This window comes from Callospermophilus lateralis, chromosome 16 (genome assembly GCF_048772815.1).
Source record: "Callospermophilus lateralis isolate mCalLat2 chromosome 16, mCalLat2.hap1, whole genome shotgun sequence".
Classification (NCBI taxonomy): domain Eukaryota; kingdom Metazoa; phylum Chordata; class Mammalia; order Rodentia; family Sciuridae; genus Callospermophilus; species Callospermophilus lateralis.
In genome coordinates, this window is record NC_135320.1 from 19629950 (window position 1) to 19774128 (window position 144179).

The window sequence follows — 144179 nt, forward strand, 5'->3', positions numbered from 1 at the left end:
GAAAACTTAAACATAATAAAAACAGTACAGTTTCCCCAAAGTATCCATGGGGGATTGGTACCAGGACACCCCTATAGATTTCAGAATTAGTGGATACTCAAGTTTTTTTTTTTTTCTTTATAAAATAGTGTAATATTTGCATGTAACTTACACAATCCTCTTTTCTACTTTAAATCATCTCTTGATTATTTATAATATCTAACATAAATGTAATCACTATGTAGATAGTTAGTACACTGTATTATTTAAGAATAATGACAAGAAAAATGTATGTACATGTTCAATACAGGTGCAATTTTTTTTTTTCCTGTGGTTGGTGGAATCCACAATGTGGAACCCACAGATATGGAGGGTTGACTGTATATCACCTCTCAGGACATGCTGGGTGCAGTGATACCTGAATGAATGAAATGAATGAGACAAAAATCACCTCCACATTTCAGAACACTGGAGTTCAACTCTTCATGGCCCACTCCTACAAGAAGTTGCTCAGATCAAAATATTTCACAATATTCCACCCAAATTAAAACAATTCAGGTGACTGGAAAGTGTAATATTAGCTACATGTAACTAAAGGAACAGAGAGTCTACATGTCTCTTAGCACAGACATACAAATACCGCATCGATAAATGAAAAATAGGTACCTGACGTGGCTTTGCCATTTGTTTTTAAGCTTGGGAGATTCTTCTACAGCAGGTTTTCTGGGCACCAGAAAGGGAATTACAGGAGATGTAAAAAACAAGCATTAAGACAGGAAGAAGCAGACAGAGCCAGGGGCATAGGAAGCACATTTAGTTTTAATTTGAATCTAAACATTTTTACAGACACCATCAGGGTTTGTTGGCTTGGTTCTCCAACTCTGTTACAAGTTGCAATTGTTCCATGAGGGTAGAAATGAGGAAATATTTCATGGCATTGTTGTTCCCCCTTTTGGCTCTCCTTGCTTCAATGCAAAAATGTTAAAATGAAAGAGTTTACTCTGGTTCATTCTAAATAATTCAATTCAGGTAGTTTTGCTTAAGCAGCCAACTTAAGTACTTATTTTTAAAAGTGTGTGTTTTTGACTTCAAACGCTTAAATCCATTGTGGTTTATGATATCAACATATATTTTGGCGTGTGCACAGTTCTGAAAAGACCTGTTAAAATTCTCAGTCAGACGGTGAGAGACTCCAGCTGTGGAGTTCCCCATGCTCAGAGAATATGGATGTGCATCCCGAACACCTTATGGCATATTCTGAAACTATTCCTCCCAAAGGGGAGCCAGAGTCATGCCTGATGGGATAAAATGGACCAACTTTCCAAATAAGATATTTTTCAATGAATAAAAACAAAATCTCTGGACTAGTGTTGGTGTGGGGTGGTGAACTCACTCTTGGAAATAAAATAAATTGGTACAACACCTTCAATCAAAATTCAACCCAAGTTTTTCTCTTCTGAACTTCAATAAACGACTTTGGAAGACAGGGCAGATACTAAGTTCCCTATTTTCACAAATGAGGAAAAATGAGATTAAAACATATTCAGTAATGGCCCAGGAATATGATGTTCTGCTCAAGACTTTAGATGGAAGAGAATTTTACATACACTTTGTTTTGTTTTTGCTTTAATTTCCAGTGATTTGTTTGAACTACTATTAGGTAATAGTGTCTCCTGAGAATAAATGGACTTTAGGTAAGTACTTTAAAATTCCAGATAGTAAGCCAGTGAAAATTTTTATATTAGAAGTGTGTGTAGGAATTATCATAATTTTTATTACTATCCTAACTATTAGCATGACACAGAATTTTAATGAATCAAACCAAACAATTCAGGAGGGAAAATATGTTTTCCCATCTAGAATATTCCTGGTTGTGCATTTCTAGTTCATCCAGAATTTTTTTTCAAAGTTCCTTGTGCTATTCAGAGAAGATGGCTATTTGTAATGAGCTTCAATCAGAAATGAGAACATTATTTCTGCCAAGAAACTTTCTCAGAGGTGTTCCACAGTTAATAATTACAAGTTCTCTCCCAAATAGAGCAATATTACAACCACTACTGCTGCTGTTGCTGCTACTACATTACTGTAACAATGATAACTAATATTTTTTAAACACTTAGTATACACCAAGCACTGTGCCACATAATTTCCATGGGTACACTGGTTTTCCTTCTCATGTATTCCTCATGACAACCCTCATCCTTGATGGCAGGAGAAAACCTGCAACTCAAGGCTAACTAATTTTTCCTTAGTCACGTAATTAGTATGGAATGGAGTCAGGATTATAATTTCAGAACACACAAGCCTCAATAATATGTGACATTGCCTCCTGCCTTAGCGTGTTTGGTGCTGCTTTAACAGAATAGCACAGATGGGGTAATTTATTTGGCTCACAGTTCTGGAGGCTGGAAAGGTCAAGGTTGAGGGCTTTCTTGGTGCATCATCCCATGTCAGAAGTCATCACATGGGGAGAGGGAGGAAGGGAGGGAGAGAGAGTGAGAGAGAGAGACCAAATTCATTCTTTTATCAGAAACTCACTTTTGTGCATGGTGGGGAGGTGCACACCTGTAATCCCAGTGACTCAGGAGGCTGAGGCAGCTCCAGCAATTTAGCAAGACCCTTAGCAACACAGTGAGACTGTTTTGAAATAAAAAATAAGAAGGGGTAAGGATGAGGCTCCGTGGTAAAGCACCCTGGGTTTAATCCCCGGTAACAAAACCAACCAAACAAAACCCACTTTGGTGTTGACATGAATCCATTCATAAGAACAGAGCCCTGTAGACCTTATTACCTCCTAATGGTCCTCAGTGGCACTGAGGATTAACACACATGAGCTTTGAGGAACATAGCCAAACCACAGCACCTTCACAACAGAACTTATAATGATAGTAATTGCTGAGCTGTATTTATTGCATATTGTCAAGCTTGTTATCAGACATTTTTCACAGACGAACTAATAGAAACTTGAAGAGGTGAGGTGACTCGCACACCTTTACCCAGTAAGTTAAGAGGGGATCCAGATTCAGATGACCTGAACCTCATGATTCCCTTCCTGTGAATGATCTCACAAATTAAATTATAGGCCTTGATTGTTTAGAACAAGGGTCTCAGACCTTACATTCTTCTAAATCCAAATCTCCAGGTCAGGAATTCTCAAACTTTTGAACACTTGCATTGAAGGATTATGAATGACAAAAAAAAAAAAAAAAAAAAAAAATGGAAAGATCTGAAAAAGGTCTACAGTCCCATTAGGGTTAGGAAGGACTTATGAACTGTGTAAAGGGGGAACTTGAGACTCAGGAAATTATATTCTTGTTTTTCCTGAAGATGCTTTTATTTTTATACAAAAAAAAAATATTGTTTTTTTTTGGTACTGGGTATTGAACCCAGAGATGCTGTACCACTGAGACACACCCCCCAGTCATTTTTTTAAAATTTCAGGCAGAGTCTCACTAAGTTGCTGAGGCTGGTCTTCAATTTTCTATCCTCCTGCCTCAGCCTCCTGAGTCACTGGGAATACAGACATGCACCACTGTGCCTGGCTTGTATCGTTTCCGTAGAAAATCTTGCAAGGGGATTTATAGCAGCAAGTTCTGTTGTTATCTTTCTGCATACTAAGGCTTTTGAGAAAGTGATTTTTGCCCAGAGCAGGTGAACTGAGAAAACTTGACTTTCGTCTAACTTTGGCAGGGTGTGAGGATTAACCCAAGAGGTGCTAAATATGGCTTCTTGCTTTGCCAGGACTGATGCGTGGGTAGGTTCATTCTGCTCTATCACACAGTAAAATGGAAACCACAATCTCCATAACAGGTAACAAGTCCGTCTTTATTATTGCCAATAGCCATACTGAAGAGAGTTATCTTCCATCATGAGAGTATACCTGAACTCTATATACTCTATCTGGTAAAATTCAGAGAAGAGATATGTTGCTGAATGTTTAAGTGAGAATTGACTTTTTTTCCTTTGGCATATTAGTTTAAATCCAGACTATGTACAAGGTGTTGTGAAGCTGACTTTCCAAATTGCACACTGATAAAGATATAAGCCTTCAGAGATACGTGCAGCTCTATTTTCCCACCATCACTGCAAAAAAAAAAAAATAAAAGTAAAAAGAGAACACTTGAATGCCATGTCTGAAGAGTCTCCTGTGATTGTATTCACTGGACTTACATTAGAGAGGGACTTTACTTCCATCAGCAAGACAGGAGGTGTCCATCCTGGATCCCAGAGTGATGAAAGAACTCCAGTACTGCAAAAGGTCTCATTGCTTATCACCTACCCCAGCTGACAGGCAGTCCCAGAGATGAAGTGTGTGAATCAATGGTAAAGGTGAAATACAGTCAGGACTTCAAGAAGAGCATCAGAGACTAGCTCATCGGTGTCTGGTTAGGAGTGTTTTATGGGTGAACAGCCTGGTCCACAGATACCCAACTCGGTGTCCTGGGAGTGAGCCTACTATGCAATCTGTGTGAACTTTGAAAGCCACTCAGCCAGCCTCGTGCTTTCCTGAGGCTGGACTTGTTCATCATCCTTCTGTACTTCCTCTGAGCTGCTTTGATCTCTGGTCTTGACTTGTAGACCATGTTTTCAGAACCATTGATCTACTAACCTAAAAAACTGACTGTACTTCCCAAGCTACTGAAAGTATAAAGGAAGAAAAGCTTACTCATTGCAAGAAGTATTTCCGAGGTATTTAATTACAGCATTCGGTGATGTGTCACTCAACTGTAGCTGGTTTAAGTCGTGGTCAGCTGTTTTATTAAGTCATTTATCATCTTTCCAAACTTCCAGTCTGTAATTACCTGATTCTACTCTACCAGTTTGTGTGAGGGAAGTCGTCTTCTGTCCTCTGCATGGAAGTTTTAAAATAACCCTATGCCTTTCATAATCATCATATTTAACATTCTACTACATTTCAAAATGTGTCTGCTCCTGATTTTTAATTTTCTGATTATTACACTTGTCCTAGATATGGAATCATGGAATCAGAATCATACCACGTCAGAAGTAAAAGTTCTTTCAGAAATTATTTAATCCCACCACCGTTTCACTTAATTTAAAATTGAGAACAGAAAAGATTGTGCAATTTGCTAAAGACCTGTAGCTAGTTAGTGGGCACAGTCATGCCCACCATCAGCTGCCCATCCTTTGACCTGCAGATTTCTATGAACTCACCATTCCATGGAGACTCAAGAGGCTCTGGATTAACCAGAAATTGAAGCAAAAAAAAAAAAAAAATCTGTTCTGATTTGAGAGATTTGGATACAGCCACGGGGACTCAGAATTGCTCTGGTAGAGAACCATTGTGTAAGAATTTGGGAAGACAGCAAGGGGAGACTGCAAAGGGGAAACTGATGGAAGAGTTGGGGACACTTGGTCTCCTTTTCAATTTGGCAGAAGGTGAATTCTAGATATGAGCTAGATTAGAGGGGACTTCACTGGAGTTTGTTTGAATGTTTTCAAATGCTAAAATATCCAACCAGACACTTTATAATGAATTTTTTGCCAAAATATCTACTGTGATTTTTTTTTTAAATGAATATGTGTGACGTTGTTAAAATTCACCTTACCTAAAAAAGCAAATGACTGAATGGTATTTTCACTATGATTCAGTTCTTCGTTCACTCAATCATTCAACCAAGTTTGTTGAGCCCTCAATAAGTGACAGATATAAAAGGTGCACATTAGCTGCTTTGGTGAGACCAGATGAGGAGAGGACAGGTCAAATGGGGGAGCCTCATCTTCAGTCAAGACGTGACAGAGTCTTGCAACAGAGGATGGCAACCATGAAGTGGCTATAAAGGACAAATGACACAAAGACAGAGGAGGAAAAACTGTAGACAAGGGACATTGGCAGAATAAGGAGGTGGATGGTGGGTGATTTTGTTTTCTATTAAAATTTTCCTTTTGGGGACTTGGGTTATGGCTCAGTGGTAGGGCGCTTGCTCAGCATGTATAAGGCACTGGGTTTGATCTTTAGCACCACATAAAAACAATTAATTAATTAAAATAAAGGTATTGTGTCCTTCTACAAAATGAAAAAAAATATTTTTTTCTTTTATTTGGCATGTGTTTTATTAATAAAATAATAAAGTAAAAATTTGCTTTACTTGATCTTAGCTTGGAATGTCCATATGGCTATTATTATTTCTACCAAATTAATGTACACTTTGAAATAATTTGTAAACATATAGAAAAGTAAATTTGCGCTGTAGGAATAGTGAAAAGGACTTTCACATACCCTTTATTCTGATCTACCAGTTGTAAACATTTTGCTACATTTACACATTCTCTCTCTTTCTTTTTCCTCCTACACATATAATTATATATTTTTTCCAAATCACTTGAGAGTACATTGCCCTTTACTCCTAAATACTTGAAATGTATGCTTCCTAAGAACAAAGACATTCATTTATATAATGATATACAATAATCCAAATAAAAAATTTATGTTAAACCATGGTTATTATCTAATATATATACATTATGTAAATTTTGACAATTGTTTCAGTAATATCATATGTAGCATTTCTTTCTTTTTTTTTTTTTTTATCAAAAACTTGGCCCAGGATCACATGTACTTGGTTTTGTGTATCTTTAGTTTCCTTTCATCTAGATCAGTTTCTCATCCTTTTTAAACTTTTCATGATTGACATTTTTGAAAGGAGTGGGTTATTTGTAGAATTTCCCTAAATTTGTGTTTATCTGAGGCTTCTTCATCATTAGAATTGAATTACATGTTTTTGATAGATGGACCATTTGAATGCTGTTCCAACCTTCTTGGTGCATTGGTATCTGGAGGCACATGATGTGGTTTGTTAATATTGCTGAGAAAATTAATTGTTGGTGCTATTAATTTTAAGGTAAGATTCATTTTAGGTGATATATACTTTTGTTTTCTTTAGCTCAAAGTAGTATCACTGTTAATTTTTTCCCCAAAATGCTTATTTACATTAACAAGACCTCACATTCAATCCATGTCAAAGTCAGGCATACCTCCAAAGAAAAGGGGTGTATACATCACTGCAATACCAGGCCAGGTTATATTACAATAACAATGCAGATCTGGGAGAAATTCAAATAGAAGTCAATGCTGACACAAGCCAGAATATCTTGTTGTTTCCAGCTTCTGCATATGCATATTTTCTAGGGAGTTATTTGGATACATGCGTCTTTCTTATCTATTGGCTAAAAGAGATGAGCCAAAAAGAAACTGTAGCATTTGGGGACATCATGTATATTTTCAACCTCCTTGGAATAATTTAGCCTCCAATTATAAATGAATGAATTCAGAAAGAGCCTATAGAATCTTTTTTTTTTTTTTTGTACTGGAGATTGAACCCAGTGGCACTTAATCACTGAGCCACATCCCTAGATCTTTTTTTGTATTTTATTTAGGAACAGGGTCTCACTGAGTTGCTGAGGTTGGCTTTGAATTTGTGAGCCTCCTGCCTCATCCTCCCAAGCCACTGGGATTACAGGTGTGCGCCACCGTGCCCAGGTCCTGTTGGATCTTAATCTGTGGTAAATCACCTTAATGTCATTCCTATCTATAGCTATAAAGGAAAATGATCCTTTAGATCAATGATGAAATTTCGCAAAGACTTGGGTTTTGGGGTTGAAATAAACTTTATTTGTATGACTCCTTTTATAGGCTGTTCAGTATCTGAAAATTGGTTTTGAAAATATTGATGGACTAATGCTTGATTTTCTTGCAGAAAAAGCCATTGGATTTCTGAGGCATCTTTGCTTTTGGACTAATCTTGTTAAAATGTGACTTGCCTCTAAGCATGACACAGGATAACATTCTTAGCAGTAGCCACTATGGGTTTATAAACAGTGTTCAAAATCCTTGCTGCAGAGTGGACCCTGCAATTCTTTCATTTGCATTTAAAATAATTTTTTTAAAGAGAAAGTTGAATTTATTGGTCAATCTACATTCCCTGAGCAGTAAAGTGGAGTGAGAGAAAGTGGCTGGAAATAGGGTGTCAGGAACATCAGTGCTCGGTGGATGGTACCATAGAGTGACTCTGGCTGGGGATAATTCCTATTGCCATTGCTGTGAACCAGTTCTTGGGGGAGCTGATTTCAGCTTGATAAGAGTTGATTTCAACCTGATAGGGCTGCAGTGCTGCCCAAGGGTGAATATGGCAGTGGCTCCATGCTGCCATCTGGTGGTGTACTGCTGTACTGCCTCCCCCAGTGAGTCATAAACTCCTGCCCACCCGCCCTTAGCAGGCCCAAATGAGCCAATGCAAAAATTTGGGACGTTTAGGCCGTTTGTCCAGTATTTGCTGCAGGAACTTCTCTCTTCTCTTGGTGTTATTTTCTCTTCTGCGGAATATGGCTTCCCTTCCCTTCAGATAACTTGGTACCCTTTGTACTCTTTCTTTTTCCATCTGTCCAAAAACAAAAATAAAAACAAGAACAACTAGCATTTATTTGAGTCCTTCCTAGCTGCCAGGATCACTAAGTACTTTGTAAATATAATTTGATTTAAGCCTGAAAAAAAAAAAACATGGGGAAGAGATAATGATTATTCCATGTTACAGATGAGAAATGTAGTCAACAACAGTTGAGCCCAAGATGGATCACTGGCCCATCTGGCTGAAGCCTGAGTTCTTATTCACTATGTTCATATCTTCCTGTAAAATTGAATAATATATTACCTGTCCCATGGGAATTTTCTTTGGTCTTATTTCTAATGGTGTGATGAAAGACTTATGAAAAGGTGTCACTCATTACTAAGGAGATTGCAAAATGATTTTGGGGAATATAGAAAGACCTTAACCAGTGCCCCTTAAAATCTGCCTATAATTAAGGCAACCATGTTCTTAAGGTGGATGATGATGAGTCCACCTTAAGAAAACGAGGCGAATTAATAATTGTGAAAATCAAATGAGATAATGCACATGAATTGAATTTGGATAGTCTACATCAAAATTAATAATGGTCATGCTATAATGTTCAATAGATTCACAGTTAATATTCACATATGACCACTGCAATATATTTGTAAACAGGAAAACATTTATTTCATGATGCAGTTGAATTGAGTATAGCTTGTCTGGAGACTTTAGAATTTGGTCTAATTTAAAAGCAAATAATTTTTTTAGAATAGTTAATAAACATTACATATTTTGCATTATTTCCTAACATACCCTTTAACCAAAAATAATAGTCAACCAACCAATCTATTCAATCATGCAGGTACTGATTCTTATTAAACTTATGAACCTGATGCTGTACTGCTCACCACATTTCTAACAATTTCTTTCTATTTTACTTTATAAACAGACAAAATATTTATAACTAAAATATAGACTTTAAATGTGTGGTAAATGGTAAATAGCTCATAAATACTCCTTTTTTGTAGCTCTGAGCACAGGTGTTTCTGAAACCCTATTTTCATTCACTCCACCTTTTTGATTTGTAGGATCCCAAAGTAGGATCTCAAGCCTCCCAGAGATTAACTGACATGATCCTAGGGACAGTATGGGATGGAACTTCTTTAAGAGGCCTGACATACAAACTTTCTTCAGTAACAAGTTTTAAAAAAAGAAGGGAAGGAGATTATGGCAGTCAGTATGGTAGGCTGATATTGCTTGGATTGTCCTGTAGTATGAAATTCCTCATGCTTTGTCTCACAAGGAATGGAGGCTATGATGTATACCCAAGGTCACAGCCTGCACATCTCTGTGAGCTGCTGAATGTGACCGACAGGACTGCGTGAGGCTCACATCTCAGTGGAGTGCCAAGGAGAGTATGGGACATTGTCTTCACTTGGCTAAACAATGGTGAAAGAATGTTGGAAAGTGGAACAAATCAAAGGCACTGAGTCAGATGCTGTGGTTTGGCTTCTCCAAAGGCCATTCCCAATGTCCTTTCATTTCCTCTAGGAGAGGGACTGAAAGCTCACACCCTCCCTGTGATCTCTTTCTGTTGCTGTGATAAAATTCCTCAGATAAACAACTTTTAAGAAAGAAAGATTTATTTTGGCTCATGCTTGCAGAGGTTTCAGTCTGTGTTTCTTGGTCATGTTGCTTTGGGCATGTGGTGAGGCACAGCATCATGGTGGAGAGCATGTGGTGGACGAGGCCACATGGTGACCAGGAAGCAAAGAGAGACAGGCAAGGACAAGGGTTCCAAGAACCCTTCAAAGACATACACTCAAGGACCTGCCCACCTTCCACTAGGCCCTACCTCTGAAGGTTCCATCACCTCCCAATAGTGCCACAGGATGGAGACCAAGCCTTCAGCACATGGCCTTTGGGGACATTTAAGGCCCAAACCATAACACCTTGCCAGATTCCCTTGCAGGAAAAAGTTGCTGGATGATCTTGTTCCAGGAAATGAGATGATAGTGGGAACTACTGGGTTGAACTGTTGGTAACGTTTTTAAAACAAGAACAATGTTGGTTGAAATGCTTCCTGTAGCCCTTTATCCTTCCTCTTTCTGGCTTGGAACCAGCAACGGAACCCTTACTGCTGAACTTTTTTTTGAATGAATAAACAAACACCTATTTTGCTTAAACCTCTGCAGTAGGAATTTCTGTTATTTGCCACTGAATGCTGACTAACTGCTAAAGGGCTCATGAAATGTACTAGCGAGCTGATTACGAGGGCAGTGTCGGTAGCTAGTTGGACCAGCCGACTTTAGGAAGTGGGAGCCAGGGAAATGGAAGACAAGTGGTAGGGGGAGAACTAAACAGATGCCTTGTGGAATAGCCAGAGGAAACTGGGTGACAAATCCTGTTGGGAGGCGATGGTGTTCACATTCATGGATTTCAATGCATCCATTTGCTACATATATATCTCAGATCTGAAAAAAAAAAAAAAAAAAATATATATATATATATATATATATATATATATATCATGAGTTTGACAAACTTTTCCTTTAAAAGACCAAAATAGTAAAGATTTTCGGCTTTGCAAGATTTTCAGGTTCTGTCTCAACTACCCAGTGCTGCCATCGTTGCATGAAAGCAGCCATAGTTAATGTATAAATAAGTGAGTGTGGCTGTGTTCTAATAAAACTTTATTTACAAAAACAGATTGTGGCCTGGATTTGGCCTGAGACCTATAATTTGCCTCTCCTTTGCTCTAGATCATGTAGTGCTACCAATATTAAGTTTTTCTCTGAAGCTAGACACGCATATTCTTTCCTTAGTCCACTTAACTGGTGTTGTCACTATTAATTGGTAGAGCGAAGTTCATTTATCCTAAATGTTTTTAAGGATTTCCCCCAAAGAACTTAGATGATTATCTAGATGGGTTGCCTTTCTTTCCCTCCTCCCTCCCTCCATCCTTTCCTTCCTTTCTTTCTTTTTGGTACTGAGGATTGAACCTAGGGATGATCAACCACTGAGCCACGTCCCCACCCTTTATTTTATTTTATTTTGAGACAAGTTCTTGCTAAGTTGCTGAGGCTGGCTTTGAACTCGTGTTCCTCCTGCCTCGGCCTCCCAAGCTTCTGGGATTACAAGTGTGCACCACTGTGCCCAGTCCAATTGCCTTTCTGATGCATGATATTGCCACAGCAGTGTTTCTGAAAGAGTGTTCTGTAGAATACTAGTTGTATGGGATATCTTGGGGGAGGGAGTGGTTTAGGAATAGATAGGTTTAGAAAGTACTGGATTTAAAAAGTTAAACCAGTTCTCTTACTTATTTGGCACAACATCTATTCAGTCACCCAAACTAAAAATTTGTGGTTTGTTTATCATTTATTTCTTTTCCACATCTGATTTATCTTCAAGTCATATTGATTTTAGTTTCTAAATATTTCTTCATTTTTGTCCCTGTCTCTAATCCTCATTCCCCCACATCCCTATTTCAGGTCCTGACTTCCTTTCAAAATAAATTATTGCCCCAACCCCAAACCCCATCTTCCAAAATCCTGTGTCAAAATCTAAACAAAGCATTCCCCTGCCTAAAACCCATCAATGACCCACTGGCTAGAGCAGCATTTTTTAATTGATCTTCACTGGGATATTAAATGTGTCACATGAAAATTCTGCTTGAAATCTTGTACAAACCAATCTAAATAGAATTCTTTACTTTTCAGGGTTCTTAACATAATGTTATACATATCATTTTTTTAAAAGGGGATATTGGATGCAGCACTTCCCAAACCCAACTGAACAAGAAGCATTCCTTTTTCATGGGGTACTGTGAAGGATCAGCTTTTCCATACTTACCCTTTGAGAAACACTACTATATAGATACTGCAGAGTTCTAATTAATGGAGATTCACTCAACTCTGTATGTCTGATCTAAGAACCAGAGCTTCTCCTTTGATACTGTTCACAAGTATTTTTTTTTTTTTTTTTGCTGGGTTGTCTATCTTCTCCTTCCAAAAAACCTGGACAAGTGGGGAAAAATTAAGTATTAGAGTGAAAGAGATTGGCCTTAGGATTTCACCGATTTATTAGATGCATGAGTTTAGACATTTCTTCCATGTTTCCAATGTCTTTTTCTTCATCATGAAAAAGGACACAACAAAATGGTCTCATATTTTGAATTAAAAACAAAAGTTGAATTTATAGAAGTAGATGGTGGAATGATGGTCACCAGAGGCTGGCATGGCAGATGGGATGACAAGAGAATGGAAGAATGGAAGAATTGCTGGTCAAATGGTATAGAATTTCAGCTAGAAAAAGAGGAATGTATTTCAAAATTTCCAGCATGCTAACTTTACCCTAAATCTCTTACTTTAGTGGCCTATCTACTATTTTATCAATCAGATTAAGTCATGGCACAGAAGTGACTGTAGTCAATCATAATGTATGTTTCAAAATAACAGAATAAATTTCAAGTGTCTTAACATAAAAATGTTAAGCAATATGATGAATACATTACCTAGCTTGATTTAATTATTCCACATTGCACACACATATCAAAACATTACCTTGTACTTAAGACACCTATAATTTGTCAATTAAAAAGCATGCTACTTTAAAAAGTTTTCCCCAACAGATCTACCTGATGTGATTGTTTGACTAAATGATGCCCATATATAACACAAAGTGACTGGCATATAGAAGGTGCTCAATAATATTATTTCTGTTTATGTTTGGACTTTCAGGAGATCTCATCAGGGATGTCACTAAACTGGCTCTGTGTGCTTGGTTCTGCCTTTATCTGAATACCAAATCTCTTGTGCACAAAAAAGGGTCTTGAGAAAATATCTCATGTAACTTATAGAATATATCCATGGAGACTTAGGAGTGGGTTTTAAGTAGCAGTCTCTCTCTCTCTCTCTCTCTCTCTCTCTCTCTCTCTCTTTCTCTCTTTCTCTCTCTCTCAAAATCCATCAGTGTGGTCTGGTAATTTTATCTACTTTATTGTGTCTAATGCAATGTCCATGATGCCTTTTTGCCAAATCCTTCAACTTTGCATTTAATTGCAAATAGTTTGCATTTTCCCTTAAGGAATGTGAACATTTCTGCACTTGGCTTTGTGTCAAAAATTCTTAGTTTCTCCAAATTTCTTAACGAAGCAAGTGGTGGTTTTATTTTTAAATGACGAACAGTCTAAACTTTGGAGCTTGCTATCCACTAATTTTTATTGAATAAAATTTAAAGACATTTAGAAAAACAATCCACAAAGTTTAAGGAAAATATGAACAGGGTGTGATGTGTTTACAAATGGGCGTGAAGTATTTATTAAGGAGATGTGAAGTTTTTCTTAAATATGAATGTTTTAAAAAATATTTATATAATGCTTAATCAGGTATGCAGCGGACAGAGCAAGTATTTGGGTAGGGTAATGCTTAGGAACAATTTTCAAATAGGAAATCTCTGGTTTTCAGTGCTTGTTATGCCCTGATTTCTCAGTAGATGGCACCCTTATCCTACCTTTAAGGCTTTTGTTTACACTAAGGTGTAAAGGGCTGACAATTCATTGTAATAGTTATTATATCCTCTTTTGGGTCTTACATATTATTTACAGCCCTACAGCATCCACAGTTCTTAAACATAGGAGGATTTCACAGTTAAACCAATATTGTAATTACAGAAGAGAAATTTATTTTTGTATTTGTAAAATTTGATTCTTAAGATTCATCTAAGAATGATTTGCAGCCATAATCCTAAATATTCTCCTCTTTCCAGCATGCTAACTTTACCCTAAATCTCTTACTTTAGTGGCCCATATACCATTTCATCAATCAGATTAAGCCATTAATTTTTTTTCATTCATTCATTAAAAAATCATTCAGTATCTACTATGAAAGACTCTGTGAAGCTCAAAGGATGCAAAGATACATGACTTATGGCCTTTACAGAGTTCAAAACTTATTTGGATGAGAGAGAAAGAAGCATAATTATATGCAAAATTATGCTCATTGAAATATTAGAATGTCCAGTGGGTATAAAGAGAGCCCAGAGAAAGTGGACCAAGCCCAGGCTGTGCAAAGGAGTGTGCAAGACCACCTTGAAATTAACACCACCTAAACTAACTCTCAAGAGATAAAGAAGATTTTAGCTCAGAAAATCTCAAGGTAGAGCTGCATTCCAGATAAGAAGTGTAAAGTAATGGAGGTGAGATGTATCACAGATGTGTAGGGATTTTTCAGAGCAGTTCAATGTTAAATGCTGTTAGTAGTCCTCAATCCCTGGACTTAACTGCCAGATTTTTAAAGTTAATTATTCTGAAGATGCCCAAGCACTAGTGCTTAAAGAAAAAAAAAATCTAGGTATTTTTAACAAGTGTTCAAGGTTGGGAGACATCTTTTTTTTTCCCCTCTCTTTCTTCCTACATTCTTCCCTCCCCGCCCCTCCGCCCCCTTTCTTTTTAGTGGTACTGAGGATTTAACCTAGAGGTTTCTACCACTGAGCTATATCCACATACTTTTTTTTTTTTTTTTTTTTTTTAACTTTTTAAGTCGCTGAGGCTAGCCTTGAACTTACAATCCTCCTACCTCAGCCTCCTAAATCTCTGGAATTACAGGCATGTACCACGTTGGCTATTGGGCCAGAATCATCTTTCTCGTTGGTTAGAGATGGCAAGTGAGCTTAGGAAGATAGACAGGAGTTTCAGCCGTCTTCACATTTTACTGTGCTTGAGATCCTAAGGAAGATTATTAAATAGACAGATCCTGAGCCCCTCTCCTATCAATTCTGCCTTAGGTGGATTCCAGGAATGTGAATTTCTAGCAGTTTCCAAGTGAATCTGATAGCTGTGGGCAGAAAGTCACACTTGGGAAACAACGGATCACATCAAAGAATGAGAATCATGGTAACTGCTTAGACTTTGTCCTGTTGTCAGTGTGGTCCCATAAAGATGTGTTCTTTGTTTTTGTAGGGGACTCAGATCTTATAAGAATTGCACTTGAGAGGACTGCAGAGGTCCTGTGTACAGGACCTTGGGACAGGAGACAGGGATCAGTTGACAACAATCTGGTAAAATTTCAGGTAAAAGGGATCTGAACTAGGTGGGTCACACTTAGGACTAGATTTGGGTGGGGTGGGAGGATGGTTAAGATTCCAGAGACACTTAGAATGCCAAATGTCAGTACCTGGTGATTAATAGTGGTTAACAGAAAAGGACAGGACTGCACTGAGAATTTTAGGGTCCCCCCCAAATTAAAACAAATATGTTGTCTCATTGTACATGCATTTTAAAAACAGAAGCTACAATGTTCTTCTTTTTTTTTCCTGTAAATATATATTTTCTTTCAATCTTAAATACTGTTTTTTTCCCCAGTTTTTTTTCTTGTGTCCTTCATATTCTGGTATCCTAAGAACATGTAGATCTGATTATTGGGAAATTCAATACTACAGAGAGGAAATAAGGAATGACAGATGGTACTGGATTTATTATGATGATCTCATTTATGATTTTTTTAACTGCACTTTTTTTTTTTTTACTTTAATGCATATGTTGTAAAAGTCATATGTATTCAGTAGAAACCATACTTAGAACTTGGATCTTCTCCTAGGCTAGAGATACACAGTATGATCCCCTTTCACAATATTGGGCTTGCAGCCGCAAAACACACCTCCCAGTCAGCCCCCTGATTAGGAGGGGAAATTACTAATAATCTTCTGGAGTCTACTGCATTGTTAAGCAGTCATGGCTGGTAGGTTAGGTATACAATGCCTTTTAGACTTATATTCAATTGACTGTGTGTTTATCCACATATAACCCCATTGTAAGTTAGGGAGCATCTGTGTTTCTTCGGGTTCTGGAGTAGAGGTGGAGAATGCAATGGATCTTGTTATGATTTGTGGGGAGGGATTAGTGGAGATGTCCACCAGGCTTAGAATTTTCACCTTCTCTTTTCATTAATTTGTATTATAGGCTTGTTTGGAGATTCCACTTTTTTTTGGTTAAGAAGGTTGCATTCTATTCTCAATTTACTGGATTTCTTTTGTGTTTTATTATCACTAAGTACTTTTTCTTCATATATTGATGTCACTAGGAGTTTTTTTTTTTTTTTTTTTTTTTTTCTCCTCTGAGTTTGCTTTCCTAGAAACTCAAAGTTGGTCTTAACGGATTTTGGATTTTTTTTTTCTTGATGCATTACTGGGTGTAATTCGACATAACTTTGTTTAGGCTTTTTTTTTTTTTTTTTTTTTTTTTTAATCTATGTTAATCAGTGATAGTGGCCTGTGATTTTCCTTTTTAAACTGCCCTTGTTGGTTTTGGTGTTTTCCCTAAGAAATGAATTGTGGGTGTTTTTATTATATTTCTTGAATGATCAGTAAAACTCACTTATAGAGCTATGTGTACCTAATGTTTGCTTTATGAAAGATTTTTTTAGGGTTAGGGTTAGGGTTAAGCTACTGTTTAATTTCCTTAATGGTTATAGATACATTTACAGTTCCTACTTCAATATAGTTTGGAAAATTGTGTGTTTCTAAGTTTGTCTATCAATGAAGTTTCGAATTTATTGGTGTAAATTTATTTAGTTTCTAATTAATTTTTAAATCTTTGCAAGATATGTAGGTTCATCCCTTTTTTATTAGACTTTTCACAAATTTTTGCTCTTGTTCTTATTATTTTCTTCCTTCTTTTGTTTTTAGGTTTATCTTATAAGTTATTTTCTACTTGTTAAGTTTGATAATTACCTTCCTAATTTTTAGTTAGTCTTCTTGTCTGTAATGTAACTAGAGATGCCTGCATGTTCAGATATAGTTTCTTAATGCTATTATGAGTTGTCTTTGACCCATGCGTTATTTGGGTTTTATAATTCAAATAAATTTTTCATTGTACATTTTAATTATTTCTAACTTAACTACTTGGGAGATCATGATCTGTATGAGATGTATCTTTTGAAATTTATTGAGTTTTCAATGTCTGGTCCAGCTGGTAGAGAATTTTTATAAATCTTTCCTGATGCTCATAAATAATATATATTCTCCAGTCTAGAAAATGACCCCAATAATCCTCCCTTCCTGGTTTTCACACCCTTGTGTAACCTTTTCCCTTTAACTGTGAGCTAGACCACCTATGGCTTACTTCTAATGAATATGATATGGCAAAAAAGATAGTATATCACTTCCAATATGTGGTTGAAAAAAAACTGAGGTACCCCTCATGTGACAACTTGAAGAACACTCCAGACCATCACCCCAGTGAAACTAATTAAAACTATAACAAAAATCTTAACCAGGTAAAGTCTCTGGAAATGGTCCAAATGACACTTGGCAACTGAAGAAACATATTCAATAAAATGTACTAAAATTTGTTAAGAACAGTGAGAATCTGTAGAATTTGAAGCAGTGCCCACTGCCCTCCTAGCTCAGTGTGTCTGTCTTCTGACTATAGAGAATATAAAGAAACTAGAAAATGGAAAAATAATAGAGAAAATTGATGAGACCAAAAATTGGTTCAAACTTTTGGTTCAGCAAAACTAACAAATTGGTTTAACAAAGTTTATAAACTTTTAGCTACATTGACCGGGAAGAAAAGAGAGAAGACTCAAATTAATGAAATCAGAAATAAAGGAAGGGACATATTACCAGCCTGACAGAAATTGAAAGGATTACAAAGGAATGTTATAGACAATTGTATACCAGAAAATTAATTTAGTTGAAATGGACATGTTCCTAGAAAGACACAACTACTGAAACTGAATGAAGAAGAAAAAGATGTAAATAGACAAAGAACTTGAATCCCACTGCTAGCATTATAATTACTAGTGAAAAAATTGGTGGTTTCTCCTAAAATTAGAAACAAAATAAGGATGCCTACTCCTATCACTTCTATTCAGCATCATACTGGACGCCCTGTCTAAGACAATTAGGCAAGAAACTAAAATAAAAACCACTAAGATTGGAAAATAAGGAGTAAAACTGTATTTACAGATGATATAAACTTGTATATAGAAAATCCTAAAGAATCCACTAAAAACTAATCACAGATCTAATAAACGAGTTCAACTGTGTTGTGGGATAAAAGATCAATATACAAAAAAAAAAGGAATTTTTTTCTACATAATGAACAATACAAAAATAAATTTAAGAAAACATTTATACTAGCATAAAAAATAACAAAGTAAGTACTTAGGAATAATGTTGACAAAAGAGTTCAAAACTTTACTGTGAAATCTTCAAATATTGTTAAAAAATTAAAGTAGATCTAAACAAATGGGAAGGCATCTCATGTGAATGGAAAGAAAGAGCCATTGGGGAATAGAAGTATATCCCAAATTGATTTACTTAATCCAGTCCCTATCAGAATCCCAGTTACGAGCTGATCTTAAAATCCATATAGAAACTCAGGAATCCCAAATTGTCAAAACAATCCTAAAAGATCAAACAAAATTGGAGGACTCACACTTCCCAATTTCAAAAACTACTTAAAAGCTATACGAATCAAAACTGGTATAAGGATAGGTATATTAATTAATAGAGTAGAATTGAGAGTCCAGAAATAAATCCATATGTTATGTATGGTCAGTTGATTTTGGGCAAGGGTGCTAAAATTCTTCAGTGAGATAAAAAGTAGTCATTTTAACAAATGCTATTAGAATAACCTAATTTCCCAATGCAAATGAATAATGTTGGATTCTTGCCTTATACCATTTACATAATATACCAAAATACAAATGTAATAGTCAAACTAAACAACTTTTAAAGAAAACATAGAAGTAAAGCTTTGGGATTGGGGATTAGGCACAATATTCTGAGGACACAAAAAGCACAAACAAAAAAAGAAACATTTAATAAATTAGACCTCATCAAAGTAAAAAAACTTTGCATCTCAAATAACACTATTAATAAAGTGAAAAAACAACCCATAGAATAGAAGAAAATACTAGCAAATTATTCATGTAATAGGGATTTGTACCTAGAACATTCCAAGAACTCTCACAATTCAATAAAAAATAAGAACAATAATCCAATTAAAACACAGGCAAAGATCTACATTTCTCCAGAGACTACACAATGGCTAATAATCAAACCACATGAACAACAACAACAACAAAATGTCAACATTTCAGTCATCACGGAAATGCAAAACAAAACCGCAACGAGGTACCACTTTACAGTCACAATTATAAAAGTGGGTAATAAATGTTGGTTAGGGTGTGGAGAAATTGGAACACTAGTGATGAGAACATAAAATGGCAGAGGTAATTTGAAAACAGTCTGGCATTTCTTGAAATAGTTAAACATGGAGTTACCATTTGAACCAGAAATTTATTCTTGATATATATCCAAGAAAAATAGCACACACACACACACACACACACACACACATGCACACACATATACAGGTTTTTAAACTCATCTTTTATACCTTTATTTTATGTACGTGGTACTGAGGATCTAACACACTGCCTCACATGTGCTAGGCAAGCACTCTACCACTGAGCCATAGCCCCAGACCTCCCAAATAATATATATTAACATAAAGACATGCACATAGACTGTCCACAGCAGCATCATTCATAAGAGCTAAAAGGTGAGAACAATCTAAAGTTTATAAACCAAGAAAAGAGTAAACAAATGTGGAATATTTTTTGTCTTTAAAAAGGAATTAGCAATTAATCCTTGCTACAACATATATGTACATTGAAACCACTATAGTAAGTGAAAGAATTCAGTCACAAATGACTAATTTAAATAAAATTTACAGAATAGGAAGACCTAGAGATATAGAAAGTGGATTATTGTTTAGAGACAGGGCAGGTGGATGGGATAATGGGAGTGATAATGAAAGATATCTCTGTGATATCTTTTTGAAATAATGAAAATGTTCTTAATACTTATTGTGGTGATGGTTGCAACATTTTTTGAACAGTGACTCTACACAAACACACTAAATTGTACAATTATGTGGGTGACTTTGCATGTGGATTATATATCAATAAAGCTATTACAAAAAAGAAGGAAAAAGTCTGGGGCTTCCATCTTGGGTGCTTTCACTTGCTGTTTCTTTCTTCTTCTCTTTCAGATGGCTTGCTCTGGGAAAGCAAGCTGCCAGGTTATGAGAAGCCCATATTGTGACGAAATGCAGTCTTAGGCCTACAATCAGCAGGGAACTAAGTTCTTCTAATGACTATGTGAATGAACAGATGCTGCCCCATTCGAGTGGTCAGAAGTGACCACGACCTTAGCAGAAACCTGATTGCAACTTTACAAGAGATCTGCTAAGATCTGCTAAGATACCCACAGAACTGTGAGATGAGGAATGCATTTCAATTCATTGTATGCAGATGGAGCATAGCTTTTCATTTCTCTGGTTGTACATGATGGAGAAACACACCACTCATGCAATCATACATGTGCCCAGGGTAATGATGTCTGTCTCATTCCACCATCTTTCCTACCCCCGTGCCCACTCTCCTCCCCTGGAATATTGATTTCTTTAAGCTGCTAAGTAATGTGTTGCACAGCAATAGTTAACACATTACTTGCTGGTTGCCTTGTTCTAGAAACATCCGTTGGATTTATCTCATGTATTTGCTTTTCAGGGCTACTATGTTCTTACTGCTTTTTGTTCTCTTGATGGATCAATTATTAAAGGGAGTTTGTTAAAGTCTCCTAGTACTCCTTTTAGTTTTATCAGTTATAGCTTTATATGTTAATTTTATCTATTATGAGGACACATTTGGCATATCAAACTTCTTATCATATTTTATAAAGGGACAGATGGCTTCATCTCCACGCCATTTACTACGTGGTTTCCTAGTGATATAGTCCACAGTGAAAACGGGACAAACAATTGATTCGTTCCCATTTTGTATCAGTTTTAGATATTTTCTTCCCTATTTTTCTTCTAAGGATAACCCATTTGTTTAAGAAATAGAAATAATACGAAAGTCATAAGTTTAAAGATATTGGCATATTGATGAATTTGAACTTTTTTGAAGATCTAATTATCCAATCTTTGGTCAGTGGGAGCCTCTTCAAGTTGGTTCCCAAGTCCTTTCAACTTGACCCTCATGATCTTTGATAGCTACTTTGGTATGGTAACTTCTGAAATGATAATTTTCACAGGCACATCTTGTATATTTTATGCCCCAGTTTTTTTTTTAAAGAGAGAGAGACAGAGAGAGAGAGAGAGAGAGAATTTTTAATATTTATTTTTTAGTTTTTGGTGGACACAACATCTTTATTTTATTTTTATGTGGTGCTGAGGATCGAACCCAGCACCCCTCGCATGCTAGGCAAGTGCGCTACCGCTTGAGCCACATCCCCAGCCCCTATACCCCAGTCTTATCATCAGCTCTAAGAAACTTTAGTTTCTTTAGTGGAAGAAGGTATTTCAAAATCACATTCTACTGAAATTATGGCATTTGCTGGTAAATGGGTGGAACTGGAGACTATCATGTGAAGTGAAATGATCCAATCTCCCCCCCCCCAAAAAAAACCCCAAATAACTCAATCAATAAATGGGCCATGGACCTGAACAGACACTTCTCAGAAGATGATATACAATCAATCAAAAAATATATGCAAAAATGTTCAACATATCTTGCAATTAGAGAAATGCAAATCAAAACTACTCTAAGATTTCATCTCACTCCAGTCAGAAGGGCAGCTATTAAGAAACAAACAACAATAAGTGTTGGCGAGGATGTGGGGAAAAAGGCACACTTATACATTGCTGGTGGGACTGCAAATTGGTGCAACCAATATGTAAAGTAGTATGCAGAATCCTTGGAAAAAAGGGAATGGAACCATCTTTTGACCCAGCTATCCCACTCCTCAGTCTATACCTAAAGGACTTAAAAACAGCATACTACAGGGACACAGCCACATCACTATTTACAGTAGCACAATTCACAATAGCTAAACTGTGGTACCAACCTAGATGCCCTTCAGTAGATGAATGGATAAAGAAAATGTGGTATATATACACAATGGAATATTATTCAGCATTAAAAGAAAATAAAATCATGGCATTTGCAGGTAAATGAATGGAACTGGAGAATATAATGATAAGTGAAGTTAGCTAATCCCCCCTTAAAACAAATGCTGAATAATTTCTCTAATTTAAGGATGCTGATCCATAATATGCTGGCGGGGGGGATAGGAGGATTAAATAACTCTAGATAGGGCAAAGGGGAAAAGGGAAGGGAGTGGAAGGGAGAGGGAACAGGGGTAGGAAAGACGGTGGAACGCGATAGTCATCATTACTCTAAGTACATGTATGAAGACACGATGGTGTGACTCTACTTTGTGTATAACCAGAGATATGAAAAATTGTGCTCTCTATGTGTAATATGAATTGTAATGCATTATACTGTCATATATAACAAATTAAAATTAAAAATAAAAAAATGATATAAAAAGAATAGGAGGTGGGGAGGGAGGAGTGAAGGTTCATTGGATTGGAGTTGGGGAGAGTGTGGGGGAAAGAGAGAGGGGATGGGAGTGGGAAAGACAGTAGAATGAATCAGGTATAACTTTCCTACGTTCATATATGAATACATGACCAGTGTAACTCCACATCATGTACAACCACAAAAATGGGAAGTTATACTCCACGTATGTATGTATGTCAAAATATATTCTACTGTCCGGCATAATGAAAAAGAACAAATAAAAAAAAAATAGAAAAAACTCCCCAAATTACATTCTACTCTATCAGACTGCCTTTGATTTATTTATTTTTGATTGGTGTGTTATATATAAAATTGGAATACATTGTCATACATACATACACGCACACAGCAAAATTTGGTCAACTTTACTTCCCAGATCTTCCAATTTTTTTTCTCTACCCTCTCCCCTTGAGTCCCCTGCCTCTACTCTATTGATATCCCTTCTATTTTTAGGAGATTCCTGTTTTTACTCTTTTATTTCTATCTTATTTCAATATTTTTAAATTGTAGATGGACACAATATCTACAATATTTATTTTTATGTGGTGCTGAGGATCGAACCCAGTGCCTCACACGAGAGTCAAGTACTTTACCACTGAGCCCCAACCCCAACCCCTTTTAGTTCTATCTTCAGCATGTGAGAGGAAACATTCAATCCTTGATTTTCTGTGTCTGACTTACTTCACTTAGCATAATGTTCTCCAGTTCCATCCATTTACCAGCAAATGCCATTATTTCATTTTCCCTTATGGATGAGTAGAACTCCATTGTGTATATATACCACAGTCTTTTTTATCCACTTTTCTGTTGATGGGCACCTATACTGGTTCCATAACTTGGCTATTGTAAATTGTGGCAGCACTGGTACGCACACATCACTTTAGTATACTGATTATAGTTCTTTTGGATAGATACCAAGGACTGGGATAGCAGGGTTATATGGTGGTTCCATTCCTAGTCTTTTGAGGAACTTCCATACTGATTTCTAGAGTGGTTGTACTAATTTGCAGTCCCAGCAAAGAATAACAAGGTATTTTCTTTGCTCTTGTATTCCTTCAAGTTTAGTCTTTGCTTGTGAAGTAATTGTTCTTTCATTTCTGATCTGCTCCCTAGTTAAGTCTGAGTTTTCTTAGTTCTTGCGTGTGGGTTATGTTTCTTCTCGTATGATGTTGTTTTCTTCATATTTTTGGCTGATTTTAAAATAGAAAGTTACAATTTGACCTGTTCTATGTGTTAAAGGATGTTGTTTTGAGACCTTTCTTTCTTTTCCTTAAAATAACTTTTCATGAGATTTGACCTTGATAGTTTTCTGGTTCAATTTTTAAAATGAGTAAGTAGTTTTATGGAATATTAGAGTTTGGTGGAGTTTAGGATACCTTTCTAAATTCATAAGTATGCTTTTTCTTTTTTTTATTGTAATGTTTAAATATTAGTGGCTTACTCTCTGAGATTTCCTAACTCTTTCCCGTCTTATCTCTTTTACCTGGACTACTTCTTTCCTTATTTTCTACTATTCTTCTCATGTATAATTTTTATTATACTCCTGGAAGTTTTTCCTAACTGTTGGGCCCTATCCTAGAAAGGAGACTTGCTGGGTCCACTAGTAGAATTATTGGGAATTAGGCTGTTCTAGTGTTTTCTGTTCCTATTATAAATACTGACCTTCCATAGAACTGGATCAACCCTTCCTATTTTTCTTGCTATTCTCAAGCTGGCTCAATACATTTTAACATGCTACATGTTGGTTATTTGGGATTTCTTTGTCCTAAGATCTGTCAGACATCTATTGCTCCCTACTACTTTGTCCTATGCAGAAGCTGGATACCATGCAAGTCTTGGTGGCTTGTTACATAGGTTTTTTTTTTTTTTTTTGTACTGAGGATTGAACCCGGGGGCATTTAACTACTGAGCTACATTCCCAGCCCTCTTTTGTATTTTATTTAGACACAGAGTCTCACTGAGTTGCTTAGAGTCTTGCTAAGTTGTTGAGGCTGGCTTTGAACTCCCAGTCCTCCTGCCTCAGCCTTCCAAGCCACTGGGATTACAGGCATGTGCCATTGAGCCCTTGCCATCACCTAACTTTGTTGAAAATGTGTTCTTGCTTTTGTGATGGAGGTTTGTTTTTGTTTTAATTATTCTGTGAGGATTTGAATATACTGAAGAGCTCTGACACAGCCTCTGCCATCTTCCCCCAGTTCCTTGATTCTGCCTTTACTATGATTCATTTCTCTCTTTCCTATGAATTCTGTTTTCTCTTTGAGAATTGTAGAATATGTTTATAATTTCATAGTTTTTTTCTATTACTTTGAGAGTAATAGAAAGGTATTACGCTTTTTAAAAAAGTCTTGCTACTTTTAAAAATAATTAAAAATAAGAATAATAAAAATAATAATTAAAAATAATCCTAGCAATGTCAACTTATGCATTTAATTCTTTAAACTCTAAAATCAGTACTAAAGCGATGGCAGTCCATTTCAAATTGGATCATATCTACCTGTTATTGTTTTGGATGTGCTAATTCTCCTATTTGACCCCTTCAAAACAATATGTTTATTGTTTTATGCAGTTAATGCTTATTTATTGACACTTAACCACCTTCTCTGTTACTTCCTGAGATCATCTTTCTCTACCTACATCAGAATCCTTTAGTGTTTATTTTAGTGAGGGTTCGATGATGGTAACTCTCTCAGTTTCTATTTTTCTGAAATTATTTTATTTCATTCTCATGGGTAAAAGACATTTTGTTAAAAAGACATTTTTTTCATGAAATAAAAAGATATCTTGGTTCACTCTTATTAAAAAATATCTTTTAAAGGATATTTCTTAAAGTGTTTTTGTTTAACAGATATTTTGTAGAGTTCTATGTTGACAGTTGTTATAGTTTGGATGTGAGTCACCGTACCACCCCCACCCCCACCCACTAAAAAAAATAGAGAAAAGTTTGTGTTAGGCAATGCAGGCATGTTTAAAGGTGAAATGATTAGATTGTGAGAACTATAATCTAATTAGTGAATGGATTAACATCCAGGTGGTTGGATTTGTAATTTGAGTGCGTGATAACTGCAGGCAGGTGGGGCATGGCTGGAGGAAGTAGGTCACTGTGGGTCTGCCTTTGGGGATTGATTTTGTCTCTTGCTCCTCTCTCCCTGCTTTCTGGATGCCATGAGCTGAAATATTTCCTCTATTATGCCCTTTCACTATGATGTTCTTCCTCACTCAAGTCCGGAGCAACAGGAGTCAATTGACCATGGACTGAACCTCTGAAACTGTGAGTCCCAAATAAACTTTTTCTCCTCTAAGTTGTTTGTATCAGGTATTTTGGTCACATTAATTAAAAGCTGACTAATACAACAGTTAATTTTTCTCAGGTTGAAGATGTTCTTTTATTCTCTCTGACTTCAGCAATTGCTTTTGAGAATTTGGCAGGAAAGTTCATCCTCTCTTTTTAGATATTTTCCTTCACATAATTCAGATTATTTTTGTCATTAGTTTTCTGCATACTTATCATGACATATATAGGCATGGTTTTATTTGTTATGCTCAATGTTATTCAAATCTTCTAAATCTGAGGATTGATGTACCTTTACCAATTCATCCATTCTGGAACACTCTTGGTCATTATCTGTTCAGATATTGTACACCTTCCAATTTCTCTCTCTTCTTCTAAATTCTATTGTGACATTTATATGAACACTTGACATTCTGAGCATCCTTTCTCTAATTCCTGTTTCTTTGTGCTAGATTCTGGAAAATTTCTTCAGTCCTGTGCTCTAATTCACTAAATCTTTACTTGAACTAGATACATTCATTTGTATTTTAATTTTCATTTAAAAATGTGCTTTAAAAATTGTCTAAGTTCTATTTAGTTATATCTCTAATAAATTTGTTCTTTAAAAAAACATTATTTTAATGATCCTTGCAAGACTACTTTCAACCCATTCTTATTTTATATTTTATATTGGATAATTCTAAACATCTGATGTACTTGGGTTTACTTCTCACTCAGTGCTTTGTTCCTTTGTGTGTTTATAATTTCCAACCATGAAGTTCAGCCCCTTGAAAGTTTAACTGTGGGACACATAGGAAGCTTGTTTCAAAGGTGTTTTTTTCCAAAAAGTTTTTGCATTTGCAAACTTGGAGCAACTAGAACTTGGAGTATTTTCAGCTGAATTCTTGGCTTAATACTTTTAAAGATATCTAATTTTGGATACATTTTGGACAACAAAATTGTGTGAAGGTTAGTTTATAGTTACTAGTTCTCGGGGGTAAATTTTTCTTTCCCATAAACCAAGCTTCATAATAAGAAAACATTCTTCCTGTTTCTTGGTGGAGGCCAAGGGTGGGGATAGGAACAAGTGTTATTTGAAGTTCCCCTTTAACCTGAGAATGTATCTCTAAGAGGAACATCTCGTACTTGACTCCCCAATTTGGCATGACCATAAAGACTTTATACTTGAAAACCCAAGCTTTCAGTCCTTGGGTCCAGCCAATGCAATCAGCGAATCTCCTTGGACTCCTATTTTCACTTAGTTTTTGGCCTATTAGAAACCCTCCATCTTTGGTCATCATATTTATACATTTAAAAAGATACTTTGAAAAAATTTCTGTGTGTGCCTAATTGTTTTGGTTGGTTGGTTCAGGCAGGGAAATCAGTTTGCCAAAAAACAAACATATAAACCTTCACCACCACCACCACCACCACCACCACCACCACCACCAAACCCTAAAGTCTCTCATGTTTAAAAAATTTGCTTATATTAAAAATATTTAACAATTCAAATGTAAACTTTTTTCTCCATTCCCCCAATTCCTCTGTTATCCAGTGTGTGTGTGTGTGTGTGTGTGTGTGTGTGTGTGTGTTTTAAAAGTTTCCAAGGTAATCAGTCTGCAAAGAAGCATACCTCCCCATACTTACCCACTCTCCCATACAGACTTTTTTTTTTTTTAAATAGTAGCATACTATATGCACTTCAGTCTTTTTGTGTGTGTGTGGTATACATGTCTAAAAAAGTGCCAATGTCACTGCCAACACATGCAAATTATTCTCTTTAATAATATGTATATTATTTCATTTCATGGATTTACTAAAATTTATTTAACTTGAACTTTATCAAAGGTTTCTTATCTTTAATTATCTTTAAACGATACTCTGAAAACCCTATAAAGAATGATCTTGTACAGTAGTTGCTTGGATATATAAACAGGCTAATGTTAAGTTCCCTTATGGAATTTGCCTAGTTAAATGACTATTACAAATTGTTATAACAATTATTATGGCTAAACAACTTCTAATCCAAATAGGTGAGTTATACTCCAGTTGTCAGGCATGGAAGTGTGTGCCTCCTCCCCTACACGCTTATTAACAAAATAAGATCAAATGTTTTTACTTTTGCTAGTATGGTAGGTGAAAATAGAATTGCATTCAAATTTTGTTTGGCATTTTTCTTATAACAAAGGGAGTGGACTTCTGTTTCATTCTTACAATGCTTTCCTTCCTTACTTTCAATATGTATTACAACTTTGGGCCCTCTTATAGGTCTGTTTCTTATACAAACTATCTCATTAAATTTTTAAAACCTTCTCTGTAGACATTTAGGCATATCCAAAAGTTCTGTTCTCTAAGCTATTTCTCTCTATTTTTTTACTTCTATTATTTCTATCAATACAGTTACCCAGAGAACCCTAAAAATATATATAATTTATACATACACATACACACACACATATATATTTTTTTCCACTGTTAAGTATCCCTCCATGTTTGTTATGTTAATAATTACCTTAGTTTAATATTTTCAAAACTACTTTTATTGTAAATCAGTGCTTTCTGATTTTCTGTTTTCACTAATGACAATGCCTGTTTTTGAGTTGATAAATACCTTGTCTCCCATTCCTAGTTAGAAGGTTTAAGTGTAGACTTCTCATACTGGGGAGTGGGGTGTGAAGGAGAAGGGAAAGTCAGTGATGACTTGCAACTCGATGTCTTGGTACCGTTTTTTGCAGGTGTTTATTTTACAGTTGAAGTAGGGGATGGGAGAGTGGATTTAGTAGCCATGGGAAGAGAAAAAGTAATGAATTTACTTTTGGACATATTGAGATTGTGGTATTTAGAAACCGGGTAGTGCTATGTAAGAATGCAGTTGAATTTGTGGATTTGGAGTTAAATACAACATGTATATTTTTTACTCAATACCAAGTAAATCAAGATTACAGTGAGGAAGCCACCTGGGAATGATGTGTTTTGAGATATTTGAAGGGAGTTAAGATACGCACTGGAAATAATAACGTGTGACAGGGTGAAGAAATGAGCTGGCATAGAACATGGAGGTGGAGTGGTCAGGAGGTAGGTAGTGAGTCAGGGAAGAGTGGGGTGCTGAAAGGATATCAAGAGAAATCCATGGTCAACAGTAGGCAATATGGTACTTTCTCCGGTTACACAAGAAACATTTTATATGCATTGAAAGAGAATCTTAAGAGTAAATAAGAAGCATGGGAACTATCAAAAAATAAACTATACCCTGAAAACAAAGTTTTAAAATCTGTTAAATTAAAGCTTCCTGGACTCTATCTCCATATAACCCATCAACCCAGCATCTCCAGGTTTGTGTGTGTGTGTGTGTGTGTGTGTGTGTGTGTGCGGGTGCGCACACACACACACATGTGTAGGGGTGCTTTCCATACTTCAGGCTTCAGTACCCCACTGACTAAAATGCTCTCAATCTGTTATGAATTGATAGGTGCTAAGTGTTTTTTTTTTTTCTCATATCACTCCTGACACCAAATGAAAGCTTTTCTTACCCTGACACCAATATGTAGTGCCTTTTCCAACACCATGTCTTATAATTCCAGATTCGTGGGACCCCAATAGACCTCCAGGAGCCAAATACGATGCAATCACACAAGAGTCTTTATGCAAGCTCCAGCCTGAACTCACAACCATTCCTGATGCAGTGGTCCCAGGGAGTGAGTCCTGGTCTTTTGTCCAGTGAGATTTTATAGGTTTGGGGGGGATACTCTATGAGTCACAACATCACACAGCAAATCATTCCATACTGTGGGAAAATCAAACAACAACTCTTAACACTGATTAGCACATTCACTGGCTGGAACACGTTGGGTAGGGGTGATTGGTTAGTACAAGAGGGGGATTCCTTTGAACTGACTGGTTTAGGCCACGAGGGGTGTACGTGCTAAACTACATGGTTTCCCAACATGTTATCAACCACCATAAACTACTTGGGGGTCATCTGGCATCCCAGGTATTTCCCTGTCTCTGCTGATTGGAGGTTGCTAGGGGGTTGCTATGGGTCCTCACCTAGCCTGACTGAGTCAGGGACGCCTGGCACAGCAGATCTCTCCTGTTATTTGTAGATAAACAACTCAGCAGGGTGGGTACTGCCTAGGAGTGCTCTGTGGGTTTTTCCAAGGACAAGGGTCACACCCCCTTCCTTAGGACAGGCCTTGAGGTAGAAGCTACTGTTATTTATTTTTTTTTAAAAATAGAGTCACATCTGTTTCTCAGTCTCTAACTCTCTGACATCAACTGAGTGTCCAAGAGTTTAATTGTTGTGTTTCCAAGTGTGATGTACGTGGAAAAAAATCAAGCTGAACTAATGATAATGGACAGAACTTCCAGTTTCAGAAGATCAATATGACCTATAAATTGCCAGGTTTATCTCACAGATTGTTCTCCAGGTGAATCATCTCCAAGTTCTTTTAGAGTGGAGTTTCATCTTTTCTGGTTTGACAGCTTGGGCACTCTTAAGTGAATGCTCTTTACCCATCATTATGATCAGACCATGTTGATGATATTTGTCAACTATTGCCCAACATGCCACCCCAAAACTCAGGGACTTACAAAGATGAGCATTTATTCGTTCATTATTTTGCATATAGATCTGCAGGCCAGCTGAGAAGGTTTTCTTTACACTGATAGTTGGCCCAATACTGTGCCTTCTTAGGCATCTGCTTAGATCACTCTCACTGAAACTTCTCTGTCCAAAGCAAGATACATGATCAAGTGCAAGGTCAGTGGAGCATGGAAATAAACTTTGTAGAGGAGATGGAATATTTAATGAAGAGTAATTTCGTCCTACAGAGTGCTGGTGCACATATTTTTCAATAAGCACAATTTGAAAGAGTTGTCTCTTAAAAAACAACAACAAGAAACCTGGTTCCAATTATAAAGAAGAATCCTGAGAAATCCTAAATTTATTAAATCTATTATTTTAAAAAAGTGAATAGCGTATTTCTTGCTTTTTCAAATTTAATATATTCTTAATCAAATGAGTAAACTACTGAAGGAGAAAAATCTTCAAACACTAGAAACATAATCTAATTCACTAAAATTCTCTTTAGGCATAACTTTTTGGCAATGAACATATTGTGAATAGTTACCTCTGTAGCAATGTCATAGCATTTTTAAAATTTGTATCTCCCCACCACCCCGAGACTTTGTTTCCTTAATCTTAAGGGTTCGTGAGGGTTGAACAGAAATGTGCACAGAAAACTGACAGCTCCACCCTGAATCTACCTCTAGTCTGGCTCCTGATACAGCCCTTCTATAAATATTGGACCCCACAGCCCAATTCAGGGCTGCTTCTCACTCTTGAGACAGCTTACATTCTACCTTGAATGTGTATCTACCTTCCTAAATAAACCTCTGTCTATCCGTTAAAATAAAACATTTTGTACTTTTATAATATATGGTATTACCTCCGAACCATCTAGGCTGTCTCTGCCAGGAAGGGATCCAATGTCATCAACTTGCACCAATAGCCCAGTTTGTTTTCTTGACGGGTACTGTCATACTGTAGGGCTTTGTCAGTCTCTTTAGCTTATAGGATAGACATTTGGCAATAGCAGTAGTTAGATCCATCTCAATGAAAGGCAGCCCATGAGGAAAGAGCAGCCTATAGGGCTGGTGCATGACTTCATCTTCTGCTACTATAGCTATTTTTCTTAGGAACCATTGTTCATAGCCTGGGGGCAGTTGAAGGCAGAAAACAATTGGCTGCCTGATATCTGTGAGCCGAGTCAAGTCATCCTGTCTACTTAGTTGTTTAATACCTCATCTAAAGGGATGCTTTTTAGTGCTCATGAGATAAAAATATCCTAACCCTTCATAACCACTCTCATACATCCATCTACTCTTCCTTACCTCTGGTTTTGCAAATTGGCTTCTTTCAGATGGATCTAACTACTGCTATTGCCAAATGTCCAACCCCATCACACGCTAAGCCACTTTGCGCTTCTTTCAAAACCATGCAGATCTTTGCTGTGTATTGCTGTTCTCTCACAAAAAGGATGGCCCAGTAAACTGCCTGGAGCTCTTCCTGGTAGAAAGATTCCCATTCAGCCCTGTCTTTTAACTTCTTCCACCCCTCAGTGGGATTTCGGTGGAGCAGAAGTCCATCTGGGAACAGAGGTCAGGTTTTTTCTTCTATTATCTGGTCAAAGGAAACTTCACAGGCATGAGCTGAGGGAGAGTCATTCCTGCCACAGTGGAAGATGACATGGGAGCCCAAGGGACTGTTTGTGTACCTACTGTGCTTCTGGTCTTGACCAAACTCTTGGATGTACCACTTCCATTTTTTATTGAATCAAGGTTGTATTTGACTTGAGAGTCCTTACCCCTTATGGAAGGTTCTGGCCACATAGTTACTCCATGTTCCATAAGTCAAGCGCTCCATTCCTACCAATGCCCAGTTGGATGCCAGCAGCTGATTTTCTACTGTGGATAGCATGACTGTGCTCCAGGAATCTGGAGGTACACCTGCATCTCTATAATTAGGCTCCTGGCATCATCAAATCTTTTGAGTCACATGGCCAGTAGTCAGGTCTGTCTATACAGCAGCTTTGCTCTGTTACAGAGCCCTTTCTGATTTCGGGCCTCTCAAAACTAGCAATCTTAATACTAGTAGTGATGCTCACATCATGGGTGCTGTCTAAAAACCTATATGGCAGTGAGGGAATCTTTATAGGGATAAGGTTAGAGCTAAGCAGGCATATGAACAAGTAGTGTCTTGCCTTGACAAGGGTGGAAGGACATTCTGTTGCTTGAATTGCATTATAGGGTTGTCCCCATTGTATCATAAATCAGACAATGGCCACCAGGATGGGTGTGTGTGGTTGGCTCTAGTCATGCAAGGAAGAGACTTGGGAGAAGATTATAGGAGTAAGCTGTGTTAGCAATCACTTGCAGCAGCTGTGGGTGGGGTCTCAGTGGGTAAAGGAGGTTTGGGTGGGGCACCCAAAGCATTTATGACACTCTCATTACAAGTGAAAGACACAGAGAGAGAAAATTAAGAAAAAAACCCATAGTCATATTGCCCATAGAGGTAAAATCTAAGATATTTTTGGTGCATTTCCATAACATTTTTCCTCCAATGATTTGAACAATTTTAATCTTTATTTAATATAGGTGTGATGATATATAATTTGTTGTAATTTGTTTTTAAAAAAAACTTTTATATCAGTTTTCACAAGTATTTCTCATTCATCATAAAAATTCAAGAAACATGATTTTTAATGCACCACATATGAACACCTCTCACCACAATGAAAAGTTAAATTTAAAAACAAGAAGCAACTTCTGATTTCATATATTTTAAAAAGTATGGGACTGGACAGGGTTTGTCCTGGTTACACCAGGTAGATACCAGCAGTAGCCAAGCATGAACAGACAGTGTGGGTAATGTTGGTGAGAGATCATAAACTGGAGGACATAGAGGGTCCGTACATTCCTAGGTGACGGGTTCACAATGATTGTGAAGGGAAAATATTATATCAGGAGCCCAAAACTGAAATATTCACATGGGAAGGCAGGTAACTCAAACAAACGAGCATCAAGCCAAGAGGAAAAGGGAATCCCCAAAGGCAATGGGGCAGAGCAGACACCACCATGCAATGTCTTCTGGTGACTTAAGAGAAGCTAAAATCTAAAGGGGTGTGTGTGTGTGTGTGTGTGTGTGTGTGTGAGAGAGAGAGAGAGAGAGAGAGAGAGAGAGAGAGAACCTCTTGAGTTTTAAAGATTGGTTCATTTTTTTTTTCTCCAGACAGGATTTAGCTTAAATCCCGCAGTGAATGATGACATTTGCCCCTAACTCTGTGCTGCGTGGGAGCAATCGCTGAACACTGTCCTCATACTCAGAAGCCTCATTTGCTATTGTTGACAGATTAAGAAATAAAGTTGTATAATAACAGCCTCTAGCTCCCTAATCTCTCCATCTCAGTCGTCCTTTCTGGGTGTTGGCCATTTCCAGATCTCTCTTGCTGCAGTGTCTGCCTTTAACCCAGCTTCAAACAAGCCAAACCACCCAGAGCCAAGCTGCGAGCTCTTGGAGGCACCATGGCAAACAGATCTATTAAAAAGGCAGTTTCTGTAGCAAATCCCAAGATCTAGTGATTTTTTTTTTTCTTTAAGAAAAAAATTTTGTAGATGTTAAAACAAATACAGAAGGTTCAACTTCTATTAAAGGTACTATGGTCAGGAAGAAAGAGCTAGACTCAGCATCATTTGAATATAGAAGGAGGGGAAATAATTATAGAAAAAAGAGACTAATAATTAATGAAACAGTATTAGAAAATGTGGTAACTAAAAACCCGAGTGAAATGACTGCATTCCTAGAAAAATATATAATTTCAAGATTAATGCAAGAGGAAATAGGGAACATGAATCACCCAATAATAACTAAATAATGATAAAACATTCTCCATTTCCAAAACCTGAAAGCCCATGAAGGAAGAGTTAATTCCAATTTTATACAAATTATATCAAAAAATTGAAAAGTTATACTTAGGAGCATAGAAACTTAGAAAACTAGGTATAAAAGGAACTTTATTCGATAAAACTTATATAGTATAAGACCTATCGAAAACTTTGTATTTAATGAAGAAACATTATACACATTTCTAATAAAGTCAGGGATAAGATATTGATGGTCACTATTAACACTACTGGAGAGTCTAACCAATTTTAAATAGAGAAATAAATAAATATGAAGACGGGAAGCAATGTGAGTGATAGCCAGTACTTAGAAAAAAAGTCAATAAATTTAACAGAAAAAAAACATTAGAACTAATGAGAAGTCAGTAAGTTCCCTAGAAATGGAATCAACCTATAAAGATCAAAAGGATTTTTCTAATAACATACTAGAAAAAGCTCATTAAAAATAAGATTGTACTGGCAACAGCTATGAAAGCTACAATGTTATCTAGGAATAAATAAAAAATGCACAAAACCTCTTTGGGGAAAAATTAAAACTATTAAAAGAAATTAGAAATGACTCAAATGAATAGAGGCATTCTGTGATTTTGGATGGGCTGATAAAGTGACTGAATACCATAAAGGTATTAATCTTCCTGAAAGTATTATAAATATATTCAATACAAAAAAAAAGTTAGATTTCAAGATAAACAAGTCTAAAAGTGCATGGAAGAATTAAGAACTAAAGTCCATTTAAGTCAATCTTAAAGAGAACGTATTAAAGACTTTTCTACTAAACATGAAGGAAACTACAAAACCCTAGCAAGAAAAACAAAAACACGTTGGTATGAGGGCAGATACAGATCAATGGACCAAAATAGAGTTCAGAGACAAATCCAGGTACATGGGATCACTTAACATATGAATGGGAATAATGAGAAACAAAGAGGCTATGTGAAGAACATTGAACCTGGATTCCTACAGAATACCACATATAATGGTAGACTCGAGATGGATTGAAAGCCTAAATGGGATATAAAAAAGAATAAATTAACAGTAGAAAACTATCATTATGAGCTAGTGAGATAGGATAGGAGAAAATGGTTTCTGTGTTTAATATCAATAAGCAATTAGTATCTAGCATAGGCAGGGAACTGCAAAGGAACCATCCCAGCAGGGAGAGGCAAAGGGTATGAACTGACAATTTACAAAAAAGAAATTACTAAAAACTAGTCAGGGCATTAGAGATGCTAAAAATTCAGAGAAACACTGATTTATTTAAACAAAGATATAACTTTAACTATTGGATTAACTAATATTAGTAACCAAGATTAATGACAAAGTGTGCATTTTAGGTCCCCTACCATACTGAAGATCCAGTCTCAAGGAGCCCCAGAACCCTGTAGAGTGAATATTATTATATATTATATATTATTATATATTATTCTTGGATTCCATATTTATGAATTAATCTATTTGCTAAAATTTATTCATAACCCCCAAAATCTCCTGGTGCTTTTTGTGGTATTTATGGACATGTTAAGAGCAATAAAAAATTTGAGTCACCCAATACATACGTTGACAATTGAATAATGTGGTTTTTTGCTTCTTGTTTGAGGTCTCATGTTGTAAGCAAGTGTCTTTTTCAGGGACTATTTGATGCCACTTTCGTATTTTTCTTTTTTTTTTTTGCATTTTTTGGAAGTTTAACATGGACTCCAAGTATAGTGCTGACATGTTGTTTAACATTCCTGAATGCAAGGAGGCAGTGATGTGCTTTATAGAGAAAATACGTGTGCTAGAAAACCTTCCCGCAAGCATAAGTTATAGTGCTGCTAGCCATCATTCTTTAGGCTGAAATACATAAATCACAGTTGTGCACTGACAGGTTGGTGAAAATGTGACCAGAGGCTCTCAGGAATCTAACTTTGTATTTCCCCTAGGAGTAACGCTTCAGTCTTTGCCAATTCAATGTTTACACGACTTTATAGAACATAACTACCGCAAATATTGAGGACTGACCATACACGACGTCCAACTACCTCTACTATTCTTTAAGCAAAGAATGGCAACCTGATTATTCAGTGGCTATATTCAGTGAGACACACTCACTCTTGCATTCTGCAAGAGTACTCCCTTTCCTTTTTGACAGAATTGAGCAGATCCTCCTCGTACCTTTAAATCAATAATCTTTTCCCCTCTCCCAGCTGAACCTTTAAGATCTGTCCTGTGAAATGGCAGGTAGAGAAACACAGACTGTGTTTTCTCTCTTTTTACAACTTACTCTGTTAATTATTCTTGGACACACTTCAAAGTTTCCATCCCCTAGTGTGGGGACAGTGGAGAGAAAGAAGTAGGAGGGAATAAAGTCATAAAAGTGGTGGGATGGGTGTTGAAATAACACGGTTGTAGATGTCTGTTAGACCAGGTGTCTAAATGCTTTCTCTCTGTTGTGGTAGATTGTGGTGCTCTTCTGCCTCTCTACTCCATAATTCCCTAACGAGGTACTTGAACGTCTTATTGATCTGCATAGCCATCCCTGCATGTATGCACTACCTACCTGTATGTATCTACAAATTCGGCAGGCCTCTCCTTTCCTTGATAGACCACCCTTCTTCCTTCAAGGGGCCCTGAGATCTACCTGGGCTTCCTGACTCGCCAGATAAAATTTTTGCTTCACCAACTCTTGAATCTTTTCTCTGGATCTTGTCATGCTGAGCAGCCCTAGTCATCGTCCTGAGGAACAAATTCTTCAAGCAGGAGGTAAGAAATGGATTCCCACATGCCTCAGACTCTTGAAGACACAGGTTCTACCTGTAGCATTTCCCCCACTATGACTGCACCCAAACTGCACCTGGCAGTGGAGCAAGCTGCTGGCTGGACCTTTAAAATACCAGGTCCCCATTCTTTCTCTGCATCTCCTAGCTTTTAAACTGACTTAGTGTAGACTGTGCCAGCAAATGATGGGACAGAGGAGTGCTGGGGACGGTGGGGAGGAGGAAAATAAAGTGGTCTCTGCTCCTCTGGATTCACTTCAAAGGAACTCTTCATTCAAACTCCTTTCAAAACTCTGGTCTTTTGTGTCTATTTAGGATGGTTGTGACTTAACTAGTTTTGCTACCTCCTTTTATTATCTTTTTGGAGTCCACGCAGATCGTGGCGATGACCCCTCTTTTGTTGTTGGCATTGGTAATTTGTGTCTTCTTTATTTACTTTTGGGATAGTCTGGCTAAGGGGGTTTATCAATTTTGTGCATCTCTTTCCAATTTCTCTGGCTTTAGTTGAGCATTTTGTATGATTCCATTTAATCTTATCTCTCAGCACTTCACTCTTTATTGTTTTCCTGTTTTCATTTTTATTGATTTCTGTTGTAATTCTTATCGCCGTTTCTTCTACTTGCTTTAGGCTTATTTTTTTTTTCTTCTGAAGGTGGAAGTTTAAGTTATTGTCTTGAGAGCTTCCTTCTTCTCTGATATGATTAATAATATCAATTTCCCTCTAAGAACTGCTTCTGCTGCATTTCTTACGTTTTAGAAAGTTGTATTTTTATTTTCATTTAGCTCAAAATATCCTTAAGTTTCTTTTGAGACTTTGTCTATCTGAACTATTTGGAAGTGTGATGTTGAATTTCCAAATATTTAGGGGCTTTCTTTCTAGCTATTTGTTGTTGTTGTTATTGATTTCAATTTGATTGTAGTTAGAGTATATACTTTGTATGATTTCCAATCTTTTAAATTTGTGGCTATCATGGCTGCCATCCTGACCATAGTGATGGCGGACATACTGTCAGAGTGAGATGCTGTCAGTAGCCCAGGTCCCTGGAACTTCATAGAGCAGAACCAACTTAGAAGCCATGGCTTTTTAAATTCTGGACTTTCACCTGACAAGGGTATACTTTTATAGTACTGCAATCACTCTTATTTAACATAATTTAAACTACTGTAGAATTCAGCATCATGTAGGGGATGCTACAAGAAACAAAAAGAGAAATATGTGGACAAATAATTGAGGTTCCTAGGAGGGAGGTGGCAATGTGCTCGAATTCTCACATTTGAAATCTAGTTATACTTGTTTCCAGTGTGAACAATTGGTTCCAATTGATCCTCCTCTACTTTGGAAGAAATATATCACCTGCTGAACACAACAGTAGCCTGAGGAGGAGGAACCCAGCAAATTCAGAATTTTGAGGTGGCTTGGGTAGAGTCTCACAGAGATGAGCAAAGCCTGGAGAATATTGTGTGCAAACAGAAGCGTCAGGGAATGAAGCTCTTTCTAAATGGCTCTCTACCTGCAAACTCATTTGACTGAGTGGGTGGCAATCTGGAACTGGGAGTGGTGAATTAGTCAGTGACCTCTGTGCCTGATGGGATGTCCTCCAAAGTCTGGATCCCAGATGATGGCCTTCTCCAGAATGACTGTGAGCACAGGGCTTTTCCCGGCACTGTCTAATAAGGATTGTCTGTCACAGGTGAGATCTAGCACAGCAGCAAGTGTCAAATGATGAGTGTAGTCTTTCCCTTACACCTTGGCTCACTTGACCCCAAGTGAGTTTCCATTAATTAGAAGGCGGTGGAGAAGAGAGAGTAGGAGAGAGGCAGGAATGAGCAGAGTGCTGGTGCCAGGAATAGAGTGGCAGTCTTCAGACTTAAAATTTTTTCTAGGTAAAATCTTTGGCAGTGGTTTCAATGCCCAGTGAGTGGGAAGAAATAAATACACTACAAATCTTCTGAGTTATTGGGGGAATTGTTTCGTTAACTTAGACCCTTTTCTTGTACCTGAAAATGTCTGAGGGATAGCTAAAAACAGGATTCAAGACTTGGCATGGCTGCCTCCATTTTGCATCCATCTCCTTTGCTCCAATTCACCTTGGATTCCAGGAATAAGGTCTGATCTAATAAACATCTTGTGATGAGTTGAAGCTACCCACCAGGCAATAGCGACTTTCTCATCTGGGATAAAGTCCCACCTGACCAATCCAGAGATAATGATGGGCCAACCACACCTGACCAAGGTCACCTGCTTTGATAGCTGTGAAAAGCCTCCAGGTATACAAACCCCCAACCCTTGTCCTCTTCCCTTTTCTATAAAGCCCCAAAGTCACTGTCAGCCCTTCAAAGACAGGGATAGGGGCTGGATCCCTTGTCTTCCTGTACAGCTACACTGATTAAAGTTCCTTTCATGCTTTTCATTATTATCTTTTCTGTTTGATTTTGGGGGCAAGTGACCCCAAACTGGATTTATTGGGTCCCCAGAAGCAGGACTCTGGCCTGGGGCTATGGTAACATATATGTTCTGCAAAGCTTAACTCAGCGGTAACCTTAGAAAATATTAAAAAAGAACCCTCCAGGTCTGTGGAGGGCAATAGACAGAAGGTTACCTCACAGGGGAGAACCCACGTGGGGCAGCTCATAATTCCTGCCCAGCCAGATTGCATCACTGAGGACCATCTCTGTTTTTCCTCTGACTCCTTCCATTTTGAAATAAAAATTCCTTCCCTCTTCCCTCTCTCCCTGTCTTCCTTTCCTTCTCCCTTCCTTTTCCTATTTCTCTCTAATTATCCTATTTCTGGAGTTCCATTGTACATTGAGTGTGATGGGGTTAAATCACTTACATTTTAATCTTATTGGTCATTAGGTCACTAACAGGGATCTGATAGACAGTGCAGCGCAGAACCCTAGAGTTTGAACTTTTTGTAGCACACAGCAACTGGGCAGAGCTGGGAGGTGAAGATGATACATTAATCTGTGGGAAACCTGAAATTGACAACCAACCTCTGTTCTTACCTTTTCCTTCAGTAATAGACTCCAGGGCAAAATAAAGATCACATTGTTCAGCGTTGTTTGCAAATCAGGATAGTCATGTGAATAATCCTGCCCAAAGGACATGATGTTTGTGGGGTATGAAAATGTCCATGGATTATTTTGTAAGGGAATGGGAGTGCCTTCTGCCCTCTGGATTCTTACAGGCTAGAATGTGAGCATTATTTGTGGGGTTTCCATGGTTCCTGTAGATGTTGCCAACAATGATGGAATTCATGCATAGCTGAACAAATGCACAGAAGAAGCTTGGCTTTCTGTGTTAGTTTTCCAGTAATGTAACAAATAACCTGAGATAATTGACCTACAAAGAAAAAATTTCATTTTAGTTCAGAATTTTGGAGGTTTCAGTCTATGATCACTTGGTCTTGTTCCTTTGGGTCTGTGGATACATCATGAAGGGATCATGAGGTGGAGAAAAACCACACACAGAATGGCTGGGAAATGGAAGAGAGTAAGAGTATGGGTTGGGATTCCACAAGCCCATTTGAGGGCTTGCACCAATCACCTTCCACTAGGCCCCACCTCTTAAAAGTTCCAATGCTTCCTCATAATGACAAGCTGGGGACCAAGCCTTTAAACATGAACCTTTGGGGGACATTCCATGTGTTAAGCGAGTGCTCTACCGCTGAGCCACAACCCCAGCCCCCCTCTTATTCTTAATCAAATAAATCATAAACCCCAGGTTGAGTAGCACCAAGAGATATTACAAGAGTATCTTCCACAAGAAGCTCCTTAAAGGAATGATCATAGAAATACCAGGCCCTTCTGGTCTAGCCTCTTAATAAAAGGTTGCGATCGGGTATAGTGGTGCATGCATGCAATTCCAATGGCTCAGGAGGTTGAGGCAGAAGGACTGCAAGCTCAAGGCCAGCCTTAGCAATTTAGTGAGGCCCTAAGCAATTTTGTGAGACACTGTCTCAAAATAAAAAATAAGAAAGGGCAGGGGTTGTGGCTCAGGGGTAAAGTGCCCCTGGATTCAATCCCTAGTACCAATAAGTAAGTAAGTTAGTTAGTAAGTAAGTAAAAGAAAGAAAGAAAGAAGGAAATGGCTAGGTTATTCTTGAGGGACATTTTTTGATTACTTGCTCAATCAGGCTATCCCCTTCACCGGGAAAAATGAGGCCCCCTCTTTTTTTCCAGATTAAAGCTTTGTCTGTATATTTGTGTTCACTTGACTTGGTGGCATTCATTCTTATTGATAACAGTCAAACTTAGCATTCATGTTTTTGTTTGATAGAGTCAAAAGTTTCCGTTTGCAGTAACAGTTTCGTTGGATGAACTGTGTGACCATCTCAGTATCAGGATAAGGAATGTCAAGGTCATGTACGGTCTGGCTTTTCTCTTCTACCTTGACACCCGCCGTGGATTGAATGTTTGTGTCACCCGGAAATCCATACATTGAAACCCTAACTGCCAATGGTGACGGCATTAAGAGGTGACCACAACTAAATGAGGTTGTAAGGGTGGGGCCCTCATCTTGGAATTCCTGTTCTTATAGAGAGGAGACGCTCTCTCTCTTTTCATGCCCTTGGAGGGGAGGCCATGGGAGGCCATCGGGAGGAGCCAGCTGTCTATAAGCCTGGAAGGGAAGGGAACCCACAGGAGAAAATCAGTCGTCATCCTGATCTTGGACTTTTAGCTTCCAGACCATCAAAAATAAATTTCTGTCATTTAAGTCACCCAGTCTATGGCATTTTAATGGCAGCTTGAGGTAAGAGAGCGTGATAATGTAAAACTACAAACAAACAAACAAAACCCTACAAAAATCCCCAAGCAGAGAAAGCAAACATGGTCACACATTTTTACCCAAACTCCTTCTCATAGCAAGGATTCTTCTTAGTTTTTGAGCAGTACAGTGAGGCCAGGATCCTGGCTGATGTACCCTAAGAGGGCAGTGTGCCCTGGTCCCGCCGAGCTCCATCCCTTCAAACTTACTTCGGTGCTGGGCTCTTGATCATGGCTTTATTAGAACTACATTTCAGCTGGAAATGGGCATAAAACACATGTGAGAGCATCCACTCCCCAGGGCCATTAAATCACCTTGTTATTTATTATCCTCTAGAATCCTCTAATTTACATGTGGTCTCTTCTCATAGGATAGCCTCAAGTGAATCTGAATTTGTTGAGACAATTTTATGGGTATTGTTAAACCACAATTGAATTTCAGGCCTTTGTAGCAGCCCAGCCAAGATGCACTCCAATTAGAAATAATTGCTGCTAATGCTGTTATGATGTGGTGGATGCCCACTCTGTCCCCCAGACCTTTGTTCTGCTAAATCCCCTAAGAGCCTCTTCTTTATTCTTCAACTAAATAGACAGGCCCCCAGAATATACGCTCTTGGAATTGTAATATAGGAGCAATATTGTGCTTCTCTCTTAATTAACCTTGTTAACCAAGGATTTGGAACATCAGTTGGTTAGTCTAAGAGGGTCTTTGATCCTCTCAGTACACATCTTAGTTGGGCCGGGCGCCTCTCTGTGAAATGAAATGCCTTGTGTTCCTTACTTAGTCACACACTGAAATACCTTATTCATTTTTTTTTTGAGTCATGATGTGATATTCTTATTTAATGAAATGTTTATAAAGTGATTAGCTTGGCACTGAGCACAATAAATATTAATGTTCGTCATTATTTTGATAAGGCAGTTCTTGAAGGCTGAGTGGAAAGGAAACAGAGGAAGACAGTATTCAGTATCATGCAGGCGGCTCAAGATGAATCAGTCCACATGTATACTAGACCCCATACTGCGTTAGCCCATTGCTCCTCTAAGAGTAACATCTTACCCTTAAGAAATTCATATTCTCCCTTTTTTTCCCCTCTTCTAGGGTCTTCCAAGGTATCTCACGTCCTTTCCTGCTTCCCAAGAGAGCAGGGACAAAAAGGCTACTGTTTCCTGCACTAGGCAGGTGTCCCCATCAGCCTGGGAAGGAGTTCCAGGGTTGTGGTAATTAACATATTTTTCTTAATCTTGCTTTTAAAGTTAATCTCCAAAGCATGAAAGCAATTTGCCAGTTGATTAAACTGTAAGAGCACAATAGCTTCAAGGTGAGGGCAGCGCTGGTGAATTGAAAGGCATAAAATTGCTCATTCTGTGGAAAAAAAAAATACCTTACGGTGAATCCCAACTTGAACGAAGTTAAACACTTTAAATTCATCCTAAGAATATTTTGGGGGTCAATTAGCAATAAATCTAATTCTGTAGAATTTTATTTTCTGAGCAAGTTGCAATCATTCTTTGTTCTCTTCTAGGGAACAAAATGGGAGCCCATTTGAGAGTTGGGTCTAGGATCACTGTCTAACAGGAACCTTCAGGAAAAGGGACTGGTAAGGTTCCCTGACACATGGCTCTGGCTGAACCTTCAGCTAGACAACCCAGTATCTAGGGCATCAAGAAGCAAGCATCTATGAAGCTGCATTGGAAAGAAATGGGGACTGGCATTTTCTACATTAGGTGATCTGGGTTCCAAATGGCCAACGCTGAGAGAAGATTCTAGGAAATCCAGACCTCTGAGTCCTCTGGAAAGAGGGCATTCCAACTACTTGCTGTGCTCTCCCCAGCACCTCACTTCCCAGACAGGCTCAAACACAGCCACCTGCTCCATAGGAGACACCTCCCTGGTGTCTCCAAATCGTAGGGGAGATCAGAGGAGCTTATCTCTCTCACACATCTGTTGTAACTGGAAATGACAAAAATTGACTGCTTTTATTTTTTAAAACAAAACAACCAAACTCAACAAAAAGAAAGACAGCAATGTTTTTTTTTCAAAGACATGAGTTGAAAATTCTAGTCCAGATAGCAGAAATAGGAATGGTACTTGTTTCCAGATATGTTCTATTGTTGAACAAAATCATTTTTCTTATTCAAAACAAACTCGATGTAGCATTGGGTATCCGGTGAAATCAGTCATGGAGTCGGTCTTTAGACTTTCTTCTTTTGGCCAGTGAAACCTTCCATTGACTCTAAGATACCCAAGTATTCACCTATGATCAGTCCTGTCTTGGCGGGCAAGAAACTAAAAAAAAAAAAAAAAAAAAAATGTTAATAATAAATAAATAAAAATAAAAAAATAAAAAGTAAAATAAAAGAGAGAGAACCAAAAGAATAAATCTTCTTGGTCACCATTCATGAAAGCATCTTTGCTCAGCTGAAAACTATCATTGTTTCTGGCAGATGTAGTTAAGGCTAACAAGCTTGTTATTATATAGGGGACACTTGCTCAGGGGGTCTTTATTAGCTCTCCTGGCTTTACTTACCTTTTTCAATTCACTTCTCCTTTCATTTCTGCAGCATCACTAACCTACATAATACTGAGTGGAGGCAGAGAAGTCTTGGGCTTGTAGGCATGGACTTTGGAGGTAGAGGCATCTGGCTGGACTTCTAGCTCTGTCATTTGCAATACCAGCCCAAGCAAATTACTTAGCTTATAGGCCTCGGTTTCCTCAAAGGCATCCATCTTTCCTTCTTGGACTACCATGAGGACAAGATGCAACAGGTCCTCACACCTTTGGCAAGACCAGACTAACATGGTTCATCTCCTCTATCCCCACGTGCCCCACAGACACCCATGACCATCAATTTGGATACAGCACTGTTGATCTTGACCTTCAACACTGCAGAGTGAGGAAATGTCAAGGCAGGTCCAGTACACGGAGACCTGTCCTAGAGAAGAGTAAAGAAAAGGACTCTGCATTTGCTGTCCCCTGTGGGGGCTCCCCAAGATCTCCAGGTGGTTCACGTCCTCCCCAACTTCAGGTCTCTGGACAAGCACTAATTTCTTGGGGAGTCCTTCCCTAGCACTTCACTTAAGTCTTAACTGGCTCCCCTCTACCTCCTGCTCCGAGATTCCTTTTCTGGCTTTGTATTTCTTCACAGCACTTATGACGATCAGCATACCTTTCCTTTTCCTTTACGTTTTTTTGTGTGGTTCTTTCCCACCACCCACTCCTAAGAAGGCAATTTCCATGATGCTAGTTCTTTGGTGTAACATCAGGTCCTGGGGTAGCGATTGGTAAATGGTACACACACAGAGCTCTCTAAATGTTTGCTGAATGAATGTTTGAAGAAGTGTTTCACGTGAGATCCTCTTCCCTGAGCCTCTTCATGTTTCCTCTGTCCTTCTCAGGAACTGTCTAGCCCTCTTTTCATAGATGACTCTGAACTTATGTACACTAAATGCAAGTACAACTTCCACAGTTATTCAGAGTAGAAAATTTACGTCCCATATTCTTAGAGCTTGCCTTTGCTAGTAGGCAAGAAGTATTCACTGTGTGAATACATGCACTACCTGATCACTAGTGCATTACACTCATCTATATCTACAGCTCTGACAAACAATGCAAATGAAGAAACTGAGGCCTGTAGAATCTGGGGCATGCTAGGAATCACAGACTTGGTAAACAGCAGGATAATAACCCTGGATTTTAAACTGCTTGTCAGAGACCCTTCACCCTGCCTCAGACATCTTTCCACCAGCCATATTGATCCCTCTTGAGCTAGGTGAAGCCTGGAAAAGGATAGGAGGTGAGAAAGACTTTTGGTTCATTGCACAAAGTATAAGGCCCCAAAGTCAAGGTCAGGCACTAATCCAAATACCTCAGAAATTTATGGTATGGATAAAATAGGCAAGAGATAATAAATCTAATGATATAAATAATAAAATCTAATTATATAAATCATCATTTGATAATGAGAAAATAAATTTCCTTATGCAGGAAGGGCAATGGCTGCTAGCCACGTGGTGAACACCAAGCATTGTATCTATGTTCAAATAACTGAAGAATTGTAAGAGTCAAAAGGAATGGAATTACATGTACAGCTGGGGACAGGGCTAGAACCAACCGGAAACAACCTCGTTTCAACTCGACAGGTCAACAGTGGAAAGTGCTTCCTTGCAAAAGAAAAAAACCCTATGATGAGAGACATAAATGACCCATCAAGTCTAGAAGGTGTAGTGAGATGATGGATGAGCTACACCTTTCCTGTATCTGGGCCAAATGTTCCTAAGCTGTAGCTGATGAATTTCAGCCCTGAAACCCAATGGAGAGCACAGAAGGATGGGCAGAAATGCTTTTCGTGATTTTAAGAGGTGGTTTTCTTTTTGGAGTTCTTTAAACATCTTAGTGCTCAAATTTATGATCTATTACCAATTTTATCTGAACCACAATTTTCTGAGGTTTTTGGCTTACTGTTTGGCCTTCATCTTGGGACCCTAAACTTGAGTAAGCCTGGACACAAAATCTATTCCAACATGATGGGAACAAGAAAAAGCATCTCTCCCAAACACACAATTTCAATCTGCTCCCAGTTAATTCAGGAAATCCACTGCTAATAATAATGCAATACACTAAGGTAGCAGGGAGGGTCCAGCCCTTTCTTCTTGACTCAGGGGAGGAATAGCAGCTATGGAAATTTTGGATTATATCAACAAATGGGGTCCAAAGATGGGATCAACAGGACATAGATTTTTCCCTTTTAAAATTAATTAATTAAAATTTTTTTTTTTTTTAAAATGGCTCGTCCTGGTAGGATTTGGATTAAACTGTTGATTGGCATGTTAGGGAAGTAATAGAAAAACTGATACTGATACCTTTTTAAAAACAACATGAGGTATAAAAACTTTGGAATACACAAATACAGCCTTTCCTGAAGAATAGCATCTACTATTTTTCTGACTGTATATTCTGGATCCAGAATTGGCAACAGAAGAGGACACCTAGAGTATAAACAAACAAGCAAACAAATAAAACCCCAATTAACAAATTAATAAAAACAGTTCTTTCAAAATAGGAATAAGAAAGTTGTAAGACATTATCACTTATTTCGTTTCCTTTCAGATTTCATCTGTTTCTGTATTTATTCTCTTATTATCAACATGGTGATTTAAAACACACCTAGAATATAACATAAAAAAACAATGAACCTGATAAAGACACTGATGTCACAATAACACTGATATGAAACCATATCACACGAATGTTGTAAAACAAGTCACTGGGAACAAACTGCCTGCTGTCTCCAGGACATATAGAACTGGGCATTTGTGTCAGCTATGGCCCCAAATTGACAATGTCAAAGCCTGGGTCTTTGTAATTAGGTCATAAGGATAGAGTCCTCATGAGTGGGTTTAGTGCTTGTTATGGTTTAGATATGAGATGTCCCCCAAGAGCTCATATGTGAGATAATCCAAGGATACTCAGAGGTGAAATGATTGGGTTATGAAAGCCTTAACCTAATTATTGCATTCGTTAACTTGAATGAATTAACTGGATGGTGACTGTAGGCAGGAAGGGTGTGGCTGGAGGAGGTGGGTACTAGGGGTGTGCCTTTGGGGTTATACTGTGTCCCTAATGAGCTTATCTTAGTCTGTCTCTGCTTCCTGGTAGTCACGTTCTGAGCTGCTTTCCTCTGCCTCACACCAGGCAGAGAGCAATGGAGTCAGCTGTCTAAGGCCTGAGACCTCTGAAACTGTGAGATAATAAAATTTTCCTCCTCTGAAATTGTTCTTGTCAGGTCTTTTGGTCACAGCTGTAAAAAAAAAAAAAAAAAAAAAAAAAGCTGACGAAAATAGTGCCCTTATGAAAAGAGCCACAATAAAGATGATCTCTCTTTTTTTCTCTCTCTCTCTCTCTGTGTGTGTGTGTGTGTGTGTGTGTGTGTGTGTCTCCCCCTCCTTCCTCCAAATGGTACAGCAAGAAGAAAGTTGCCATATGCAAACTTTCACCAGATACTGGATCTTGGACTTCTAGCCTTTATGTGAGAAAGAAATTTCTGTTGTTTAAGCCACATGGTGTATTCTGTTATAGCAGCTCAAACTAACTAGAGTTTCCTTCAATGAGTTCTAGTCCTCCTGGAATCAGGAAAGAGGCTTGAATTGGGGATTGGATGGCAGAGAGGGACGGTGGAAAGGACAGTCTGGAGGTTAAATAAGCAGATCTGGGGCCACAAGATGGCTACTACAACTACTAGTAGCCTTCATAAAGCATTTGCATTTGATTCAGTATGTTAACACAAACACATGTGAAGACAGAATTCTGACACTACTTATACAATCAGGCTGAATGATAGAAAGACATCTTCTAAACAACTTCAAAAAACAGATAAAACAGAATCAAATAGATAGCCAATCATTTTAACCATGTTGTTTCCTTGAAATCAAAAGGCATACTTACCTAGTAGTACAACCTTCAAACATTCCAGTTTTTATAAAAAATGGGCACACAATTGTAGTCTTAATCCCCTTTTGTTTTAGGGCAAATGTTTCTACAAACATAGATTCTGCAAAACCGACGGCTGCAAATTTACTCGCACAATAATCTGAAAGAGACAAACACTACTTATGTATATAGGTGTTATGGCTTAGATATGGGGTGACCCCCAAAAGTTCATGTGTGAGATGATGCAAGAAAGTCCAAGGTAAAATGACTGGATTATGAGAACCTAAATTTAACTGATGCATTAATTCACTGACAGGAATTAACTGAGTGGTAATTGAAAGCAGGTAGGGAGTGGCTGGAAGAGGAAGGTCACTGGGGGTGTGTGCCTCTGGGGTATATATTTTGTCCCCGATGAGCACAGCTCTCTCTCTCTGCTTCTATTTTTTCCTCCCTGCTTCTTGAATGCCATGTTCTGAGTTGCTTTCTTCCTCCATACCTTTCTGCCATGATTTTCTGCCTCACCTTAGTCCCAGAGCAATAGAGTTGGCCATCTATGGACTGAGACCTCTGAAAATATGAGCCCCAGATAAATATGTACTTCTATAAAATTGTTCTTGTCAGGTCTTTGGTCGCAGCAGTGAAAAAGCATACTTTGTTTTATTGTATTTTGCTTTGTTGTGCTTCACAGATATTATCTTATAAACTGAAGGTTTACAGCAAGTTTGCATTAAGTCTATTGGTGCCATTTTTCCAACAGCTCAGGTGATCATATTTTTAGCAGTACTGTTTTTTTGTTTTGTTTTGTTTTGTTTTTTTGGTACTGCAGTTTGAAACTAGGGGTGCTTCACCACTGAGCTGCACACCAGCTTCCCACTTTTTTGTTTTTTTGAGATAGGGTCTTACTAAGTTGCTGAGGCTAGACTTGAACTTGTGATCCTCCCACCTTGATCGCCTAAATCACTGAGATTACATGTGTGCACCACTATACCCAGAAGCAGTGGGACACTTTTAAGTTAAGGTTAAAAGCATAATGCATGGGGTTGGGGTTGTGGCTCAGAGGTAGAGTGCTTGCCTAGCATGGGTGAGGCCCTGGGTTCGATTCCCCAACACCACATAAAAATCAAATAAAGACATTAAAAAAAAGAGTACGTAATGTGTGATTTTAAAAAAAAAACATAATGCTACTGCACACTTAATATTTTCAGTATAGTGTAATCTAACTTTCACCTGCACTGAGAAATTAAAAAAAAAAAACAAAAACAAACCCATGTGACTCACCTTATTGCAGTAGCCTGGAACAAAATGGGCAATATCTCTGAGACATTCTTGTATTCCATCGTTTTTAAATGGAATTACATTAAGGTTTACTCATAACACTAATAGCAGCAGAAAATATGACAACAATTTCAGAGTTCTTTTGATCTGGGCCTAGCTCCCCTGGAATGATGAAGAGTGAGTAGGAAGAAATGTGGTCAACAGAACGTCGGATGAGAATGACCAACTCCAAGATAGGAAGGGTTGCAGGGGTGCTCCTATAGGCCACACTGCTAGACTAACTTACAAGTTAATGACTGTCTGATCCTGTGTTAGCTGTTACATGGGGCACCATATGTGCATCCTGAACCTATCTCAAAAAACTTCAGGTCCATTGGGACATAAAGACATCCCCAAAAGGAAATAAACCTTCCTACGTGACTTCCTAGTCATGTGGGAAGCAAGAGGGGTCAGCAAGGGCTGACCAAATTTTCTTTCAACTACGATTTCCTTATTATCATTGTGATGAGTAATAACCTAACTAGAATTGGAAATGGAAAATGACAATTCTCATTATTATACTGATGTTTATATATATATACATATATATATATATACACACACACACAAACATAAAATCACATTAAACAAACATTCTAAATGTTTAAAATAAACTGATGAAAACAAACTGCTTGCTGCCTCCATGAGAGGCAGAATGTAACTTCCAAATTATAACTCTTTCTTCCACCTCCAGAAAAGAAACAAAAGGACTTCCTAGCTTCAACTGCCATCGTTTAAAGACCTTAAAAAAGCAGGGGAAGTGGAGAATGGAACTAACATAGGTTTTGAGCATTCTGTCTTTAATCATCTTTGCATCAAGAAAGTACTTGGACATTCAATTCCCTGAGTGAAAAAGATGTGGAGAAATGGAATTGAGGTGGATTAATACTTTCCTTTGCTTCACGGTCAAAAGGAGAATACTTACTTGCTATGTTTTGATGCAGCTGTTACAACTGACAAGAGCCAGGTAAAGGTGCCAGGTACGGGACTGTCAGACCTCAGGGGTGCATAGACAGAGGTAAGAGGCTAGAGGGAGGAAAGGGGACAGGAGGGTCTGGAGCAGCTTCTAGGATGATCTCAGACCTCTGGTGTAAATGCAGCTCTTTGAACCCTTAATTCCTGAGATTCTGGTAAGCAGAAAGATCAGAGGACACACAGCATCTGCATTTTCAACTAGTTCCCTGGGGAGGGTGGCTGTGACACAGCAGACCAAGACTCACTCTGTGGGAAATACACATCATGGGAAACAAGTCTTACACTTAATTTCTTAGGTGAGCTGGGGGTGGACAAGTCTCATCTTTGAAGACAGAGACATTGTGTCAGAAAAAGGATTAACAGCAGCTGTAAATATTCCTGAGTGATTTCAAAAGCTTGTGATTTATAAAACATGTAATAGAGAGGTATTAATAACCTGTGATGAATTCTAAAAAGGACAGAAGGAAGTCCAAGGGTCCAGGGAGTATAAAGTGGTAATATTCTGAGTGGATGGGTGGTTCTGGAAACCCTATTCATGTCACTGAAATGCACTGAACTAACATGAATTTGTGAACCTTGAGCCTTGACACTTGACTCAAGTGTTTCAGAAGTGCCTGATCACTACACTATCTCATTTCTTATCTGAGTGTTGCTGCTACAGTTCTATTACATGAGTTTCAGTTGATCTGTGCAAGCCAGGACCCAGGACAGTTGCTCCAGGGGACTGCTGGTAGGGTGAGGTCAAGATTTCTGCTCCTCCTAGTGTTAGTTCCTGAATTGGGTCTCTTTGGCAAAGGATCTTAGTTTATCCCTTTGTCCCCTGTCCACAGTGTGATGAAAATGACTATTATGTTCTTTGAGAGAAGACAGGTCGTCTTCCTTCCTGGCCTGCTGACAGTGCCAGGTGAATTTAATTGCTTGGGCACAACTGTACTGCTGGGTCTCTGTCTTTTAAATTCTGGGGATTGCATAAGACCTAATGATTCCAAAGGGCACAGTCCAACTTTGTTTATCTGATGGGCAGTTCTCAACCACTTCTCTTGTTCACTAAGATTCATTATACTTTATTATTAGGGTATACAGTCAATGCTGGTTATTAAGAACTACCATGTAAGTTAGGGTTATAAAGAATTTTGCAATTATGAAACATTTCTCTTACCTGCCAGCCCATTTACTCCAACTAATCCAGCTGAACTTGAAATGCAAACTAAATGTCCATGGTCATTAGCAATCATAGCAGGTAGAAAGGCTTTATAAGTCTAAGAAGAGCAAAGGAACACTTAATACCACATTGTATACTTTCCTTGGATATTTATATGATACTTATGATTAAAAACGATTTTAGTTCATAAAAATACCAGACGGCACTGGAATATAAAAACTACAACACCTGGAAAGTTAATTATTTTAACCTGATTGACATGTTAAATCAATATTTTACTAAGGCAATTCCACCATTATGAAAATTCATGCTTATTTTTGTATTTGCATTTGAGCTTTAACAAAACAATATAAGACAACAATTGAAACAGTATAGAAAAATTAGCTGTGGCAGCTGCAAACTAAAAACCAAGGAGTACTTAAATGATATGATTGTTAAGTTGTATACTGCATGTTTTCCTTGTTGGCTTATTTAAAATTTCATTTTTTTTTCTAACCATTATAAGATAGCCAGCTGTTGACAACTACTGAAAAAGAGCACTTTGTTTTAAACTGAAACTCACCTCTACTTCTTTCATTTTTATTCCAATTCATAAAATAGATTATTTGTTAGAACGTATGTTGTTATGTCTTAGTCATGTAGAATACTTTTACCTTCTGCTTTTTTTTTCTTGTGGTGCTGGGGATGGAACCCAGGGTTACTCCATCACTGAGCTACACCCCCAACACTTTTAGTTTTTTTTTTTTTTTTTTTTTGAGACAGGGTCTTGCTAAGTTGCCAAGAGGCTGGCCTTGACCTCTTGCCTCAGCCTCCTCAGTCGCTGGGATTACAGGCGTACACCACTCCACCTGGCTAAAAACACCTTCCTATTTGATTAGGAATCTGGAGAAAGGACGTACAGGAGAGAGAAATGAGCTGCTGGAGAAGGCATTTCCTGTAACAAAGCAGTAATTAGTCACATATGTGGAAAACAATGTTAAGTAGAGGGATCTCTCACAGAGGTCAAGCCCTCTTCATCTGCCTGCAATGCATTAAATTTCAGAAACGAACACATAGCAAGAGGTGGAAAATCAAAATACAGAAAAGGAAACAGCAGAGCATAATAAAAAAGCATCCTGTGTTCAGGATCTGCACGGGTCCCTCTGCTTCTCGGTTGGGATGCTGCCTTTGAAGGCCGGGAGCCTGGCTGTCTTACAGCTCTCTGACCCCCTTGGTAACTAAATCACATACTTTGTGCCAGGTCACCTATAGGCATTTGAACTTTCCAGAGTGAATGGAGAGCATGGGAGGGAATTTCAGGGGCCAGGGAAACACTAGCCTTTAAGGAACAACTCGCAAGAAAAAATAGAAAAAAAAAAAAAAAAGGAGAACTACCATGTAAGTTAGGGAAGTTCTCCTGTGCCCTCTTCCTGCTTTTCCTCCTCCTTGCCCAAGAATGAGGAGCTGTGTCCAGGGCTGGAACAACTGGATCCAAAGCTGGGAGAGGCCTTATGAGGCCACCTGCTTGGTGTGAGGGCCCCGAGATGGCTGGTGTCAGCAAAGGCCAGGAAAATGCAACTTATGGGCATGGACACATCTCTTTGGAAGGCAGGGCTGTGTCCCTTAGCACTGGTGGCACATGGTGCTACGCGGAGAACCATATCTTTCTCTACTCAGGCACTGAGAAAGGTCTTGGTTTGCCTAGAATAGGCTTCCTATTAATGGTGCCCCCTTTATTTTCGAAAATGTCCCTGCTAGAGCCAGGTGAGGTAGCTTATGTCTGTAGTTCCAGTTAACTTAGGAGGCTGAGGGGGGATGATCACTTGAGTCCAGGAGTTTGAGACTAGCCTGGGCAAGTGAGATCTCATCCCAAAGTAAATAAATAAATAAAAAGTGTCCCTGATGAAGCCTACTGTAAAGTTGTAAAATTACCTGGGTCATGCCACACATGTGGCCTTGAAAAAATTTTTAGCCGGGCGCAGTGACGCACGCCTGTGATCCTAGTGGCTCTGGAGGCTGAGACAGGAGGATCATGAGTTCGGTACCAGCCTCAGCAAAAGCAAGGTGCTAAGCAACTCAGTGAGACCCTATCTCTAAATAAAATATAAAATAGGGCTGGGGATGTGGCATAGTGTCTGAGTGGTCCTGAGTTCAATCCCTGGTACCCACCCCCGCCTCCAAAATTTTATGTTCTATGATCCTTATACATCTTACAGAACTGTTTTAAGGAATAGATCATCCCTTGATGTTCAGGGAGAAGGACTGGTTCCAGGATCCCACAGATACCACAATCCACAGATGCTCAAGTTCCCTGTATAAAATGGCGTATATTTGCATATAACCTATGCACATACTCCTATATTTTAAGCCAGTCTCTAGATTACTAATAATATCTAACACAATGTAAATGCTCTGTAAATAGTTGTTATACTGTGTTGCTTAGGAATAACGAGGAGGAAAAATTTAAATTGTTTTCAATATTTTTGATCTACGACTGGTTCGATCCATGGATGTGAAACCTGTGGATACAGAAGACATGTGAGCTTCCTGGAATAGTCCCCAGATATTTGCCACAATCAATAAATGGAGATTTGACCATTAGGACAGTTCTGTCTCTGTAGGATTCCCTGAACAGAGGTTCTGGAGTTAGAGATTAAGTTGGCTCAAAAGAGGATAGGTGAGTGATCCAGGACAAGACCCAAATTAAAGTGTCTTGTTGGGGGTGTACCTCAGTGACAGAGTGCTTCCTTTGCATGTGTGTGGCCCTGGATTCTAACACCAGCACTGAAAAAAAAATTAACATATCTATGCTTTATTGAAAGTCTGATAATGTTAAAGAGCAAGAGGAAAGTACAAAAGTACTTTGCAATGACTAATTTTACACGTATTATGAGAAGAAAAAGTAATTACCCATAAATGTGCTTTGAAGTTCACATCAAATGACTTTTCCATAAGCTCATCTGGGCAGTCCAGGAAGTTTTTGCCTGTTACGATTCCAGCGTTATTGATTAGGATGGAAACATCACCAACTTCTTTTTTAACCTGAGTTAAATAACAAGAGCAACCCCATCAAAATAGGAATTCCTTACATGATTTGGGTTTGATTTTCCCTCAGTTGTATATCTTTTTCATCCTTAACTCACACTGAATTTTTGGATTCTAAAAAGTTTGTTTTATTTCCTTTGAGATGTCGACTACACACTAGAGATCCCAAATCTGATGCTTTTCTTCTTCTTTCTCCCTCTGAGATTAAAAAGATTCCATTGCTGAAATGCTACTTTCCTTTGACACTTAGAGCTGTTCTTCTACTCTGTGATTATACCTTTGTTTTAAGCCCTCTGTTAGCAGCATATCATTTTAATCCATGTGAGGAGGCATAAGAATAGCCTTATTATGAGCAAATAGCATATAGAACAAGACCTATCACACACAGAGATGGGGGAGAAGTAGGGAATAAGCAAGAGAAAGAAGGATAATGTAGATTTTCAACACACAGCACAGATTAGAATCTGCCTGCCCTGTTCTTATCAACGGGCTGGTTTTCTTCTCTCCATCTCAAAATTTCAGGTATTCGATCTGTGAGTCATGTGTGTTACTGTAATATGGGTTAATATAGGCATTCAATCATTTTTATTTAGAAAATCAAAATTCTGGGTGTAACAATGGAGCCTTTACCCTTTAATAAGCCTTCAATGTATAATCTTGGCTTTATGTGAGACGTGGACAGAGGCCTTTCTAGGATTGATGAGAGGAGGTGGGACTGTTCCTGTGTTCTCATCTGGGTTCTGAATTTCATCACTGCAATTCAGACCACACAGCAGCAGCCCTGACCCATAAAGTCAGAGGGAACCACCCACTGTAGTTGCCATGTGTTTTTACAGTAAGCTCACAGAGGTGCCACTTGCATCTCCAGCAGTGTGTGTGTGTACATGTGCACCTGCCTGTATGGATGACACAAAGTTATCACTGCAGTATGGCAAAGGGGACAAGGTGTCACAGAGGCCAGGCAGAAGCTGCCATCTTTTTCAGCTGCTAGTCATCAACCAGGAAGGCCTGGTTCTTGGCATCAGGATGAGGTGTGTTAATCATTCAGACTACCTGGGTCTGTTGCCAAGGAAAAATTGTGGATGAAATAGAAACTAGGGGGAACCTCAATTTTAAGCTAGAGTTTTCAAAAAGCACTGGAAACTATTAACTACAAGCCTGATTTGGAGAGTGGCGAAAATATTTCATAAAATCCAACGTGGACAGCAGTCAAGGCTAGAAACGAGTAGATCATTCCATTTGAGGCCAAATCCAAAGCCAGAGAAGGACCGGGGTTAAAAGACAGCACCAATATTAAAAGTTGGTGTCCTAGCTCAGGGTCAGGGATGGAAAAGCCAGGGGTTACACCAAAGATTATGTGCTATAACTATTGATGATGAATGGTAACAGTAACATGCTCATTCTTGGAATGAGAAAAATCTTGCTGGTACAGTGTTTTCTAAGTAAGGGCTCAGGAGTCATACCTTAAGGAGAATGCAAAGGATTCTAATTCTTAAGTGATTTCCTTCCTTCCTTCTTTATTATTTTCCTTAGTGTAAGAGTGAGTCTGTTTAACTCTGTATGACAACACTCCAAAGGCCAGCACATGAACTGTGCCCATCTGTTAGCTGGGCTTTCCCTCTGCATGCCCACCCTATGAAAACACAAAACTGCTGGAAGCCCATTGGGCTGACACGCATGTCACCATCCAGCTCTAAACTGCCAAGATGGCTGCTCTGGATTCCCCGACCACGGAGACTTCCCAACCACTCCTAACTAGTGTAGTGGGCAGTAGGAAATATCTGCTTCTCCCAGAGACCATGTATCCCAGGATCTTGAACATTAGGAATCAGAAATCAATTTTAAGAAATTTTGAAGATGCTATGATTTTTTTTTGAACTGCTTAATTGAATGTCACAGTAGGAGGTATGCCAAGCCACACTGACCCTGAATTACCTTGTTTAAGGCTCACTATCATTAAATATATAGTTAGGACATTCCCCCATATCACATCAAGGATAAAGGACGACTACCTAGCTGCAGCCTTACCTTGTGTTTACTGAGCAAAATAACCTCTCATCTGAGTTGCCAAAGAGCAGGGCTGGGCCTTCTGAATTCAAGGCTAGGTCATGATCCAGGGACACAATTTTTAAACACTGTCATACTACACTAAAAATTTTCTCTTTGGTCAGTCTCCCAGGGGATACTTCTTAAGAATTCTCTGATATGTTCTTGTTATCCAGAAAAAGAAGTGGAAATGGTTGGCTTATAAAGATGGGGAGTAATTTGCTTCCCTGGAATTCAGAAAAGCACATCATTGATTCTCCCCAAGAGCCCAAAGTGATAATAGCTGAATAATGAGCTAGTTCTATGACATGTTGGATCACTTACGAAGCCAAGAAGCTTGACAGAACTAATTTACAGATCCAGCAACAAGGGAGGTGATTATTGATAGAGCACTTCACAGTAACCTGCCCCATAGCTAAAAACCCTCCTTGTTTGAATAGGAACCATTTTTTTTTTTGTTTAAGACTGGCCAGAGGAGGTGGTAGTCCGTGTAAATCAGTAGACCAGGTGATCAGTGCTTCATGTGTTAACCACTGAGTCTGGGAGGTTGGCTGCACTTGAAGGGTGGCCCCAGCATAAAACTATGTGAGCTTGTCAGGTTTGGATCTCCACATTGTAATGGGCAGCCTGCGTATGGAGCTGGTGGTAAGAAAGATATAAGATGGAAAGCAAGAATTCATGGCTGTGACCTGCAAAGCTCCCTACTAGGAGGTGAGGGAGGGAGTACCAAGGTATTGGTGGAGCGTGGAAGCACATTGCGAAATAGCTGGACTGCTTGAAGCAGACTGGTTTGGTTCCTCCCTCTCACTAAGTTGAGCAATTCTGAGAGCCACAAAGTGGCCCAGGAGAGAGTGATGTGTGGTGTATGCATGACTGTGCCAACAGAAGGGCAGAGGAATCCTTACAAGGGCAAAGAGATGGGCCTATATGAAACAAGAACTTTCTTACTATCTGGCATATTGGAGTCCTGGCTGTGAATTTGCTATTTATTAGTTGTATGTCTTAGATAAGCTAACATGCCTGCTCAAGCCTTAGTGTTACAGTTAGTGAAAGGAAGATAATAAAGTGTTTTACTTTATAATATTATGATATGATACAGAGTACTTAGCACAGTAGCTTACATACAGTAAAAACTCAAAAATCCTAATTCCCACTCCCCCACAAGATTATTTTTTAAATTAAAGGGACACTGGAGATAGGCAAATGGGCATTAATAAAAGTAAACTAACAACCAACATGATGCAGGCCAAATTATTTACATAGGGTTCTCACTACTCATAAAAAACAGTGGTCTCCAAAATTTACCTGATTGGCCACTCTGTACACGTCTTCCTTTCGGCTACAATCACAGGTATAGGCATGCACCCTCATGGCTCCAGCTTCCCGAGCCATCTGGAGTGTCTCCTCATTCCCCTGTGTATTGATATCCCAGAGAACAAGCACAGATCCCAAGCGGGCAAACTGCAAGGCTAAGAGCCTCCCAAGTCCACTCCCAGAGCCTGTTATGAGGACTATTTCACCAGCGACGTTCTTCCGTGGCCTTGGGATCAAGCCAAAGATCAGAGCTTCCAGAATACTAAACAGTGATTTTCCTAAGAAAACAAGAAATTTCCTTGCTGCTCTCAGGTTGGAAGACATATTCTGGCTGACACCTGTAGAAAGGGAGAGAAAATTTGTTCACTACATGGAGTTCTACTTTCTGAAGTAGTGAAAGTAGCCAAGAAGCTCGACTTAAACATCTCTGCAGGCTCTGGACTCAGAAGGGAAGAAACCCACAGGGACCATATCTTATCCAGCTTTCGTACACAGCCCCAAGCTCTGCACATAACTGTTCTCCCACTGTGTGTTTTACATACAGAAATGTTTGTGAACTGAGAACTGTAACCAACACACCGAAATTTAACTCAAAGGACACATTCATCATTTCTTCCCACTTTACTTTTCTTCATAATAACCTTGAGTCCTGTTGGATGATTGGACTTCCAATATCTTGGTCCTGTTGATGACATAACTGTTACTTTTCTGGTTTTATTTTTGTCTCCTTTTAGGTTTGTATTTTCTCATTTGCCCTGTGCTTCTTTAATTTTGCCTTGCTACTTAAGATCTGAGATTCAATTGGACAACTGAAAATTCTATTTGTATAAAGTATTTGAAGAGAAGAAATAAGATGCCCTAAGTCTTTTCCAACTGATTCATTATGAGTATCATATATCCATTCATAAACCCTAAGACCCCATGCTACTAGCTCCCTGTCATTTATAGGATATAGGTCTTGACCCCTGTCCTGTCTTGGCCCTGCCCAGTTGTGAAGGCTGGGGCTTTTCTGGGCATAGGGTGGTATAAAGTGCCAGTTCTATGGCATAGGATGGTTCTGCAGATGAAGTGAAAATATTCCATGCTTGACCATAATCTTGGCTCACAGAAAGAACTTCAAAGCTGATATAATATTTATCAGATTCACAGTGCTGCTCACCAAGAGGTACCCAACAGGATCCCCCCATATGACAAAATTATTTAGAGATCCATGCTTATATCTTGCTATCAATGACTCATACTTTAGTAAGAATAAGTTCATAAGATAATTTGCCAACAAATAGCTGAGAAAGAAGGGAAGGTCTTATTTCTTCCAGGATGAGAAGATATGTTTAGCACTGAGCATACTAAGCTGGAGGCAGAGGACTTCCCTGAATGGGGTGTTTAACTGAGAGGTTCAGATGAAGACACAGGGGTCAGGAGGTGGAAGGAGTGAGGAGAGAGCAGCAGGTCTTCACTCGACACGCTGATTGAAGATCAATGAGTTTCTGTTAATGACTCTTATTATCCAGTTGCTATACACAACTGGATTAATCTGCATAAGGGGTCGGTACATGACTATTTTAAAGAAATGCTGGAGATACATGATCTAAACTGTTGTTACTGCTTATTCTACAGGTGAGACTGAGGATTCAAGAGAAGATGTATGGGACCTGTGCAAGGTCCCATTGCTAGTTAGTACAGGACCAGGTTGGTTCATTTATTCTGTTTATTGAGCACCAACCCCAAGGTGGTTCTACTCTAGTCTCTAAAGTGGGATGGTAGACTTTTATTTTCTCTGCACTGGTGAGCTAACTAGTCTAGTTGAAAAAACAGATCTTAAATGGTTAACTGCATTATTAAAAGTTATGATGTTATAAATAAAAGTGTAGGGTGTTACAGGGTGGACGACAGGAGAGGTGATTTAGATGGGGGCCTGGTAGAAAGCAAGAGTGAAGGTTTGATGGGAAGTGATCTTTAAGCAGATAACTAAATGATGAATGGTAGGAAACAGAAAGATTTTGCAGTAGCTTTTCTGACAGGGGACAGAAGGGTTTATATTGAGGAGATTTTGCTTTGTACATCCAGGGCTGTCCAGGGAATAAGAATCTGGTTTGGGAGACATGACCATTCAGGTCAAACAGTGTTTTCTGCTGTGAGCACTGGACTTTATTACCCATTATGTGAGATAGCCTTCAAACTCTCTTCCAACTTTGTTCTGATATATTTTTTACAGAGGAACTTTCAGATGATTGGCTGGGCCTCCCAGCAATGCAGAACTTGGAAAGAAGATGTCCTGAAAGAAGACTCTTGTTTTAAATACAAAGTAATGGTGCACATACTTGCAGACGTTCAAGAGTGTGGATCAGACTGTGTACAGCCAGGGCTTCCTCCCATCAGTTCTCCTTCCACACCAGGTGACTAGGGTTGGGCCACCATGCTTGCTTTCAGGCACACTAATATTTATAGGGGTCCATGCCAGACTGACAGACATGTACTCTGTGATCTCTAGCACTGTAGTGATAGAAATCTCATCACTGACCTATGTGACATGAAAAACTCTTAATAAGACTTCATTATTCCACAGTCACAATGTTAGCACGATGCAAGACCTAGGACCAATGCATGCTTTATCACCACCTTGGCAGAACCTCCAAGGTTCTTAAGAGTTAGCAGCTAGGGGTCTCCCCCACTGGGGATTTAGGATGCCGGCTATGTATCCATATAGGCAGTGAGGTCTACAGACTAAAGTTTGGGTTGGGATTTTATATCCATCATTGTTTTTTTCCCCCTGTAATTTCGGTAAAAACTATTTCATGCCTCAGTTTCCTCTTCTAAAAAGGGCAATTCTGAACTGTGGAGAATACCAATCCTCATTTCAACAGGGAACTAGATGCAGGAGTAAACGAGTGAATACAGGTAAAATATTAAGAAGCATTATATGGTAACTGCTAGCCCACATGAAATGTCTGAATTAATTTAGGGGAATAAAGGCACTGACTCACACTCAGCCTTTGCGGGGCGCACGGATATAATGTAGTATAAAGTATATTCCTTCATAATGTAAATATAAGTGCATATTTACAAACTAAACTAAATATACATTTCCATATTATTGTAAAGACTCTTTCTTAGAAAGGCACCAGTGTATTAAGTTGAAATTTAATCTTGCTGAATACTTCTTTGATGTGCCCATCCTACTGGTGTACAAATCCAAAAGCTGAGCTAACTAGGCGCAATGTAATTTGGGGCTGTCTGCTATCCAGAGCACAATAATTCTGCTCTGGGAAGGGCACTTGGTCTGGGGCTTGGGGCAGGGAGTGTGGGGTGTACAGACTGCCAACCACAGCTTCTGCTGAAAGAGATGATTTTGGGGCAGTGGGGAGCTGGAGGTGCTTGCGCTGAGCAGCAGAGATCAGGGATCTGGGCAGAATGGACCCCGAAACAAGAGAGATCAGAGAGGCATCCCTTTCTTAGATTGGCAGCTCATTTCATCCTGAGGTAGAGCCTTGTCCCCGGACACGGAAGCCAGGACCCTGGGGATGTTGCAGCCATGAGCTCTTCAGAGGTGCCTTGCTCTCTTACACCGGGTTCCCTTCCTGCGATCCGGCCGCCGCCGCTCTCCCGCCCGCGCCCCCTCGCGCTCGCGGAGCGTTTAACCCGCTGGGCCCTGGAGCGGCGCTCCTCGGCGCCACCTTCTACGAAAGCCAGCTCCAAGGACCCGTGACAACTTACCCAGACACGCTCCCCCTCGCTGCCCGCCGAGAACCCGGCCTCGTCCGCCCCAGGCACCCGTGTCCTTAGCTACCAGCTCAGTGAAGTTCAGGTGTTTATCCTGGCGCGGGCTCGAGCCTAAGTCCAAGGGCGGGACTGGCCCGCCCGCGGCGGGGGTGGTGCCGCCAGCGGCTGGGGTGGGATGGCCAGTGAGTCCCCGCTCGCCACGTAGGCCAGCTGTTTTTTTTCCCAGGCGGGTTGATTTGGGAGGAAATTCGATGGTGGAGACTGGACGCGCGCTTCCGGATTCCTCATAAGTTTTAATGTTGTGACGATCAGGCTGCACCCTGGATTTTTAAATCAGAATTTCTGGGTTGGAAGGGACCTAGGTATTAGCGTGAAAAAAGTTCCTTCCCCAGGTGTGTTTGCAAAAGTGCATCCCCTGAGGCTGGGAACTAGACAACCAAGAGGAGGCAACTGCTCAGGTCCTTGAGGGGGCGGTCTGGGTCCTGCCCCGACACCTCTCAGCAGGGCACGGGTGCAGAGCTCCCCCGCAGTATCTGATTTTGGCTCCTGGGACCCAAAGGCAAAGGCTTGTGGGCGTGTGGCTGGGAGCCGCTGGAAGGTGAGTGGGTGCTGAAGCGGGAGCGGTTATTGCTTTGGCAGGTGGCCATGAGGAAGAAGGAGAGGGAGACATTTGTTCTAACAAGATGAAATTGAGAAATTAAAAAAAATAGAGTAAGTCACCATTGTATTCTCACTTGTGTATCGAACATCCTCTTGTGTTTGAAAATTCAGAATATACAGCAATGGTATTTATCAAGAAGAAAATAAAAAAGAGAAATATCCATTAATAAAATTAGCGAGTGATCTAATATAAGCATGTCACCACTGCAGTTGGAATGGGTGGCACAAGTAGCAGAGATGGCAAAAAATTTGGGGGTATTGAGGAAAAAAACCAAGGAAGCAGGATGAGATCAGGTTTGGAATTGACCTTTGAGGCCGCTATGACCCAAATAAGCACTGACGGCTTAGAGGAGAGCAGGTTTCATTAGCCTCTATCTGGGACAGGATAAGGGGGAGGAGAAACTGCATATTTGTTCTTTATTTAGGAGAGAAGAAACAGGTAGGTCTTGTAAGCCTGGAAAAATAGGTTCAGGGAAGATCCTTGAGTGTCTTTTCAGTGTTTAGGAAGTTGCTTGATGAGTGGTCAGAAGTGTTCCAGTAGCTGTACTGTAAAAAGATGAATTGGGATAGGTGTGTGTGCCTTAGTTTCAGGTCAACTGTCTTCACCCAGCTGCAGAGCTTCTCAGGAGTGGGAGACATGTTCATCTACTGCAGAATGAGATGCTAGACATGCATCTCAGGTGGACCCAGGACTCACAAAAGAGGGACAACTAAGCAGTCTGGAAGAGGAGACCTGGGCTGGAAGGGTCTTCCAAATGCCAAATACAGTGGTTGCAACACCTGGGAATGAGAAGGACTGGAGGAAGCACAGAGAAATTCACTGATGGACCCCACATCATGCAGCCTGTCTGTTGAAATGTGAGAATATTGGAAAACATCAGCCTTCCACCATCTTCATGGTTTCTCTGAATAGAATCCTAGGCTGTCCCTTATTTCTGATCAGAAGATGGAGGGTGGACTTCAAGAAAAAATTTTGAGTGTGATCTGCAAATATGCGTGTAGGGCATGGGCTATGCACTATTGATGCAGTTAAAGGAGCCAGACTCCCTACTATATGGAGAAGGCTCCACTTTGACTTGGTGCTGGAAAACTTAGGGGATTGGCCAGCATCCTGAAAGACAAGAAAGGACTTTTATAAGGTTCTTTTTGGCAAAGGTGAGAAGTGAAAGATGAATAGTTTATAATGGAAGATTTTAATAAGTTGGTAGACATGAACCACATTCTCAGTTTCTTGGACCTTAAAGCCCAAAAGACGCATATTAAAAGGTGTATTGCCTCTCAAATTATAACTATTGTGAGAAAGGAGAATGTGTTTTTCATATGGGAGTGATGGAAATTATGCAGTTCTGGAGAATATATATATGACGATATGGAAAGGTGTATACCTTCTGATTTCATTCTACTCACAAGACTGTTTTTACCAAAGAATCAGGTGTTGTTTGTTTCCTACAGGAAGAGAAATTGGGTAATGGGAATCAGAGATGGGAAAGAGGCTTCTCACTCCATTAAATTATGGAATGAGTTACCTTTTCAGGAACTAATTATATTAATAATATTTATCATTAATTTCTAAGAAGCATGTACATATGTAGTAATTCCATAACTATTTATAAAATCATGTTTTTCAATCAACAATACTCTTCACAAAATGTGACTTTAAAGATATAGCCCAACACTAAATATATGCTATGACCCAATTTCTTTTAAATGAAAACTTTACTTATAGGCATTAAAAACATTGGAAATGATTCACCAGTCATCTTAACATGTCTTATTGTCAAGCAGTGGAAGTTCAGTTGATTTTAATATTTTTCCTTGGAACTTTATTTGCATCGTTCAAAGTATCTATTGTATACATATTTTTGTCATAATAAAAATGTTTCTAAGGACCAGATATAAAGAAGTTTCTATTTTTTTAAGTTTTTATTTGTGCTAAGTTCTTTTTTTTAAATTTTTTTTATTAGTTGCTCAAAACATTACAATGATCTTGACATATCATACATTTGATTCAAGTGGGGTATGAATTCTTATTTTTCCACATGAGAAGTTTCTATTTTAGATGGCAGACTGGAAACATGTTTTTTTTTTTAATCCTATTTTCTTCTAAAATTCCATTGATTTGCACAAGAAGATATAAAAATGTGAGTAAAAACACAAGAGTGCTAAGAGAAAATTAAAAAAAAGAAAAGAAAGACAAAGGAACTATGAATGAGGGTTGACTAGAGGTTGGTAAGCAGATGGATCCCATTTCCAGAAACCAGAGCAAAAGATATTGAAAGCTAAAACACACCCAGAGAAGGCATTGCAAAAATGAGTCATTCTTCCCAAAAGTAACACAAAGGAACTCCACATCAGTAAACAAAACAAAGAGTGGAAATAGGACATGGGGAACTCAGATGGAATAAACAGTGTTAATAAAAAAAAAAACCAAACTATAAAAGCATTGAAATAAAATACAGAGCATTGTGTTATTATTTGGGGAGGAAAGACAAAAATCTAGAAAACATAAGGTATTGATAAATACCTTATGTATTTATAAGACTTATAAATCCTTGTGCAGCAAGAAAATATAATCAAAGTGAAATGATAATAGACTAGTAGAAAATATTTTTGCATAATGAATTGACTGTAACTATTCATAATATATGGCATTTCTATGAACCAGTTGGAATAATACTAGGAAGAATAGATTAAAAAACACAAGACAATTCACAAACACATATAAGTAACTGAAAACAACTGAAAAGATGCTAAATTTCTCTGATATTCAGGAAAAGGCAAGTTGAAAAGGAATGTCCCTTTTTTTCCCCATTCATCAATATCCATATATTAAAAAATCAGACAAGAATCCAGGATTATTCTCATACTGTCCAATGTAGGAGTCAAAATTGTTGTGTCTTTTATAGACAGCCATAAAGGTAGTAGCTGTCAAACCTTTTGACTGTTATTTCATGCCTAGGAAGCCATCACAACTTGACACTTATGCAGAAAGAATTTTCACTGAACTTTGTTTGTGAGAGCAAAACACTAGAAACTGCTTAAACTCATATCTATCTTATTAGTCATGATGATGTCATAAAATAGAATTCTGTGAAACTGTCAAAAAGAATGAAGCTAGGACTGTACTTACTGGCCAGGAAATTTCTCCAGTGTGCAGTAAGGGGAAAAAAGAGAATTATATGATTAAAATTAGACTTATGATTACACTGTTGGAGCACGTGTTTCTGTTTGTGCATGCTCACATGTATAATACAGGTAGAAAGGCACAGAAGATTTGATCAGGAAGATTACACACCAGAGTGATCATAGTGGATACTTCTGGAGGGGAACTGACTCAAGTGAGGAGAGTGACAGGTGGCTTCCCACGTGTTATGATTTGTTTCTGTATTGTTTCATTTTTTTTTTTACAAATGTCATGTGTTGTTTCATGATACCAAAACCACATAAAAATTTTTGTAGTTGTAGATGGACAGCATGCCATTATTTTATTTATTTTTGTGGTGCTGAGGATCAAATCCAGTGCCTCACATGTGCTAGACAAGCACTCTGCCTCTGACCCCTAGCCTCAGTCCCCAAACCAAAACTTTTAAATATGCAAATTTTCTGTTTTAAAAAGACTCATTTTAGGAGCATATTATCTTTAGGGATGAATTTATAAAATAGTGGGGAAAGTCCAGTCATCAGATGCTCTATTCAAAATATATCACTTTTAGCAAACTGTATTATTTTGGTAGATTATAAAAATCTAGGAGAAGGACATCATTAGTATAAGGGGGGATTCATTTGTCCTATGACAAGAGGAAAAGAGCATTAGCTGGAATAGAATTAGCAAACAGACATGTCCAGCTCATGTGAAGGAGTAGAACAAATACTACATGTGAATAATTAATCCGAGATGGGAAGGAGCCAGGGCATATCTGTCCTGCTACCTTGCTGGGGAAAGTAATCATCTACCAGAGATGTGCAAACATTTCAGAAAGCTAAGACTCAAGGAAGACAATGACAAACTTGGCACATGGTTGAAATTCCCCATGTACTACATTTCTCAGAATGGCTGGGCACAGAGCCCAACATTCATTCCACCTCTCACCAGAAGGATAAAGGGACATGTTTCTATATGTCTGTTCTTGCTCTTCTACTCATTTCAAGATTGTTATCACCAGTAATCAACATTTTCCCCTGAATATTTGTAGCATGAAAGACATGGGGATAGATTTATGTAGATTTGACCTAGATTGTTGTGCCAAGTTTAAGTCATGTTGGAAGATAATTCGAATATAGCCAGTGTCTCATGGCCAAGATAAGTATTCTCCTCTTTTCATTTTACCTTTATTTTCTGGGATTTATTTTCCTTTTGGATTCTGTCTTTGACCAGTGGAAATACTCATAGTAAAGGGCATTAACTGCTTATATTAACTATAAAAATTCACTGATGGGGGCTGGAGATGTGACTCAAGTGGTAGCGCGCTCGCCTGGCATGCGTGCGGCCTGGGTTCGATCCTCAGCATCACATACAAACAAAGATGTTGTGTCCACTGAAAACTAAAAAATAATATTTAAAAAATTCTCTCTCTCTTTAAAAAAAAATCATTGATGAATATGTCACCAGGGTGAGGAGTCTGTCTGTCTGTCTCTCTTTTGCACTGTACTGGGGATTGAACCCAGGGACACTTTACCACTGAGCTGTATCCCCATCCCTTTTTAAAAATTTTAATTTGAGGTAGGGTCTTAAGTTGTTCAGACTGACCTCAAATTCATAATCTTCCTGCGTTAGTTTCTTGAGTTTCTGGGATTACAGGTGTGTGTCTCTAAATTTTACAGAAGTATAATTTACGTGCTATGAAACCCAATTTAAGTGTATACTCTGTGTTTTGGTAAATTTATGTGCTTCTGCAGTTGGGCATGAACACAATCCATTTTCTAAACATTTACATCCCACCAATCATTTCTGTTGGGAGCATTTTAAACTAAATATTTGGCTTAAATTCATTGAGGAGTGGAGGTAACAAAAGTGTTATAGATTCTGGCTCCAAACCCATGTGGTAACTTGTGCTCTTGTCCAAGGACTGTTTCCCTCATTTTTATTTTTTTTTTTTTGCTTAAATCTAAGATGATAACTTTTACCTCGTCTCTCCTTAGGACCCTAACCCATCCTCTTGGTCTTCCCAGTTCAGCCCTCTGACAGTGCAACCTTTGTGAGATTCTGTTTTCCAGTCATCCTCTTGGCTTTTACAGACGGCTGAGATTTGAATGTGTCTCCCCAAAGTTCAAGTATTGGATTAATTAATCCCTAAATTTATGTCTTGATTATATGTGGAGGTGGGCCTTTGGGAAGTTGTTATTGTTCAATGTCATGAGAGTGGGGTCCCATGACGGGAGTAGGGATTTAATAAGAGGAAGGGATACCAAGCACACACTTCTTTTGCTCTTGCCATATGATGACCTCTCCCATGTTACAATGCAGCAGGAAGGCCCTCACCAGCTACTAGCGCAATGTTCTTGGGCTTTCCAGTCTCCAAAACTGCAAGGAGAAAATCTTTTCTATATAATTTACCCAGTCTGTGTCATTCGTTATAGCAGCAGAAAATGGACAGAGACAGCCTTCATGATTTTGTCTCTTTTCCTCACATGAACACCTACAGGAGCCAGTATGTCCCCCTGTACCAGCTCTTGACAAACCCAGCACAAGATAGGTTTAACTATCAGGATTTTAGCTTCCATATTATTGAGGGTATGTGTCTTACTTCTTTTCCTAAAAGTTCAGTCAAATATATTAAAAGATTTTAAAAATCTATGATTTCTAAATCTAATACTGGAAGATATTCTCTGAACATCTAGTTATTCATAGAACTGAAAATGGAAGTCATCCTATTTTCCCTTATAAACACTTTCTTAAGAGACTATTCCAGGAGTCTCCTACAGTGTACATGGAAGGCAGCTATGCTATACCCCCAAAGTACAAGTTGGGTGCATAAGCTGACTTTCAAGAAGGTATGCAGACCTCCTCCTCCGGGGCAGTCAGAGAAATGCAAATCAAAACCACCCTAAGATACCATCTCACTCCAGTAAGATTGGCAGCCATTAGGAAGTCAAACAACAACAAGTGCTGGCGAGGATGTGGGGAAAAGGGTACACTTGTACATTGCTGGTGGGACTGCAAATTGGTGCGGCCAATTTGGAAAGCAGTATGGAGATTCCTGGGAAAGCTGGGAATGGAACCACCATTTGACCCAGCTATTGCCCTTCTCCGACTATTCCCTGAAGTCCTTAAAAGAGCGTACTATAGGGATACTGCCACATCGATGTTCATAGCAGCACAATTCACAATAGCTAGACTGTGGAACCAACTTAGATGCCCTTCAATAGATGAATGGATTAAAAAAATGTGGCATTTATACACAATGGAGTATTACTCTGCATTAAAAAATGACAAAATCATAGAATTTGCAGGGAAATGGATGACATTAGAGCAGATTATGCTAAGTGAAGCTAGCCAATCCCTAAAAAACAAATGCCAAATGTCTTCTTTGATATAAGGAGAGCAACTAAAAACAGAGCAGGGAGGAAGAGCATGAGAAAAAGATTAACATTAAACAGGGACGAGAGGTGGGAGGGAAAGGGAGAAAGAAGGGAAATTGCATGGAAATGGAAGGTGACCCTCATTGTTATACAAAATTACATATAAGAGGATGAGAGGGGAAAGGGGAAAAAAATCAAGGGAGAGAAATGAATTACAGTAGAAGGGGTAGAGATAGAAGATGGGAGGGGAGGGGAGGGGGGATAGTAGAGGATAGGAAAGATAGCAGAATACAACAGTCACTAGTATGGCAATATGTAAAAACGTGGATGTGTAACCGATGTGATTCTGCAGTCTATATACGGTGTAAAAATGGGAGTTCATAACCCACTTGAACCAAATGTATGAAATATGATATGTCAAGAGCTTTGTAATGTTTTAAACAACCAATAAAAAAAAAGAAAAAAAAGAAGGTATGCAGAATGGGACAATTTTAAGGGAATTCATTTACAGGTCGCATGTACTCTGCTAAAATGGGTCTGCCTGAGAATGGCCTGTAGTCTGTTCTCAGTCACCTGATTCTCCTGTCTTCCCTCTCTTCATAATGAATCTTGTCCTATTGCACACATCATGGGGATACTTCTCACCCTTTCTGAATCCTACTCATGTTGAGCACTAGGATAGGAAAACCTACTGGGTGATAATTGGCAAATTCAAGAATAGACAGATCCTGAGGAATTTGTGGTGTATTCCTGCAATGGAATACCATACAGTGACGAAAAGGAATGAATTATCCCTACGTACACTTTGGATAATTCTCACAACCAGCATTGAGCCAAAGAATGAGACACAAAAGCACATATTGTGTGATTCATGTTATAAAGGTTTGAATTCAATGATACTATTTTAAGTAATAAAAATCAGAGTGGTGGTTACCTTTGGGGAGTCATGACAGAGAGGATACGAGAAGGTTTCTAAGGTCTGCCCATGATCTCCATCTAGTCCTGGGTATACAATCTTCACTATGTAAAACTTCACCCAACTGTATACACTTGTGTGGATTTTTTCTGATTATATGTTCTATTTTAATTAGTTCAAAAAGTTTACTTGAAAAGACTTCATGCTTCTTGTGACCAAAAGAAAACCATGGCAACTATTTTGTGCTAAGTATTTTTTTTTTGTTTTAGCTATTTTTTTTTATTGTAGATGGTAAAGGTGATATTCAGGTGAATATTGCACCACTGCAAATATTATTTAGCCTTATTCTGTGCACAAAGTACAGCTTCTTTAGGCCAATAGCCTTTTCTTTTCTTTTTTGCTAGGCTCCACTTTGTTAAGGATAAGGATTCCAGTTGGTCTGCAGCCCTTCTGGTTGAGGCAATCACCGCTAAGCAGGTATAATTGTGTGTGGGATTATTAGGTAACAAGTTTTCACTTGAGATATGATTCTTGCAGCATCTTTCATTTCTGGCAGGATGGAGGCAGGATTTAATAATGCCAGGTCCATGGGAGGATTTTCTTGTCCGATTGCAACTTGGCAAGGGACCCTGTATACCTTCTATGTGGGCCCTTTGGGGCTCATCCTATGGGGGCCAACTGTTGGCTTCCAGGGACACACTCCTGTGCAATAGGCAGAGGCACAGTGTCTTGTGTTGCAGGTGTCATCCTGCACCCTATGTGCAGAAATCTTCAGTGTCAAGACAAGCAATCTCTTGCTTTTAACCCTAAGTGATTCTTTAGAAGTTTAACAGTAGACTCATGTTCTTGTGACAAATTGATTCATGGAGAACTTCCACATTATCAAATTTATAATTTCAGTGTTTGCACTTGTCACACCTTGGTCTTTGGTCTTATGTTTAAAATTTGAAAAATGACAGTAGTAATAGCTTCTGGAGAAGCACTTCTTTAGATTTGCCACACAGGAAGGTCCATCCTCCCCAGAATGATCAAGCACACCCATCCCCTGTCAGGGCCACTAGATGGTATACCTGACTTCTCTCCTGCCGTGTGAGGTCTTCCTTTGTCCCTACCCATGTGCCACTCCCAGGTGAGTTTGGAACCCAGCCAGGCTTCTTCCTAAAGCCTGCCTTCTCTTGATCAGTGGGATCCCAGGATGCATGTTGTGTTAGACAACTTTCCATCCCTGCAACAAAATATTTGAGCTACTCAGGGAAGGAAAGATTTTTTTTTTTTTTTTGGCTTCTGATTTCAGAGGTTTTCATGGTCATTAGGCTCTTTTGTTTGGGGGCTGCTGGCAAGGCAGGACATCATGGTGGGCAGCACATGGCAGAACAGTTTCTCAACTCATGGCAGCCAGGAAATGGGGAGGAGCAGCTGCAATCCCAGTCCTTCAAGGGCAGCGTCCTCCACGACACATCTTCCTTCCACTAGGCCCTTTCTATGAAGGGCTTTGCCACCTCTTAATAATGCCACAGCTTGGTGATTAAGCCTTTATTATATAGGTCTTTGGAAGGTCATTTATGATCCAAACCATAAGAGATGGGGAAGAAGAGGAGGAGAGAGCCAGGGCATAACAATTACATTGAACTCTGGCTCAGCAGAAACCCAGGAGGAAACTGAACTGCTGGCTTGTGGTCAGAGGCTGACAGGCAACACCATCATGTCAGAAACACACCACCATCATTTGTCTGCTAATATATTTAATCTGTCACAGGTAGGTAGGTTAGGGGATGTCAGTGTCTAGTGTGGGAGCTGCAGATAAGTGAAATTCGCAAGTAGAAAACATTGGTAAGTGATGTAGTACAATTTTTTTGATGTTAGACATGGGAGATTTTAGAAATCAGTTAAATCCAGACGTTTCCTAACTGTGGTTTTGTAAAATTAACTTGGGAGCTGTGGAACCCTCGCACCAACTTGACTTGATCAGTTCCATTGTTTTGCATGTTTTCTGTAGTGGAGAATAAATAGCAAGCATTATGAGATCAGAGTCTGGTATCCACCCGAGATGAAGAGAGGTCGAGTAGCCTTGTGTTTGAGATCAAGTTTTACCCCTTATTGTCAGTATGATGTTTGGTAAGCTGTTAACTTGATCTCTTTGAGCTTCATTTTTTTCTCATCTGTGAAGTGGGCATAACAACACATACTTGTTCTGGTTTTTGTGAAATAAGTCATGATACAAAAAAATCTTCAGAGCCAACACTTATTGAGTCCTTATAATGTGCCAGGCACTTTTCTAAGTTCCTTTCATATATTAATTTAAGAGTTTTAATACAGATGAGGAACCTGAAACACAAAGACAGTAACTTGTTCAGAATTATGGTTAGTAAATTCTGGCATTAGTATTGCATTTCAAGCAGGAACACAATCTTCACCACAATGCTGTCCCTCCTCTTGTTGTGAGTAATAAAACATTGAGAGCTGCAGTTTATTGAGGATTTACTGTTGTGTCAGGCATTGTGCTAAGACCTTTGCATGGATTATTGTAAAATAATTCCTATAGCAGTTGACTTGTGGCCTGTTAGTACTCCCACTTTACAGGTAAGAAAACTGGGGTTTAGTGAACTTGGTGAGGTTCACTTAGTTTGTAAGTTGGGAATTTGACTCCACCATGTGTTGATTTTTCTAGGAGATCCAGCATAGTGTGGGACACACAGGGGTGGGAGTGGCTTCAAGGGCATGTGAGGTTGCAAAGGATCCTCTACTTAAGGATCCCATGCTTTCTTTAAAGTTCTGAATTTACTGTCTTAAAATTCTCATAATTTTATTTATTTATTTATTTATTTATTTATTTATTTATTTATCTATCTATCTATCTATTTATTTTGCTGCACTAGAGATTGAACTCAGAACCTTACTCATGCTAGGCAAGCATCCATCACTGAGCTGTTTCCCTAGCCATCAAAGATGGGACAATGGAGTTTGCACATGAACACAAATGGTCTTCCAGGTGGCAGGGTACACATGGGGTTGTGGTCCAGGCAGAGTCCACATGTAAGTGGCTCAGGCTCTGGGCACAGTGGGTAGTCACACATAACCATCGACTCTGCCCACATGTGGATGTTTTGGGGGGGAGTTTAAAGTGCCACACAGCCCCAAGGAGGTAGCTAGACCTGGATCTGGTGCCAGATAGGTGTAGCCATGTTGTCAACAGCAGCCCAATCAGTGGGCAGTAGCAGTGACTGTTGCTGCAGGAGAGAGAATAGTTGCACATAGGTAGCACCAAGATCTAAGGTAAAGGGCTGGCTTGCCTATCATCTCTGGAGTCTGTTCCTGAGACAGCTAAACAAATATTAACTAGCTGAGCATCAGAACAGGAACTGCTAATGCTTAGGCAGTAAACTGTGTCAGCAAGTCACTATACAATGTAATTGTATGTATGGACATTTCAATAAAGCACATGGAAGAGTTATCAGAATTCTTCAAAGAGTTATAATTTCTGGCTTTGAGAATTGCTGTTGCATTGTTGCGAAGCAAATGTTCACAGGCTTAAAAAAAGAAATTAAATTCAAAGATTGTTGCATTGGAAGGAAAAAAATACTATATTCATTTGGAACGTCACATAAACCAATTATTAGTGTGGAAGACAATTTTAAAATTAAATTTTCCTTATAATTGAAGATACCGTGACAAAAATGCATAAGCGGGCATGTTAATTACATACAAATCATGAAGCCACTTTTGGTTCTCTGCACAACATCCACAAATTAGAGGAAAAGTCAGAGGAGGCATTAAAATGCCATTGTATGAATTCACATTTAAAAATAGTCTTATATGCAATTGATAAGTAGAAGAAGTTAAATCTTTTTAGAAAAAGTTGTTCCATGAGACACATCAACTCTAGATGTACTAAAATTTATGTTTTGAAATCATTGATCAGAAATACATCTTAAGGAAGAAGCTTTCTATTTAAGTGGTTTTCCGGTTCTTTGTTCTGCTTTTTGAGCAGAGGGCCCCACGGTTATTGTTTTGCACTGGGCTCTTTGCCTCTGTCCCACCTTTGCAGGGCCATTCTCGCTGACTCTCATATTGCTCTTTCACTGGGGTGCCCCTGAAGCTGCTGGGGACCCCAGAGCCCAAGGAACCCATCTCCTGTTTCTGACTCTGTGGTGCCTCCTGGAAGGATTTTTTCTTCCTATCGAGAGAAAACTGTATATAGTACTTTCCATTAATTGAATCACTCCAAACACATCCGTCTCCCCAGGGCACCAACTGCAACATTCATAAATAGATGGCAGTGATAATCCATATACATAAGACACAGCAGAAACACAGTAACCTCCCCATTTTATTGTTTGTCCTCCCCTTGAAAACCTCTCTTCTCTCTAGCTAGCTCATCACAATTTTCTTTCTCCAAGTCTTCTCAAAACCCTTCTGATGTTCTAAACAATTCAGGTCTAGCTCTAAGTTCACACACCTGAGTAAACCAAAGGTCAGAGTGAGATAAGGACCGCTGCGATGCTCAGTTCTGCTTCTTGGTTCTGGGAGGGCTCATTCCAAGGAATTTCTAAAATCCCTCCCCGGAAAAGCATGTTTCGTCCTAAGTGTCATTCTTCTAAGGAAAGCTATTTCCCATTTTCTTTGTTTTCTCCACTTTCATTGTTTTTCCTTCCAAATTCTGCAAAGTTAAAATTATCCTCAGACTCTCCTATTCTCGTTTTCTCTTACTGAATTTTGTCTGTGAGTCAAAAGTGTATTTGATCATTTCAAAAATATTTATGCTTTTCTCTTGGGTCCTCAATAGAGATTTATTGCAAGAATAATTCTGTTACTCTCAGAGATCTTCAGGACTAGAAAGGGCCCAGATGGTTTAGCCACTAACTTTCCTTAACTTTTTTTTAGAAGGGAAAAACCCTTTTAACACTCAGAGTAGTCATTTTAATCTTGATCAGCTGGTATTATTAGAAAGTTCCTTCTTATGTGAAGCCAATATCTGTCTTTTTCCTAGTATTAAAGAAAATAAAAGGCTTGTTTTTATGAATGAACTCAGGCAAAAGAAGGGGCTCTCATTTTTTTTTTCAATGCCACTGGGAGATTCTAGTTGTCCCAGTCATCACCAACTTCTATTTCATCAACTACTAAGATTTTTTTTTTTAATTTAAAAGACTAATTCATTATCAAATAGCATCTCCCATATTTGAATTTTTCACATTTTGAACTATTTTTATTGCTTTGGACTAGGAAGACTTTTGTAGGATAAGAGTAATTACCAATTATAATGTTGTTCTGTTGCAAAAATGCATCTTCATTTTCAAAGACTGACATGCCCCAGTGAAGCTGTACTTCTCCAAGCTAACATCCATCAAGTGTTCTAAGTGGAAAGTGTTCCTGAGGTGGGGCTGCACAGGAAAGTCTTGTTGTAACCAGCTACTTTTTTTAAGTTAATTTTTTATTTTAATTAGTTTTACATGACAGTAGGATACATTTGTGTACTTTGATATATCATACATAAATGAGGTATAATTTCTCATTTTTCTGATTGTTCATTAGTTGTAGAATCCCATTGGTCATGCATATATGTACATCAGGTAATAATGTCTGCTACTTTTTAAGAATTTGGTGGAAGGAAGTGACAAAAGTGGCCATATTTCAGATCCAGGCAATTCAGTGTTGTTGTTTTTGTTAGATAGATTTCATGACTGTATATGAATATTTGAGACCAATTACACAGATGGATACTAAGTACAGTTGGCCCTCCATATTCACAGGTTCACAGGCAACCAACCTTGGATAGAAAATATTCAGGAAAAAAATTCCAGAAAGGCACAAAAAGCCAAAAGTTCAGTTTATCGCACATGGAGTATTAAGCTGAATCCAAACAAATGCAGTGATGTGTTGGCCTTGTATTAGGTATTATATGTCATCTGGAGATGATTTAAAGCATATGAGAGATTGTATGTAGGTTATATGCAAATGCTCTGTTGTTTTATCTAAGGAACTTGGGTGTTCTCAGATTTTGTCATGGGGCAGTTTCCTGGAACCAGTGCTCCACTGATACCTAGAGAAACCATTCCAAAGTTTCAAAGATACTGAAATAGGGAGAAAAAACACAATGCCAGGCTTCAGATGTTCAATTCAATGTTCAGACTCAAGATAAGAGGAGGCACATAGGCAGGGAGAAGAAGCCACCACACCAGTGCATAGTGGCAGGTGTTCATACCCCTACACTGGGAGTAAGACTGGAGCAGTCCATGCAGCAGTCAACACAAAGGTCCAGGAACATTGTTTCTTCAAATGCTAGTTTTGGTACAGAGCAAATGTGGTGCCTGCTTTCATGCCTCACAGAGTCAACAATGCCATGGGCACAGCCTCCAAGTTCCCATTGCCCAGAACCCCCTAGACCAGGGAAACCCAGAGTACATTACTCCTCCCCACTGGGTATTTATTGTTCATTTATAACTCTTCAGCGATCCCTTATGCTCAAGCAGGGTTGCTTAGAAACATATTTGACATAGGATGCTTTACTGGGTTGCCAGGGCAACAGAACTAGAAAGTTAGGAGAGAATTCTCATGCAAAAAGGAATAAGATTTTGTTAGCTTTCCCCACACTATGTAAATACAAATAAAAGGCAACAGAGGATCAGACTGCTGTTTCTACAGAGTGTATACCTAATGGATGAGAGGTCAGATTTCCAAAAATATTAAACAGAAAACCAAAAGTTCCTGTGTGCCAAACAGCAATCAGAAAGTTCTTGTACTTCATTCAGTGATTGCATTATTCACCCCTCTATTTCTAGCACCATAGATAGTAGATACCCAATATATATATGTGTTGAGCGAAGGGATCCTGGTGACTTGGAAGGCTGAGGCAGAAGGATAGCAAGTTTGAGGCTAGTCTCAGCATCTTAGTTAGACTCTAAGCAACCTAGCAAGACCCTGTCTCAAAATAAAAATGGCAGAAGATGCAGCTCAATGATTAAGCACCCCTGGGTTCAGTCCCTAGTGTTTCTCTGCCCCACCGCAGAAAAACTTTTATTTAGGATAGACAATCAAATGTAAAGCAGATCCAACCTTAGAAGCAGTAGGATATATTATTCACTGAGTGACGTGAAAGCTGATAGGTTGTGAACCAGTTTATTTAGAGATAAATGACCACTTGAAAGATATTTGTTAGACAAAAATATATTAATGCTCCTGAGACATTAAGGAAAATGTAGAAAGTGCTTCGAATACTTATTTTTGAAGGCAGAGAGGTGTCAAAATTTTAGTGTTTCTAAAATTTACTAATGAAGCAATTAAAGTTTCATTTCCTTAAAAATACTACTTGTTTAGAATGTTTCATTCTTCTATTAGTTCAATATTTCTCTCTTTCCTTTTTCAAGTTAAACTATGTTGTCTTTGTATGTCCTCAGTAAAAGGATTGATCTTATGTACTCACTCTTTGGTTGTGTACTCACTCTTTGGTTAAAAGAATGTATCCTGTGATGTTCTTGAATTTTCAATTTTTGGTTTTACCATTACTCATTAGCTCTTGAACCTAACAGAGGCAAAATTAGATCGATGTTTAGTGATCACAGCTCAACCACTATCCCTACGGGGAAGGTATCAATGTAAGCAATATTAATGAAATGGCAGCATGGGAGGTACACATTCTCATGACTTTAAATGTTTAAAAATTTGTGTATTCCCATATAAATGACTTGAAAGAACATTTCATTGAGTCTATTATAAAAATAAGTTTTGCTCACAAACCAGTAATTAATAGAAATCTAATGTGTACTTTTTTTCCTAATAGAATAAAGAAAACTAGGAATTGTTTGACACATTGGGATGCAAATAGAATTGGTGAGTTACAGATTTATTTTATCCAATGAGCAGGTTTGATCCCACTAAGGCCTTCATGTGATCATCTAACAGAAGGGTTAATAAGCAATACAAATAAGACTTCACTTTTTGAAGTAAACACTATTTTTCTTAATTACAAATTATGTGTCTTTAAATCTGATGTTGAAAATTATCAGCAGTAAAACTGATTTATGGGGTCATTACTTAAAATTATCTTTTTTTTTCCTAAATGCATTCCTTTCTCTTTCTTTCTTTCTTTCTTTTTCTCTCTCTTTCTCCTCCCTCCCTCCCTCCCTCCCTCCCTCCCTCCCTCCCTCCCTTCCTTCCTTCCTTCCTTCCCTGTATTGGAGATTGGAGAGGGGCACTCTACCACTGAGCCTGTTTTTTATTTTTCATGTTGAGACAGGGTATTGTTAAGTTGCAGAGACTGGATTCCAACTTGTAATCCTCTTGCCTTAGACTCCCAAGTAACTGGGATTACAGACATACACCATCCCACCTGCCTCCTAAAAGTATCTTATATTTCTATTTTCAAATTAAATTAGAGGCCAACTTCATTAATATGTTTTTATAACTAAATGCTCAGAGTCTATTGAAAAGGCTATGATGTCCATACTTACCAGACTAAAAATGATAGGAAAAACCAGATAGATAATTTAAATGCTTAGAAAAATATCAGTGTGTCAATTGTGTCCTGGAAATAAGGGTGCCACTTTTGAAAGCTTCAGTGATTCTTAGTAGCCTGGACACTTGAAGCATTAGGAGGAATTCCAAATAGTCTAGCATTTTAACACTTTTTATTTGATTTATTTGAAGCTTAATTACTGGCATTTTCTCTCCACTTCTTCCTGAGGTTTATTTGCTTCCATTCTCCCTTTGAAAGAATCCATGCAAGTATCTGCTCCAAGGTACTCCCCAAGGACGATCATCATTTTTGGAGATATTAGACTAGAGAAAAACATAGAAAAAAGTTGTGACCTTTTACAATCCTTTCAGTAGTTGAAGAGACTATATTGCAAAGATTAAGTGAAAATTCCACAAAGTTTGAAATGTCATGATCTATGTTGTGCAACTGTCCCATTAGGGAGGGATGGACAGAGAAGTGTTGCTGTCACAATTAGTTGAGGGCCATCAATACTCTCAATGTTGTCCATCTTGGCTCCACCTTGGAATCATCCCTTTAGTTTTAAAAAGTACCAATTAATTCATATATCACACTCATTGGTTCTTTCGAAAGATCAAGTGGCCCTGGACTTACTGTTATGCATACTTATTTACTAGACTAGTAAACAGTAGCTAAAACTAGAAAGAAAACCAAACAAATTAAGCAGAATATCTGGGCTTTGGCATCCAGAGATCTATAGTATCAAATGGGACCCAGGTGATTCCAATGTGCTCCTGAGCTTTTTGATGATAGAAGCTGTATCTTCAGATTACTTTTGTTTACAGCAGCCCATTGGTTCTCAACTTGACTCAGCAAATATTTTTGGATGCTTATTACATGTTAGGTGCTGTCCTAGGCAGGAGCACAAATGGGAAGCAATTCAGAAAATGTGTTTTGTCCTCAGGAAAACTGTAAGCTGGCCAACAGCTACAGTGTGATGTATGAATGCTACAAGAGGAAGGGAAAAGCATCAGGGCATCATACAATGCAGGATCTTGACCTGCCTAACCAAGTGGGCAAGCTAAGGATGAATAGGAAATATGTGGAATGTATATAAATAGGAAAGAAAGTATGGTATTTGCCAACAATATAACCCCAAATGCTTCAAAATCTGAAGCTTTTTGAGCACCCACATGATACCACAAATGGAAAATACTATACCTTATCTGACAGATCATGATCAAATGCAGACAGAGTAAAACTATTGTACAAAATTTCCTTCTGCTATTTGTTTAAGGTGTACATGAAACAAATAAATTTCATGCTTAGACTTAGGTGCCATCTCCAGGATATCTCATTATGTATATGCAAATATTCTAAAATCTGAAAAAATCTGAAATCTCAAAGACTTCTAGTCTGAGGCATCTCGTGGATGGATGGAAACAATCTTTACTTATAGCAGGGGAGGAGTGCATCCTGATAGAAAAGCTTTGTAATCTGTTGGGAAACTGGTTTAAAACTACTCTAGCACACATTAGCTGTTTAATCATGCAACATTACTTTCTTTAAACTTTGGATTCCCTAAAAATGATAAAATTCATGCAAAACTGTCAGTGCAGTAACTGGCACATAAGCCTCCATTGATGTTAGATGTAAGCCTGGGTTGGAATCATCCATGAATATCCCAGAGTTTACTGGACTGACCTTGTAGGAAGTTGTAGAAACTGTTTTACTAAAATAAATGAGGAATTTTTCAAATACTTTTAATATCTTCCTAGCAGAACATTCAGGATTTTAACCTTTCTTTTTGAAACAGAACTCTACTCAAATAATTGGTTGAAAACAGAAATGCACAAAGCAAAAACAGAAAAGCAAAACCTCCCAAATAATTCAGATGACATTTGTTTCTGTACTGAAACAAACAAACAAAAAACAAACAAAAAAAACGTATGCTCTGTAAGGCCTAAATAGTGGTTAAATTTTGTGTCTGAAGTAATCAAGACACAGCTAGCAAGAATCCAATAAATTGTCCTTGTGCTATTAAAGTTCTTCCTCTCATCTTTTGAAAAATGTGAAGTTTCTCAAAGAAGTAGCAATGCTTGAGCAATTTGTTTACAAACAACCAAAGGGATATTGAGATCATTATTAACTTACTGCTTAAGGACAACTGCAAAGTATGCAAATTTGGGAATTAGGAGGTAAACTTGTTCCTCTAAAATAGCATTGAAAATTTTTTGGGCCACATACTCCTGATCCAGTAGAGGTAATAGAAATGGATACCTGGAATAACAATAACAAAAGTTATGTCATTAGAGTGGTATTTTTTTATAGTCTTTATGAGCATCAATTATTAAATTCAGACATGGGATTATAATAGGTTGCTTTAAATAGTCAAAAAAAGAGTAAATATTAGGGATTGCTTTGTGTTTTCTCTCCAGGCCAATATTAGGAACAGTGCTAATATATTTAATTTCCTCTAGTGAACTTCTTGCCTTTGTTTATTTTCTGTGTTGTGATGATCTGAACAAATAAAAGCAATTGTTTTAAGATTTCTTTGTATCTTTCTTCTTCCCAAACTTCAAATAATTGTGCACTATTAAGTAATAAAATAGTAAATTTAATTTTATCAAAAAAGTATCTTGAGCATGTGTAATGTATCGTTTTAGGTTGACCATTCTTAAGCATTCAACAGAAATAAATATGATCCAATAGGAGTTGAAATGTATGAGAATATAAATATCCTACAAAGTAATACCTTGTTATTTTATACTTTTATGTACTCTTTCAATTATTAGAACCATACTTGTTAGAGAAATTTTCTTTATCTCAGCTGATTCTTGGAATCTGATTAATTTTCCATAATTGAGTGTTGGCAGTCTTTATTACGTTATTCTCCTAAAAGTTTCTTAGAACTTGAGCGTAAAGGTTTCTAACATTTTTAAAAAACTATAACATCTAGGTCATTTTACCCCAATTGTATACCATTTCATTATTATTGACTTTTCTTTTTCTAAACATTTTGTATTTATCTTTTATGTGCCTAGGAACCCTGAGTTCATAAGAGTCATCAATTAACATCAAGGCACTACCTTATCCTGGCTGGCCACATTCTTTCTGACCTTCACAATCTAATTGTAAACAGCACTTTATGAGTTATTATTATCAATTCTTACTAATATTGTTATTCTAGTAATAATGTTAAGAAAATATGTTTTTAAAATATATTTTAAAATATATGCATGCTGTATTTACACATGTATAAACTATATACGCACTTACATTATTTATATATATGTATACTTATATATATATATATATATATATATATATATATATATAAAATATTCTAAGTCTTATAAAGACTGTCTAGTACATGATTTATAGATAATAATAAAGTATGGGCTATTTTTTCTTATAATTCTGTGGGATCAATTACTTCTCACAGGATGCTGAATTTTGGCAATACATTTATTTTATTGCATGGATAGACTGTATTTGAATTTTTTTTTTGTACCAGGGATTTATCTCAGGGGCACTCGACCACTGAGCCACATCCCCAGCCCTATTTTGTATTTTATTTAGAGGCAGTGTCTCTCCGAGTTGCTTAGAACCTTGTTTTTGCTGAGGCTGGCTTTGAACTGGAGAAGCCTCCCCAGCCACTGGGTGTACTACCACACCTGTTGTCTATTCATTGTTTACCTGTCTTGAGTCAGTTTTGTTTGCTTGTGTCTCCTTAGGAATTTTCCATTTCATTTAAGATATCTAGTTGGTTTGCATGTATTCCCTTATGATACTTTCTCTTTCTGTAATGATAGTAGTCACGTCCTCTCTTTTACTCTTTTTTAAAAAAATTTTTAGTAGTTTCAGTTTTTTCTAATTTCTTTCTTGGACAGTCTAGCTAAAGTTTTTTATTTTTTTATTTTTGGTTGTATATGGATACAATACCTTTATTTTGTTTATTTAGTTTTTTATGTGGTGCTGGGGATCGAACCCAGTTCCTCATTCTAGGCAAGCACTCTACCACTGAGACACAACCTCAGCCCTAAACTTTTGTTAATTTTATTGATTATTTCAAAGAATCAGCTTTTAGTTTCATTGATTTTTTTGTTTTCCATTTCCCATTTAGTTCATTTCTGCTACACTATTCATTATTTCTGCTCACTTTGGATTTAGTATGTAGTTTCTTAAGGTGGAAGATTATTTATTTCGTATCTTTCTTCTTTTTTAATGTCATTTACAGTCATGAATTTCTCTCTGCTTTAATTGTATCTCATAAATTTTGTTATGTTGTATTTCTACATCTCTATAAATTTCCCAAATATTCTTCTGCTTTTGATTTTTAACTTCATTCCATTTTAGTTGGAGAATGTTCTTTGACTTCATTCCTTTCAAGCTTACCGATGGCCTATCCTGGAAAATGTTCTATATGAACTTGAGAAGAACATGTACCATGTTCTTGTAGAGTAGCATATAGATGTCCATTAGGTATGCTTAATTTATTGTGCTCTGTGCTTATTTGAATTTTTATTTATTTATTTATTTTTGGTACTGGGGATTGAACTCAGGGGTGCCTAAAATTGAGCCTTATACTTTTTATTTTGAGACAGGGTCTCACTATGTTGCTTAGGGCCTCGCTAAGTTGCTGAGGCTGGTTTTGAACTTGTGATCCTTCTGCCTCAGCCTCTTAAGTAGCTGGGATTACAGGTACGCACTATAATGCCCAGCTGTTCTGTGCCCTTTAGATCACAGGAATATCTGTTTAAAAACTATATGTTTTAAGTTATTCTCTTAGAGGTCTTTCTAGGGTATATAATATGTATCTTAAACTATCAGAATCTACTTTAGAGTTATACTGCCTTAATTTTATTTCTATATAGCTGTTAGTTTTTCTACTATAATGCTATATTATAATATATTATGCCAATATATGCCATAAGCCTGATGATACATTGTTTTAGTTATCGCTTCTTAAGTTTTATATTTGCTAGAAGCTGAGAAAGTAAAGGAGAACAAGTATATATAACCAGAAGTTTAGAAGAAACTATATAATATATACTTCTGAACATTCTGGTTCTTTTCCTCTCTTCCTGTGAATTTGAGTTAGTGTCTAGTGTCATTTCCTTAGTCTAGCACAGCTTTATTTCCATGCATCTCATTTGTGCTCTTAATATAAAAAATATAGCATTTCTATACATTAGAGGTCCAATAATACTATTATGTTCAGATTTACTCAATCATATTTATAATCAATTAATTTAAGAAAGGAGAATAAATACACTTTTGTACTACCTTTTAAAAACAACCTATTTAATTGCTATTACAAATACTCCTATTTTTTTTTTTCATGTGATTTCAGATTATTCTCTGGTTTCACTTGTTTTCATTCTGAATAATTTCCTTTAATATTTCTTGAAAAGTTGAGTATAACAGTGAATTCTCTGCTTTTGATTCACTTTCATTTTTGGCTTCATTTTTGAAATATAAATTTGCCAGATAGAAGATTCTTGGTTGAAAATTTTTCTTTCATCACTTCAAATATATCATCCCACAACCTCTTGGTTTCCATTGTTTCTGTTAGGAAGTCATCTGTTAATACATTTGGACTCCATTGCATATGATGAGACTTTTTTATTCCCTTTTGCTTCTTGCAAAATGATGATGATGATGGTGATGATGATGATGATGATGGTGATGATTTGTCTTTCAGCAGTTTGATTATGATGTGTTTGGGGTTTATCATACTTGAAGCTCACTGATTTTTAAAAAAAATAGTTGTACATATTCATGCGATTCATTGTTATATATTTGAATATGCATACAGTATTAAATGATAATTTGGTTAATATCACTCCCCAGAATAAATTAATTTTTATCAAGTTTAGGAGGTTTTCAGACATTGTTTCTTTAAATATTCTTTCTGCTTCTTATATTTTATCCTCTGTTTCTCTTATTCTCATCTTGTACATGTTTATGTATTTAACAGTGTCCCAAAATTTCCCTGAGGCTTTGTATTTTTTATTTTGTTTTTTCTTTCTTTTATTTATATAAATTTAAGCTCACTCATTCTTTCTTCAGCCACCCAAATCTGTTGAGTTTCTCTAGTGAATCTTTTCTTATGGTTATTTTTTTCCACTCCTAAATTTACAGTTGTTTTTTCTTTCTACTTCCTATCATTGATATTTGAAAGAAATTTTCATCATGTCTTCCTTTCATTTTTAAATATGGACTCCTTTAGATCTTTGGATGTATTTATAATAGCTCTTTGAAGTTTGATGAGTGGAATATATGGGCTCCCTTCACGATAAATTTTTATTGCCTATGTTTTTCCCATGTATGGGTCATACTTTCCTGTTTCTTTGTATATCTTATGATTTTTTTCTTTAAAAGTGGTTAGAAAATATATTTTAGCAACTCTGAATAATACTTTCTCATGGGGATTGTCCTCATGGTTGTTTGCTTCTTTGTGTATTTAGTAGTTTTATTGAACTAATTCAGGGAAGTCTGTCTACCCCTCCTACTGTCAATGTGTAGCTTTTATGTCATCCCTTAGAGATATAGTCTTGGTCATGCACAGAGTTTTCAGGGATGACTATAGATTTGAATAGCAAGTTTTTACTGTCTCATTTGTTGATCTTCTAATTAACCTGGTTTGCTTCTTCTTATATCACATCCAGCTCCACAATTTGCTAACTAACCAATTACCTTTCTCAACAATGTTATAATTAATGATGTTATCTAACTAAAGTCAGATCCTGTAGCAAGGGAAGAGAGATGAGTGTCTTTGAGATTTGCTTTGACTTGCACCTAGTGGAACTCCTATGTTATGGAGCAAGAGAAGGGGGTGATCACTCCTCATCAATTACATCACACAAATTGTCTGTATCAATCAGGATATGAAAGTTGGAGGAAATTCGCAGGAAGTAGTGGTGCTATCCAGATGCTGCTACCATTCATTATAGATTTTCCACAGTCTGGGTGGATAATATCTGCTATATTAACTTTTTGGTAAACTTACCTGAAATTGCTTCTGTATTAAGAAGCTTGGGAAGATGGGAACTGAAACTTGACTGCTGAGCTTATTAGAGCAGTTCTCTTACAACAAAGAGCTATTTTAGAAATATAAACTGCTCTCTTCACCAACAGCCCATCTCCAGATATTCTGTACCTACTGAGGGGGGTGGGGAGGTGAAAGGACCAACCCTGTCTGACTGAGGTTATTCACCTAATATGGATCTTCTACTGCATGGAACTGTTGAATGTGAGATAAACCAACGTTCACCGTTCACCTGTTGCCAAACTACACAGTGTAGCTCTTCTGCTCTGGGGAGCTGAGGAAAGGTGAAAATAGCCACTTGGTGGCCAAGTCCATTGAAACAGCTATCCTACAGGCACAAGTGTAGTCTTTAGCCCCACATGTCATGACCTCCAGTGTTCTTACTGAGCTTCTATAGATTTTTGTTGAATAAATGCTTCTCAATTCGTGCCATGTCCTTTGATCAATCTCCAGAAATTTTAAATGTTTATCTTTGCTAATATTGACCAGCTTAATAGATGTCTCTTTGGTAGAAAGTTTTGCTCTTTGTATTCTGTTGACTCATTACCACCTGTCTTCTTTTTTTCTTTTTTTAAGTAAGAACTAGTTTTTTTTTAAAAAAATATTTTTTTAGTTGTAGTTGGACACAATATCTTTATTTATTTTTATGTGGTGCTGAGGATTGAACCCAGTGCCTCACATGTGCAAGGCGGGCGCTCTACCACTGAGCTACAGCCCCAGCCCTAAGAACTAATTTTTAATTTATTTACAAACATCACCAACATTTAACAAAAATTCAAGTAATAAAAAGACAGTGAAAAGCAACTTTCCCTTTTATCCAAGATCCCTATTTTCTTTGGAGAGAAGCACTGTTATGAATTTCTTGGGTAGGTTTTCAAAAATTCCATGCATTTACAAGCTTGCATGAATATGTGTATTCTTGTAAGCACATGTGTATTATACATCCAAATGTATGCCAGACACAATCAATAATCATATGTATGTGTACACAAATTTTATGAATCTATAAAGTACTCCATTCCTTGCTTCTTTCACTTAATGAATTTTAAACATTCTTTAGAATCCCAAAGACATCTAGGGAGGAGAGATTGCAAAGTGATTAATAGAAAACTCAAGAGCAAGTTACCTTGGATTCAGATTCAGCTCTTCCCCCTAACTTTACCACCTGTTTTCCAACCTTCTATTTAATTTTATAGCTTCACTAGATAACTAAATAGCCTCAATTTTCTTTTAGCTAGGATTTTTGTTGGTTGTTTCTCTTTCCTACAAATATGACTGATGCATGTCATTTGGATTTGTTAGTTCCTTTTCTAACAATTGTAATAACTATACTAGTTCTCATTTTGAGTGTAAACTTTTGAATGTACTATACTTATTGGCTCCCTTGTGTTAAAGCTCTATTATTTCATTTATATTATATTTTGGATTATTTTAGATAAATATATCTTTTATACTGAAATACCACTCTGCAACACTTCCCCCCATATATATTAATACATCTTACAAAACATTTTGTTTAGGGATACTTACATTTTAATATTCTTTTTAGGAAAGAAATTATCACATGAGCACTATAATGTTAAATATTTTAATAAGTTCTCATTATCAATATCTCTGTTATGCTTTAATATCCTGATTAGTATTTCAGAATAAGTTCTTAGGATCCCATAAAATTCATAAATATATTATTATACTTAAATTAAAATAAATTTATCAATTTCATATGTATTAAAATTTTTTCTTACATTAGCCACTCAGAGTGTATCTTTTCTTTTCCTGTCCATATAATCATCCTGTCAAAACTTCAAATGACCAGATGATAACTGACATACATTAGAAAATTATTATAAGAGCAAGGATATTATAAGAGTCTACTTACTTGGTTGTGCAGCCCTCAAACATTCCAGTTTTGATAAAATAGGGACAAACTAAGGTGAATTTAATGTTAGTTTTCCTTGACATACTATATTCAAGGAAGAGAGACTCAGCAAAGCCAAAGGCTGCAAATTTACTTGCAGAATAATCTGAAACAAAGTGAGGAGTTATCATTAGTAAGAGAGTTGACAAGTTAATTTGTAGAATTATTGTTATTATTTTAATTTTTAAAATAAAACTCCTTCTCCTTTGTCTGGCTTGTGCTTGAGGACAGAACATCACTGTTAAAGTCATGTGGCCAAACTCTCTAGTCTTATATGCCCAATAAAATTTAAATTCTTTCTTTCAGTACCAGAGACTAAACCCAGGGGCACTGAGCCATACCTCTAGCCCTTTTTATTTTGAGACAGGGTCTTGCTAAGTTGTTGAGCTGGCTTTGAATTTGTGATCCTCCTGAGTCACTAGGATTACAGGCATGTGCCACCACGTGTCTGGCTGAAATCACTTTAAATTCTTTTAACTCAAGAAGACCAATGAACCATTAACCATATTCTTCTTCTTCTTCTTTTTTTTTTTTTTAAGAAGACGATGCTGCAGCTGCAATTATAAGTGAGGCAACAGAAGGGAATACTGGCACTATAAATAGAGCCAAATTTTCCTGGGATCTTTCCATGGTACACAAAGTGCTTTTCTCTATCTTGGGAGAGTCCTAATTCTGGGTGCTGTCAGCTTGGAAATACAAGCAACATAATTAAATGAAGTGCTTACCTGATAGTCCACTAGTACCGACCATTCCAGCTATACTTGAAATACAAACCAAGTGACCATGATTAGCTTGAAGCATTGCAGGAAAGAAGGCCTTACAAATCTGGAAGATATAAGCACACTGTATCAGCATTTTATTATTTATTACTTTACTTGTTTGGTATTTGATGAGTTTATTCTTCATTTAACAAAATATTTCACCCTCGTGATACATTAAATTTTGTGTCAGTACAAAAGTAGGAGACTTATAGTCACTGTTCACAAGAAACTTAGAGTTTATTATGTGTTCATCTATAAGAGATATTATATGATTTCTTTTTCCTTTTGATAATTGAATCAAAGGAGATGTTTACATTTATGGTTGACTAAAAATCTTAAAACTTAAGTTTTTCAAGCATGCTAAGCTCATCAATATAGTTTTTAGCAATTTGTATTGAAATTTAATTGCACTTAACTTCCAGACTTTATCATAAATGAGATTCAACATCACCCCCAAAGATTGAAAGAATGGAGAAATTGCTTGAGAAAAGGCAAAGTTCAATGAAAGACAAACACATCCTGTCAAGTAAGGTGTTTTGGAATTGCCTTCTATGTCTTAGATATATTTTTACTGATTTTGGTGAACTTCATTCATTCATCATTAAGTAAAATATTAAGCCAATTTTCGAATCCCTGTGTCATGGAAACATCTCAGTTCTCTTATCCTTGAACTTCAGAGGTTTTCTCAGGAAAACATTTCCAGTATTTCTTTCCCCAATGTTGAGTCCTTTTGTCTATAAAGTCTGTTCACAAATAATTATGTAAATTTTCTTAAATAAGGCAGAGATACTAGAGCATCTAGAGCGGCATGCTAGAGCATTTTCTAATAATCTTGTCTAAGGCCATCTCTTGGGGGGCAATGCAACTTTGACTAGTAAAATTAGAACCCAGACAACCTAATAAAATTAGAGGTTAGCGTGTAGGAAACTAATAGGTGTGTTCTTTTGGTCTCATAGAAAAGTTAATGCCAGAGATAAGGGTAAGATCATGCCAGAGGTAAGATTATTAAAACAATCTTATATTAGTGATCCTTTTCCTGGGACAGTATAAATCCAGTTCTTTGTATAATCATTTTGTCAGCTGTATTAGTCTGTTGATTCTCCCATAAATGCATTCAATCAAGGTTTGACAGTGCCCATCATCTATTCTTCTGAGATTTTTGATTTTAATAGTGCTAGCATTTCACATTTATGGACAATCTGCCCAGATGTGCTCACTTACAGAGAGTAACCACCCTAGCAAAGAGTGGCACCTTTGCTTTTGAAATTCTCTTGTCTTACTACTTTTGTTCTATAATTGCTGAACTAATGGATGAATTTCTGCTTAGATGCAGACAATTGGCCTCTTTTGATATTTCATGTTCAATGTAATATTGATCATAGGTAACTGAAATTGTGGAAAGCAAAATTGTGGATTAAGTGGGGATTACTATGTAAGAACCTATTTATGTTTGTAGCTTTATATATCACTGGAGAACTTTTTTTAAGAACATTTTGAAGATGAACTGATCATAGAAACCCATAATTTTTGCTCACTAGATGTATTTTATCATTAGAGGGAAGAAAAAGGATGTGAATAAGTGTTGAGTTAGCAATTCGTTGTCAAGATTGTATTTGATTATTTGTAAAGTATTTTTAATACCTGGAAAATTGATTGACAATTATGTATGGATCCAGGTTTACACATTATCTATAATCATAGTAATGTGTGAACAAATCAGACTTGTTTGATAAACAGACATATCTTTTCCTTGATTTTATCATGTATGGTATATAATGCAAACAAGCATCAGATGTGCTTGATTTTATCTTATTGCATTTATAGTTAAATAAACTCTTATTTTTCCAGGAAGAAGTCCAATAAATGAGTTTCCTACATTTTTTCACAGTGGTTTGTGGGTCAGATAGGTTACCTCTCTTTCCACAAAACATTTCAGATTATGAAGAATGCAAACATGTATCCAGTTAAATTGAATTACAAAAAATGATGACTTTACTATAAAAAATAATGTTTTTGAACTGCAGATAGTAATGTAAATTATTTGGACATAGATATTTGTGTTGTCTTTTATAAGTTGTCAGTTTCATCTCTTTGACAACCTTATAATATTGCCAGTGATGGTGTTGCTCTGTCTTGCCAACTTTAATGAGTAAAAGATTTGGGGCTATTAAGTTGGGTAAATTCATGAGAAATATTTGGTCACCTATAACATTTTAAAAGATGTTAAAATTTATAGAGAATAATTATCAAGTCACCAAGCACAACTGTGACTTGTTCTTGTAAAGTTTCAAATGAGATGCTAAGTCCATTGTTGTATCTTATATTTTAATATGATGATAAAGTTAATTACAAAGTTATTGTTGAAAGCTAAAAATGATATTGTTACAGAGATATCTGTATATTTTTCTATGTTTAGGTTCATACATTTATTTAAATGTTCATTAAAATTAATGAGCAAAAGAAACTTATTTATAATAAAGGCGAGGGACCTGGTAACTTAAAATTGGTCCTGTAGTATTCAGTCTTCTATAAACAAGAAGTGTGAGAAGATCATTCTTTACTTTTACATGATCTTCAAAGATAATTATCTGTGAAAGATAATAGAATTATTATCTTGTCAGAATATACTTACTGGAGCACTTGTGCCCTGACTCAATTTTGTTATGCTTTTGATAAATAAATCAGATAAATAAAATTTGAAAAATCTGAATTCACCTAGTCAATATACTGTTACCTGCTCTTAGGTGTACTTGAAAACAAAATAATTGTCACTCTGGTTATTAAGGTAGTCAATTGCAACTATTCACTTATTTATTTATTTAGAGATTGGGTTGTACTATAGTGTCCAGGCTAGTCTTGAGCTCCTGGACTCAAGCAGTCCTCCTGCCTCAGTCTCCTGAGTAGCTGATACTGCAGGTGTGTACCACCATGGCTGGCTCCAGTTATATTTTTATTTTAAAAATACAACTGCAGCCTGGTGTGGTGGTGCACACCTGTAATCCCAGCAACTCAGGAGGCTGAGGCAGGAGCATTGTGAGTTCAGAGTCCATCTCAGCAACTTAGTGAGCCCCTTAGCAACTTAGTGAGAACCTGTCTTAAAATTTAAAAATAAAATAAAAAAGGGGGAAAAAACAAGGTCTGGTGATGTGGTTCAGTGGTTAAGCGCCTGGGTTCAATCCCTGGAACCAGTAAAATAAAATACAACTGTAGAGATGCTTTTGCATTCAAAGTCATTTTTGGCACTTCTTAGGTGACCAAAGCACCAAGACTTGTTCCCTTAGTTTGACATTCTTGACACGGTAGTTTGCAGTTGCATGGGTGTTGGAAACAATGGGGTATTGAAAGACCTAAGCAATTTCGTTCTGCTTGGGATCTTATTTTGCTCTGAAACTTAACCTCTGACTTATTGTAATCCTAAAGTCAAGAAAAAACCTACAGAAAAGCTCTATGGAAACAGTTCAGTTCTGGGAAAAGCCGCAGATAGGCCAAGATAACCACATATCTGAAATTCCAGATGGCTTCCACCTAAGTGTGGTGACCAATATCTAAACTAGATAGAAGCCCTGCAGTTTGGCACGTACTCCCCTTGCGACATCCTCACGGTTTAAACCAATCAGTTTAAATGAATCCCCCTCTTGTAGTGACCAATCCCTCCTACCCAAGTTGTTCCCGCCAGTGAATGTGCTAATCGTGTTTTAAAATTGTTATTTGATTTTCCCGCGGTGTGTGATGATTTGCTAGGAGATGCTATGATGTATGTGGATGTCCCTGCCTTCTCCAAAGAATGTATAAAATTGCTGCAAAACCTGGGCTCTGGGCCTCTTAGCGTCACCTGTTGCTGTGTGTGTGCGGAGGACCGAGCTAGCTCACAATAAACACCTCTTTGCTGCTTACATCGATCTTGGGTCTCTGGTGGTCTTTTGGGGGTCCCGAATTCAAGCATAACAGTATATTTGGAAGGCTCCACATTTTTTAATTAGCTTAACCTTATTTTAGGACCTGTTCTGAGGAAGTGTGAGGAAAAAACTGTCAAATCCAAATGAGAAACTCAGTCTTTTTCCTAGTAAGTTTGTTAATACAAATATGCTTCATCCAAGACCACACACTTGCCCAGATGGGTAATTAGGCTCTAGTGATTTGTCTGAGCTCTCATTGTAATAATTAACCAAATCTTTATAAAAGAGTTATATCATACACCCTAAAATCAGTTTCTACTTTCTTCTATTTTGTTTTATCCTTGGTAAAGGAATTCTCTGGAAAGTTCCCCTCATCATATCTAAAGGCTTCTCGTCGTACAAGCTACCAGACACTGCCTTGTGAAAGCACAGTTCAGAAAGACACTAAAGCTACACTGCAGTGTAGACTGTGCTGGGGAGTTGATTCACTGGGACACACTTCGCAGGGTGAGCTGATGTTATCACTGTGAGGAGAACCATACTCTCATGCAGGGTTTGAATCTGATCCATGGAATCTGTTTAGTTCATAACCCGAAGGCTATGAAAAAATACTGTGAGCAGGACTGGACAGAACAGAATTGATTATACAATTGCCCCTTAGTATTGAAGGATGATTGGTTCCAGGTCCCCCATGGAGACTGAAATCCAGAGATACTTGAGTCCCTTATAAAAAATAGTATAGTATTTACATATAACCTCTATTAACCTTGTATCCCTTAAGCCATCCCTGAATGACTTATGACACTAAAACAATGCAGATGCTATGTAAATAGCGATTATGCTGTATTGTTGTGGGAATGATGACAGGAATAAAAATCTATGTATGTTCAGTACAAATGAAATTTTCTTTCTTGAATACTTTCAGCGTATAGCTGATTGAATCTGTGGCTATGGAAAGAAAACTGTATAAGGCAGGATTGTGGAATCAACAAGAGACATATGATGTAGTCTATGTTGTTTTCTGATGGGCACATGAGGAAGTACTTTGTCTTTCTTCTTGATCTATTTTCTAATTCTCTATTTAGGAAGCTATACTTATGCAAACTGGATTGAAACTGTTTTTGAATTGTATTTAATACAATTGATAGCCATCTCTCCTGGGGAAATCTTAGTTTAGATTTATGAGCTGATTGAATCATCAGAAGAATGTAAGAATGATCTCATAGTTGGAATTCAGGTGAATGTTGTCAAGATGGATTAAACTTAGAATAGCATATGAATGAAATTTGACCTTGTGTAACCTCACTAAGATATGTTGTATCTATAGAGAATAGAACCATTTCAAAGATAACTTGAAAGATATTCACTACCTTGGTCCAAAAACCTCCTTAAAACAATAGGCAGATGCTGTTACAATTACTGTCACTGAGATTCTTCATCTTTTACAATGATGGACCTATTTATGTATGGTCAGTAAGAGTCTGGCCTGCTTTTTGTCAGGATATAATTGAAAAGCTTGATAATGCAACCAGTTCATAGGTGTGCCATATTAGGAATAAATTTCATTTATGTTCATAGTTTGTGGAACCAAAGCCTACCATGGTAGCTTCCAGGAATCTAGACAGATACCTGCTCTGTGGCCCATAGGTCTTCACCCCAACTTATAAAAGAGATCATTTCCTGGCAGGCCAGGAACCTTGGTGGGTTTGAGGGATGTTAAGAAAAAAAGTAAAACTCTTACTAGCAGAACTACAGGCAAAACCTGGTAGAGCTAAATTTTGGTTTCCTCACTTTGGAATCGGTGAGCTAATAAGAACAGTAGAAATATTTTTTAAATATCGCAAATTTTGCAAATGTCTGAAGATTCCTTCCGTAACTTCAGATGGAAGTCGTTTCCTTGATTTTTGTGGTTGCTCATATCATCTCTCTTAATTTGCCTTCTCCGAGAAGGCTTATGTGTATTTGTTGATACCTTATACTGCTAAACTATGTAAATGATTCAAAGCAAACAACAGAACCTGCACGTGCTATAAACGTACAAGATCAGTGACTACGAGAGGCCAGAAGAATGTGAACGATCTCCTATTTGAGTCAGGTTAGAGAGAATATGGCTTGTGAAAAACCCTCAGATGAGACAGAATTGGACATGTCCTGGGGTTTAATTAGGACTTTTGAACTATAGAAAGTGAGCAGAAAGTAGAGAGTATGAGAGATGGGAGACAGGGGAGGATAGTCCACCTCTTGCCAGGGCACCCAGGCCATGACAGGTACCTGTTATTCTAAGCGTGTTTGGAAACATGGAATGTTTTCTTAGTAAGGAAGTGAAATGACTTTATGAATGCTTTGAAAAGATCACCTCACTCTCCTATGAAGATTGGTTAGATAGCATCTCTATTAAAGTCAAAAGGCCATGAAAATCTGTTGGTGATGGAGAAGGAGAGCTTGAATCAAGGTGGCAGGAATGGAGAGAAGTTCACTTGAGTACATTTTGCAGGAACAGCCAAAGATGTAGGTATTACAGGAAAGGGGAAGAAGCAAAGATGATTTTTAGATTATGTGAATGGATTAGGATCGACTGACTCTATTTAACCACAGGACATTTTTCTCTTCCAAAATAATGTTCTGAGATGGTATGGTACAGGGAGGCAAATCAATGATTTTTACTAATATTTATGGAGAACCCTTTATATGCCCAGCACTTTGTTAGGTGCTGAATTAGTATTAGTAAAAATCAGTTGTTGGACTCCAACAGAGGTTCTCATTGGCTTCCTGGTGACTAAGAAAGAAGATTAAAGAAATAGTTGTAAGGCCTATGGAGAGTATACAAAAATGTTGAGTGGAAAAAGGGAGGAACCAGTGGACACCCAAAACAAACCTATTCCAAGATCCTTCACTCAGAGAACAGAGGACTTTCCCCACTCATCCTCCTGTCTTCTAAGGCCCTGGTTTCTATCCCCCATACCTTCTACATTCTCCATCCAATCCTGCTTCCTGGATTTTTTTTTCCCCCATCACAGCATTAACACCTCTGGTAATTGCAGCCACCTTTGTCCTCTTACCTATTCTCTAGGCTGCGCTCTCCAAAGCATTAAATAGCCTCTCGGCATCCGTGTCTACTTAAATATGCATTTACATGAATTAAATGACAAAGAGCTAAATGATTAGCCCCTCAGTTCCATCAATCACATTTCAAGTGCTCAGTAGCCATAGGTGATGAGTGGTTACCCAATTGGGAAGATGAAGAATACTTCCATTGTCAAAGACTGTGCTTCTGGACAGTGCTGTTCATTTACTCCAGGCCTCAGGGAAGATGCTCCTGAGTTAACAATACACTAATTTCCCTCTGTAAAGAAACTTTCCTTCCTCTCACTCCTTCCTTTGGCAAGCTTCAGCTACCACCTACCACTTGAGGAATTCATTTCAACTCTTTGGGCCTCAGTTTCCTTATTTGTAAAATGAGAATGAAAATGGTGTCATGGCTGAACATGAAATTAAAGAATTCAGAATGGTGTTTGGTATAGAGTAAGTGCACAGTAAATGTTATTCCTCTTGCCTTCATTACCTTTGTTCTCATAAACATGTCTTCCATGTACCTAAACCACCACTCTAAAAACATCCTTCTTCTCCTTTCATGAGCTCTTCTTTCACTCATGGACAAATTGGATCTATGCACATTTCAATATGCATTTACGGTATTAGATTTCTGGACAACCTAATCAGTCTTGAGATCATACTGGAGAGGGTGGAGAGAAAGAGAATTTCCCTGAGAATTTGAAATAGGGCAAGACCAGGAAAAATCAAGTTAAATGTAACAGGGTCAAATTTGTTAAGGATGAGAACCCACGGGTCTATGAGGGGAAAACTCCTAAATGGTATATTCACCGACAAATGTATGAACAGTTGTTTATAGAAATGCATACTTACCACGTAAAAGCAAATTAAAAGGGGGAGGGGGGAAAATTACCCAGAAATGAGAGATGGCATTGACATAAAATGATCTTTCCAGCATGTGATCTGGAATATCCAGAAAGGGCTTCCCTGTTACAATGCCCGCATTGTTAATGAGGATGGTCACATCACCAACTTCTTTTTTAACCTGGCCAGAAGCAAGACAAACATTAAATCAATTCAAGTGGTAAAGGTCATTTTGATATTTATTCCCCCAGAAAATATTTTTCTTCATTTTATTTGTGAGTAGTCATGCACACCACATAATGACATTTCAGGCAATGATGGACCATATACAAAATGGTGGTCCCAAGATCATATTGTCTACTGATGCAGTAGCTCTTCTAGTTTGTGTAAATATACTCTCTGATAATTGCACAGTGATGGAATCACCTAACACTGCATTTCCCAAGATATACTCCTGTGGTTAAGCAATGCATGACTGTGGTTTCTTTGAAACTAGATATTTATTTTTATCTTGTATAAAGAAATTCAGCAATTTTAAAGTAATTTTATGATTGACTCTATTTTTTAAAAAAGCGTATTTTAATTTGACAAATTTATTTAAAGAACCCTGATTTTATTAGTTTTTTTTTCTCAGCCTAGCTGATGTCTGATGATTGCTTCTGTGTGTGTCATTTCTCCCATCCCTCTATGAGAAGGTGCAGGAGCACATCCCATCCTCCTAAACCTGACCGGTGCTTGGAATGAAGATATGCCAAACATGGATGTGTTTGACCCAGTATCCATAGACTTCTATGATACTGTGCACTTTTCTCCAAAGAACTGACTTAAATCTACTTAATAATCTGTTACTGATACTTTCCCCAGGTCCACAGTTGGGCTGCTGCCATTGTGCCTCTTCCATTCTCATGCCTCCTCTCCTGGAGACCTCATTTTCCCTGCTGGCTTAATTCACAATGCACCACAAGCCCCACTTGGAGAAAAGCATGCTCCAGGAAACACTGGAGGAACTGTTTTTGTCTCATCATTTTTTTCTGAAATTATGGCTTCGTGGGTGACATTACTAAATCTGATCTGGGGCAAAACATGAAGCATGTTTGAACACTTTGAAGCCTTTTTTTTCCCTTCTGAATTGAATATTATGGCAGATATGACAATCTATTCCTTTATTTCAATGAAGCAGCATTTCCTGCCCTGACGTTGTTTTCTAAGGGGTCCAGGCACTGCTGCTATTTGTTATATAATATGCTTTGGAGAGATAAGGTAACTATTGCTGCTGATGTCATTGAGTGGAGCAAGCTATGAAAGGGAAAGTTAATATTGCTGAACTGATGTTGGTCTGGCTCTTCTGCTTTGGAGAGAGGTAGGACTTAGGAAAACATCCCCAAGAGGGTAACTTTTAAAGAAGGCCATCCTATTGGCTTTTTGAATGAATCAGTGTGTACAAAAGCTCAATCCTAGACCAATGAGAAGGGTGTCCAAGTTGTCAAGAGACAAAGAGAGAGAATCTCTGGCACAAAAACAATTCCTAAATTAATCAATTAATTATCTAATTAATTAATTAAAAATTAAGAAAGACATAGTGGTCATGTTATATAATCCGAATTGAAGCCCTGAGTCTTAGGGGCACCAGAGGAATTTTACTTAGATCAGGGGATTTAATTTTCCCTGTATTCTGAGAGGCAGTTTAGGAAGGCATTATTATCTTGGATTATGGATGAGGAAACAGAGGTTCTGAGAAATTAAGGTTCGTGTCAAGTGATTCACAGCTTTTGAGAGGAACAAAGATTCACATCCAATTTCGATTCACACATAGAAGTTGTTTTCACCCCAATTTACTACTCTTTAAATAGCCAAAATTATTGCCGTAATAAACCTCATGCATGTACAAAATGAATATTAATGATTAGACCTGGAAATCTGGGAATAAATGGTGAAGCTGATTGTTTTAACCGAAGCAAATTATTTGTATATAGTTTTCCTATGTTGGAGACAAGGAGGATAGCTCAATCTAATTTTGAAGTGTTAATTTCTATGCCACTTGAGAATCCTGTGATTGCTTTTTTAAAGAATATTTTATTTTGAGACAGGGTCTTGCTAAGTTGCTTAGGGCCTTGGTAAGTTGCTGAGGCTGGCCTTGAAACTCAGCCTCCCATGCCACCGGGATTACAAGGGTGTGCCACCATGCCTGGCTCCTGTCATTGTTTTTTAAGTTTCCCACAAATTTCAAGGATTTGGGTAATGCATGCAGTTTGTTGCAACTGTTGCAGGTAAAGTTTAATACTTAGCATTTGGACTTCTTGGGAGTTGATAAGTAATTGATAAGTAGTTGACTTAGAAAAATGCTATTTATAGGATCATGTGAAAAAAGAAAAATTTCAGATACGTTGAATGATGACAAATAATTTTTGATTAAAGGCTTTAGGTGGGTTTTCTACTAGATATCAAGAAAAGAAAGGTTTGTTGGGAGACAGAGAGGGTAGAGGTTATCATACTTTTGAGAATCAGGAAAAGGTTATGAGGGGCTCTTTTTTTCTCATGGATTTGTTGATTACCTGGAGGGGATACAACATGGGTCCTGATGTTAGGAGGATGGGGTCACACTTCAGCTCTGTCACTTTATCTCCTTATGATCTAGTTTAGGTCCTTAAACTCTCTTTGCCTCTATTTCATCACTGGTCAAATGGAGAGAGTAGTAGTAGTATCTATTCATTGTGAAGATTATGTAGGATATGATTCAGGAGAAAAGATTTTTTCAAGGCTTTTAGTCTGGCTAGTACATGGTATTGGGAAGGCAGTCCCTGCCAAGCAGACTTTATCCTTGAGCTCACCCCAAGGATGTTTATATGGGAACTTTTACTGTCACATTTCTTTCCCTTTTTGTAAAACGAGGACTGACTTCGATTTTTCTTGCTCCATAGTAAAATACATATAGGGAGCAATAACACACTTATTTTTACGAGCTGGAAATGAGTTATGAAGACCAACTTCATGTGGGACACCCCCCCTCAAAAAGAAGAAAGTAATAGAAAGTGAAGAATGAAGGGGGCTTCAGAAGGTCAATGTCACAGAGTAGTGATTTCATTATTTGTGTCACCATTTTTAAAGAATTTTTATTGGTAAGTTATAATTGTAGATAATAATGGAATTCATTTTACCATATTTTTACATGCATATAAAATGATTTGATCAATCTCATTGAATGAATTGATAAATGAATTACAAAGTAGGACTTAGATTGCCAAAGGGAAGGGTAATCCCTTGGGGATTCTCTTATCACATTGTGTGCACTTTAGCTCTGTACTGCCTGAGTTACACCGTTGGCTCTGCCAGTAGCTAATTTTATACTCTTGTGATGCTGCATAGTCACTCAGTCCCTTGAATCTTCCTCATTTGTTAATGTGATGATAATCATGATATGTACCTAAGTAGATTGCAATGTGCTGATGGAGTTATTATGTGCATAAATTTCTGTTTGTAATGCATTTAGTGCAGCTGCTATGTGTTTTGTTTTGCTTGTTTATGATTTTTTGGGGCTATCCTAACCCAGTTTTGTGGCCTTGGCTAGAGGCTGATTGGTTTTCCTTCGTGAGCAGGCAATTAAGTCCACATATTCATCACTTCCCTTTATTGGAGTTTCAAACTCTGGGATATTATATACACACCCCAATCATCCCAGGGCCAGCAACCAGAAAATCAGGATAATTCCTATGCCTTAGAGCCTCTTGAAATTATTAAAATTATCCAATCTTAAACCTGTTCGCCCTGCATTGCCTGTTCTTTTCCCTGGAAACCACAATAAAGGCATATGCCTGTAGTCCCCACTCTTCCTCTGTCTCATAACCCACACCCCTGCCAATCCAGTGGTTCTGTATGCTGTGCTGTTTTCCCCAGGGAACTGTGAGTTTAACAAAACTGTAGAATTCTATCCTGTTCCTCTCTCTTGATTTGCATCAGTTGCCCAACACCTTATCTCATGGTTAAAACACTCAGGAAAACAATACCATTGTTTTAAAAGTACTATATAACTATATAATTAATCTTAGCTATTATTATTTATTAATATTCAGTAAGAAGTTAGAACAAATGTCAATAGGTTATGTCTAACAGGAAACTTGGTCTACCAGTATGCTGAATGCTTTTACCTTATGTTCCATGTTATATATATTTTCAGAACTTGATGATAATGGAATCATCACATGATGGAATGGAATCTAAGTGGCATTAGAATCATAAAACATAGAAAGTTAAAACTGGACATCATCTTGAATTTCATCTGGGTCAGTCCTTTTGTTTTATAGATAAAGAAACAAGGATGTAGAAAGGGAGAATAACTTTGTAAATATTGCACAAGCAACGAGTAGCAAGCCAGGAGAGTGCACAGTTTCTACAAACTCCTGACAGTGAGTCACTGAGCAAAGCAGTCTGGCAACACTGGGCTCTGAAGGCTGCTCAAGTTTCCACTTGCAGTTTTGTATGCTCTGCTTATTTTTGGAGGTCCTACAGTCAGACTTCTGACATGCAGAAGCAAGTTGGAGACACATATAGATTGTGGGGGGAAGCGTATGACAGATGACTTTCTTCCTGTCTTTGTAAAAAGTGCACAGTAGATGCAATATTCTTGAGCATCAAAGCAAAGAACACGGGTCAGCTTACCTGATCAGCGACGCTGTAGACCTCTTGCCTGTTGCTACAGTCACACTTATAGGCAAAGACTTTCACACCACCCTTTTCTTTGGCCAGTCTACGTGTTTCCATATTGCTCTCTTGATTAATGTCCCAGAGAACTAAAATGGCCCCGGTGCGGGCAAAATGTAGGGCTAAGAGCCTCCCAAGTCCACTTCCAGCTCCTGTTATAAGTACAATCTCACCAGCAACATCTTTTTTTTTCCTGGGAATTATCTTGAAAGCTACAGATTCTAAAAAGTAATACAGAAATTTCCCCAGAAAAATGGCGGTGTCTACCATCGTACTCATGTTGAATGACTGAAGAAAATGATGTCCTGATAAGGAAAAAGGGAGTTGATAAATTCATGACATTACAGCAACTGCAGTGCATATGAATTAATCAGAGCAAGGGAATTTACCTTTGACCACCATACTTTTGACCTGTTATTTTAGCATCAGTTGCCAAAATTGTTGAATTTTTGTTATATAAGCAATCATTATGAGATTATTTTATGTTAACAAGAAACTTCCAGATTTTTAGGGTACTTTACACATAATATAATTTGACTGATAGGTGGGCCACAGATTGCTAGGGCAGGTTTATAGTTAGGGACATAACATCTTTGTGTCTTGACTCATCTGGACTTATGGGACAAGTAAGCCAATTCTTTGGAACAAGTAAGCCAATACTCCAGGCATTTTTTCTATTATATGAATACAGTTGATGATCTTACGTCTAACAGAGATTTGTTTTCCATTGGGCATTGATAGCATATATAGGTAATATTGTAATACAAATAAAACCATTAACCATTTTTATTTGCTCACCATAATACCTCTTTGTGACAGACAGCCCACAATAATAATTATAATTATTGCAATTTTATAGTGAGGACACTACAACAACAAATATTGGGCAACTTTATTCATGTATACACAGCTAACTAATAAAACAGGCAACATGGGGATCCAGGACCAAGGTCTCCTGAATTGTAGTCCAGGTCTTTACCATTAGAATAGGCTTTTCTTGGAGCTAATGTGTCCTTTTCCCAGAGCCACTTTTTTTTTTTAAAGAGGATTTTTTATATTTTGTGACACTCCTTTGTTTGGTAATCATAATCTGTTATATTCACTCCTTACACCGTCCTTTTATGTAGAAATTAGGCAGAGGCATGAACAAAATCCTTATTTAAACAAACCAGAGCCATTTGAGGAAATCACCACCACCACCACCACGACGATAATAATAATAATGGTCAAAAGACCATTGCTATCACTGCTATGGAACTCTTTCCATATATCAGGCAAGTTCTAAGCACTCAGTATGCTCTGTCATTTAACTGTCACAGGGGCTGTCCTGCTTTACAGTTGAGAGAGCTGTCACTAAGAAACTAAACAGGTTAGCACATGCTCCCCCCAACCTCAACAAAAATCAGGTTTGTAAAAAAGAAATCTTTTTGTACAACTTCTACTTTATTTTAAGTTAGCCAGGGATTAACTCTGAGTTATCTATGGGGCCTGAGGATGCCAAGAGACCCAGGTTGTTATATCATCTTGCTGTGAGCCCTGACCTGCCAGAAATTTCCACTTAGATAAGAGAAAACAAGCATGGTTTCTAAGGCATCTCTGCAAATAATTATGTGGGTTTCAGAAGTGAAGGAAAAATCCCCACAAGTTAGGTTTAAAACATTTGATGTTGAGTTTTCAAGATGCTAAGTTATAGTCCTTGCCCTTGAGGAAGACAGAGTCTGAGAGACTGTCAAGTAAACTCAGGGCTACAGCATGGGTAAGTGGTATAAGGTATGGTCTCAACAAAGGGCTTTTTGTCCAGGGGTTCTATGACACTGAGTCTGATTCTAAACAGTGCAGTAAAGAAAAAGTGGCAGAGAGCATAGTGTTTGAGATTTATCTAGAAGACTACCTTCAAGTGAGAAAGAAAAAGGTATTATGGATCTCTTTTATTTACACATTTGGGTTTACTAAGAATATTAACTATATTCTTAAAGATATTATTGTGGGGAAATTTTAGGAACTTCCACTAACCTTAATGTTTGCTAAATTAATGCAGATTATACATTTCCAATGGAGAGAGAGATCAAGTTATAGAAAATTCACTGCCTTCTCCAAGCTTATACAGATTTCTCTGTCTCAAGCATAAATAATCTTGAAGCAACCTATAGTGTATTTCACTGATGAGAGGAAACCATATCTTATCATCCACTTAACATAAATAAAGGAGTGGTGGAGAAGGCAGTGTGAGTCTTTTTATGTGAAGAACACATGAAAATTGGATTTTTTTTCTCCTATCTTTTCTGTATGGTACAGTTTGTTATCAAGGTAGATGATGTGCTTTATCTTGAAAGACGTTCATGTACCTTGTTATGAAAGTTGTTAAATTGTTAAGTTTCAGCAATATTTTGTTATTCTTATGGACCACCTGGAGGACAAGACATTTTTTTTTTGTACCTAGGATTGAATCCAGAGCACTTAAACCACTGAGTCACATCTCTAGCCCTTTTTATATTTTGAGACCGGATCTCGCTAAGTTGCTTAAGGTCTCACTATGTTGCTGAGGCTGGCTTTAAACTCTGCATACTCCTGCTTCAGCTTCCCTAGCCCCTGGGATTATAGACTTGTGCTACTGCATCAGCTAAAGAGGACAAGAGTTTTGACATTTTCCCAGTCATTCATTGTTTAAATGGTCACTGAACCAAGGGAGTACATTTTTTCAGACCACTGAAAGTACTCAATTTTGAAACAAAGGAAAAAAGTACATGTGATATAGGAAGTGCTGGCCAGAAAAGATGATTGCTTTCAGATGAATGCTTGGGCAACTGGGGTGACCAGGCAGACAGAAAAAAAAAATCTTGAAGCATAATGATAAGCAAATATTTACCAAGTAATAAATGACACTGTGTGTGTGTATGTTTTTGCCTTATTTTATTCAATCCTTGTGGGGCAAGAAAGAGACTCACTTGAGGATGGAACTCGCCAAAGATTGCACCATTCCTAAGTAGAAGTGGGACTGGAGCCCAGACTTGGAGAATTTCACAACTGTTCATCCTTTGACCATTACACATGTAACTTTCCTAAGTAACTTTTAGTACACTGGGCTTTGAATCACGGGATCTTCTTTCATGTTTTTTTTTTCAGGCATTGTACTGTGGGCTTTGGGTTAAAGGATTGGCTGAGAATGGAATAAAGATCAGTACCATTTCTATACAAGTGTTGTAGCTGGATACCTGCAATGAGCAGGATTCAACTTTGGAGGCATGAACTCAACGGCTGGCTCTGCAACCTACTAGTAGAGCAATTTGGGCACATATTGCCGTTCTAAGCCGTGTGTGTGCGTGTGTGTGTGTGTGTGTGTGTGTATACACACATATATATCTATCTGTGAAGTGAGTACCATATCCATCTCCCAGGAATGCCACACAGAGTGAAATAACAAATGTAAAAAAAGTGTTTTGTAAATTCCAAACTTCTGTGTAAACATTAGCTTGTATCACTTGCACAAGAGACTCTGATACTGTGATTGAATTTGCAGTAATCATCCATAAAGATATTCAACACCAAGGCGTGGTGTTCAGGATTGTGCCTCAGCTATGAAACTGTTAAGAAGGGTTGGGAGAGAGGTTTTCATGGGAGTTAATCCAAGTCTTATTCTCCATGTTAGCTATTAGCAATTGTAGGAACCTTCTGAAAGACCAAATATAGGTACTTGTTTGTATGCACACTGGCACAATACAAGCCAAATAGAGGCGCTCTCCTGGTGGTACATGGGTATAAGCAAGTACCATTCCTCAACTGCTCTTGTTCTCTCATCCAACATTCCTCTCAAGCTGACAAAAGCCACAAAAGACAACCAAAAAACAATCAGAAAAAAAGAACAAAGAGACATTGGATATAACAATAGAACCAATTCATGCCCCTGTTTAGAATTTATATACAAAACAGTATAAAAAGATTTACACTAAATCATTATAAATTCTAAACAGGGGCACAGATTAGTTCTACACAACCACCTAGTATTTTCTTCTGAAGGACCAAAGAACGTAATCTTACCTGCACAAATGTTGCTCTCAGATGACACAGGCGTCCTTACCAAGGCTGAAGCAAACACAGCTCATGTCTGCAGCTACTGGTCGTCTCTTAAGTACTTTCCGTTTGACTTGGTCTCCCACACCTTTGGATATCTGTCTGGATGCCAGATGAGGCGTGTTCACCATGAGAATTTGCCTGGGCTTCACCTGTGTTTGTAATGGTGCAAAAAAAAAAAAAAAAAAAAATGGCATACATTCCATACATTTTTTGTTTTCAACTTCCAAAGTGTCTAAGTAGAGGTGTATCATGTGAAAATGTAATTTATGGCTGGATCACTGTCACTCTCATATGCCCCCTCACAGGTATCCTGAAATCTTGATTTCTACATGGGGAACACAAACACTTTCTTAGTTTTAGTTAAGAAAATGCAAAATACAAGTGATGGCTCATCAAAACGATTTAATAGTCAAGATACATTATTTTCACCCAATTTTTATTTTGGAAAATTTCCCACACACAGAAAACCTGAGGAAAAGACACATAAATGATCCAAGGACCTACACTTTAATAAAATAATTGTACCTAATATTTTACCATATTTGCTTTCTTTACTTTCCTTTATCTCTGGCCGAAACATTTGAACTTCAGTTGCAGATATCATGATATTGTACTGCAAGTGCGCGGCACTCATCACTTAAAATGGAAGTTCTTCTGTACAACCCCAGTAAAATTGCTAGATCTAATTAAATTAACATTAATTCCATACTATCATCTAATGTTAATCTTTATTCAAATTTCCTTATTTTACCCAAAGACCTAGTCAAAATTTATGCATTGTACTTGGTTATGGTATCCTCTTAGTATCTTTTTGTCTATAATATCTCTCTCCCAATTTTAAAAAATTGTTTCTTTAAGTATCATTAACTCTTAGAAGAGTCCACACCAGGTATCATATAGAATGTCCCTTGTTTTCTATTGTTTTTTTTTTTTCTCATAGTGTCATTTAGTTGACTTTCCATTCCCTGTGTCTTTTAGAAACTTCAAGTTAGATTTAGAAGCTTGATTATATTTAGACTAAACATTTTCAGCAAGAAAATGTCATATATACTTTTGAACCCACCACCAGCACATCCTAGTGTCCAGTGATGCTGGAAGAGAACAGCAGTCATAAGCTTTCTCTATCCTAAAGACTTATTTTCCTCTTCTGATTATTAGAAGTCTATGGGATGGTACTTGGGCACCAGGTGACTGTCTTGCTCCCCAAAATGTTTCACTTAGTAAATTTTTAAAGCTATGGACTATTGTTTTAGAGCTGTTTTAAGGTCACAGAGAAATGGAGCAGATGGCACAGAGATCCCCAGTCCTCCCTAGTGTCCCCACCTTTCCCACCACCAAACATTATAAGCCAGAGTAATACATTTGTTATAACTGATAAACCTACATGACTGTGTCATTATCATTCAAAGTCCACAACTTACATGAGGGTTCATTCTGAGTGTTATAGGTTCTATGGATTTTGACATGTATCATACAGACTTACCTCTGATCTAAAAATGTCTGCGTTTTTCCTATTCATCCCCCTTTCTCACCCTTGCCCTGGGAAATACCTTCTCTGTATTTTGCCTTTCAGAATGTTGTATGATTGGAATCATACAGTATGTAACCTTTCAGATTGGCTTCTTTCTCTTAGTAACATGCACTCAAGGTTCTTGATGTCTCGCCGTGGCTTAAGAGCTCATTTTCTTTTATCCCTATATAATATTCCTTTGTCTTGGTGCTCTATAGCTTATTTATCTTTTCATCTACTTCCTAGTTTTGGCCAACTGTGAATACAGCTGCTATAAGCAGTGTGCAGGTCTTGGTGTGAAAACTCTTTGAGTTTTCAGTTAATAATTTTAATACCCATTTATGAATCTTGCCTAAAGCTATGATTGAATTGGGACACACCAAATGGTGCTTTTACGGTTTAGTACTCTTTCTACATTTATTAACTGGTCTTTGTAGCACTTATCATTTTACTGTACTTTTTAAAAGTCTCTCTCTCAACCAGGGATTATAAAGAAAGAAGGACTCTCTTGACCATGTGGATTCATTATGCTTTGTACCTCTTAGGGACTGTCACAAAGCTATATGAAGGCTGGCTGTTAATTTTTGTATTCTCCTTAAACTTAACCAATGCCTTGTGCATGAATAGTACTAAGTATTTTCTTAAAATCAGTGCAAGAACTAGCCTCAAATGCTGTCATGAATATGGACAACAAACTCTCAATGTATGCATAAGTTCTTAGAAAATAGAAAATTATATGAATTAGACATATTATGACCCAAGAGAAATATATATTGAAGTACAACAACTACAGAAGCTCAGAGTTTGCCATATTACTTTTTAGATTATTTATATCCCATAATTACTGGTTTTTAGATCTCTCTTCCCTTGGACAATAAATTTCTTTAGGGAAAAATTTGGCCTGACTCACTCTATATTCTCATTACCCAAGGAGCGGTCTTACTCACAGTTGGTTCTCCATAAATACAGTTATCACTACTTGATGTTTCAGTCAACAACACACTGTGTATATAACAGTGGTCTCATAAGATGATAATGGAGCTGAAAATTCCTTTTCTCTAGAGATATCATAACCCTCACAGCTTCATAGCACAAAGCATTACTCACATGTTTATTGGAGGCTGGTATAAACAAACCTACTGTTTTGTCAGGTGTATAAAGGTAAATCAATACAATTATATACAGTATGTAAAACTTGGTAATACTAACTATGCTATTGGTTTATGTGTTTAACACACTATACGATTTATCACTGTTTTAGAGCATATTCCTCTACTCATAATAAGCTAGTTTCTTTTTTTTTTTTAAACAGTCTGCCCTGTTTTGCTGGCAGTAGCCTCACCCAACTTGTGTTTACCCTAGGTATAAAAGAGGTTATATCAAGTGATTGATCTATACAGTCTAGGTTTGTGTAAGTTCATGGGAGAACAAAATCTCCTAACAATGGCTTTCTCAGAACATGTCCCCGTTGTTAAGTAATGTGTGACTCTATATATTAAGTCAGTGAAATAAAGAGGTAAGATTGTTGGGCTGTTTTTTGAAATAGTCACTAATCTTTAAATTTAGATCCATGTACCATGGCTAGATAGTCCTGGAATACTACGATGGCTCCTGAACTCATCAGGATTCCAGGCTCCTTCTGTCCTTCTCGTCTGTCTTCTTAGCCCTTGGTTTCCTTCCATAGGCTCACAGTGGGGATGCCATTGCATCATCCATCACATTTGAGTTTCAACAAGGAGGAAAGCAAAGGCAAGAAACAAAAAGATATTCTCTCTGAAGCCGGTTTTTGCTATTTCTGCATACATCCCCAGGGACACTGCTATCATTGAAGGAAGTTGGAAAATGTTGTCTTTTAAATAGGCATATTGCTTCTCCAGCAAAATCAACCTTCTGTTATGAGGTAAGGAGGAGTAGTCTTGCACAATAATTCTGGGGCAAAAATTTCCCAGTTTTCTATCTTGAAATGCTTAAGAGAGTTATCTTGACTCTTGAATTCATCCTTCTAATTTTTATCCTGATCTGATTTTGTGGAGATAGAATTTTGATATATACACATGTACATACATGACAAAACATATATACATGTCTCTGTGTGTAGACATAGACATATACATACTTGTGCACAAATGCCTATGTGGATAGCATATGTTCGTATCCATTATCTGTGTACACTCATATACTCGTACATTTTATTTTGGCCTTCTGGAAATTTGGGGGGAATACTTGGGTTTGATGTCTGAAGAAACAGAAGTAATGAGTGCAGAGCTATCAGGTTTTTTTATTTTTTGGACTTTCACTTGTAACATCCAGGGGCGGTTCTGATTAGTACAGTAGTAGATGTTCTTCCTTATGTTTTCCCCATTTAGCCAGCAATTATGGAATTCTCTCCATGAGCTGGTATTCCAGATCCTTGTTTTGTCTTCTGTCATGTGTATGGACATGAAGGCACCATGGTTTGAGCACCGGTGGGTGGGCTCTCTGTCTGCCCATATTTTTGTCCATGGAGATTTGTGCTCAAAACCTCATTCTCACCTGGAAACTTCATCTTTGCCACTGGTCATCATTTTACCACAGCACAACCACCTCTCATGCAGCCATAATTGGGCCATAGAACCACGTGCAAAAATAGCACTTTATTTTCACTAGAATTGAGTTATCTGAGCTGTGAAGCCTCCATTTCTAGTAGTGGCAGATGACTGATCAAACCAATTGAAAAAGTTATTCCTTGTACCATCTAGATTAAAGTCCAGTCTCTTATGGATAAGATAGTCAATTCAAAATTCTGCGCCTTGCCCCACACCATTAAGCAGCATTGATGCAATGCGGTGAGCCAGGGGTCTTCTCCATGGTGAGTTTCTCCACAACTTTTTCTTCCTTATGGTCTTTTTACCCCCATGGTGTCTCCAGCTAGGATCTCCACCCTTCTCCACTCTTCTCTCCAGGTACCAGGTCACACACACCGTTCTGTCTCATGTGGCCCATCATCAATTTCCCCAACCGCCCCCCTCTCTGAGTTCTCTCTAGGCTTTTTCATTAGGTAAGTGGTAATTGTGTCCGCTCTGTGTGGTGACTCCTCAGGTTTACAACATGCTGTGCTCCTTCTTTTCCTTGGCTAAGTCAGTCCTGCACGTTCAACATCGGGGTCTCCAAAAAGTTTTGTCCCTGAAGCTATGTCTCAATCATAGTCTTTGAAGGTTTGTTTTGCAACTCAAATGTCTTCATTTGGACTCTTTGTTCTGGTTATGTAATATTTTAATTCTCCTCTCACTTGGGCAATAAACCTTAGACAAAGACACTTCCAGAAGTGTTACATTGGGCAAAGTTTCAAGGGACTTTCTTGTGCAATCTCTTGAGAATGAGGGGTTATTTTTGGTCACCTGAGAAAGCAGGCAGAGGCCAACAGTTGGCTTTTATGAATGGTACCTTATAAATTTTATAGTCCATTATAAAATGGCTTGGGGGAACTAGCTAGCTTATATTTTAACCCTTTCTGCCCTTTCTCTCACTTTCACCATGTGAGGACACAGTTTCCATCCCCTCTGTAGGATGTAGAAACACGGCACCATCTTGGAAACAGGGCTGCACTCACCAGAAACCAAATCTGCTGAACCTTGATCTTGGATTTCTCAGCTTCCATAACTGTGAGAAATTTATTTCTATTATTTATAAATTATCCAGTCTCAAATATTTTGTTATAGCAGCACAAATGAACAAAGACAGAATTTGGTAGTGAGGAGTGAGATATCGGGTAAATATATTTTGCATATGAGAAGGCCATAAATTTGGGGGCTTAGGGATGGATACTATGGCCTGAATGAGATACCCCTACCCAGCCAAATTCTTACATTGAAACTTAATCACTAATGTGGTAGCAACAGAGGTGAGGCCTTTATAGGTTGACTAGGTCACAAGGTGTCTGCCCTTTATGAAGGATTAGTGTCTTCTAAAAGGGCTTGAAGGAACTAGCTAGCTAGTGTCTTTTTGCCTGTTTTGCCCTTTTAACCTTCTACCCATGTGAGGCTCGGCAACAAGCCCTCCCCAGACACTGAATACCAATGTTTTGGTCTTAGACTTCCTATCCTTCAGAACTAAAAGGAATAAATTTCTGTTGAATTAGCTAGTTTAAGGTATTTTGTTATAGAAGTATGAATAGACTAAGACACCATTTATGACTATCTAAATTTAGTGAAAATAAATAAAAATTTAATTCTCAGTCACACCAGCTGAGTTTAAAATGTTCAGTCATTACATGTGGCTAGTAGTTACCCTAAGGAATAATGGAGATATAGAATATTCTACTGGATGACACTGTTGTAGAGTCTTAAAACCAAGAGAGACCAGCCTGGTGGAGAAAAAAACAGGCTGGTAGGGAGGATCTTCATTGCCTTTGATAAAAGGTTGCTTCTGAAATTAAGCAGTCTTTGCAAAAACAAAGCTCCCTAAGACATCTTTCTTGGTTTTTGTCTTAGTCTTCAACTCTGATCACATATTCCCAAATTTGTGCTTTGATTAAACTCAGTTTACCAGAACCCCACTCCTTTGGTGACCAAGAACACTACTTGTTTTGCCAGTAATATTTTCTTAAAAATAAATTAAATTCTTAAAAAAATAAATTAAATTCTTAAAAGGTGATCCTTTTACTTTTATGAAAGCAGTTAGCTACTAACTATAGATTATCAAATCTAAGAAAATAAAACAAATACACTGCTAGCACTCAAAGTTTGCCATTGTTCACACTTGTTTGTGATACTTCCATGTACTGTGAGTGCAGATGTGTGTATGCATACACACACACACACACACACATGCACATATAAATAATATGCTACAAAGTTGTTTCATAACTTGCTTTTTAAAGTTACCTATTTCCAGTTTTTCATGAAAATTTTATGTCTTGCTGAATACCCACTAGACTTTTGAACCTCTGTAGTTGGTCCCCAAATACCCTTTTTAGCAGTTTATACAAATCAAGATCCAAAACAGAACATGCAGCACACCTATTGCTTTGTCTCTTTTAATTTATCACAGGCCCTACATTAATAAAGAAAAATTAATGCTAGCTGTGGTAACCAACAAAGCCTGGAATTTAGTTGGTTTTTTTTTTCTTGGCTTAACACATTCTATATTAGGCCACATGGATACTAAATACTTCTTCCCAGGTTGCTTTGATCCTTTGATTATTTATAAATTTCTCATGGTGTTTAAGATTTTTTGAAGTAGTTGAATTTATCATGGTTTCATTTTATAGTTTTTGAAACTTGAGTCACATTTAATAAGGCATTCACATGTTTTCTTCTGATAGTTGTATAGTTTTTTTCTTTAAGATTTTGGCCATTTTGATCAAGTGATTAAAACCCTATATAAAAGAATTCATCAATAGGTAATAATGAAAGAGGTGCATTTTCTTTCTCCAATTTATACATATTACCAGCATGAAATATGAGTTCAGTTCTATTTCTCAAAGTAGTTATTAGTTATGCTAACATCAATCCTTTGAAAAGTCCATCTTTAACACATTGACTTGAAAATATGCCTTTGTCATATATTAGATTCTCATGCATATTTCTATTTTTTTTTGCTTTTAGGTTCTTATTTGTCCATTCACACATAAACCCTACTGTTTTAAATATTGAGGCTTTGTATTTTCATTATAGAGCCATTCCTCAACACTGACTCTTTTTCTTCTTCACCTATTTCTTATATTTTTCTTATAAAATTTAGTTCCAGGGATTAAGTTACATTTGGTTAGTTTCAGGAAGAAACACTGTTTGTACTTTTATTGGGATTAAATGTATAAATTGACGTATGAAGGGCTGACATCTTCATGATATTAGAACTTCTTGTCCAGAGTTCTGGCATGTTTTTCTTTACAGTCCAATTCTTACTTTGTGTCTCTTTGTAATATTTGTAAATATGCTTATAGACTTATCACTTCTTAACCATTTAAACTAATAATGATACTAATGTAAAAAGTTAAGCCATGATGTGGCAAAGGGTAAAACTCTACAGCTCGGTCACAAAATACAATGGAAGTTTGTATCTCTCTCATGCACAAACCAACACAGGCCAGGTGACCACATTGATTTTGTGTTGTGGTGTTATCATCAACAATGTCACCTCACAGTTTATCTGAAGGAGGAGAAAGAGTACTAGGTTGGCTCACTGATTCTTCAGTGTCTTGGCTAGAAGTGGTATCAGTCCATTGTTCACTAGAATTAGTCACAAGGCATTGCTTACTTGCAGGAGCAGCAAGTACAATGGGAAACAGAGTTCTCTCTGTATGCTGGAAAAGGGTTACAACCAGACACAGGTAAGCATGTAGTCTCTTCTCTAGTTATATCTTCTAACTAGTTATATGCTAGTTAGAAGTTATGGTATTACGGTGCTAATTTCTGTATGCTAAGTTTGTATTCTGTTATCTTACTGAATTTCCTACCAGAGCTTCTTAGTTGATCATCTTGGATCTTAGAAGTGTAAAATGATATTATCTATCAATAGACATAGTTTTACCTCTTCTTTTTTGGGGATGGGATGTAGCTCAGTGATAGAACACATGCCTAGCATATGTGAGATTCTGGATTTGATCCACAGCACCATCACCACCACCACCCCCCACCAAAAAAAAAAAAAAAGTTAGAAAGTCATACTTTGGAGGTCTGTCTAATTGATAAGGTCTTCCTTGAAATTCTTACACCTACAATTTTTCTAGCTTACAGTTCAATGTTAAAAGAGTAGTGATAATGATGGGGATTTTTACTTTTTCTAACTTCTGTGTCTTTTCATTAGATTGGATGCTTTCCCAACAGTCTCTATCAACTCATGCAAGCATGTTCTCCTCTACTGCACTTACTTACAGCCATTCTTCATCCCACCCCTACAGATAATGGGGAGTACTGTATTTAATCTTTAAATTTTTCAGATATGGTATGGTGGAAAAGAGTGGTAGGTTGTGAGAGAGGGGATAGGGTCTAGCTTTGGGTAACCTTTGTGACTTAGGCATAACTTCCTCAAGCACCAGATTCCTTATTGGTCAATTAAGGAGGAGTAGTAGAAATCAATCTCATTTGAAGTCTGATTGAAATTGATGTACTTATTTTGTTTCACCAACTCTGGTTTCCTGATTTTGTTGCACATTGTGTTTTGCATAAAAAAGGATATTATATAAAAAGAAAGTCTAGTATTCTGATAAAGAAAAGCCCCTTGGTAAATTTTATTAAAGTGAATCAGACTTACATTTCTGTTTTCAATTATAAATATTTCTTTAAAATGACTTTTATTTAGTTCTCTGCTATCACCATTAATTTACTTTAACTAGGCTAAGCAAAATACATTTATTACAATTAATTCTGTACCTATCATATTATAAACATCCAAACACAGTTTGTGCAATTAAGAAAATTTCACAAAATATGTAATGTTCTATCAAAATCTTCTATACCAACTTTACTAGCAAATGCTGTTTCTTAGTGAATGGCTGACTATTAACTTTACTCTGACATCAAAACTCTGTCACTATACCAAATAATTAAAAAAATATATTTACTATCCTACAACTCCATGTAAGAACCATTGGACATGTTTCTGTTAATTCCAGAATTTAAAAACCCACATAGTCATACATAATAAACTTATCTTTAAGTACAAAAAACTATCAAACTATTTTTCTTTAAATCTAGAGTCATCTTTTGTCCACATGATGTTAACAATTAGATTTATGCCCTTAATGAATGACAGAAATCCTGGTTTGCCCATTAGTCAATTAGTAATACTTCCTACATACCCATTGTGTGAAATGCTATATGGTAACAACCCATCAGTCTTCCCAGGTAAGGTTTATTATGTTCTCTGAATACAATGCACTGTCCCTTCATCACACATAAAGGGTATTGTAATGGTTAATTTGAATTGTCAACTTGATTGGATTAAGAGATGTTGGTGATTAGGAGCCTTATGGGTGTGTCAATGAGGGTGTGTCTAGGAATGATTGACATTGGGATAGCCAACTAAAATGGAGTCCCTCCCTAAGCGTGGGCAGCACCAGCCAATAGGATGATGGCTTGGATGGAATAAAAGTTGGAAGAAGGAAGCAGCAACAGATGCAAACTTGGTTCTTCTGGTTCTTGATTTCTGAGGATATCGGACTCTCCCTTTTTCTCTCTTCCAAAGTAGACTCTGCCAGGATTCTCCAGAAGTCTTTAGTCTCAGACTAGGGTAGCACTATTGTTATCTCTTGTTCTGGGGCTTCAGCCTCTTGGACTGTGCAACTACTGGTTGCATAGATCTCCTTCTTGCAGACAGCCATCTTTGGACTATCCAGCTAATGGGTAGTCATGTAAGCCAACCTAATAAATCCCCCTTTTATAATTATACTTCCTGTTGATTCTATTCCTTTAGAGAACCCTAATATAGGTATTAAATATATATTTTTTTCTAAATTAGTTGTTTCTATTTTGCACCAAATATTCCAAGAAAAATATAATCCTGAGTGCTTTGCATTGCTATATCTCTGGAGTCTAGCATACAGAACTCAACAGAACAGTATTTGAAAAATGTTTTTTGAATAAAGAAATTGCTTAAAAATTAGGTGGGAGGACAAAAACATATAAAAAGTTATTGTAAAAAAAACAGGAAGCAATAAACAGATCAGACAATAATTCAGAAAAGAAGCATCACTGTTTACTAAGATGAAGAAGATGCCATCAGAGCAGTGATTGGACACAGGGCCTATCCCAGGGCATAGTGTATACACAGGGTCAAGGGGCCATACCACAGGAGGAGAATCAGGCTGAGCCTCACATAACCAAATTTACATATGTTCAGTCATGGAAGTCCTCCCCAAGTTCAAGGAGAAGATTACGCTCTTTATAGAACATATCACCAAGTAGCAAGCATCATGAATTAATATATTTTTAACAAGTGCAATAGTCATGTAATTATGAAAATTACACTTCAGTGTGTTTTCTGGCTTAAAAATGTGGCTGATTAAACACAATTTCTAAACCACAGTTTTGGTAACCACTTAGCATTTCTTGATATTCAGGAGACAGACACTCTGTCCCTAAATTGTCCATTGGGCTTGTCAATTGTGGAAGAAGATAAGAGAGGTCATTCCACACTGGGAAAATTACTAGCAAGTGTCAGAGTTGGGAATATAAACGGCTTGCTCTTTCAATAATGGGCAAGACAGGATATGAGCGACAGGAAACAAATTCAGAAAGGCTGGTTAGAATGAAATTCCATCGAAGATCTTAAATACACGATACAGGCATTTAGACTGTACCCCACATTATGCTGATCACACTGTCACTCCATTCTACTACAGTGTCTCTTATACCTGTCCTTCCATTCCATTCTCATGACCACTTGTTTGGCCTGTTCTGGCTGGTCCTTGGTTCTGATGGAAAGCACAACCTCAAAATCACCAGCCCCCATCAAGAAGGCTAAGTATAATGTTCTAGGCAAGGGTGAGAACAGCAGGATGTGTAAGGCCCAACTGCAGTCTTCTCCCTTTGACATAGGATTCCTGATCTCCTGTAGGAAATGCAGGCTCCCTTTTGTCTCTGGGATGCATTCTTTCTGCATTGGTTATCTGTGCTGTGTATCACAGTGACACAAATTCAGCAGCTTAAACATTACCCAGTTATTATCTCACAGTCCACAGGGCAAAGTGCGAGTTCAGTGTGTCTGGGTCTTCTGCTCCGGTCCTCTTAAGACTTTAATTAAGATTACCAAGGCTGTATTCACATGTGGAGCTCAAGGTCCTCTTTCAAGCTCATGTTCCAAGTCAGAGTTCAGTTCCTGTAATGGTAGGGCTGAAGTCCTATTTCTTTGCTGCTCTCAGCCTCAGGCTACCCTGTACATGTATTCTTTGGCACATGGCCCCCTCCACCTCCAAAGCATCATGGACAACCTCCCTCATGCCAAATCCCCCTAGGGTCTCTTTTGTCATCCCAGAACACTGCCCTTTTTAATGTACACACCTAGTTAGGTGCAATCCAGTGAGGATAATCTCCCTTTATTTAAATCAAGTAACTTATAAAAAATCAAGTAATAACATCTACAAAATCCATGCACTGCATTGCCTCAATTCATGATTGATTCAATCACTTGGAAAAGGTGTGTATATGGAAAAGGCAGGAATTCCACATCTTCCTCCGTAAACCAAACATTACCTGCTCCGTGATTCAAGTGAAGTAATAATAAATCAAAATCTGATGTGGCATTTCAGGTTCAAAGAATTGGATCAGGCTTTGATGTGTTTGTTTTATAAGCAAGTGTCCATTGCATAGTCCAGGATCAAGTCCTCATTTATCTTCTGCCTTTCCACCTCAACCTACTTTGCCACACAGTATGCAAAGTTCTCACAGAGCCTTTCTCCAGATCTCCCTAGCGTTGGAATCCCTCCTTTGTGCTTCAGTCTGGAGACCTGAGACCTCCCCTGAAGTCTTGTGCTCTGCACAAATGAGATACCTTTCTTTCTCTGGAGCTGGGCACTCCCTCCATCCTCTTTAGATCATCTCCCTAAGGGTCTCGAACTTGAATGTGCATCAGAATCACCTGCAGAAAGCCTTAATCAAATCCAGACTGTGGAGTCCCACTCTAGAGTTTCTGATTCCATAGGTCTGGGGTGGGAGCCAATAATTTCTATTTCCTGCAGATATACTGGTGCTAAGGGTGCTGAAGTCACACTTTGAGAACTCTCATGAGATACTACTTCTTACCTCTCTGTCTCCACCTCAGGCACCTGGATAGGAAGTATGTAACCACTGGAATTGCTGCAGAGAGGTCAGTTGACTTAGCTTGGGTCACCTCCTCATCAAGGATCCACATTGGTCTTTGCAGGAAGCTTCTTGGTATCCACAGCTGATGAGATATACCAAATAGAACACAAACACTTTAGTCATTCAGTTTTCAGGTCATAGCTCCTCTCTTTGTGGGGCTGTTATTTAATGTATTCAGCAAATATTTATTAATCATGTAAGATGTGCCAGAGAATGTGATGGTAAATATAAGGCAGTTGTTTTATCCCCTGACACTTGGAACTTGCAGTGGATTGTGAAGTAATCTCTTTCCTGTCTCATGCTGAATGTAGCTGGATCAACAGGGATTTGAATCATCAATATGATTGGAGAAGCCACATAAAGAAGAGCTGTGTTCAGGTAAGGGATGGCCCGTAGATTTTATCCCTATCGTCAAGTGTGGCTAATCTCTAGATAAAGTTGACGAGGATTCTAGGCTATTTCAGCATTCACATCAGAAGCTTAGGGTGTTTATTGGAGGAGACAACCATTCATAAATGGAAAAGCACCAAACTACAGATTCTTCAGGGCTCCACCAAGAAGGGATGAAGAAAAACCTTTTGTATAATGTTTACAGAAGACAATGAAAATATTTGACTGGCTAAAGTGGAAAGCCCCTTGTTAGAGGTTACTTGACATTTTTTGAATGGTTATGCTTTAATCATATTTTCCAGTGGTTACATCAAACCACGGATAGTGCCAAATCAATATGTACTATACTTTTCCTGTATGTACGGAATTATAATAAAGTTGAATTGAAAAATTAGTCACAGTAGGAAATTAATGACTATGGTTAATAATAAAATAGAATAATTATAACCAGACACTATAATAAAAATTATGTGCATGTTGTCTCTATCTTGAAAGAGTTAAGACAAATAATATTACTATTTTCTGTCTGTAGTTGACTGTGGGTAACTGAAACCCTGGGATATAAAAATGCAAATGAGGGGGGACTATTGTATATATAAAATTAAAAATAATGCAGATCGGAGGAAACCACTTTAGTAGAACAAAATTCATTTAAGAGAAATGGGATTTGCAGAATGTCACATTCTATAACAATTTATATCTGATCAATTCCCAAGGGCTTTGGGTACTAGAAAGCTACTATTCATGGACAGAGTCCACTAAAATTTCCATGTGTGTATTTTCATTCTTCAGATGTGATCCCTTACCTGGAGTTGACTATTCCTCCCTGTGGACAGATTTGAATGTTTTTATAACTTACTCTGATTCATTCTAAGGATGGAAGAAATGACCAGAAGTGGACCAATCTATTCATGCAATTAATGGATTAATCAACTAGTAGGTTAATGGATCATCTTAACTCAGAGGTGGATTTACTTGTTCTTTCTAATCACACTGTATTTTAAAAGGGTCATAATACTGGTTGTTTGAGGAATTTGACAACCTCTGTACCTCCAAAATTGTGATCCCTCTGACCCCACAGTGATCTTACTAGTCACAAGTTTTCAGTTTCCTGACTAGTGTGGCCATGCAAAAAGCCAACCCTACTGAATAACCCGGTTTGACTCCGATGCTGGCCTCATGAAGGGTACTGCTTCTCTGTGACCTTTTCCAGCCTCAGAGGTTCACCTTTGTTAATGCTTGCATGGCAGGTCTCAGCAACCATAAGCAGAAGCATTCAAATTAAGATGAGTTGAGTGGAGTTAAATAAAAAGGGTAGGGCACACTACGTGAGGAAAGATGGTAGACTGGGTCTGGTGAGAGCAGACTGCCCTGCTACCCCTCCATCTAAGGGAACAGAGACAGAAAGTGTTATTAGAAACCAAAAGCATGGAGAGGCTTTGCCCTCCAGAATCTTACATTTTCAGCCCAGGGACCAAATTTGTCAGTGGAGGAGCCTTTCACGGAGGACGTGGGAGGTGTAAAGCACTTGCCACTTACTTTCTAACTTCTGGTGCTTCTGCTCAGTCAAACCCAACAGGAAGCCAGGGAGCAATGGAGCCCAGTGATGTAGTACACTTAGGTAGTTTCATGGGAGGGGGTGCCAGGGGCACAGAACCAGAGGAGAATATGGAACACGAGATGGAGAAGACAATGATGCTTTGGTCTGTTTCTGTTGCTAATAACAGTACTACAGACTGTGTAAGTTATAAAGAAAAGATATAGTTGCTCTGCTTTGCATTAGTGTTTCCCAGGGATCCACATGTTAAAGGATTGGTCACCAATCTGTGGGGATGTTAGGAGGGGTGGAACCTTTAAGAGATGGGGCATAGTGGGAGGAAGTTAGATCACTGGGGCATGGCCTTGAAGGGAATAGTGGGACTTCAGTCCCTTTCTCTTTCTCTCTTTGCTTCCCGACTGCCATGAGGTGAGCAGCTTCCTCTGCCATGTGTTCCTGTCATAATATAGTGTCTTGCCACAGTCCCAAAAGTAATGTTTCCAACTGACCACAGAATGAAACCCTCAAAATTGTGAGCCAAAATAAACCTTTCTTTCTTATAAATTTATTGTCTCAAGTATTTTGTCACAGTAATGGAAAACTGACCAAAACAGAGGTTTATTTTGGCTATCAGCTCTGATCTATGGCTGAGAGGTCACATCTGGTGATGGTTGTCTTGAGGGCACAGTCCTGAGACAGTGCAGGGCATCACATGGGCAAGAGAAGAGGAACACGAGAAACCTAGCCAAACTAGGTTAAGATAATCCATTAACCTACTAGTTAATTAATCCATGAATTGCATGAATAGATTAGTTCACTTGTGAGGACAGAGCCTTAATTACTTCTCACCTCAGTATCTCATAATGAGAATTAAATTTCAGTATTCATTTCAGAGGGGATAAACCATATTCACATCATTGCAAATGGAAAATACTGAGCATAGAAGTTATTTATCAGAAGACTTTATCATAGTCATATGCCTATGACAAAACTCACTCCCTTTAAGAAAGGCAAGGTGTGGCCATCAGTTCAGGTGTGCTTGACTTTAAGACTGTGGTTTCGGATCTCTAGGTATGCTTTGCTTTGCTTCAATCCTCAGCTTTGATCCTTTCCCCGGCTATCATCCCCCAGTGTCTGCTGAACAAGCTTGACATTAGTTTTGTGACTTAGCACCTTCACTTTGAATGACTTTTCAAGTAGACATAACCTAGAAGAATGCCTAATAACTATTTGTTAATGAAATGAGCAGGAGTAACTGTGTCTTGACTGATTCTCTGTTCAACCTGCCACTCTGGTTTGGTTAAACCGACATTACCATTACCCAAGTCCTCCGCTTGGTTGAGGGCCTTCCTGGCCTTCCCTGGGTTCTAGGTTTTCATTCAGTCCTTGCACTGGCTTGGTGGGAAGAGAACTTCCAGTCAGGGGGCACCTGTGAAAATCAAAGTCTGGAAACTTGGACTTTTTCATTTTTTTCCCTCTATTTAATTTTTCTTTTACCTTTTCCCCTAGATTCCACTTCTTCTGGAAGCATATTTTCAACATAGCTATTATGTTAATGAGTTTTTGTTTGGCAGATGCTGTGGCTAATTTTTACTGGTTCACTATGCATTTTTGAGGTCTCTTTTAGCACCTAACAGTTTTTTACTTTAGACTGGCATTTCTTTCTGAGATTCTAAAGTTGGATGAATGTCAAAACACATATCAAGAAAAGAGAGGGTAGACTGTGCACCTTAAGGTCTAAGTCCTATATATTTTAATACTGAATTTCTAGTTTTTATGGAATACATGAAAAGCCTAGAGTTGAATTGGTGGATTGGTTCATGCACTGAGTCATGCTCCAGTTATTCTGTCAGCTCTGCTTGGGATCTGGGCTGAACCCTAGAATTGGCATGAGGGAATGCTTGGAGTTCACAGATGCTACTAACCAGCATTAGATACACAGAACATTTTAAGAGCAGTACAGGAGTTGGAAAATATTATTATAACTGGGGAAATATTTTGCTTCTGAGTTGTGTTGAGCAGAATTTCCTGAAGCAAACAAACCAAAAAACCAGAAAAGAAGAATAGTAGTTTGTTTCCAGAGCTCTCATCTGATGACATCTGTCCTTTCTTTTGCAAGAGCTAAGACATTTTCTAACTCTACTGGTGCACTATGTAGGTTGCAGTATTAGTATTCCAACAAGTATGGAATGTTGAGCAAGTCATGTAACCTTTGGTATCCTAAAAGGTGTAATAATATTACCTAATGTATGTTTATCTTGAGAAAATGAGGTGATGTATGTAAGGTGCTTAACAGTATTTGATATAGAGATTAAGTCCTGAAAAACAAACCAGTAGAGTATCAGTGAAGTGTGGGACACTTAACTATGTGTATGAAGTCTCCAAAGGAAAGAAGAAGGATGAAATAAAATATTTGAAGATACATTGGCCAAAGCTTGTCTAATTATGGTTAAAAACTATATTTTTTTGAACCCACAGTTTCAGGGAGCTCAAAAAACCCCAATTATAAGAAATATGAAGACAAGTACACAAAAACACATCATGATCACATTGCTTAAAACCAGTGATAGAGAAAAATATTTAAAAGCAGCCAGAGGGAAAACACATCTTTCAAGGATCAGAAATGATAGCATACGTATGAAGAAGTATGTAGGCATAGGACAGTGAAGCAGCATCTTTACAGTTACAGAAAGAAATCCCATCAAACTAGAATCATATGCCCAACTAAAATGTTTTTCAAAACAAAGTCAAAATTATAAATACTTTTCAGAAATACAAAAGATGGAAAAGCTTGTCACTACCGATAAATTTGCAATACAAGAAATATAAAGTCTTCCCCCGCCACTGCAGGGCTGGGGATTGATTTCAGGGTCTCATGCCTGCTAGGCAAGCACTCTACCACTGAGCTCCATCTCTAGCAAGAAACATAAAATCTTAAAAGAAGGTCCTCAGACAAAAAGGAAATGATACTAGATGGAAATCTGAATCTACACAAAAGAATTAGTACTAAGGAAAACAAGCATATTTTCTTTCTTATTTTTTAACCCTCTTTAAAAGAGAATTGATTATGTAAAATACGAAAGAATAACAATGTATTATGTGGAGTTTGTGCTATATGTAAATGTAAAATAAGTGTCACACAGGTCAAGAGAGAAGTAGTTAAACTATGTTGTAAGATTGTTACACATGAACAGATAAAATATTGCTTGAAGATAAGTTAAAAAAAATATAAGCCCAAAAGCAGTCATCAAAAAAATTAAAGATTAGCTAACAAGCCCACATGAGAAATAAAAAAAAAAATAATTAAAAATACCCAGTTAATTAAAAAGCAGATAGGAAAGAGAAAAAAGAATAAAGTACCGACAAAACAACTCTAAATCAACTAGAAACATGTAAATGTAAATTCATCTATATTAATAACAGCACTAAATGTAATGATCTAGACATCTAAATTAGAAGGTAGGGATTGTCACATTGGATGAAGAAAAACAACCCAACTATATTTTGGGTTTAAAAGAAGTTTATTTTATTTTATTTATCTACTCATCAAAACTCTACAGCAGTCTTAAATTTTGTTTCTCAATATTGTGACTTTATGCAATACTCTGGTACACTTGGGCCAGGTACTTATTAATTCTGCTAAAAACTATCCTGTCAAGTTGTTTTCTGTTGCATTTATGGGTTAGGACAAAAACACTATTCATGACTTGCTTTAAAACAATTATTGTTATTTTAAGTTCATTTTGAAAGTTCACATTTCTCAGTACAGTCAAAAAAGTAACCATAAATAACTTTAATTCTGTTAATGATACTTAAGACAGTTTCTTCCACAAAATTACAAAAATGTGTTTATTTCTAAAGTTGTAGTAGAATTTAACATATATATGTGTGTACACAATTAATGTATTTATAAAACTACAAAATGTTTTCTAGTACTCTTTTACTCAATACTGAGTGTAAATATTTATGAATTTCCATGACATGCAAAACTCAATTTAATTTGACACAAACTCACTTAAAAAGGCACAAACCAGAAAACAAATTAGTGGGAAAAGGTATGCCATTCTATGGAATTTTTAAGAGTTATAATATCAGACAAAGTAGATGTTATAGCAATCCTAAATGCTTACAAATGCTTAGTAACATAACTTTAAAAGTAAATAATGTAAATCCCAATAGAACTACATGAAGAATTATATAAATCCACAATTACAGCTAGAGAGTCAATACCCCACTCTTGGCAAATTGGACCCATCAATATTTAGAAAAAATATAATTCATTATGGTTTAGTGGATTTTACTCCAGGATTGAAAGAATAGTTTAACATAAGAAAATCAATGTTATTCATCACATTAACAGAATAAAAAAGGACTATATTATAGTCTCATTAGACAGTCAACATTGATAAGACAATATGTACATCCCTCTTAAAAGCTCATGGCAAATTTAGAAGGAAACTTTCTCAATGTGGTGGAGTGAAACCATGAGAAACCTATAGCCAACATCATAATGCTAAACAGCTCTTCTATAAGATGTGAAATAAGGTAATTATGTCTGCTTTCATTCTTTTCTTTTTTTTTTTTTTTTTTGGTGTGGGGGAGATGTGTTCTAGTCTGTACAATAAAGCAAGAAAATGAAGTAGTGTATATACAGATTTGAAAATGAGCCGCCAAAATATCTTTGTTCAAAGATGACATCATGGCCCATGGGAAAAACCCAAAACAAATGTACAAAATGAACTATTAAGACTAAAAAGATGTAAAAAATAGTGTTATCACTTTGGAGGCATTTGCAAAAGAGTTGTAAGAGTTCTTTTCAAAAGTTGAACAAACATCTTCCATATCACCTTGTCACTCTATTCCTAAGTATTGATTTAAGAACAATAAAAGACATGTTGGAGCCAGGTTCCTTGGCGCATGCCTGTAATCCCAGAGGCTGGGGAGGTTGAGGCAGGAGGATGATGAGTTCAAACCCAGCCTCAAGCAAAAGTGAGGCGCTAAACAACTCAGTGAGACCCTGTCTCTAAATCAAATACAAAATAGGGCTGTGGATGTAGCTCAGTGGCCAAGTGCCCCTGAGTTCAATCCCCAATACTCGCTCCCACCAAAAAAAGTATATGTTGGTCCAAAACTTGTAAGGGAATGTCCATGACAGCTTTATTTTCATGAACTCTAATCTAAAACAATAAAAAATTCATGACCAGGTGAATGGTAAAATAAAATGTAGTCTATTCCTAAAAAAGAAATAAATTATTAATCTATACAAGATCATAGATGAATATCAAAACAATTACTTGAAGTGAAAGGAACTAAATAAAAATGTAAATTCTAGGGGCTTATGTTGTGGCTCAGCCTTAGAGCACTTGCCTAACATATGTGAGACTCTGGGTTCGATCCTCAGCACCACATAAAAATAAAATAAAATAAAAATAAAGGTATTGTGTCCGCCTACAACTAAAAAAAAAAAAAAAGAAGAAAATGTAAATTCTAAATGATTCCATTTACATTAAGTTCTATGAAATATGAAGATTCCATTTACATTAAGTTCTATGAAATATTAAGTAACATCTAGCAAAAGTAAGAGTGGATAGGGAAGACTGGGTTGAGGAAAAAAGAATGGATTACAAAGGGGTACTAGAAATCTTTTAGGGAGATGATTAAGTTTATTATTTTGATTTTGATTATAGTTTCACAATTAAGTATATATTTCCAAAATTGTCAAAATGTTTGTATTAAATATATGCAATTTATTATATCAGTTATATACCAATAAGGCTGTTAAAATTCTTACTAGACTTATAAAAATAGAATCTCTTGTTTTGCACTCTTACTATGTGTGGAAACATTTTTGCCTCCAGCACCCATCCATTTACTAGCAAATACATTATTTCATTTTTCTTTATGGCTGAGTAGAACTCTATTGTGTATGTATAGAACATTTTCTTTATTCATTCATTTATTGATGGGCACTTAGGTTGGTTCCATAATCTAGTTATTATGTATTGTGATGCTATATACATTGGTATGCATGCATCACTATGGTAGGCTGATTTTAGTTCTTCAGATTATTACCAAGGAGTGTAATAGCTGGATCATAGGCTTGTTTCCTTCCCAGTTTTTTGAGGAATCTCTATACAGTTTTCCAAAGTGGTTGTACTAATTTGAAGTCCACTGACAATCTGTAATTATACCCTTCTCCTACATCCTCATCAGCAATTATCATTATTTGTATTCTTGATGATTGTCGTTCTAACTGGGGTGAGATGAAATATCAGTGTACTTTTGATTTTTATCTCCCTGATTGCAAAGGATGTTGAACATTTTTTATGTATTGGTTATTTGATTTTCTTCTTTTAAGAAATGTCTCCTTAGAGTTTTCATCCATTTATTGGGTAGGTTCTTAGATTTTTGGTGTGTGTGTGTGTGTGTGTGTGTGTGTGTGTGTGTTTGAGTTCTTTATATACCCTGCCAGAAGAGTTAGCTAGCAAAGATTTTTCTCCTGTTCTATAGGCTCTTTGTTCATATTTTTGTATCTTGTTGTACAGGAGGTTTTTAATTTAATGTTATCCCACTCATTGATTCTTGTTTTTATTTCTTGAGCTTTGGGAATCTTGTTAAGGAAGTCAATGCCTGTGCCAGTGTGTTGAATTGTTGCTCATATGTATTCTTCTAGCAGTTTCACTGTTTCTGGTCCAATTCTTCGGTATGTTTCTGGTCCAATTCGTAGCCGTGCATGCCTGTAGTCATATTTAGAGTTGATTTTTGTGCAGGGTATGAGGCATGGGCCTAGTTTCATTCTTCTACATGTGGATATCCAGTTTCCGAGCACCATGTATTTAAAAAGCTATCTTTTCTTGAACATATGCTTTTGGCACCTTTGTCAAGGATCAGATGACTGTATTTATGTGGAGTTGTCTCTGTGTCTTCTAGTCTGTTCCATTGGTCTTCACATCTGTTTTCATGCCGACACCATGCTGTTACAGAAGCTCTGTAGTATTATTTGAGATCAGGTTATTATGATGCCTCTAGCATCACTCTTGTTGCTCAGGATTGCTTTGGCCTTTTATTCTTCTATATAAATGTCAGGACTGTTTTTTTCCTAGTTATGTGAAGAATGCATTGGGATTTTGATGTGGATTACATTGAATCTGTAGATTATTTTTTGGTAATATGATCATTTTGATGATATTATTATTATTTTTTTTTTAAAGAGAGAGGTGAGAGAGAGAGACAGAGAGAACTTTTAATATTTATTTATTTATTTTTTTTAGTTTTTGGCTGACACAACATCTTTGTTTGTATGTGGTGCTGAGGATCGAACCCGGGCCGCACGCATGCCAGGCGAGCATGCTACCGCTTGAGCCACATCCCCAGCCCCTGATGATATTATTTTTAAATTTTTTTTATTTTTAATTTTTTTATTGGTTCTGTTTAGTTATACATGATAATAGAATTCATTTTGACATAATTATAAAATGACGAAATATAATTTGTTTTAGAAGAATTTATAGAATATCTCCATGTCCTTGGGATAAGTTAAGATTTTAAAAACTGGACACAAATAACATCAGCCATGAAAGAAAATTTTGTTAAATCATTCTATAATAAAATGTATAATGTCTGTAAGTTAAAATGTATGTTACACAATAGGAAAAGATGTTTGCAATAAATATTTATATGAGATAAAAGATACACATAACACCTATGATCAAGAACTCATATAAGTGCTGGGCGTAGTGGTGTATGCCTATAGTCACAGTGGCTCGGGAGGCTGAGTGAGACAGGAGCATGGAGAGTTCAAAGCCAGCCTTGGCCCCCAGAAAAGTGAGGTGCTAAGCAACTCAGTGAGACCCTGTCTCTAAATAAAATTTAAAAAATAGGGCTGGGGATGTGGCTTAGTGGTTGAGCACCCCTGAGTTCAATTGATGATATTATTTTTATATATCTATGGACATGGTATATCTTCCAACCTTCTAGGATTTTTTTTTTCAATTTCTTTCTTCAGTGTTTTATAATTTTCAATGCAGAGGTCTTTTACCTCCTTACATTTATGACTACATATGTTTTTGTGGTTATTGTGGATGTAGTAGTTTTCTCGATTTCTTTCTTGTCAAATTACTTATTGGAGTAGAAGAAAGGTATTGATTTTGTACCCTGCTACTGTGCTGAATTTATTGATAAGATTTTGAAGTCTTTTGTTGCAGTTTTTTGTTGTTGTTGTTGTCGGGTGGGGGGGGGGGTTCCTGTAGGTATAGAATCATGTCATCAGCAAACAAATAATTTGACTGCTTTTTTCCCCCTATTTTGTCCCTTTAATTTACTTCTCTTCACTGGTTGTTTTGGCTGGAGTTTCAAAAACTACTGAATAGGTGTGATGAGAGTGAATATCCTAGCTTGTTCCAGATTTTAGAGGAAATGCTTTGAATTTTTCTCCATTCAGAATGATGTTGGTTGTGGTTTTGTCCTATATATCCTTTAAGATGTTGACAAAAGTACCTTCATCTCTTAAGTTCTCCAATATTTTTAACATGAATGGATGCAAATTTCATCAAAGGCCTTTTCTGCATCCATTGAGATGATGCAGATTTTTGTCCTTTATTCTACTTATGTAATGAATTATATTTATTGATTTACATATATTGAACCAACCGTGCATCCATAGGATGAATCTAACTTGATCATGGTGTGCAATCTTAATGTGCTTTGAGTGAAGTTAATATTTTATTATAGATTTTTCCATTGATGTTAATCAGAGATGATGATCTGCAGTTTTCTTTTCTTGATGTGTCTTTATCTAGTTTGTATACCTGGGTGATACAGCTTTATAAAAGAGTTTGTGAGAGTTCCTTCCCTTTCTATTTCATGGAATAATTTGAGGAGGATTGGTGTTAACTCTGCTTTAAAGGTATGGTGGAACTGAGTTAAGAGATCATCTGGTCCTGGGATTTTCTTTGTTGGAAGGCTTTTTTTTTTATTACTGCTTTGATCTCATTGCTTGATATCTATCTGTTTAAATTGTCTATGTTCTCTTGATTCAATGTTTATAGGCCATATGTGCCTGGAAATTGGTCTATATTTTCTAGCTTATTGGAATATATGTTTTCCAAATAGTTTCTAATGATCCTCTGGATTATAGAGATATCTGTGGTGATATCTCTTTTGTCATCTCTAGTTTTGTTGATTGGGTATTCTTTCTCATTCTTTTGATTGTTTGGCTATGGGTTTATCAATCTTGTTTATCTTTTCAAAGAACCAACTCTTTGTTGTCCTGATTTTTTGCACTATTTTTAAAAAATTTGTCATTAATTTCAGCCCTGATCTTGATTTCTTATCTTCTATTAGTTTGGGAATTAGTTTGTTCCTGATTTTCCATGGCCTTGAGATGTAGAATTAGATTTTTTTATTTGGGATTTTTTTCCTTAAACATGGGCATTTAATGCTATAAGATTTCCTGTAGTGCCATCTTCATAGTGTCCCAGAATTGATATGATTCTAGAAATATTTAATTTTTCCTCTCATTTCTTCTATGATTCCTTTCTCATTTAAAAGAGCATTATTCAATTCAATCTCCATGTGCTTATGTGGGTTTTAAAAGTTTTCTTGCTGTGGATTTCCAATTTTAATTCATTATGACCTGATAAGATCATGGGATAATATCAATTATATTTTATTTGCTAAACTTACCTTGTTTCCTAAAATATAGTCAATTTTGGTAAAGGTGCCAAGAAGAATGTATATTCAGCTCTTGTTGTATGAAATACTCCATAAATGTATTAGGTCCATTTGATTTTCAACATTGTTTTGGTGACAAATATCTCTATTGATATTATGTCTAGATGACCTGTCTCTTTCGGAAAGGGATGTGTTGAAATCAGCTTGTATTATTGTATTGGGGTTTACCTGGGACTTAAGTTCATGCAGTATTTGTTTTATGTAATCAGGTATGCTGATGTTTGGGATATAAACATATAATATTGTTATATCTGCTTGTTGAATTGTTCCCTTTAAAAGTATGTAGTAGCCTTTTTTTGTCTATTCTGCTTAATTTTTGCTTATAATATGTTTTGTCATATATGATAATATTGACTCTTTCTTGTTTCACACTCTATTTGCATGGAATATATTTTTCATCCTTTTGATGTTTTTTCCTATAAGATGAGTCACTTGCAAACAGCATATGGTTGGGTCTTGTTTCTTGATCCATTCTACCAAGTGTATGTCTTTTAATTGGAGAGTTGAGACCATTTAAATTCAGAGTTATTATGGAGAGTGTTTATTATTTCCAGTCATTTTGATTTGTTTCATAGATTTAATTAGTTCTTAATTTTTGAAACTCTGAGGTTTGTTTTGAAGTCTCCCTTTGTGTATTCTTTCTTTAAGCATTTTTTGTAGTGTCGGTCTATTGGTCGTGAAGTCTTTTAGTTTATTTTTATTGGGGGAGATTTTTATTTCTTCTTATATCTGAATAATAACTTTACTGGGTATAGCAACCTTGGCTAGCAATTTTTGTTTGCTTGTTTTTGAGAGCCTGGCTTTCAGAGTCTGAGTTGAGAGATCTGAAATGAGAGTGATTGATCTTCTTCTAAATGTGATCTGATGTTTTTCTCTTGTGGGTTTTAACGTTTTATTCTTACTCTCTTTGTTAGGAATTTCAATTATGAGGAGACTTGATCTTGTCTATTTGAGGTTCTATATGAATCGTGTATGTGAATATTCATTTCATTCCTAATGCCTGGAAAATTTTTTGCTATTATTTTACTGAAAATGTTTGTAATTACTTGTATTTATATGCACTTTTCTATCCCAATGACTCTTAGGTTTGGTATCAATATTGGGCCGGAATTCATGTACATTCTGATCATGGTCTGTTATCTTACTCTCTTTATCGTCTATTGAGTGTTTCAGCTCAAATATCATATCTTTGAGGCTGGAGGTTCTACTTTTTATGTATGCCAGTCTGTTGGTGAACATTCAAGTGAACTTTTATTTCATTAATTTTTTTCTCATTTCTAGGAGTTCTGATTGGTTTCTTTTCAGGACCTCTATTTACTGAAACATTTTTTAATCTCCTGATTGCTCTCTCAGTTCATTCCTCAAATAATTTATCATATCTTCTTTGAAATCATTAACCATTTAAATAATTAAAAATTTAAAGTCTTTCTCTAGAATTCTATCCCCTTTCATATCTGAGTGTTCCTTTGGGGTAGGTATTGTAGTTTTGAAGGGAAGACTTATTTGCCTGTTTCCTCGTAATTTTAGAGATCTTGGACTTGTTCATCTATTGAGATGGAGTCTTTTTTCTCTTTCATGAGAATGTCTTTTGGAATGTAATTGTTTCTTTTGTAATAAGTCCTATGTTGTTGATATCTCTTAGCTTCAATGCAGATGCACAGTGTAATCCAAGTGTTGGGTTTCTACTGCCAATGTGTCTCCATTTTCCACTGCAGAATTATTGAATTAATAAACTCTATGAGTTGCTTTAACACTGTGGGTTTTTTTCTGAGCCTTCTTTTTGAAAGCTTTCTGTGATTTTGTGATAGAAGTCAACATCCAAGAGTGGGATATACTGTCCCTCTTTAGCCGTTTCTACTTGGGGCCTAGTCCTTGGTTTGGCGTTTTTGTCTCTCCTATTCTCTGTATTAATGTATTCTTAAAGCTTGAGTGGAGTTAGTTTGTGTGTGGAGGAAACTGTACTGCCACTCTGAATTGTGAGTGCAGTTCATCACGTCATTTCCATGCTGTGAATTTTTAATGTGCCAGTTGCTTCCCAGTCCCTCACAGAAAAAGGAGAAACAAGAAATAGCAACAAACCCACAAGAGAAAATAAAAGTAGCAACAACTTGAACAACCTACAGTATTAGAATAAATGTCCTGTGCCTACTATGGCATGTGTTCCCTTAATTACCACAAAAAGAAGAATGGCAGGGTCAAAGAGAGTGTATCTCCTGTGTTGAAAACCCTCTAACTTAGTCCTGATTTGGGGAATCTTGGATGAAGAGGATGAGGAAGCTGGAGAGTATTCCTGATGACACTGACCACAGCATTATAGAGGAAAGTCATGAAGAGCCAGCATTTCAGAATTTTATGCAGGAATCAATGGCACAGTACTGGAAGAGAAAGAAACCTTACAAATATGAGATGTTAGGAAATTTCAGCTGATCCTACAAGTCCCAAATTCTGGAACTCCATGTGAAGAAACTATTCTTATCTCTGATTCAGCATTAGGATAAAGAACAATTTTTCTTCAGAAGAGCAAAGATTCTCTTTTTAGGGAAGCTTATGACTCAGATGAAGTCAGAGAATAGATGATTCTTAGAGCTGACAGGTACATGCCAAGTCTTCCTTGGCTTTTCCTTTATATTTATGCAAAGAAGGGTATACTGACTGCTCTTGGAGGCTGATATCCCTTCGAGCCTAAGTTTTTATCATTTGAACTCAAGTACATCTGCTGGTGATGGGATACAGAAAGAACTTACCATCTGGGTGATCCATTCAGATCTTAGCCTCTACTTCCCCAGGATCATGCCCTCAATGGTTAACCCGAGTTTTCCTTGTTTTCGTAGGAAGGGAGAGGAGATACATGAGTTTGTCCAGGGTAGCCGTGGAGTGTCCTTGGAATCCAGTCAGTGTTGGTATGAAATATGTCTCACAGGAGGTAGATCATTAGAGGACACCCGGTTTGTTGAAGAAAGTGAGCAGAACATAAGATTTCTGAATAAGAATCCTGTTTAAATGGTAACTTGGATAAAGAGTTTTGAATTATAACTTTATTCTAAAAAAAAATGGCAGAGTTAGCATTTACCAATAGAATGAACTAGATCTGGCATTTAACTGAACCACAGATGTCAACTGTGCTCTTCCCAGTACTGATAACTATGACAACATGAATGATAGGGGGGGTATTCATATTAACTATGTTGTTCTTAAAGGTGGTAAAATTACAGTTCACTAAGAGGAAAGAAGATGGGCTAGGAAGGTAAAAGGAATTTTAAAATATTTAAAAGACAAGCATAGGTACAGGAGGAGGAAGGTAGCAAGTGGTGGCTATAAAGAAGAAGGAGTAAAAAACAACTAAGAGAAATGAAATCAATAACAGGAAGAAGAAGGAGGAGGAGGAGGAGGAGGAGGAGGGGGAGAGAACACTAGAATCTGGCTATTGAAGAGGGAAGAGAGGAGTAGAAATAAGAGAAACAAAAACAAGAGCTCAAATAAACAAACAAAAGTCAAACCAAAACACATAAACAAAAACCTTTAACCCTGTAACATCAAAAAAGGTGAAATAACAAAGGGCTGAGAAGAGAAAAATAAAAAGTGAAAAAAAGCGATGAAAAGAAGAGAAAAAAAATGAAGAAAAACTCCAGTGAATGAACACAGCCAAGACATCCACATCTACCCATCCACACATTCATTCTCATTCAATGGAAAAAGGAGAAAAGAAGAAAAACACATCTTAGTGAAGCATGACAGGGTTATCTCTGCTGGGGTGGTCAAAACTTGACAAGAATGGATGTTCCCTGCCTATGCCATGCTGTTTTTTCTGTTTCTTCTTGGGCTGTGTGTGCTTTAAAGAGAGCAGGGACTGGGAGTTGTTACACCTGTCCTCTTTGGGTTGTTTACTAAGCTGACAGCTGGGGTGATCTGGAAGTAAGATGGTTGTAATGGCTCTCAGCTTCCCTTTTTGCCAGTTTAACTTAAGACATATGGAGAGTAGTGACAATTGGAATTTTGTCCATGGTAGATGTACTCCCATGGTGGAGCTAATAGGGAGTTTTTAATGTGAACTTCAGAATCTGGCATTTAGTTCTGATCCACTGGTCAAGCTTTGTTGTGAGGCATCTGCTCTAAAGAGAATGGCTCCACCCACCCTATTGCAGAGAAGATGCTGATCTCAGTTGGACACCTAGATCTGGGGATGGGGCAGGGAGTTCCCCAGAAACGCCATTCTTGGGGCAAAGTGTCCAATTCTCTGTTCTTTTCACAAACTCCACAGCCCGCAAATACCATCTTCCCAGGATCAGACCCCAAGCACAAATGTGCCTGATTCTCCAGCTCCTGAGTTCTCTCTGGCTAACCTGCTCTATATGCCCAGGCTGAGTCCCTGGGGTCATCCCCTCTAAGCCTGCTTCAGTCCATCCAATCAGGCGACCTCTAGACCTCTTGGAGGCGCACACCAGATCAGTGAGCTAACACTTACTGTGAATTCCTGGACTCCTGCCACAGAAAGGCCCAGCAGAGGAATACTGCAGCCTCCCCAAGATGGGATCCTGCCTTGGCTCTGCTGAGAAGCACGGAGCACCCTCCTTGTCTTGCTGTGCTCCCTGTTATTGTCTGGCTGTGCTGCATCTGGGTTGCTCCAGTTCAGAACGCCCCTCTGTTCCCCTGTTCCCCATGCCAAATATTCTTTGCAAATCCAGTCTGTCTTTCTGCACTGGTCACCGCTCCCATCTGCAGCGTACTGGCACCTAGTCATTGTCACCTAGATTACTGAGGTATTCTTTCCTTGATTAATTAATTAATGAATTCCTTCATTCCCTCCCTCCCTCCCTCCCTCCCTCCCTCCTCTCTTTCTTTCTTTCTTTCTTTCTTTCTTTCTTTTAAATATCTGTTTCTGAGTATTTATTTATTTATTTTTATGTGGAGCTGAGGATTGAACCCAGGGCCTCGCAAGTGCTAGGAAAGCGCACTACTGCTGAGCCACAACCCCAGGCCCCTTGAATTTCTTTTAAAAACAATAAAAAAATTTTTTTTGTTGTTGTTGTAAATGAACATAATGCATTTCTCCCCTTCTCTCTCTCTCTCTCTCTCTCTCTATATATATATATATATATATATATATATATAGATAGATAGATAGATAGATAGATAGATATAGATAGATAGATAGATAGATAGAGATAGAGATATTTATTTATTTTTATGTGGTGCTGAGGATCACCAGTGCCTCACAGGTGCCAGGTGAACACTCAGCTGTCAGCTGAGTGTTAGTAACACTCACCTGGCACCTGTGAGGCACAAACAGCTGGTTTCTTGAGTTTCTGTCTCTGTGATTATGATATTGAAATTCATTGAATTCCCTCTGTCACCACACCACCTCTTTTGGAAGCAGTATTCCTGTGCTTGAATCCTGAGGTGTGGGGCAATTGGAAATCTCGCCCCTTCTCTACTCCACAGTCTTTTGTCTCCTGAATTCACTTTTTATATGACCTGCTTGGCATTCTCTTTATGACTTCCATCTCTGGTTAAAGTCTGTCTTCAATCCCATAAAATTTACAGCCATTTAAAACAAATTAGGGGCTGGGATTGTGGCTTCGATCCTCAGCACCACATAAAAATAAAGGCATTGTGTTGTGTCCATCTACACCCCCCCCAAATCAATCAATCAATCAATCAATCAATCAAACGAATTAAAAGCTTTATTGAGATATAATTGACATGCCATAAAATTAATTCTTTTAAAATGTGTAACTCAGTGTTTATTGTTTTAGTATATTCACTAAGCTGTGCAATTATCACTACTAGCTAATTCTAGAATTTTTAATGACCTCAAGAAAATGAATTATAACCATTAGTAAGTCGTCCTCCCCATTTCCTCTGTTCCTGAACTACTGGTAACCACTAATCTACTTTCTGCCTCTATGGATTTATCTATTCCCATAAAAGAGTTATGGGATTTAGGAATAATATGAAATACAATGGATATTGGATATAAACGGAATCACACAATATATGACTTTTTTGACTCACTTCTTCCACTGAGCATAATGTTTTCAAGGTTCTTTCTTATTGAAGCCTGTATCAGAATCTCATTCCCTTTCATTGTCAAATTAATAAATTCAGTTTATGGATATACCACATTTTATTTATTGTTTAGTCAGTTAATAGACAGGTGGGTTGTTTCTATTTGTGACTGTTAGGAATAATGTCATTATGAACATGCATTTAAAGCTTTCCTTCAGTTCTCTTGAGTATACCTAAGGTTAGAATATCTGGGTCATATGGTAACTATGCTTAGCTTTTCAAGGAATTTTTAAACCGTTTTCCAATAACATACGAGGGTTCCAACTTCTCCACATCCACGTGAACAAATGCCATTATTCATCTTTCTTATGGCTGTGTTAGTCAGCTTTGTCACAGTGATGAAATACCTGACTGAGACACCTTCAAAGGAGAAAAGATTTATTTTGGTGCATGGTTTCAGAGCTTTCTGTACATGGTCAACCACTCCATTGCTTTGGGCCTGAGGTGAGGCAGAAAATCACGGCAGAAGGACGTGGTGGAAGAAATCTTCTCAGTTGATACAACCAGGAAGCAGAGAGAGTGGAATGAGTTGGGACAAGAAATAGCCTTCTAGGGAATGTCCCCAGTTACTTACTTTCTCCAATTAAGTCCCACCTCCCACAGCCTCCGCCACCTCCTAGTAGACCATTCAGATTATGAACAATCAATGGATTAATTCACTGATGGAATTAGACCCTTGCTATCCAGTCATTTCCCCAAAGCCCCACCTCTGAACATTGCTCCTCTGGGAAGCAGTGGGTCTTTGGGGGAATGAATCAACACATGAGTCTTTGGGGGACACTTCATATTCAAGCTACAATAGCCATACTTGTCATCTCAACAGGCCACTATTTTTTGACTATTCTCCGTCATTTTTGTAAACTCATTTTCTAAGACTTCAAAAGTTATTGACTGAAGCCATTCAATCTATTCTTGCCACTTCTTTTTTCACTTAGCAAAACAGAAATCTTCATTTCATTGTGGGTTGATCCTTATCATTAACTTTTTATTAATGAACAGTCTTTAACTGTGTCTAGTTTAAAATGTATCCTGTTTAATTAGATTTTTTTCCCAATGACTACTTGTTTTCAACTTTTCTTTCAGATTGTTTTAATATTTGTTTTTCATCAAGAACAAAGTTATTTTTGCATTGGTTGGCTCTCTCTAATATTTATTAATAAATACAATTTTCCTTCTGTCCTTTGGAATTTCACAGTGCTATTCATATCAACAGGAAGTATTTGTGTCTCTTTTTCCTCATTCTTACATGTTCAGTAGTTTTGCTATTTGAGTTCAGAGAAAGAATTTACATTGGAGGTTTTGATCCATTTCCTCTAATTTTAATGATATTGCAAATCTAATGAGTTAGCTGGCAAGTGGCTTTGCCTAGATCCTGGTTTTTCAACTGTTTTTGTTGTTTTCTGCCACTTACGCCTGGTAAGCAGTCTTGTTTTTTTGTTGTTGTTGTTGTTTTGTTTTGTTTTTTAGCCTGCTTCAGAAGATGGGGAGGCCTGTTCCCAGCTGAGGGGGCAGTGGACCTGGTTTTTGTGTCTTGTTGCTGCAGTCTGGCTGGGCACAAATCACCCAGCCGCCACAAAGCACTTGTATCTTCAAACAGGAAACTTTACTGCCTGAACTCCACCAGCACTCCACTCACACTCCCCGGAAACTCTCCCAAACGCCACCCACGTGGCCCCTCTCTAGCACACCACACCACACCAACCAGAACTCCCCGAGAACAACTCTCCTGGAACCCCACCGGGCTGTGCGCACTCACTCTCTCAGAACCCCGGGAGAACTCAACTGGAACTCCAAAGTAGCGGGCGCCCAGGCAGCAAGAGCCGCCCTATTACTGGTGTAAAGGTCTAATATACAATTGAATCAATCCAGCATCATCTTAATGGCTCGCCTCTCAACCAATACTTCTGGCAAAATGCCAAAATACTGGTTGTGGCTCTCAACATCTTGTTACCTGTCCCAGTTATCAGGAAGGGGTGAAGGAGGTCACCTCCCTGGATCCTAGACCCAGAGCCCAGTTGTGTGCCATTTCAGCTCCATTTTAATGTGCGGGTTTTGTCTTGGATGTGCATAGGTTCATCATTTCCAAGCATAATTACATTTTTAACTTAAAACAATCTGCGTATCTTTGCTGTGCATTTGGATGGCAACATAGGCTTGTAATGATGTTTATTGAATCCTTAAGTAAAAGAGACACACTTCTCATTTTCCTTGGGCTGTTTATCTGCACAAGTTAACCAATTAATTAATCACACAAATTGGCAAATAGCCATAAAAGAAAACAAATACTATAATGGCAAAACAACAAGAAACCACCAAACAACAACAACAAAAGTGTTCTATGACAGCTATAATGAAGGATCTTAACTACAATGGTGAGTCCAAGCAGGGAAGAGTGTGGATAAGGAAGTCTGCAAGGCATTAATATTGGGGAAAATCAGAGACTGGCTTCTGATGCAATTAATTTATAGTGTTTGATATGAATGGACATGTTTTATTTTTAGTGGCTTTTAAATTTGGATCAAATTCCAAGAATTCCCCCTTATTAGGACCCAGAACAGCTAGGAGTTAGTCATACATATAAAATTCAATTTTTTTTTTTCATTTGAAAACTTTCAGGTACAGTAGATACTTAACTGAAAAAAAAATTTCAAAACATTTCTGCCTGGTCCCCCTTTTGTAGCTCAGTATTCTTCTGTCCAAAGTTTCTTTGAATTCCATTTGCTAAGGCAGTCATTATTAGACTGTGCTACAATTTTGGAAAGCTGATTGGGTCAATGATTTAATGCATGAGTTAGTGGTTACCGGCATGTTTTATGAGATTATTTATGCACTTAGGAATTTTTATGTGATGTAGTGTAAGTCTTTAATGCTTCCTCTTTTGGTGCTTTATTATACAAAGGATGATTAACATTAAAGCTGTTTGCCACCAGGGAACATGGAGACTTATTTCTGTTAGGATTAAGTTTCCAATGTAAAAAAACACTGTGTTAGTCAGTTTTCTGTTGCTGTGACAATACCTGAGCATAACAACTTAAAAATGATGAAAGATTCATTTTGGCTCATGGTTTCAAGTTTCAGGCCAATGTCAGCCATATCCATTGCTTTGGGCCAGAGTTGAGGCAGAACATCATAACAGAAGGTCATGGCAAAGTAAAGCTGTTAGCTCAAGGCAGCCTGAAAGCAGAGAGGGGAAGGGGCTGGGGACAAGAAATACCTTTTCAGGTAACATCCTCAGTAGACATTCCCCAGGGAATGTTCCTCCAAGTAGGTCCCATTTCCTACTGTTTCCACCACCTCCCAATGGCTCATTAAACTGTAAACCTATCAATTAGATATTGATAGGTCAGAGCCCTCATGATCCAATAACTTCCCAAAGCCCCACCTTTGGACATTGGTTCTTTGGGGACCAAACATTCCACATAGGAGCCTCTGGGGAACATTCCATGTCTGAGCCATGGCATAGGAACACACTGGGAGACTGACTCTTGGTGTACTTATTGGTATTCTACTTTGGAACCTGGATGGTGTTTCATGGCTGTGCACTATAGTTTGAATGTCGCATGGCCCCCAAAGTCTCACATGGTAAAGGTTTGGTCCCAGTGGAGATGGTGGGAGCTTTTAGGCGGTGAGATCTAGTGGGAGGTTCCTAGGTCACTGTGTATGCCCTCAAAGGGGATTGTGGTTCCCTGGTCTCTTCCTTGTCCTCTTGCTTCTTGATTGGTAAGGTAAGTTATGTTCTCTGCCAATCTTCTCACCATGATGTGCTGCCTATCCACAGGCCCAGAGGGTGGGGTGACTCAATCATGGACTAGAACCTACCTCTGAAACTGAGCCCAAACAAATATTTTCTCTTTATAAGTTAAGTGCTTCTGATATTTGGTTATAGTGATAGAAAGCTAACACAGTATGCTTGTTTTGTAGCAATACAGTGAGATGTACACTTAGCAAAGTATGGAACTTTTTGTGACTATGTTATACTTGATTAAAAAAAAAGGTTAAGAGAAAAAGGGTAAGCATGTAACAAATGGGTCTGTTTAAGCTATTGACAAATTCCCGCTACAGATATTATTTTTGCACTAGCTTCCTATGGAGACACTTATTCCTGCCCAATAACGTAATCATGTTCTGTTTTTGCTTGCTTTTTCATTCGCAAGGCAATGGGTGACTGATTTTTGGTGTATGAATCGATTTTAAAAAACTTAATCATTGCACATTTGTTGTAAAACACTGGAAATTTTATGTAACTCTTTTTCAGATAAATCCAGATTTTTTGATGGATGCCAAATGATGACAGATGTGGAATGTTATTCCCTAAGAAGAATGAGGAGAGAGGACACTTTTTTCTGCCCAGACAATGGGGTTTAAACACGTCAGCATGTTGTTTGACTCACCTGCTCTCAGCTTCAAAGTGTTTGATACCATATTTAGAGTAAAAACCACATCCCTTTCCTCAGCTTCCATGAGGTCTTTTAAGTTCAACAGACCCCCAGTGTTCTACCATGCTTCCATTTCAGGGCATTACACTCCTGTTCTCTTTGTCTGGAGTGAAGCTCTTCCACAAGGTGTTCACCCAGCTATGCAGCTGACTGCCTTCATGTGTTGAGTGAATAAATTGATTAATGTGGATTCGCTATATACGTTTCAGGGAAAAAGAGAAAAAAAAGAAAAAATATCCAAAGAGCTTTATACCTCTCCCTATATTATTCCAAGAAGAATAATAATGCTCAAAGCTCAGACTCTTCATGCCTTTGTTATTGTTAGATTAACTTTTTAAAAAAGTCTTATTTATTTCGTTTTTAGGTTTTAGCAAAATTGAGCAGAAGGTACATACTCTTTCTGCACCTACCCCAGGCATGGACTCTCTTACTGTCAACATCCCCCATCAGAGTGGTCTGTTTTACTTTATTATTACTTTTAATTATTATTATTTTAAATTTTTACTATTATTATTTTTTAATTTAAAAACTGATAAACCTACATTGTCAAATTATAATTACCCAGGGTCCATGGTTTTTATTTAGGTTAACCCTTGGTGTTGTACCTTCTGAGGGCTCGGACAAATGTATAGTAATATGTGGGTAACTGTTTCATAACACAGATTTTACAGGTTTGTAGTAGAAATTTGCAGAAATGAAGATGAGTATTAAGGGGCTGTTAGTTTCTGTTTCATAGGACAACCATCAAGAAAGAGCCTGCTATCTAGTGACCAAACTAGGCATGGATGATATCTCATCCTTAAAAAACCCAGGGTGAAGTGGATGGGTTCAGGGAGAGCCCAAGATCCAACTGGATGAACAGTGAGACTAAGCCATAGGAGCCTAACACTAAGCCTGACTGGAAGCTGGCCCTGGCTTACATGTTTTGTACACTTTGACACATGTACTTACTGTAGCAACCTAGGGAGGCACAGAGGGGCAAAGTGGGGCAGGAAGAGCTTCAGTTCACACGGCTAGCTGGCATTTCCACTCAGACAGGCTACCCTAAGGTTCACACATTATTAACTCTCAGAAGGACCCAAGCTTGGCATGGGATTGGGAAGTCCAAGAAAGTGGAAATGAGGGAAAGAAAGCCCAGCAGTAGGGAAGGTGCAGAATGGAGTAGCAGCGCCCTCTGCAGGTAGTGAGGATCCCCATTCCTCGGGGTCCAGATAATTTTCTCAGGAACCTGAAGTCACCAGCAGTTTGGGGTTCATTTTACTTTATCCTAGTCCTAGGGGAGTCATGACGCTTTTGCTGAGCACACAGTACTACAGTCAGATCCCTGTTATCTGCATTGAAAATAGCATCCCCAGGGGACCTTAGGCAACCGCTTATTGGAATTTAAATAGGAAATTCTTGAAAACATCAAAGCCTTTAAAAGTTCTGCAAAATTCTAAGGATGAAATTTCAGATTGGAGGACAGCTCAGAAGATATCTGGGGAAAAAAAAAAAAGGAGGCCTATAGAACACCCTCAAGTCACCTTTTGTGGAAAACCACCCATACTTTAAGGACTGTTCTGGGCCAGGGATCCTGGGCCCTGGGATGATTCACCTGGATTCACAGCCTTGTAATCTAGGTGTGAAAAAAAAAAGGAGGTCTCTCTCCCAATTGTTGTTTTCTGTTTTTCTCACTTCCTGGTCCCTATTCTTGGTCCCTTCCTTCTGTGAACAATTTTGGAACAATCTAGTAATCCTCTAGGTTCCTGGTTCTGTACCAGGTGTGAGGGGATAAGAGAGTGTGACATTCACACCCCTGACATTGTGCAGCGCTGGGCAGAGGCCACAAGTGGTGAAATGAGCTGCATCCAGCTGTCCATTTACCATCCTGGTGTTTTAACCTGGTTGCCCCAAAACAAAAAGGAAGAGCTTAAACATCTGTGCTTGCTTTGAAAAATAAATGTATTTCTGTGATTATGACCTTATGTTATTTTCTGAAATGTGTATGCACACTGTATTTCTGTAACACAACTGTATTACCTTCTCAGGAAGCCACAGGGAATTTTTCCCTTCACTCTTTGGATAGTGTAGACTGGATTCCTGCATGCAAATTTTGGGAATCATTTGCTCCAGGGGAGACAATTTAGTAACTTTTTAAAAATTCTCAAAATGATAACTCCCACACCTCTCAACTCTGATCTGAAGGTGTGTTTGACTCACATTGTTTTCAGCAGAATGAATTACCAACATTAAAAATCTTGGGATATTATCTTAAAAATCTAGATTTCAGGTTTCTTTGGAAAAGTCTGGCAATACTGAGCTGGCATGTCCAAGAGAAACAATTGGCTAAGGCTGAATAGAGAATCAGTATCAGCAATGTGACATGCTCCAATCACTCTTTCCCCTGAAATGGATTTTTTATATTTATTTTTTGATTGTAGTTGGACACAATACCTTTATTTCACTTATTTTATTTTTGTGCGGTGCTGAGGATCAAACCCAGGATCCTGCGCGTGTGAGGTGATCGCTCTGCCACTGAGCCACAACCTCAGCCCCTTGAAATGGATTTTTAGGGTCAGCCACACTTGCTTCCTGACCTGCTTCACTTCCATTACTCGCATCTCTAGTTCTAAAGGAGGAGAGTTTTCAAACTCCTGAAAGAAAAGTTAAGTTTACCAAGGATTAGGAAGGTAGATGGTGTAGTAGTCCATGAAGGTGGGGAACCTGTGACCTTATGCACTGGTCAGGAAGAAATGAATCTTCTAATGTGGACGTTCCAAAAGCCCTGGCAGGGGTGGACTTAGAGGGATAGACTGCCCAAGACAGTGGAGCTGTCTCATCAGAACAGACTGGGTTTGGCTAATAGGTATCTTGTGGTCAACACTGTTGGACTGCAGACCATAGACTAATTTTCCACTTTCCTAAATCACTGAACTCTAATATTTTGAACACAGGGAAAAGGGTAGGTGGGAGTCCTGGAATAATGACCTGGTGGCTAGGGACTGAGCTGCATATAGTTTCTATCAGGAAATAAAGAAATGTTACCTATTTTATGTCTAAATGTTGTCCTAAATGATTTTATTCATATGACGTAATCACAAGTTCCTTATGTTTTGGGAATCTTCATTACGTAAGTGTCACAATGCCATCCCTGACTACCTGGTTGCCAAATTCATTCTTTCATCCAATTCATTCATTCATTCATTCATTCATTCATTCATATATCCATTCATCAGATATTAGAGAATCTAATAGAGTCATAGTGTAAGGGTGTACCATGATAAACAAGACATAGCTCCAAGTTCTTCCAACTCTTGCTAGTGACATGGATAGGGGATAAGGAAATGGGGTGTAAAGGATACTGACTGCCAACAAGAAGACTGGAGGTTAATTCTATCTTTTAAGTGCTGAGCAACCTTGGGTCACATACTTAGTCCCTCTGGGCTTCACTTTCTTCGTGTGTAAAATAGGGCTAAATAATCTTTACGTCTTATTTTATTTTAATGTATTGACTTACCCATGATTTCCCATATAAGGAATTAAATAAGAAATGTTTTTGCAGCTTCGGTTAGAAGACAAGGAGCTCAGTGGCTGTTCTGTCCAAAGCAGGTTGTTGTACCGTCTCTGAGTCTAGGATTTACTGTGGAAGCCTGAACATGGATGAGGACCTTGGAGAAGAAGAGACTTAGAAGAATCTGGTGCAGTTGGGGTAATAGGTTTATTAGATCTATATACAAGGAAGCATTTATTGATATTTTGTCAAAAACAGGGAACAAGGTAACACACAATATTTTGGCGTGAACACAAGAGAGCCACAATAGACCAAGATGGAGCTTAAAGACTCTCAAAAGAACACAGACCCTGAACTGACAACTTTCAGGCCGTAGAGTTATCCAGACCACACAGTCAATTGTACAATGCAAGCATCACATGACAAGAAAACACGGTCAATGTTATCAATGAGGCAGTTTCTCACTGGAGGGGGGGGGAGAGTGGATTGTGGGGGCCAGGGGTCACTGATGGGAAAGGGGTATTAAAATCGCATAAATCCTCCATATCTTTTTTCCATCTCGGGAACTTCTTTGGAATAACTTTCTCCTTCCTCATCGGAGGGCAGAGACTCAGCAAAGCGCTTCAGGAAGCCCCCATATCTCTTCTGGTAGTCCATCCACCACTCTGGGCGCCCCACCCTTCTCATGAAGCCCCCATATCGCTTCTGCAGCTCTTTGGCCTCGTCTTCCAGTTGGGGGCTTCTCTTGAGGCCCCTCATGAAGCCCCCATATCTCTTGCTCACGTCCTCATCATTGTCACTGCCATCCTGGGGGTGGCTCTCTCTCCCGCCGTTGTCACCTGTTCCCAGCAGCTCTTTCAGCAGGTCTGAGGAATTGGCCAGGGCGTCCCCCTCCTCTGCATCCTTCTTCATGAAGCCCCCGTACCTCTTGGCAAGGACTTCACCTCCATTGGCCTCTTCTTGGGGTTCCACGGGGTAAAGTTCGTCCATCTTCTTCATGAAGCCTCCGTACCGCTTCATGAACCCCCCATACTTTTTGGCGAGCAAATGGCTCTCTTCCTGCTTGCTGCTCTCTCTGAGGGTGTTGGTGCCATCTTGAGGAAGCTCGGGTTTGGACATCTGCAGGAGCTCCTTGCAGGTTTCCCAGATTTTGAGAGAGGGCAGTTGTCCTTCACATTCCAGGGTGCAAGCCTGGGGGGACAATTGGAGGTGAGGATGAGCTGAGGCTTCTCTGATTTCCATAAGTCCACAAATTGGGCACCACAATATGTTAACCTTGATGTAGAGATTCCCATAGAATAAAATCATCTCCATTTTCATATCCTAACTTTTTAATCACTCAACAGGAAAATGAAACAAATGAAAACTGGAAAAAGGAAAGTGGGGGGATTGACTAAATCAA

At 37.8% G+C, this 144179-nt stretch overlaps 3 protein-coding genes across 4 annotated transcripts in view; all 3 read right to left on the reverse strand.

Annotated features, from left to right (window-relative positions):
• Nucleotides 1–44086: 44086 nt before the first annotated feature.
• Nucleotides 44087–62101, reverse strand: Sdr16c5 (short chain dehydrogenase/reductase family 16C member 5). Of its 2 annotated transcripts, none has more exons than XM_076835964.1 (7): nucleotides 61997–62101; nucleotides 58274–58620; nucleotides 54788–54919; nucleotides 51896–51995; nucleotides 48463–48607; nucleotides 46881–47006; nucleotides 44087–44306 (listed from the first exon to the last, which is right to left on the reverse strand). In XM_076835964.1, the coding sequence occupies exons 2-7, from the start codon at nucleotides 58604–58606 to the stop codon at nucleotides 44213–44215; spliced, it is 930 nt and encodes a 309-aa protein (XP_076692079.1). In that variant the 5' UTR covers nucleotides 58607–58620; nucleotides 61997–62101; the 3' UTR covers nucleotides 44087–44212. The 2 variants fall into 2 exon arrangements, with proteins under 2 accessions (XP_076692079.1, XP_076692080.1); XM_076835965.1 differs by lacking the exon at nucleotides 44087–44306 and adding an exon at nucleotides 44879–44953.
• Nucleotides 62102–78742: 16641 nt separating this feature from the next.
• LOC143382170 (short-chain dehydrogenase/reductase family 16C member 6-like) lies at nucleotides 78743–101043 on the reverse strand. The gene is made up of 6 exons (XM_076836118.1): nucleotides 100723–101043; nucleotides 96119–96250; nucleotides 88223–88322; nucleotides 87459–87603; nucleotides 80680–80805; nucleotides 78743–78869 (listed from the first exon to the last, which is right to left on the reverse strand). The coding sequence occupies exons 1-6, from the start codon at nucleotides 101041–101043 to the stop codon at nucleotides 78743–78745; spliced, it is 951 nt and encodes a 316-aa protein (XP_076692233.1).
• Nucleotides 101044–143265: 42222 nt separating this feature from the next.
• Nucleotides 143266–144179, reverse strand: part of Penk (proenkephalin) — a 4652-nt gene continuing 3738 nt past the window's right edge. Inside the window, exon 2 of the mRNA XM_076836309.1 lies at nucleotides 143266–143968. Coding sequence (XP_076692424.1) covers nucleotides 143300–143968 — 669 coding nt within the window. The 3' untranslated portion in view covers nucleotides 143266–143299. The remainder of the gene's footprint in view (nucleotides 143969–144179) is intronic.

What these genes read in the sequence shown, in the direction of transcription:
- Sdr16c5 (XM_076835964.1), bottom strand. Translation starts at nt 58,606, where the DNA reads ATGTCTTCCAACCTGAGAGCAGCAAGGAAATTTCTTGTTTTCTTAGGA. An exon ending in TGGAGTAAATGGGCTGGCAG is followed by an intron (nt 48,608 to 51,895) that starts GTAAGAGAAATG and finishes TGTCTCTTTCAG; the next exon opens with ATTATTGTGCGAGTAAATTT. An exon ending in TTTGAAGGTTGTACTACTAG is followed by an intron (nt 47,007 to 48,462) that starts GTAAGTATGCCT and finishes TTTATACTCTAG; the next exon opens with GTGTCCTCTTCTGTTGCCAA.
- LOC143382170 (XM_076836118.1), bottom strand. Translation starts at nt 101,043, where the DNA reads ATGAGTACGATGGTAGACACCGCCATTTTTCTGGGGAAATTTCTGTAT. An exon ending in TCTACAGCGTCGCTGATCAG is followed by an intron (nt 96,251 to 100,722) that starts GTAAGCTGACCC and finishes GCTTCTGGCCAG; the next exon opens with GTTAAAAAAGAAGTTGGTGA. An exon ending in TTTGCAGTTGTCCTTAAGCA is followed by an intron (nt 78,870 to 80,679) that starts GTAAGTTAATAA and finishes GTTTTTCTCTAG; the next exon opens with TCTAATATCTCCAAAAATGA.